This window comes from Sciurus carolinensis, unplaced genomic scaffold, assembly GCF_902686445.1.
Source record: "Sciurus carolinensis unplaced genomic scaffold, mSciCar1.2, whole genome shotgun sequence".
Lineage (NCBI taxonomy): Eukaryota > Metazoa > Chordata > Mammalia > Rodentia > Sciuridae > Sciurus > Sciurus carolinensis.
In genome coordinates this window covers 1148209-1289308 of record NW_025920116.1, presented here as the reverse complement: position 1 = coordinate 1289308, position 141100 = coordinate 1148209, and the positions used below count along the sequence as shown (strand labels likewise).

Genomic DNA, 141100 nt, shown 5'->3' with positions numbered 1-141100 from the left:
CCTAGTAGAGATGGTCACATGAGATTACTTGTTTATCACTTTAACTGCGAGAATAATAAGAATAGTCTTAGGTCACATAGAGTTTAGATATTAAGGAAATAAACATTGTATTAGCTCATTGACGTAGTTAGATATTCTTAAAACAATTGTGATTAGGTAATGATAATCTGTAAGGTTACTGTTTTCTCATAATCTTTCAGTTCCTTGTTAAGAACAATTCCTGCCTATGCTTTGGAAAACTTCTTTAATTTCATTAACCACAAGACTGCCATTATAACCTGAAGAAAAATATATATAAACCCAGCCTTCCCCAGAATAAAGTGGGAGTGATTGCACCAGAACTAGAGTCTGTGTTTTTCATTCTCCATCCATTGCCTACGCTGTCTCCCCGTGCCCCGTTTACCTGTGTGGAACCCATGGACTCCTGCTAGGGCTGGACCCCAGCACCTTTAAGTCACTAAGTTAGGTGCTATTTCATTAAATGAAAACAGCACAATTGTAATACATCAAAAGGGAATTGATTTAAGTAACTTGGAACACTGGCTGATTGTACCCTCTTATTGGAATATGCTCTCGGGGTAACCAAAGCTTCAAGGAAATCCTGGACCCTAATGAGTACATTGCCATTGACAATTGGGTCTGTGCAATTCTGAAACTATTGAGTGAATATATTGATATTTGGGAAATGGAGTTCTGGCGGGGATTACAGGAAGAATATGGAGATGTTGGACTTGCGCCGGAGACACCAGGATGGATCATTATTCTGCTCTGTCCCCTTCAGGCCTGCAAACTGCAATGTCATAACAGGAAAAGAGCAAACCTAGGGCTCCCCCTTGGCTCCTAAATGCTATTCTCCCCAAGAAGCCAGCAGGATGCCCCAGATAAATGACCCTATCCCCAGTGTCAGAATGAGGGAAATGCAAGATGAGAGCGGAACATTCTATTGTGTTGGAAATCAAAGAACTTCTCAAAGAAAAAGGGTGACTCATCCCAAGATTCAGAGGCCAGCTTGGAGGGGCTGCCACCTGCAAAATCTGGGGCAACCTGCATCTTGCCAAATGCTGACTAGTATCAATGACATACAGTGAGGCTTTTCTTTACCAAAGAAAGTCAATTAATGAGTATAAAAGAAAAATGATGGAGTTTCAAAATCTCCACGTTGTAATGATCACACTTGATTCTGGAGAGGATGATCGGCAGATTCCAAAACTCCTGGTGGAAAGCTTTTTTAAAAGTGGAATGATCACACCTGCCCCAAGTGACACCTGGGCTGTATATATTCTTTACACAGGGAAAAGAGGACAGAGACCCTGTGAACCCCACCTTATGAAATGACCCAATGCTGGGGACACAATTGCACAAACCTATGCCAGGGGACATTCAAATATTAGTGTGACTGGGCACTGTGGTGCACACCTCTAATCCCAGGGGCTGGGAGGCTGAGGCAGGAGGATCACAAGCTCAAGGTCAGCTTCAGCAACATAGCAAGATTTTGTCACAAAATAAAAAGGCCTGGGGTTACCTCATGGAAGAACTCGTACCCGGCATGTGTGGGGACCTGGGTTCCACCCCAGCACCACAAAAATCAGATAGACCCAAGACCCAAGGGATGGGACATTCCACCTTGGGTCCTGGATTTAGCAAATTCATGAAGGTCTAAGGGACATGCTGGGGATGGCCAAGCACACTTGAAGGTGCTTTGCACATTAGATAATGTCATGGTGTCAGGGTTGCATTTGGGGGCATGATAATGGTGGTATGGGTACAGGAGATTATCCTTAAGCAGCATGTACTGAGGTATTTAGCACAACAACCTGTGTCTGCCATTTGCTTTTAAATGGAATGTGGGACAGGAGGAGGAGGAGAGGGAGAAACTGGGAAGGCGAGGAGGGAAGAGAGCGAAAATGAGGTAAAAATGAGACCAATGGATGAGTCTTAGTAGAGGAGAAACACATCCTTACAGTTTTTCTATAAATTTTCTCCTTGGACAGTCAAGTATTTGGGAATGTTATTGATATCTCCATCATGGGATGTGAAGGAGCTCAGTTAGGACACTTAGAGTAGTTTTCCAGGTGGTTCAAGGCTGACTGAAGGTTTGCTGCCACTGTCCAGCTGGGTGACCCACAGGCAGGTTTCTCATCCTCCCTCATCCCTACTTTCTTCATCTGCAATTGTGGACAGCACACACTGTCTGGTATGGTGGGCACTGAGGGTCAACGGGTGAGGATGGGATAAGATACCCAAGGCAGCTGAGCCTGGGGCAAGCACTCTTTGAGCCAAGAGATGATGGATGTGTTATGCAAGCAGATGTCAGGGAAGGTCCCTCAACATCCAGATGTCCTGGGTACTAAGGGGACTACCATGTATGAAGTCACTTTCTGTCCCTGTGGGGTCCTGACCCAGAACCTTGCTCTTTGAGAGATGCCTGGCCTGCTGCATGAGCTGACTGAGGCAGTATCCTTGTCCATAGGCACCAGTGTCCTTCCTGATGTCCTGATCCCCACCCCCATAATCAAGTGTGTGAAGGGTGGGTGGGCACTGTTAAGTGATTTGCTAAACTTTCTCTGGACTTTCCCTTCTCTCTCCCTAGCCACCCCACCTGGACTTCCTGGCTGATGTCTGTGCTGGAATCTTTAATTACTGGAATCCCACTATCTCTTGTCAGCTTCCCACCCTCTCTGTCCCTCCTGCTATTGGAAGACAGGAAGGGAAATATGGATGATATCAATGACTGTGCCTCCAGCAACACCCAGCATATGTGTATGGCACCCACATCCACCCACACACCACTTACACCCCCACCCGTCTCCCCTTTGTCTCCTTCTCCTCTCTGCTTGGCCACCTTTATCTGTCATGGTGCCTCTGGATGCCTCTGACCCTCTTCCTCTCTTGCTCTTTTACACTTTATGAGTTCATCTGTTGGTCCCACTCTTTCTCTGCCTTTTTCTCTTTAGAGGCAGTTTTTCCCCAATTTCTCCATTTGTTCAAGACAGCTTTCCCTCTGTAGCATTATCACGATTTGGGGCTGACTCAGTAGGGTGCAGATATGAAGTTGAGATGCATGATAAGGTATGTGCCCTTCCTTAAGTTCAGTGCCCTCCTCTCTACAATAGGCATATCACGAGGACCATGGGAGTTTATTGGAAGAGACACAGGCATAGTCCAGCTCTCCATAAAACCTCTGGTGTCTACACTTGTGTCTACAAACTCCACCCCTGCCTTTCTCCAGTCTCACCTCCTTTGACCCTACTTTTTACATGGTCTTCTGGCTGCTGTTATCCACAGCACAAGAAATGCACCCAACTCCAGGACTTCATCCTTGTCTATCTTTCCCTAAGATGTTTCACTTTGTGACTTGCTATTGAAGGACAAAATGTAGCAGAAAAGGGCCATGTGTTACCTCTGAGAGGAAGCAGGCTGCCATGCCTTAAGGATGCCAAGCAGCCTTCTGGAGGTGGAAGAGAACCAAGGTCTCCTGCCAAAAGTCAGCATGAATTCACCGGCAGGTGTGTTTGTGAGTTCCCTGGGAGGCAGACCCATTAGTCCCACAACATTGGCTGCTATTGTGACTGTCACCTCACAGGAGATACTCAGCCAGAGCAATACTGTTGGATCCTCAGACCCATGAATGGTACTACCATGTTTCAAATGCCCCATTGAGAGCCATTAGGATGTCTTAGATAAAGGACTGGTTCCAGGGTTAGAAAAAGGAAAATCCAAGATGAGCCTGGAATATTCTATTTTGAAGTAGATAAACAAGGCCCACTATCCTTTTTCTCTGATGACATGTTATGATCTTGCTTACTGATTTGTGTGTTTCTCCCACTAGGTGAAAAGTTCCCCAGGGTCTGTCACATGGTGTTCATGAATCTGCTCTTCCAGGAGGGCATGGAGGTCAGCAGCTCCAGGCTCAGCCTAGGAAACCTCTCCCTGCAGATCCCAACTGCCTGGAGAGAGCAGGTAGGCTGGCCCCACTCCTTTTCTCTCTTTCTGCATTTGATTTCATGTACTTTTTATGGTTCTGCTGGTGTTATTCCCGGAAACCTGACAGAGGGTGGATTGGTGCAGCTAAAGAGGCACCTGGGGGAGAAAGGATGCTTTCTGTTTTCTCTTCTACCAACAGCATCCAAAAAAATAGCCTCCCTCCACAGAAGGAACAAAAATAGCCCTACAGCAGGACCATGCCAGAGGTTGGAGGTGAGTGCTATGTGGCTGCAGCTGAGGAAGCTCTGCTCCTTCAGACTGGGTGTCCCATGTGCTCAGTCACCCTACGCACCCACTTACTCATTTCTCCACACTTCAACCAGCTATCTGTTAATTAATTCTGTTATTTACTAATTTTTATATCTATATTAATTCATTATTCTATACCTTGCTATTAATCCGTTCATCCATCCACCCACCCACCCATCCATCCATCCATCATTCACCACCCATTCATCCATCCACCATCCATCCATCCATCCACCCATCCACCTACCCATCCACCCATTCACCCATCCATCCACTCATCCACCCACCCACCCATCCACCCATCCATTCACCCATCCATCCTCCCATTGACCCATCCATATACCCATTCATCCACCCACCCACCCACCCACCCATCCACCCCGTGCATCCACACACCCATCCATCTACCCACCCATCCACCCACCCATCCATCCACCCATTCACCCACCCATCCATCCACTCATCCAGATCCCCATCCACCACCCATCAACTCACCCATCCATCTACCCATCTATCCATCCATCCACCCATCCATGCACCCATCGATCCATCCACCATCCACCCATTCACCCATCCATACACCCATCCATACACCCATCCATCCACCCATTGACCCATCCATACACCCATCCATCCACCCACCCACCCACCCATCCACCCATGCATCCACCCACCCATGCATCCACCCATGCATCCACCCACCCATCCATTCACCCACCCATCCATTCACCCATCCATCCTTCCATCCATCCACCCATCCATCCACACACCCATCCATCCACCATCCACCCATCCACCCATCCATCCACCCATCCATCTACCCATCCATCCACTCCACCCATCCATCCACCATTCATCCATCCATTCATCATCAATCCATTTTCCTCCCATCCCTCTTTTTATATTTTATTCTTTATGTTGATTCTTCCCTCTCTACACCCATGTTCCCAACTTTCTAACTTTCATTCATTCACCCATCAACTCTTCCTTCAATCCACTTGTCTGTAAATCTGTCTGTTCATCACCCACACATCCAACTGTCTGTCCAACATCTGACCATCCTTGCATTCATTCACCATCTACATTCAGCCATTGCCCATCTATATATATTTTTATTTCATCCAAACATCCAAGTGTCCTTTTGTTAATTAATGTGTCTAGTCACTTAATAATGTCTATTGTATTTTTTAAAATTTTATTTATTTTCATTTATGCAGTCTGCACTTTGGTTCATTGTACACAAATGGGATACAACTGTTCATATCTCTGGTTGTGCACGATGTAGATTTACACCATTCATGTAATCCTGTATGTACCTGGGGTAATGATGTCTGTCTCATTCCACCATCTCCCTTTCCCCCGAATCATGTCTATTTCCATTCATTAATTCAGTCATTGATTCACTCAACCTTCAATACAATTTAAGGCCCCTGTATTAACAAGTAATTATTATTCTGCCCAGATGCTGTGCCAGACTCTGGAATGAGTAGGTGAAGAAGATGAACCTGGTCCCTATTCCCATGCGGTCCACCCAGATAACTTCAGGGATTCTGGTGAGGAGCTGGACACAGGTCTCCCAAGTTGAGGTCAATAGCCCCACTTGCTCTCAGTCTGATGTGATGGGCCCTTGCAGGAGACCCTGATGCTGAATCATGACTGTGTTGATCATTTCACCACTTGGATCCTTGACTTGCTGATTCTCAATTTCCTCTCCTGGGAAACAGGGACATGGTTCATGATCCATTTGTAGGAACCCATGTGAATGTGGTTGTCTTGTAGACATACAGTGTGCTGCACCTGTGTAGGTGAAAGTGTGTACATGTGTGCAGGGCTTCTTTTGTGTTTTCTGTCACCCAGGCATCACACCACCTGGAACCCAAGTATCCCTACAGCTCAGAGTCATCTCCTTTTTGCTGGTAAGTAAGATAGCATCTCATAGACATGAACATGGTCCATAGGGAGATGGAGTTCTTCCTCCTTGGGGAGGAAGGAATTTTTGTTTGCATTATATCTGCAAAACCAATTATATATGTTTAAATACCTCTCACCAATGCCTCAGGTTGCCAAAGGTAAAAGCCTCTTCAGGAGTCATGAACCAAGAACCATGGGTGATCAGCTGCCTCTGGCATCTAATTCCTGCTAAATTGGGTGCTGTGTGACCCCAGCAGGAAGCTTCACTTCTCTGAATCCCCATTCCCTTACCTGTAAGTGAAGATTAGAAATACTTCCAAGGCTGTGTCTGGGGGCATCACAGGACAGCATGGATTCCTGGTAGAGGTTAGAAATTATTGTTCTAGGAGAGGGTGGGAGTCACTAGGGAATGAAGGTCAGGATTCTGCCTACAATCAATGAGGGGAATCAGATAGTGTGTTTTGTTTGGTTTTCAATGTACTGGGTCCCAGCTCTAGTGGTTTAGAAGGAGGTTGGGGGTTCTCACAACAGAAACCTTTATAATGTTCTTTCCCCTCAGTTTGTAGGCCCTGACTTTGGCTGTTTTTGCCCTCACCCTGTTGTGTGCTTGGGGGCAGTCCCTGCATCCCTCTTTCTGCCAGAGCCTTAGAATTAGAGCAGGCTGCTTTCTAGAGCTGGTCTAGCATGGAGATCTCAGACTTGGGGTCCACAGGTAATCGCTTCTATCTGGGTCCTTTCCAGATCAAGAAAGCAGAAAATCAGTGAAGCCAGAGAGACCTCTGGGAAGGTCCCAGGACTTTGGGGGATCTAAACCTCTCCATCCCATTCTTTTCTGACCTTCTGCTTCTTTCTCAAGCCTCACTGAAGTTTGTGTGTGTCCCAGAGTGTCCCTGGCTCTCCTGAGTCATTGTACTGTTTTTCCCAGAGCCATAAAATGCCCATATCCCCACATTTTACCCAGATACTCCCTGTTAAGTTTGCAGTTCTCAGTCCAGTGATTCCCAGGAAATTCCAGCCTGTCCACAGGCTGAGTGGTGTGCCTCTCCTTTCTAGTCTTGGGTCCCCTAGGACCCTTTCCTTTAAATAAGTCTGCTTGGAGGTTGTATGTGTAAGTTTACTTGTCTGCCTCTCAGCCTGCATTAAAACGTACTTGGGGACTTGGTTGGAGATAGTTCCCTTGGTGTGCTTAGGTCCTGGCTCCCATAACAGAGATACTCAGAGGCATTCTTGGTTGAAGGAAGGGAGGAAGGAAAGGAGAGAGAGGAAAGAAGAAAGGCAGGGGGAGGGGAGGAAAGAGGGAATATTGGCACAAAGTGTTGGGCCTTGCTCTTTACCCCCATATAATGCTGTCCAAAGGAGACTTAGAGAAGTTAGGTGGCTTCCCTCAGGTCCTCTGTAGGGCCCAGCTTCAGTAATGCCACCCTGTCAAACAGATGAAGTTTTGGAGATTTTGACTTTGTCCAGGGTCCTTATTTCCAGCCAAGGGTAGCCTGCTCTATTCTCCAGGTCTTGCTGTTGGTATCTGCCAAGTGGCAATGCAGTCAGATGTGTGGACTAACTACTCATGTCTCTGGTTTGGGGACACCTTCTCTGAGGGAGGAGGGAAGTCTGTGTGGGTGAGGGACTGATTTTGTGCCCCAGGTAAGGCTGCTGTGGGAACTGGTGTGAATTCAGACTGTGAATGGAGACCAGGTGGGGCTGGGGAGTGTAACCTGGGAGCACCTAATTGCACCTCTAAGTTCACCCCATTTTTGTCCTTGAACTTGGAGTTGACCTTGGATGTTTACAGATGAGGGCTGCCAGGTCAATGCCCTGGGTCTGAAAGGGCCAGTTCATTCCTCAGGAAGTGTGTGGGAAAATCTCTGGTTTCTGTCCCTGGTGGGGTCTCAGAACTCAGTTCACCCAAGGCAGAAGGCTTGGCCACCAGGAAAACATGAAATCTTCAGTGAATTCTTTCTCCTCTTTCCATTTCTGTGTGTTTGCTTCCTGCAGCAATGCCTGAGACCAGCCAGCCTTGACTTGGGTCCTGTTCTCTCCACAGATGGGATGCAGGGAGACCAACCAGGATGTGCCCAGAGCCCAGAGTCTGCCCAAGACCCAGACACACAACACTCAGTTCAGGGGCCCAGACCTAAGAGGGGCTGTAGTCTGTCTCTTCCAGTCTTAGGTAAATAATTTCAGCAATTCCATCTTTGTCAGCTCTGAGATGAGCCTGCTGTTATGGTTGCCAGATTTAGCAAGTGAAAACACAGGCTATCTGGTTATATTTGAGATTCAGATAAAAGATGAATAACGTTTTTGGTATAAGTTTATCCCACATAATCTTTGGGAACATATTTATCCTAAAAATTATTCTTTGTTTCTCTGAAATTCACATATAGTGAGGGTATCCTTTATTTGATCTGGCCACCCTAGTTGTTGAGACAATGTGTGGATGAAGTGTACACGTCCTTCATGCTGTGTCAGACCCCACAGAAGGTGACAGGAACCTGTAAGTCATTTCTATTAGAGTAAGAACAAAAAGACTAGACATTAAATATTAATATTAACAAGTTGATGGAAATTATATCATTAATATGGATTAATTAATATTATGCATTAGGTAGAGTCCAGATCTCCACTCCTGCCATCAACAGAAAAGCTCTGACACTTCCTGGCTGTGTGACCTTCAGTGAGTTACTCAGTCTCTCTAGGCCCACATGTCCTTGCCTATAAAAGGGCAAAACTGTTGCTTGTTCTAAATAGGACTTTTGAAATCTTTAAATGGCTTAATCCATAAAAAGCAAGAGGTAAAGTCCCTGCTAGCACATAGAAACTGCATTAGAAGCATGAGCCCTGAAGTTCACTGTTAGACATGTATATTCATTTGGGTTTGATCTCCCAGGAACAGAGCTGTAGAGGACATGGCGCAGGGGTTTCTTCAACAGGTAAACCTAGGAAGCCCTAGGAGGGGAGTGGGCCTGGGGACAAGGAAGAGAATAAACCAAAGGAGGGTGTGGCAATGAACACCAGCCACCATGGGCACTGGGAAATAAGACTCTTGGAGGCCTGTAGGGCCCCACAGACCACTCTTCAGGCTCAGGGAGCAAGTCTACTTATCCTCCAACTCCTCAACATCAGTGTCATAAACACTGCTCAGGAACTGTGCTCCCCAAGGACCAAAGAGGGCCCCAGGCCCTGGCAACAGCCAGCAGTAGGATCCTTGGACGTGGGAGCTGTGAGCATGCTCATGCAGCATATCTAGGTAAATTCTTTAAGATTAAAAACTTTCTGTGATGAAACAATCACAACACTCCAAATACATCAACAACATGATAATAATCATTCAGACTGAAAACCCAGGGATGAGATCCTTCCAGGAGCTGCAAGGTCATCTTTCTCTCAGAGCTGATGATGGGGTTCCTGGCCTTACAGAGAAGCACTCCATGGATCCAGGGATAACCCAGGGCAGCTATCTATGTTCTGAAAATGGGCACCACCTAGAGAAAAGGACAATGCCTGTCTTTACAAGCCAGCACATTCCACAGGCCAGGGTACTAAGTGCAGAGGTAGAGAGGCGGTAAAGCATGATGGAAGGCCAATGGCAGCTGGTCAAAGGTGAGGCCTGTCAGGAGCAGTAATCAGCTTTGATTTAGCATCTGAGCTAAGGTTTCAAAGAAGAAAGGGGAGGAAGATAATTGTACGGCATACTTGCTTTATGTGGTTGGACCATGAGTAGTATCTGTATGTCCTGAGGAGAGAAGAAAGCAGCATTGCTATTTACATAAAATTTAGAGTTATGTCCTAATGTCTAGTGCTTTATCTGAGTTCTCTCATGAAACCCAGCTCCCTAAGAATGGGTGTTATTATTTTTATCTTGAGAGACTCAGACAGAGAAAGCAACTTGCCCAGGATCAAACAGCAAACAATGGTCAGAGCAAGAATGATACCCTGAGTCTAGCTCTCATGCTGGGCAGTGAGCAGTCCCTTCTACAAAATGCTTAATGTAGGCTGTGGGATTCAGAGTTGCCTGGGGGCTCTGGGAGGGAGGGGAGTCAAGAGTCAGACCAGGGCCACTGGAATCATCTGCTCTATTTCCTGGCTATCCAGTGTTCAATAGCTATGTGGCTTTAGTTGAGGGATGAAAGCTCTCTGGGACTCAGTTTCATTTTCTCTAAAATCAGATACACATAGTTCTTGCTTCCTTGGATTGTTTTTTTAGGGTCACTGATTAATGTTCCGTGCATATTCTTTCACCTCTGGATATGGGGGGGGGTGTAATTTGCAGGATGCACTTGGAGGCAAAAAATGAAGTGTTTCTAATAGTAGGAGCCCAGCCTTGTGCAGACCAGATGTGAAAAGCATGGTGAGCTGATCTGCAGATGTCCAGTTTCCCCTCCAAAACCCAAGGTTGGGGGTACAGCTCAGTGAAAAGTGATTTCCTAGCATGTGTGAGGTCCTAGGTTGTATCATCAGAACTGCAAAAAAGAAACATCAACAACAAAAAGTGTCCAACCCCCATCAGAGTCTCCTCTAAGGCTGCTTAGAAGAAATCCCAGTGCCCCTCCAGGGGCAGCAGTTGACAGCATCATGATGTCAGGGTAGGGCACTCTCATTCGTGTCCTGCAGGCTCCAAGCTGACCATGTTAAATGCACAATCTTGTGAAATCTTAACTAGAGCTCCAGAGCCAGAGTCATAGTTTGGCCATTTTATAAATGAGTAAGCTTAGATCAGAGAAGAAGACTTTTGCTGCATTCACAGAGCTGGTAAGTGTGAGAACCCAGAATGAAGCCCACAGCCACCCTGTTCTGGAGCCCAGGAGTGTGTCCACATGAACTTATCTAAGATGTGAATTTCTTCCCACAAATACCCAGTGATGGTGTAGAAGCAACTGTGTGGTCTTGACTTTCTGCTGGATACTGGGATCTCAGCGGACACCAAGCCCGCCAAGTTCACTTTTCACACTCTCACAGAAGTCTCTGACATTGTTGCTCCCTTCTTCCCTCAAATGCAACTGTGACTACAACCTCATGCATGACAGTCATCTCCAAGATCATGCCACCCAGCTGATTCAGACCTTGAAGACTCAGAATGTCATCTGTATCTGAAAGAAAGAAAGAAAAAAGAAAGAAAGAAGAAAAGAAAAGTAAATCAGGAAAGAAATAGTACAAAACCACGTGACTTCACTCTGAATATCAGGTCATATTAGCTCATGGCCCAGTTTTTTGGGTCAGGGATGGACAGAGACTGACACTCTTATGCAAGATATTTGATGGTGGAGAAACTGAAGTTCCCAAAGATTGTTATATTAGCAAACTCAGCTTTGACATGCTCAAAGGCAATGGGAGGCTCTGAAAGATTCTCCAAGAAAGCACATGTTTCTTGTGTTATTATTTCAGAGTCAAGTTCAGGGAGTGGGACTGTTTTTCCCAATTCATATGTCTAGAAAAACAGGCACTAGGAAAGTGTTGGTCAAGGAAGGAAAGATGTGGATGGAGTAGAGTGGGGCCTGGGGAGGAGGCAAGGTGTGGCAGGGGGAGGAGGGGTGGCATGGCTGCTTGGTCTCTCCTTGTGCTGGGACCTGGGGAGCCTGGCTTCCATGCAAAGGAGGAGGCAGCCTTAATAGGAGACTCAGGTGCCATCTGTTTCTTTACTCTTAAGCAATATTCTCCGTCCAGCCAGAACTTTCTACACCCTGGGCTTCAGGGATAATGGAGGATCAGAGCAAGGCAGACCCAGGGTGCCTTCTTGGTTGGCTTTGAAAGGCATAGATTATCAACAGGTGCTTTGGCCTTGAAAGTCCATGTGTGGCCTGGTCCTTCCAATTCCTTCTTTATTCTCTAGGCTTACTTCATTCTTTGGACACACAAAGACCCCTGGGATGTGCACACACAGAGGAAAGGCCAGGGGAGGCACAGTGAGAAGTGGCTATCTGCAATCCTGGGAAGGGAGCCTCAGAAGGAACCAAGCCTGTCAGCACTTTGATCTTGGCCTGAGACTTTGGAGGTATGAGAAATCATTTTCTGAATTTGTGGCACCCAGATGGTGGTATTTGATTATGGCAGACTAGGACACCTGTACAAGTGGTCCCAATGTCATTTTAGACTCAGAAATCTATGTGCAGAAGCCTGTTTTATGAAGGGTGGAGTTACTCTGCTGAAGGCAGCACTGGGCCTTGCCTATCCTTTACTCCCTCCACTAGTCCCCATGGTTTCTCAGGGGAATCCCATGAGTGTCAAACATCCTGGGAGTGAGGCTAAAACCATGGAAGCTCTGGGCTCCTACCCCTTCTGGGTTCTGAGCCACAAACCATGGCAGTCTCTTCCCCAGGACATACTTACCATTCAGTCCAGTGGGAAGAGTATCATTTTCACAGTTCTCCTGGGGGCTCAGCTTGGGAACTCTTGAGCTGTCTGAGCAAGCAGCATAAAGCTGAAGGACAGAAGTCAGGAGGCCCAGGTGCACTGAGGCCCCACCCACGTTCAACCATCCATGGCTCCAGTTGATTTGTCCCTTCGCCTAAAAGCTTCCCCATGTGAATGTGTCATTTGGCATAGAAGTTTCTGAATAAGAAGTAAAATATTCCCAAGTGACCTAGAGACATGAGCCCAGTGTCTGACCACTCATCTCAAACAAAGGTTCACAAGATGTGTCAGTGGCCAGCTCAGCCTTGGCCTGACCAAGTGACCTTAGGCAAGTCCTCACTTCTTTCTCAGGCTCAGTTCTCATTTAGAAAAGCAGAGGCCTGAGGCAAGGAATCCCTGGGCATTTCCTGGGATGGAAACAAGTGAGTCTGCTCCCTGACTCTGATCTGTTAAACATCAAGCTTCACAGAGTCAGTAATTAACCAGAAGCCCCAACCAGTCATCCTGCCCCCACCTGACCACTGGGACATCCAGCCCTGAGCAACTATGTCCCACTGGGTCAGCTAACCTGGCCCTCCCAGAGACTGCACCCCCACAGCACTTCCCCACCCACCTGCAGAGGTGGAACTTCTGTGATAAACCAAGAGTACCTGACTACAAAGGTAGGGAACCCTGGGCTCAAACCTGAGTGCTGTCACATAATTACAGGTAGTCCCCCTCTCAGAGCCTCGGTTTCCCCACCTGCAGTATGGGTGTGATAACATCTCCTTCTATTATAGATCACTGTGAGAACTGAATGAATGAACTACATAAAGCATTGGGCAATTGGTAAATGTCACTTCCTTTTTCCTATGGTAACAATAATAAAACAAGAAAACAATGACCAAGAGATCATGATTCCTGCAACCTTAACAGCCAAGAACCCAGAATAAATCAAAACCTCCAAGAGGTTGAAATGTAGCTCTGAATATCTGAAAAGGATTTGGATAGAGTGGATACTGGCAGCTTTCACAGGAAGGTGGACAGGGAGGAGACAATGAGTCAGAAGACCTGGGTGTCTGGCCCCCTCTGCCACCTATGCCACATGGCCTTGCCAAATTGATTTTTAATCTCTGCCTTGGGTATGTCTTTCCCTGTTGAGGCTTGTGAGAAGAGACAGTGAAAAGGTCTTGCAAACTACAGAAAGTTTCAGGGATGGAGAGTTGTGTCAATTCCACTGTCCAACCAGTGAGAACTTGATGGGAGACTTTGCAGGGAGAGGGACCTGCCTGGAGGAAGGAAGAGAGGAGGAGCCCAGGTTCCACAGCCACAGGCCAAAACCCTTCCCAAGCTGCCTTCTACCTCACGGCCCACCATCTTCCTCTAACTCCAGGATCACCCCTCTCAACCAGGCTTCGCATAAGCAGTCCCTGCGAAACCTCACCAGTGGTTGGTGTCTGCTCTGTCCTTGCTACCTGCTGAGACCCTTTGCTGCCTACCCCTCAGAGCCCTGCTAAGTACCTCCTCCTCCATCAACAGGAGGGATAGAAATGTCCATCTTTCCTCTCCTTAGTCCACCCTTACCCAGGGACCCATGCCATTTGTCCTTCATGTGCCTGTGTTGCCCCTCTGGGCAGCAAGGACTTTGAGACGAGGTAATGTTGTATCTGTCTGGTTCCCTGATGCCCAGAATTAGGCACACAGGTACCCAGCAAATGCCACCCCACCCACACGGCACCCTGAACTGCCCACCCCCATCCCAGGAGAGTCTATGGGTTCTACAGGCCCTGTGGGACTGCTTCTGGAAGCTGGACCCTGAAGGGGTGCAGAGGTGGGTGGAAGTGAGCAGTCCACCAGCACACTTGAGGCAGGCCTGACACAGAAAACACTTCCAGAAGTTCATTACATCTCCTTCCTCCCAAGGCCCATGGTCTTCATCTGGGCATCTAAGCCCTTCATGGAACAAGAAGCAACAGTCTTTATTTGAGAGCCAGAGGTAAGAGATGCCCTGCTACTCAAAGGGTCACTAACCCCAGTGTGGTCTGGGCTTGGTTACCAGGTGTAGGAGATGGGCCCTTCCAAACAGCTCTGGGGCTGTGGCTGTGAGAATTATTGCCCTCAACTGGGCCCAAGGTATACTCGCTGGTTGTGGCCTGCCCTCTCAGCATCCTGGGGACCTGGTCCAGCAGCATCAGCTTGCTTTGGTCCAGACCCTGCTAGCTAAAATCAGAAGGGGTTGGAGGAAGTGGTCAAGCACCTGGTTTGGTACAGGCCTACTGGGGGGGTCTCACTTTCCACTTCTATGCTGGCACCCCTCCCCCTCCAGGGATGGTAATACTGGCATAGGGTGTTAGACCAAGTCACTACACTGGGGTGATATGGCTGTGACACTTACTCACCCTTCACTTCTCCACGTCCCCACATCTGTAAAGAGGGATAATGGTCCCAGGCCTGCAGGTCTCTCCCTTGGGTTGCTATAAGACTGCAAAGGCCCAAAGTGGCAGAAAGGGCCTGTGTCCAGCTAAGCCTCCAGACTCACTTTACTCAGGGCCAGATGGCTCATAGTGTGCCCAGAGGAAGCCAGCCGAGGCCCAGGTCCTAAAGAGGGTCCTGTAGGCAGAAGAGCAGAAGGACGTAAGACCTGAGGAGGGTGTCTGCCAGTTTGTGACACGAGCACCAACACGGGTCCCCTTCCACTGTCATGTTGCTCTGGGACATTTTTCTTGGATGTGTTGGTGTGCACCCTCCCCTCACCTGACTCATTCTTATAGTGAGTGTGCACTAGAGCTCATTCAGGAAGTCCCTGTCCTCCTGCCTCCCAGCTACAGGTGAGGAAGGATCCTTGTCTACCTGATCCAAACTCACGTGTGATGGGAAAACCAGGCAAGAGAGGGTCAGGGATCTACTCAAGGCCATGAAGTCCAGGAGTCAAGACTCCTGGTCTGGGTGAATCTGTTGACACCTTAATTCTTCTGGAGTGGAAAATCTTAAGCAGAGTTTCAAGAACACCACAGAGCATTCCCTTCTGTTCAGAATAACACATCTGAAAACTGAAAAGAACTGTGGCTTCTCAGTGACAGTTACACCTGCTAGTAACCTCACCTCAGAAAACACCAGCTAGCAGCCTCCCCCGGGGGTCTCTGGTGGGCGAGCACTGCCTCTACCCCAGGAATGGAAAGCTTTGCGATCACTTTCCTCCATTTCTGCAAAGATCCTGTGGGGCCTCTGTCGAGCTCATTCCCAAACCCACATCCACTCTCCTGCATGTGAAACCTACACTTCTACCTCCTGACTAAGCAGCCTCCAGCCTAGGGACTGCTTCTTGAAGACTCCCAGACTTCAAACACCCTGTGATAGGTACAACCCGGGCCAGGCCATAGGGATGGCACCGGGTGCCCTGCACCTGGCAGGTTGTGGAGTTATTGGAGTCCCCATGCAGGAAGCTTTCCTACAAACACAGGGGAAACAGTGAGGAGATAGAGAAGGGACAGAAATCCCAGGCAGAGTATGTATTTCCTGGATCCAACCACTCCTAAAGTCCAGGTATTTGACAAAAAATAGGTTGGTGGCTTTGTTTTCCTCTTATACTGGTTAGGAAGAGGATTTCTGTCACCTGCCTTTACAGCCAGTTCTTATGGTTGGCATTCATTTCAGGACTATTTTGTTAAAGAAGGAAATTGTTTGGTTGTCCCTGTTTTTAATCTCTCAGAGTCCTGAGAGCAAGTCACCATGGTGGGGAAGCTGCAATGGTCATACCCCACCCTTTGGCCAGTAACAAGCTATCATCTTTTGTAAACTTTTCAGATTGCCTTTGGGCAGCTGGTGTGGTTGATGGACTGAAGGCAAAGGGACATTACAAAGGCCTTCTTCATGAGTTTCTTCCCAAACTTCCTAACCAGGGCCCAAGCCACCAGTGAGAATTGGTCTACTGTAAGCCAGGCCTGACTGCCCCTGGGTACTGCAGCTGTGATCCCTGTGCTGGGCTGCCCAGGCCTGTCTCAGAGCTGGCCCTAACCCTGGGGCTTTGAGCATCCCTGGGTTTATGAGAGCTCCCTGGGGAAGGCTCTAGACATGCAGGGTGGGAAGCAACAGACCAAGTACAAGCATGAAATTAGTCATGAGATTTACTGTAAGCAACTAGAAATTAGGCATGAGATTTACTGTAAGCAACTAGAGATCTTAAGAAAGAAAAGAAACAGATCAAAATCAAGTGGAAAAAAAATGAACCCTTCACAAAACTGCACACAACCGAGGTAAACAAACCTCAAAGGCCTGTTTGCAACTGTTCTTTGGAGTGGTTGGGCTGTGCTCGGCATGGCCTACATCTGCCATGGGACCTGCGCTCACTCTGTTCTGGCTTAGGAATGGCCTACAGCCAGGAGCATTGACTTTGGTGCAGGGCAGCTGCTGGGCTTCAGGAGACATTCCTTGCCTGGAAGGAGAAACCACCATGTCCTCTGTCACACAGGAAGTCACACTCACAATCCTGTCACGCTTCACAACATCTCCAACCAACCATCCACACACCACATCACCTCCCATCCAGCCACACTCTCCCGATGTTGCACATGCACCTGTTGCACACCCTGCAATTGGAGGGATCAGGTAGGTCTGCCCAGCCCTCCACTCCACTTCTCCCCGACTGAAGAGCATTTGAACTTGGACTCTGGTATCTCTCTGGGCTCCCAGGGCATGCTTTCAACTACTGCCCAAAGTAATTGCAGATCAGTCAGACACAGCTTCAAAGGCTTCGCTGCAGAGCTGACTCTGGGCTCCAGAGAGGAAAGCCTCTGGTGATCAACTGCTCCTGAGGTTTTTAAGCTACGTTTCCAGAACTGGGTTTCTATAAAGTAGGGTCCTGGGGTAGTGGCATGCATTGATGTCCTTTTGGGAGGAAGGGGCCTCCCCTTCCCATCACAGCTACACTCATCAGTCACCCTGTTGTATTCACTTTACACTGTGAGTTTTAAAACATGTTTTGAAAAACAAATCAGGTTTTCACTACAAGAAGAGTCTAAAAAGTACTAGCCCAACACTGACCTACCAGAAATAAAGAACTAAGACACGGGTTGAGTAGGCTCCGTGGTTTGTGGGCAGCTGAACTAAGAAGGGAACCCAGGCATCCTACTACAGCATCAAAGTCACCAAGTGCAAGCTTTCATGTGACCCGCTGCCCTGCTGGACTTCTCTGGACAGGCCAAATGGTGCCTGAGCAGGGCGACACTTGCACCTGTCCAAATGCCCATAAGGAAAGTTCTTTGCCTGTAGCACCCTGGTGGTGTCCAAACTCTGGTGTCATAAGGCTCTCAGGTGCCCTCCAGTTTTAACAGGAGGCCCCTTTTTGCCGATTCAGACTGCCTGTACTCCAGTTGGAAAACATTCCTCAAGGTTTTTTGAGAACCCTGATTGCAGCTGGAAGCTGCAGTCTTTCACCTTCCAGATGAGGAACCTGAGACTGAGATACCTTTACAAGGCTGCATGTGGCAAGCCATAAGCCAGCATGGGTCTCCTGTCCCCAGGCCTCCAGTGGTTCAGGCAGGGTGGGGAATTATTAGACAGCTCCTTGTTATTCCAAGGAAGAGTCAGAGAGAGCCAGAGCCTGGAGCAGGTGGAGTCAACCTGAACTCATGACTCCTCATCTAGGACCCCCTACACATACACACACACTCCATGGGGCAGACAGAGTGGCACATGCAGAGAGGAAGCCCCCCAAAAGTGGCAACTGTGCTAGGTCTGGCTCTTCCTGGGCATGAGGTCTGACTCTAAGCTGTGTGGAACTGCATCACAGCTTTGAGAAGACAGACTTCAGGTCTCAGGCTCCACAGGGGACCCAACTGCCTCCCCTTGTTCTCAGACAGTCTCCTTCAGAGTCGCAGGGAAAGTGCTGGAAGGGCATCTGACAGTATGAGCTTCAGGCCTGGTCCCACTTCCAGTGAATTCTTCCTCCCTCCCAATCACCACCAGAACCCACAGCGCCCTCCCTGGGGGCTAGTGGAGCAGAGGGTGAAGAGGAGGGTGGGAAGACTGCCTGCCCCCAGGAGGAAGGCTTATCCCTCTTTCCTTCCCTCCATCCTGACCCACATGAATCAGGACCATGAGGCCTGAGGCTGGGGATCTCAAAGGCCAAGGGTTTTCTGGTCTTAACTCACACTGGACAATTTCCTTCTTGTTTTCACCTCTATGACAGGCCCATCCCAAGGTCACCTTAAACCATGGTGACAATGGACACCAATGATTACAGAGGAAATTACTCAAGGCCCAACATGCTGCATAATGCCCTGAGGCACATGCCATTATTACCTGCTTGACAGAGGAGAAACTGAGGCATGGAAGAGCTCTGTGTATGGCCTGAAATTCAGAGCTATGAGGAAGGTAACCCAGATCCAAAACCAGGCCAACTAGCTCCAAGGCTGAGTCCTGTGCTCTTAGAAATGTGAGCTCCTCCTCTGCAAAGCCAGGCTGCTGCAGCCCCACTCCAGACTCCCAGAACCCTTTGGCTATGCTGCTCCAGGCCCTGGCCAGGTCCCTCCCAGCTGATGGTCAACAGTGGGTACACAGCTTTCCTCTAGCAGACTGGACACTGCAGGGTGTCTGCCTGGGCCCAGCCCAGCCTCCCCAGGATGGCAGGTAAGGTCCTGTCCCAAGCAGGGTCCCCATGGGCACTGACTGCCCTCCAACCCTGACTTGGAGGCTACTTCCTCTTTGCCTCCCAGATGGTCACAGGACCTGCCCCACTGACACAGAGCTCAGAGCTCCAGAGGCAGCTGCTTGCTCTCAGGCATGGAGATAGTTCTGTAGCCACCATCTAATAGCTTCTTCTGTTTCTTCCAACCCCACCTGTCCTAGCCCTGCTTTCTGTAGCCCCAGGGGTGGCTTGTGTCCATGAGCAGCCTGCAAGGATGTGATGGAAAACCTGGAGCCTCTGCCCCAAGTCCATGCTTCTCCAGGCCACATTACCCCTCGTCCTCAATGCCACCACCCAGAGGCCCATGTGCCCTCCTCTCACCTTGGCTGATGGGAAGGACAGCTCCAGGTCACCAGCATCTCTTCCACCATTAAATTAGAAGGCTCAACACTGCCCATCCCACAAAAAGAAGTCATGGTTTATTCCTGATGAATGCTGGACTGAAGGAAAGTCACCAGCTCCTCGTAGCAGGTCAAACTGTGCAGTGTGAGCTAGGAAGGGACAAGTGGTGTGAGTGGTGTGAGCTGCCATTTCCCCCAGGACCACACCTCATCCTCTCAGCCCCTGCAGCCCTGGTTTCAGCTGCTACACACCACACTGGGACCCTCCCTGAGCTGAGAGTGGCAACCTGCAGAGCTGGCACTGGGCCATGCCCCACATAGGAGTACAACTCAGGCTGCCTGGCACAGCCAGGGTCTCTGGGGAAGAGTCTGCCCAGCAGAAATCTGGGCCCACCTTTATCTACTGCATGTCTCAGAACAAGGGACTAAGCACAGCACCCAACATTGCGCATGACCCCAGGGAGGGCTGCACCCTGCGTGCCAGTCATGGCTGAGAAGAGTCCAGGGGTTGAGTGGGCTATCACATCTAAATCAAGTCCCCTTTGTTATCTCAGGTAGGTCTTGGGGGTGGGGTAGCACTTAAAAAAATGAACCAAGTGAGGTCCTTAATTAGGGTTCTAGGGTCACACTTGCCCAAAGAAAGGACAAATGAAATAAGTGGGTTAAAAGAAAATTCTAGCTTAGTAAGGTGACACACGCCTGTAATCCCAGCAACTCAGGAGGCTGAGGCAGGAGGATTGTGAGTTCAAGGTCAGTCTTAGCAACAGCAAGGTGCTAAGCAACTCAGTGAGACCCTGCCTCTAAGTAAAGTACAAAATAGGACTGGGAATGTATCTCAGTGGTTAAGCATCCTTGAGTTCAATCCCTGATACCATAAGAAAAAAAAAAAAAAAAAAAAGAAAGAAAGAAAATTCTAAAGAGATGGCAATTTTTGTTGTGTTTTGTTTTTTAAACTTCACTACTTTTATGTTTTCAAAATAACAAACCACACATCTCTTATTTTTTTCACTCTATCACTAACGTTTGCCTTCATGGCCTGAGCTCCATGCTATCAAAGTCCTTCCCCACTTTCTGACTCCCCCACCTTCTGCAGCCTGGCTCCACTGTGACACCCTCCCACAAAAGTCCTAGAAGAGAGGCTGGAGAAAGAGGAAGAGGGACCCTGGAAGACTGGGGCTTGGCCCAGGGTGTTGCGTACAGGCTGCTGGGGACCCCAGGCCTGAGCACCCCTGACATTACAGGAGTCACTGGGCTTCAGGCCACAGAGCCAGCTCTGGCAGGAGCCCATCCCCAAAGTCAAATGCCTCTGCCCCCTCCCCAACCCTGGTGTGCAGAAGCAGTGAGCATGGGCTGCAGGAAGGGCCTGAGCTTCCCCAGCTGGGGGAGGATTACTTATAGGAAAGCAGACAGTCTCCAAACAAAGCCAAAGTTTGTGTGACAACTTTCCAGAAAGTCGTACTGTTCCTAAAACTCCATCTGCTTTATATTGAACTGAATTGCTTGGTTCCTGAAGCCCTTAAAAGGAAAAGAAGGTGTGCGAGTCCTCCACCAGGAAAGAAGACCTGACCTTCAGCCAACCCAAGACTACACGTATCTTCCAATGAGGACAAATGAAAGGTGGCTCCAGAGGACAGAAGGAGCCTAAGGGGTCCCGGATTTCCCTGCTGCAAACTCACCCCTAGTCTGGGTCCAGAGGACTCACAGGGGACAGTGGGGGGGAATGGAAAGAAAGAGCGGGAGGTGCACCTGGAATAGCCAAATCCACATCCTGGCAATGGGAAGCCTGACTCCCACCATGACTGACCAGGCCTGCAGATGGGGAATGTTGGCTGGCCCTGGTGTACACTGATGGGAGGGATCCTAGCTCTGACTCTTGAGCCTCCCCCTATGGGCCTCTGAGTCTGGGGGTCCAGAGATCCACCCCCATGGAGAAAGCTGTGGGGTCTCCATAAAAGACGAGAAACTGCACAATTCCTCTTTTGCATCTCACATCCCAATAAAATATTTATTATTTCAAGAAATAAATCTTTAAAAAAAGAGAGAGAGAAGAGTGTCTCTATTGCTTTCCCCCCAGCAGGTCGGGAGCCACTGAGTTTCTTACAGTCGTGGTTTCTGCGGACCCCCAGGGCCAGCCTGGCCAGGAGAGGCTCCCAAGGGACACGTTGCCTCCAGCCCCTCCTCCACCTCTCAGGGCCTGGGGGGCCGCCTCCATGGGCAGGTGGCCCATTGCCAAGGCCTCTCCTGGGCATGAGGGTGGCAGTGTTTCTGAAAGCTGGACCCACGGAATCCAACGGGGATCTGGCTGTGGGTGGAGGGAGGGGCGTCCTAGGGTCCAGGCTGGCATGCTTCACAGACGGGCACAGGGCTCCATCTTGGTCTGAGGCTGGAGGAAGCTGGAGGGGGGACGCGGATGCAGCATGGACAGGGTGGGGGCCAACAGGAGCTGTGGGTCCGGGTGCTGGGAACAGGTTGGGTGGGCTCTGGGGTGTTGGGGAAGCCCACCCCAAGCCCTGAGGCTGGGGGAGCCAGTGCCTGCGAGGTGCCTGGGCCTGAAGGACATTGCCAGGATATCCGGGTGGTGCCCTTGGCAGCTGGGTGGTTACTGAGGCTGTGGCAGTGAATGCACCTGGAACTGCAGGTCACACCACCAGGGTTTCAGCCCAAGGAGAGGAGATCTAGAACAAGTAGGTCAGGGGTCAAGCCAGCCAGGCTCTGAGTGGTCCTGCACCCCAAGTGTAGAGGGAGGGGAAATTGAGAGGAGGAGGGATGGGAGTGAGCAGAGACAGGGCCCCTCAGTCTGGCCTCCCACAATCCTCCCCTCCACCCACCCCCTAAATGACCCAAGAGGAACACGGCTGGCCCTGCGTGCTCCACTGTGCTCACAGGAAGAGGGTGCATCCCAATAGATCTCTGCCAGCACAAGCATGGGCCAAACCTGCTGTCCACTCCTGGGCTCCTTCAGGGGACCATGGAGCAGCATGGGCCCTGCTGCCCATGTCTTGTAAATCAGGCCCACTCAGCCCAGCAGTGGCCAGGGCTTTCTCCAACTGGTCCAGATCTCACCTAGAACAAAGCAGGGGACCTTGGTCCACCTGCTTCCAGGCCCCTGGGATGCCGACCAACCAAATATCTACTCTGCCCCAAGTCCTAGGGTGAGAATGAGGCACCCCACAGTAAGAGGCCACAGCTTGACTGTGCTGCCCTCCCCCGGATGGTGCTTGGCACTCCTCTGCCCACTCCTGGGCCTGGGAAGGAAGCTCTGGCTGGGGAGCCGTGCACGTGTGCATCTCGAGCTGGTGTCTGCTGGTGCTTTCTCCTGCACAGGGAGTCGGAGGGCAGGAACCCTACCACCTCACAGGCAGCCCTGACACAGGGCCACCTGGCCCTTGAGGAAGACGCAACAGGGGCAGAGCCGCTGGTACTTGGTGCTGGAGATGCTGCAGCTGCAGAGCAGGGGCTCCTTCTGCAGGTAGCACTCCTGGCCAGGCTGGACCAGTGTGGGGCACAGGTGGTGCATCTCCCACTCGGTGCTGTCATAGGGCACCTGCAGCCTGCATGGGCGCCACCAGTGTTGGTCACCCCCTGGGTTGAGTGGGGCGGGACTGTCCCCAGTCTGGCACTGCCCACTCCTCTCCCCAGTAACCCCTGCTTCAGACCCGGGAAGAGATGGTTACAGCTCCTTTTCCGCCTCTGTCTGGGAGTTTGGAGAAGAGGGGCCGGGGTCCCACCTGGAGGGATGCGCAGCAGCTTTATGGAGAAGGTGCCCATCCAGGCTGTGGCAGGGCCCCCAAGGGGCAGAGTGAGTGGGGTGGGACTGGGAGGCAGCATCCCTGGTAGCAGCTGGGTCCTGCCAAGAGCATAGCTGCATGATGCATATGCCCACCTGGAAGGTCCCTTCTGGATCCTTCCTGACAGGTTGGAAACTCTTGGGAGGGAGGTGGGTGCACTCACTGGAGAAAGGCCTCCTGGCTGTTGAGGAAGGGGAAGAAGGAAGGCTCGAAGACCTGCTGTGGTCCAGGCAGGCATCCTTACAGGCCCTCCTGGTGGTGGCCAGCCAGGCCCACAGTGAGTGTGACAGGGACCAGGCCCCAAGGACCTTGCTGGAGTTCTGGGCCCACTCCAGGTGGGTGGCATTGGGCAACAGGATGAAGGGGCTCTGTGAGGTGCTGGTCCCTGGGGTGGCCGAGTTGGGAGCTGCACAGAAATCCTGTAGGAGGAGAGCGGCGTCAGGAAGGTGGGGTGGGTTACAGGGGACCTGGGCGGTGCCTGAAGACCCAGACTTGCAGCTTCAGGGGGAGCCACTGTTTGGCACTTGCTGAATACCAGGCAACCTTACACACACATTTCATTTATCCCTCAAAGTAGCCACACCCCATGGACACTCAGGTGCCTCCAGGTACTTGGTAGGGAAGGAACAGAGACTCGGTGGTCAGGGGACCTGCAGGGCTCACAGACAAAGGTGTCTGCTGCCTGCACAGCACGGGCTCTGGCCCAATGGGCTTGGGGTGGGAACCCAGGTCCTGGGACCGAGGACGGAGGGCCACCTACCCGGCGCTGGATGTAGGCGTGGATCTGCTCCAGCTGCCCCCACAGGTGTACTCATAGGGCAGGTAGGGCTCCATCTGAGGGAGGGTGTGGCGGGGAGGCCTGGTTACAGGGCTGCCTGCTGGGCATGGGGTGGGATGTGCCAACCACCCCATCCACCTGGCCCTCTCAGCCGAGGTCCCTACACTCTCCAGGGGCCCTGGAAACTCAGGCTCAGTCCTTGACCCTCCCTGTGTCCCAGCTTCAGTGCCCCTTCCCTGTCCCCCAACCCAGCCACACAAACTTCCTCCTGCCCAGAGCCCAGTGCTCCACCCCTCCTGGGTTCTGAGGCCCCTCCCCCACCCCAGCTTCTCTGGGATGTCACTCAATCCAGAGCATCCTGCGCCCATGCCCTCCTGGTACAGGATCAAGTTCCTTGGAGTCCTCAGCACCCCAGAATTCCTCCCCCTGAGGACAAGCACCACTGCCACAGCTTTCTGTCCATGCTCCATCTCTCTCAGGAGCCCACGGCCCCTCGAGGGCAGGGACTGCAGCTTGTCCCCCCAGAGTCTGGTACAGTGCCTGGTACAGTGCCTGGCATGCAGTTGGTGCTCAGGAAATGGTTGTGGAGTGGAAAAGCTCAGCTGTACCCTCCCCAAGATGTGGAACTTCTCATGGAAGGAGGCAGCATGCTCCCAGTGGGATGTGACTGGGTGGCATCTGGAAAGCTCCTGACCAGGCCGCACATGGTTACAAGTGCACTACAGAGGAGGCCACATGCGATCTAATGGTCTCAGGGTCATGCAGCAGCCTGCACCAGGGCACATGTACAGAGTGGCTGGGTTACAAGAGATGAATGTATCCAAGGGACAAGATGTCTCCTCCCCAACCCCTTCCTGGACTTCATCCAGGCCTAGCACAGAGCCACCTTGGAGGAGCCCATGGATGGTAGGTGGCAGTGGCTGAAGTTGGAGTCAACCTAGCGTGACTCAGAGGGGGGTGTCTGTAGCCATCATCCTCCCCAAGCCCCACACAATGTGGGCATCCTGCATGGCCCAGTCCAGCTCTGTCCCCAGTGACACCATCTTCCTGCTGGTCACCCCAGAGATGAGATCCTTAGCCCTGGTGGTGAAACCAAGCAGTCCTGCCCGAGCCTGCATTGTCGTGTCCCTCGCCCGCAAGAAAGCACGACACAGGAATCTTCCTTCAGCAGTTTAATCAGGACCTTATTACTATACAACCATGGATTTTCTTCTTCTTCCTTGAACCGAATTCGTACACTTTATACTCTTGCAATAGCCAATCTACTCCTGCCACTTGGCCTATGTTCATTGGTGCTCCCATATGTAACAGTTGGCATGACCAAAAATGGGCTTGTTTACCTAGAATGCACTTCCGGCTTTAGCAGAAACCAGCGCCATCTTGTCATGGCAGCGTGGCGGCTCGCCACAGCTCCCCCTTCTTTATTTTATGAACACAGGTGAAGGTAGAGGCCCTATCCTACTGTGCAAAAGTGGCAGATAGTGAACATCAGTCCCAGAGTGGCGCCTTCTCCGGGCCTGACATCACCTAAGCCGATGCCTTTTTTCGTAGGGTGGGACGTGGACATCAAACCCACATGCAATAGGGCATGCCTTCCTTGAGGTTCAAAATAAAACTCTCAAGTGCAGTGCTTTGCCTCGCATCCTGCGTCCATGAAGACATAGCGGTATGAAAAACCATACTTGGGGGAGCTTATCCAGCTTGCACAACTGCAAGGGCCTGAGGTAGGAAAACACATCACCCTTCTTGCCAATGCTGCACAATACAGAGGCATCATAATGAACACAAGGCACACAGTAACAGTTCTCTCCTCCAACATCATTGTTATAGCTCAAGATCAAAGGTGGAAGTTACAAGACAATTGAAGCTTTAATTAGTACAAGAAATCCCCAGGATGCAAATGCACAGTCCTCAAAGAAAAGTACATAGTAATTACAGCAGTACCCTGCAGACACCTAGCATAAATGATAATTCTAACTTTAACAGAGATATACTAAAAATGCCACTTATTCTCGTGCCAGATTAGCCAACCACACAGAAGGTGACACCCCTTGCTCAATGGCCAACACAGCCTGAATTAACACCGCCTTTTTACGTGCTTGACGCACTCTTAGCTTGTAAATAAGCCAAAGGCAAAGGCAAGTGCCTGTAAAACAAATACATCCAAAGATCCCCACACCAACCCATTCTTTAAAATAACTAAAGGCAGAGGTAAGCCAGCTAGAGAACTGACTCAAAGTAACAGGCTCAACACGGGTGTCATTTAAAATCGCAATCTGCAATAATTGTTGATTCATCAACTTCTCAGCTTCTAGGGACCAATTGCCTGCAAGAAAGGCGGAAATCAAGTGGCTTTGATTCTTTGCTTCTTCATATCTTACTGGAGTTATACACATGTGTTTATGATTCCCGATGCATCCAACTTGTGCAATGTTGAAAAGTTCATCCAACTGTACTTGTAGTAAATCGATCCTTTGATTCGCCACCAAGATCCCTGATAGGATATGTCTGTTGACGCGGTCCTGGGATTCCAGCACCTGTGCAGTTTGCTGTATGACTTGATTAATGGTTTGTGCTGTTTGAACTTGATTGGTCATGGCTAGAGCAGCGGTAGTGGCTGCAGCAGCAGAGACAGCAATAGCAGTTATTATGGCTGCGGTAATGCCAAAGTCTCTCTTTTCTCTGAAGAGGTGCACCAATGGAAAATTATCTGGATTAACCTCCACTGGGACAGGTACAAAGGTGGGTACCTTTACAATCACAGCAACAGATTCACTACCGTTCCAACACTCTGAAAGCAGGCAGGTAATATTGTCATTAGAACAATTTAAAATCGCTTCCAAACTGTTTGATAATAGAAATAGAAAAGGGGGGGTTAAGCATACTGGAGCGGGGGGAAGAGTAGCGTTATATAGCTGCTTATACAACGACAAGTTTCCTAGTCGATGTCCTCTCTGTATATCTTCCGTGATAGTACCTGTTGCATTATGCAAAGAGAAATTGCCTCCTTTTAATAAGGCTAAAGCAGAGATGTCAGCCGTGGCTCCGGCCCGATTACCTATCAGCCACTGATAAAAGGGCCGCCCCAATCCGGTAGAGGTACCATTTTTTGTGAAATTATAGGAAAACTTCTTAAGGGATGGAGATATAGAGAATCCCGGAGCCACCTCTTTATAATCCCAATTTCTGTCTTGACAATGAGTAAATATTGGGGGGAAGCTTTTGTAAGGGGTACAAGCGGGTGAAGCAAGAAACCATGTGGCATTTGTCGCATTTTTCTTGCCCATGGAAAATGACCGGTACTTACAGTAACCAGGGTGGTGATATTTACCACTCCACTATTATTTCCCACACCAGATCCAGACTGCAATCCCTGCAAAACCTGCATGAGGGCAGAAGTCAGTATGTTTAAGGATACGCTGTTATATTGCAAGGGATTGTCCCAGGAGGTGACATTTTTAAGGAGCAGACGCACACAGTGTTGACTGCTACTATGAAGGGAGAAACAAAAGACTTCGGTCAAATTAAAGGATGTAAGATTAAAGACGGAGGTTTCAGTAGACATAGGATCACGACATGGCATTTCCATCTCACAAGTGGTGGCGAAAAGGGTTGGCAAAATTTTGGAATCAGCATGGATCGGCATGGGTATTGGCCATGCCCGAGTAACCGCCCAGAGCCTTATCTTAGAAACTGACTTCTGACTGGCCCATTGGATCATCAGGACCAGACACCACAGGATCAGTAGATTCTTCATTTTGTTCCTTCACACCTTTAGCTGAAGTCGAGGCTAACAAACTCCCAGGTATCCTACGCACGAGTCGCTCAGGCACCCAAAGCGGTTCCGTTCGATCCTGTGGAAAAATACAAACAGAACCTCATGCCCATATCAGCACGGGATCAGGTCCATACCACTGGCCTGAAAGCACATCCTTCCACTTCACTTTCCCTAAGGAAGGGGGGGGCAGGCGGCGAACAATGTCTGTCAGCCGCAGAATTATCATGTGCATCCAAAGTTAAAAAATTAATGGTAAAAAGAGCCAAAGACAAATGCTCTTTAGGAGTACGGCTTGCTCCTATTCCCCCTTTTTGTCTTTGCAAAAGTTCTTTAATCGTTCTATGAGCTCTCTCCACGATTCCCTGACCTTGGGGGTTGTAAGGTAAGCCATGAGTCAGTTGCACTCCCATAGTGGAGCAGAAAGAGGTGAATTGTTGACCAGTGTACGCCGGCCCATTATCTGTCTTCAAGGAGCATGGAAGGCCCCAGGCGGCCCAAGCCTCTAGGCAATGGGAGATGACATGATGGCCTTTTTCTCCTGCCAAAGCAGAGGCATGCATAACTCCAGAAAAAGTATCTACTGAGACATGAACATATTTTAGGAAACCAAACTCTGCAATATGAGTAACATCCATTTGCCAAACCGTAAGAGGTCGCAAGCCTCGGGGGTTAACACCAAGAGAAGGGAGATGGTGAAATGGAACACAATGGGAACAATCTAAGACAATCTGTCTTGCTTCTGCTCAAGGAATAGAGAAGCGCTTACAAAGTGTTTGGGAGTTAACATGAAACTTATTATGAAAGTCTCGAGCACTGTCAAGAGAAGAAAGAAAACAAATTGTGCGGGTAGCGGCATCTGCCCTTGCGTTTCCCTCAACAATAGGTCCAGGGAGAGCCGTATGAGCTCTTATATGTACAGGATAAAAGGGTGCAGAACGGCCCAAAATCAAATTTTGTAACTGAGTAAATAAAGATGAAACTTTGTTGTTAGGATTGATGGCACCTACAGTTTCCAACACCTTAAGTGCTCCTATTACATAATTAGAATCTGATATCAGGTTAAAAGGAAAAGGACAACTCTCAAAAACCTTAATGACAATTTGTAGCTCCACCCATTGTGGGTTTCCTGGTTCAAATTGATGTTGGATGGGGAACTGACTATCAATAACATAGGCTCCTATACCTGTTTTAGAACCATCAGTAAAGATATTCGATGCCTTCAACAAAGGAACAGTAGATGTTATTCTGGGAAATATAATCGGATGTTCCTTAACGAATGCAAGGAGTGGATGAGAGGGAAAATGATTTTCAATTTCCCCTGGAAAGGAACATCTCAAGATGGCCCAATTGTCCAAAGTAGCACTGAGTATCTGAATTTGTTTGGTTGTATAGGAAGTAATTATAGAGTTTGGAAGAATGCCAAAAAACTGAATACTCTGCTGAATGCCAAGTAGAGCTAAAGAGGTGACAGCATCAGGGTAATGTTCTAAAGAACGTCCAGGAGAAACATGTGGATGAATCCACAACAATGGACCTTCTTGCCATAAAACTCCAGTTGGCTGCCTGAGCGTGGGCAATACACAAAGCTGCACAGGCTTATTTCCTTGTAATCTAGTAAGACTGGCATTTTGAATAGCCTTTTCAACCTTCTGGAGTGCCAATCTGGCCTCAAGAGTTAATTTCCGAGGAGAAGAGAGATCAGGGTCACCTTTAAGGATGTCATATAAGGGAAGTAAATCAACATTGGGAATATGCAGATAACTCCTGATCCAATTTATGTCCCCTAGCAGTTTTTGGAAATCATTCAATGAGTGAAGATCCTCAGTCCTAATAGTTATTTTCTGGGGAGCAATACCTTGTGAGGAAATTTTTGCTCCAAGAAAGTCTACTATGCTTCCTGTTTGAACCTTTTCTAGAGCAATATGTAATCCTCGCAGTTCTAAAAGCCGAATTAATTCAGAATAGATTTCAGAAAGCAGCTCTTCCGACTTAGCTGCTAATAAAATGTCATCCATGTAATGAATACATTTTAACCCTGTAAACTTCTTCCTGAGTGGTTCAAGAGTCTTACCAAAAAACAACTGACATAAAGTAGGACTGTTAGCCATGCCTTGAGGCAACACTATCCACTCAAATCGGAGATCAGGTTTTTCATGATTGCAGGCTGGGAGGGTGAAAGCAAAGCGCTCTGAGTCTCGAGGATGTAGTGGAATAGAAAAGAAACAATCCTTAATATCTATACACATGACTCTCCAGTGATCTGGAATAGTGGAAAGTAGCGGCAACCCTCTCTGAACTGGACCCATTATCTGCATCTGTGCATTAATTGCTCTTAAATCATGTAACAGACGCCATTTACCAGACTTCTTTTTGATAACAAATATTGGAGTATTCCAGGGAGATGTGGAAGATCTAATATGTCCTAAATCAAACTGCTCTTGAACTAATTCATGTGCTGCAGCCAGCTTGACAGAGGGTAAAGGCCACTGAGACACCTATACTGGTTCCTCCGTTTTCCAGGTAATGGGTATCTGCACCTCAGTGGCCCCTATGAAAAACCCAAACCCTCTCCACCCGTATCTTTCCTGGCTGGCACCGGACTTTTTCTCCCCTGTAAGTTTTTTTCCTAATCCTAGATCAGGTCTAAATCCCATTTTCAACATCAGTTGACGAGACTCTGGAGAGTAAATATTACTGAGCTGATATCCCATATCACTCAGGATATCCCGTCCCCATAAAGAAAATGGGAGGTCAAGTACATAGGGAATAAACTGTCCAGCATGCCCCTCAGTGTCCCGCCAGGAAAGTGATCTACAACTAATTTGAGGAGCTTGAGCATATCCAAGCCCTCTGAGTGAATGATCAGAAGTCTGGATGGCCACCCCTTAGCCCAATCTTTTTTAGAGATAATACTACGATCTGCCCCTGTATCCATTAACCCCAGGATAGGTTTACCTTCTACGTTTAAAGTTACCAAAGGGCGCGTGTTCAAATCTAGAGTTAAATAGGCGCTATTCCCTTCTGTGCTCCCAATCTGTTCACTAGTTCTATTAATGGCATCAGCTTTAAAATGCTTATGTAGGCTAGGAAGCAAGAGCAGCTGAGCAATCCGATCTCCGGGGGAGATGGACACAATGCCTTTTGGAGCTTCCACCATGACTTTAACAGAACCCACCACATCTGGGTTAATCACTCCAGGAAAGACATGAAGACCTTGTAAGATTGAAGAGGCTCGCCCAATGAGCAAACCTACAGTGTCCTGTGGCAGAGATCCTTTAAAATCAGTGTCAATCACCTGAACACCCATTTTAGGTGTTAAAATGAGTCTGGTGGTGGAACAGAGGTCAACTCCTGCGGAACATTTAGTGGCTCTCCTGGGCTCTTGGGGTGTCTCAGAGACGGCCAATACTCGTCCGGCCTGGTTACTTCCTCTGTGGCCCCATATATTTGCGGGCCCTGAGGACGGGGGCCCTTCCAGCCATTTTTTGAATCAGTCCTTTCAATAAACCGGCCATGGATATCTTTCACGGACCTACATTCATTAGCCCAATGTTTTCCTTTCTTACATCTAGGACACACTCCCGGGAGGCGATTTGGAGGAGCGTTATTTGTCCTTTCTGCCTTATGTTTACTAGGACACTCTCTCTTGAAATGTCCTTCTTGTCCACAAGAGTAACACCTCCTATTTCCGGAGGAAGTCCTGTTAGAAAGTTGAAGGAAAGCAGCGGCTAAGCCTGCATTTGTTAATGGGCCGCCTATTTCTCTACAAGCTTTCATCCATGCCTCTATGCCTTTGCTTTTAAATGGATTAATAGCATTTCTGCATTCTCTTGTACATTGTTCATATACTAATTGTTTAATTAAAGGCATAGCTGCATCAGCATTCCCGAAGATCTTCCCTGCTGCATCTACCATTCTAGCCACGAAATCTGAAAAAGCTTCTGTGGGGCCTTGGACAATTTTTGTCAAGTTACCTCGCACTTCTCCTTTATTAGGAAGTGCTTTCCAGGCAGCAATGCAGATCTGATTAATTTGTTCATAAACCTCTAATGGAAAGCCTGTTTGCTGATTGGCAAATCTACCCTGCCCCAGAAGCATATCCACATCCCAGGCAGGTTTGCCCATAGCTTGGTTGCGTGCAGCCTGTTCATTGGCCCCCTCTAACATGAAGGTTCTCCAGTCTAAATATTTACCCAGGGAAACACAAGCTTTCACTAAACCGGCCCAGTCCGAGGGGGTCATGCAGAATCTATTGAGCCCCTCTATTTGGGCGATAGTAAAAGCAGCATCCACACCATAAGTGTGGACAGATTCTGCTATATTCTTTATCGTTTTAAAGTCTATGGGTTCCTGATATCTTCCCCCATTATTGTCCTGGAATACAGGACAGGCAAGCCCCAACTCTACATGGGCAGCCCTCCAAGCTGCAGAGTTAAAAGTTCTACCCGTGCCTGGAACCCCTCCCACATATGGGGGAGGATCATAGGCTAGAGCTGGTTCCTGTTCTTCCTTATAGTCCTCCTGTCTAAAATCTTTTTGCCTCTTAGTTCCCCCTTCTTTTAACCTCACCTTCCGTAAGTGCTGCGTTAGCTCTTTCACTTCCTCATCACCATCTGATTCTGACTCCCCTGTTTCTTCTGGTGTTCTAAGGGCTTTTAAATCTGGGTATAGTCTCCTCTTTGGAATAGCTCCATAAACCTGCTCTCCTGCACTATGTTTACTGGAAGTACTCATAGAATCCTCGGACTTCTCCTCATGTAGTTGTTCAAGAACTTTCTGTCCTTTATGAATAGCTTCCTGACATCTACCATCAAGAATACATCCTTTTATTAATTTCCATAGCGGTATCACCCCTTTCTCCAATTGTCCCTGCTCCTGAAGGAAATCCAAATCTCTTCCCAACTTATCCCAACTGGCAGGAGTCAAGCTTCCGGAGACAGCGAACCATGGGGCCGCTTTATCAATTCTTTCAATGAATGTTTGTAAAGTACTGCGTTTGACCTTGAGCTCTTTGGAGCACAACAAAAAATCTAAAGGCTGTACTAACGAACTAGATGGAGAATTGCCCATAATGAAAGCAGCGTTCAGAGCAAGCAGAATGAAAGCGAAAACAAAATATCTTTCTTTGTTGATCGACTATGCAAGGTCGATCCCCGCTCTCTCTTTATCTACAGAGGAGCGTCCCACTATGTGTGGACCCCACTTACCTGTGGTACTTACCGGTGCACCCCCTGGCCACTGAAAGTTCTGATTCCCGGGTTTTGGCACCACTTGTCGTGTCCCTAGCCCGCAAGAAAGCACAACACAGGAATCTTCCTTCAGCAGTTTAATCAGGACCTTATTACTATACAACCATGGATTTTCTTCTTCCTTGAACCGAATTCGTACACCTTTATACTCTTGCAATAGCCAATCTACTCGTGCCACTTGGCCTATGTTCATTGGTGCTCCCATATGTAACAGTTGGCATGACCAAAAATGGGCTTGTTTACCTAGAATGCACTTCCGGCTTTAGCAGAAACCAGCGCCATCTTGTCATGGCATCGTGGCGGCTCGCCACACTGCATCCCTTCTTCCTCACAAGGTGACCTCGGGATGTCCAGCGGAGCTGTGTGGGGCTCCCGCAGAGCCCGCCTCTTAGGGCTAGAGGTCCATCCTGGGCCCTCTGGCCAGGGGACACTCCCAACACTCAAGGTCCCAGGGAGACAGCCCCCACTGCTCACCTTGAAGCTGGTCCCTGCTGCCTCTGACTCTAGGGACAAAGGCCACCAGCCTGACCTTGTCCCAGACTGGACACCAGGTGCTTTGTGTGTATTCTCATCCCTGGGCTGTTCCAGAATCCCAGGAAACCCCAGCATCCCTCTGTCCCAGATGCTCTGCAGGCCTGTCCCATCCTGCTCTCCTCCCCCACCCCCTACAGGGCCCTGTGGCCAGCTGCTGCCCTGACATGCAGGGCAGAATCCAGACAACCTCTGAGCACTGCCCTAGCAGGCTGAGGGGCCCCCTGCAGGGACGAACCCAGGATATAAGGAAAAAGACCCAGAGAAGAGCCTTTGCTCTCCAAGTGTCGCTCCCCCCTCAGCAGCGACAGCGGTGCCTGAGTTATTCCCCTCTGCGTCTGAAGTGCTCATCATGGGATGAGTCAAAGGCCCTGCGTGCAGGGAGCCCTCCAACCACCTGCTTGCCATGATTTCCTGCAGGCAGAAGCCTGCCTGCAAACACCTCCATTAGGTCTAACTGCAGGTGCGCAGCATCAGTCTCCCCAAGTGACAGGTGCTGGGCCTGGAGGGTGATCTTGAGAGGGGCAAGGGGGTAATGGCAGCACTGCCGTCCTCTCACCCCATGGCCTCTATCTGGACTCTATGAAGACGTAGTGCAGGTCCTGCCACTGGTGGGGTGGGGGCTGGCCTGAGGCTCCATGCCTCCTGGGCCCCACTGGCCTCCCCTCCCCTCCCCTGGAAGCCACAGGACCTACATAAGCTGCCGTCCACTCCCAGCCAGCTGCTTTGAGATCGCTTTTCTAGAGCAGACTCTCAGCCTCACCAGGCGCTTGTTGAAAATGCTGACTCCCAGGCCACACCTGGTCCTGTGGGTCAGGAGCCCCAGGGTGGCCGGGTCTACATGCAAGCCCCTCCCCAGTGGTCTGTGGGCCCAGGAGTGTGTGAGCCCCTCTGGGTTACCAGGGGATGAAGTGTCAGGAAAGCGGGTGGCGGGGCCGGACGGAGGAGGCTGCCAGCAGACGGGCTGGGCCAGGATCCCTGGGAGCCTGTGGCAGATGTCCATGTCTTGGTTCCTGGATCCTTTGTCCTTTGTCACTGCTCGCTCTCTCTCTCTCTCTCTCTCTCTCTCTCTCTCTCTCTCTCTCTCTCTCTCTCCCTCTCTTTAATTTTGTGGTGCTAGGGATTGGACCCAGGGCCTCCACAATGCTAGGCAAGTGCTTTACCACTGAGCTACATCCTCAGCCCATTTATGCTGGTTTTTAATTAACTCAATAACAAAAATAAGCAGATGTTCATGTAAAAAAAAAATCAAAGGAAAGAACAAGGCAAAGGAAGCCCCCTCAGCTCCTCCCAAGAGCAGGCACTTCCCCAGTTCCCGTGTGTCCTGGCAGAAGCACGCAGGACGGTCTGGGCACATTCATTCCCAGGCACAGCCCCTCCCCTGTGTCCAGCCTTCCGTCTGGGGAGGGGACGCACCACCCACAGGCTCATTTTGCTTGATGGGCCTTGGAGGTCAGGCCAGACCTCAGGGGGATGGGAAAGAGTCCTCACCCTGCCCCTATCCCTGTGCAAGAGGAGGCCAGCAGGGCAGGGGAGAAGACACAACGGGGTCGTTTCCAGCATGAAGTGAATCAGAGTAAACCCACACCAAGCCCCAGCCCTGGGCCTGTCATTAGCACTGAGTCCCCTTCCCGAGGCCACTGTCCTGGTCTGGCACTCGGGCCCATTTAAACCCATCAACCTGTAATAATCAGTTGTCCAGCCTGTGACTGGGGCATGGCCCCCAGGCCACGTTCCTGTCTGCCTTAAACTCTGCAGGGGCCATCATCTAACATGGAGAAGGGCCCCCACAACAGACGTGGGCAGTGCCCTTGTGGCTTCTCCACCCTGGATGCTCCACCTCAGGACTGTCTCCTGCCCACTCAGCCTGTGCAAAGAACAAGCCAGAAGCCACAGGAGTGGGCAGGTGGGAGCTGGAGGAGAACCACCCCAGGTTCTTGCCTTTCTGGGATATGACAGAAGCCCCTGCTCAGAGGCCCCCATGGTGAGGAGCTTCAGGCACACCTGCCCCCTTCCTGGGACCACCTCCCAGAGGAGCCACCTGGGCTGAGACCCCGCTTCAGGGTCAACCCAGAGGAGCCCAGACTCATTCTGTGACTTAAGTGTAAGCCTCAGCTGATTCCTGGGAGGTGAGCAGGTCTCCCTACTGGACAGAGGGTCAGAGTGTGCCTCCTGCCAGACTCCAGTTTCACCTGTTAGAGCTGAAGACAGGTGCACATCAGCACCTGGTGACTTGCCACTGGGTACTTCCTCTAGAAATATTCATCTCCAGACCAGGAAGGAAGGACCTGGATGTTTCCATCAGGAATGGAAAGCTGACTTTGTCAGCAAGATCCCCGGAAGAGCTGTATGCACATCATCACTCGAGATAGGCTGCTAAGAGGTCACAGATCCACATCTAAAGCAGGGTCTGAAGAACCTCCATGCTTTCATCTGGAACATATTGACTCAGCATCTAATTTGTGGCAGGAGTGCTCACAGGGCCTGGCCCTTCATTGTGCTTAATAAGTGACTCTGAAACCATGGCTACACTGCACCAAAGAACACTGGGTAGGTGAATGAGGGCACCTGCTCCACTCTCCAGTCCACATGGCTGGACATGGGGGTGTTTGACTGGGAGGGAGGTGAACTCCTCTGCCAGCCCAGGCCAAGTCTAGGTACTTTTTTCTAATTATATTGAGGCCCACAGTGCGAGCGGTGGCTGTCTCATCTGGGTCTCCATGATGGCCTTGATGGCGGCTTCAGACTCCTCCAAGTTGTTGTCATCCACAGTCCACACGTAGGGCTTGCTGATGAAGTTCTCTGTGTAGGGGTACTGAGAGAACACATGGCCAGGGTCGGCAGGGGGTGGCTCTCCCTGTGCCCCCATTTGTCACTTTTATCCTGTTGCCCGACTTCTCCACCTCCCTCCCCAGGACCTGCAGGACCTCTGCCCCTTCCAGGCTGGCTGGGTTTCCCACTCACCTCCCTAGAGGTGGGGTTGCCTGGGAAGAACTCGTGGTTGAGGGAGCTGTGGGGCGGGCTGAAGCAGGACTGCAGGAAGATGCAGCCATGGGCAATGGCCTCCAGGGGTGCCAGGCCCTCATGGGGGAAGCCAAAGCCTGTGAAGTGCTGAGGGGGCCAGGGGCATGAGGCCAGGGAGGGCCGGGAGCCCCGCAGCCAGACAGGGATGGGGTGAGGCAGACGGCTAGCATCCCTCGGTGCAGGACTGGGTGGGGCACTGTGGATGCCTGGTCTTGCTGTCTATGATTCTGGAGGGGCAGGGAAGGGGCAAGGATCCCCAGCCCAAGAGGCTGCAGACCCACATCAACAGCTGACCTCAAAGGACCTCCACTCACTCATCCTAAAAACACTAACTCAGTACCTAACTGTGCCAGCTGTGCTTGCAGGGTTGGCCCCTGGAAGATGCTTCATAAATGGTACTGAATCCAGGGCTGCTGTGTGAGGTTGTTCACGTTGTCCACTGCACAGAGTTATCCTTCCTTGTGCGACTTGCCGAAGCAGCCATCCAGGATGAATGATCCCATGGGACAGTAGCCAGGGCCTCTCAGCCAGCCTACCACCTGCTCAGAGGCTCTGAAAGGTCTGCCTGGCTCCTGTTTCCCTAACCAGGCCATGGCCCTGCCCAGGCCCCTGACCCTGTAGGCTCTCCCCTGCCTGCTGGACATCCCATGATGGCCAGTCCCCTGGAGGACTGGACACAGGGCTCAGGCACTAGAGCATGCTGGGGCATGTCCACATGTGGAAGGGGCCATGCATGGCGGCGGTCACCCTGGCAGGTGTGTTTGGTGGCCCCCTCAGTGCCTGTGGCCAGGTGACCGAGGACAGTGTGCTGGGGGACTCATTTTGGCCTTTCACAGCAGCTGCTGGAACTCAGGCTACAGCAAGAGGCCATGGTTCTTCATGAAGGCGGGGACCTTGGGTGGCCTCTGGCTCTCATAGTACACGGTGCTGTGGATCTCCATGTGCTTGTTCAGGATGCCCAGGACCTTCTCCTTCCCCTGGAGGAGGAGGGAGAGGAGGTGGAGTCTCATCCCAGGTCCCCAGCAGTGCCAGCACGGAAAATGCCCTGCCTTGCAGTGGCCTCTGGCCAGCTGTGCAGCCCTGGGCAAGGCCCCTCTCCTCTGTGGTCCTTAATTTTTCATCAGTGAGCACAGAGCTTGAACTAAACCAGAGGCTTCCAGTTTATTTTTAGTCACACAATTTTTCTTGCAACGGGATCACATATTAAATGAATCCAGTTGGCCTCCTCTAACCCTCAAAGGACCCCAAGTACCTCTGAGGAGCTGCAGAGCTCTCAGGACCTCTGATCACCTCCCCCACACCCATCCCTTCATCCCTCCATCCACCCAACCATCCCTCCATCCACCGTCCCCTGAGACAGCCTAGAACCTGGCAAAAAAGCAGTTAAGCTCCCAAGGAGACGCCAGATCTGATGGGCTAAAGAGAGACCATACCTTCACTCGCCAGCCCCTCAGGACTTTGCTCTTAATTTATACCCAGTCCTAACAAGGATGCGTATCTGGCTTTCCCACCCAGAGCTCTCAAAGAGCCACAAGTTAGACACTGTTGGAGGGCAGAGTGGGGACAGTCACAGTAAAAGGTGACAGTAGACATATTCCCAGCAGGGCCCACACTGAACAGCAGGAGCTCTGCACACATCAGTGTCCCCCAAGGGCAGGCCATGCACCAGGGAGACGGAAGCCACCCGAGCTGTCAGGAAAGGTTAGGCTATTTTCAGTACGTGGCATCTCACAATGCAGTGTACGTGTGTATTTTAGAGTCCCAACCAAAGCAGAACGCTCAGCTCTGGTGGGCCCCACCCTGGTCAGCTTTGCATGCAGGCCTGCTGGTCATTTAAACAGGGTTTATCTAACAGCTAGTTCTGCAGGACACCTACCCTATCTCGTCCCCACCAAGAGAAAGTAGCTAAGGTGTTGTTGAGATTTGCAGGGACACTGACTGCCAGCCACTGCCCTGCACCTGCCAGGAACAGCAGGGCCTTACAGGCAGGTCACCCATGATGAGAATGTCCGCTGGAGCACTGGGGACTCCTCAGAGCCACCTCCACACAGGACCAGCAGAGAGATCAAGAGGCTGCAGGTGAACCAATACTGCTTACTTATGTGGCCCTCCCATTCCGCCCCCTCCCTTCATCTATTTAAACCCAAAGCCCAAGTCAATGACCCAAGACAGGGCTGAGGGGCGGGCCTCACTCTGCCCTCCCAGCACAGCCACAGTGGTTAAAGCTCCTCTCCTGCTCTGTGCCATGACCTTTCAGTCTGGCCCAGGACTCTGCTGACACCCTTGGCTTGGAAAAGCTGACCTGCTGCTTCACCACCCATCACAGTTGTCCCTGCAAGTGTCCTTGGAAGCCCACCAAATCCCTCACTCTGTACTGTGTGCTCACTGTCCTCCTGGCCTTGGGTGGGTCTCCCACAGGCCACCCCCTCCCTGGTCCCTGCCCTCAGAAGGCTTCTCTCTGCATCCCACTGTGCCTAGGAGGAGAGACAGGGAGGGAGAGGGCCAGCCTCCCCCACCTTGAGCTCTGCCCCCTGCCCCAGCACTCACGGAACATGGTCATGAACTGCTTGGGGTTGAGGTTCCAGTAGCCCCAGTTGGTGTGGCAGCCATGCAGCATGGCATACTCCTCATGGTTTTATGCAGGCTCGGTTCCAAAGGTGTCAATGAACCAGATTCAGCACCTACCCCCCAGGGATCAGGAGCAGGGGTCATGTTACTGTGTCCTGGGCTGGGGCTGCCCCAGCCACGAGCCCTGTAACTGGTCAGTGACTGTGTCAGGGTAGTGCCCTGTGTGGCAGAGCTTGGCCTCTGACACTGTCCCTGAGTGAACACAGCAAGTGCCTAGACCTCTGTGTCACCTCCCAGTCAAGAGGGATCACAACAGCCCAGCCCCCAGGTCCCTGGTTAGTGTTCAGAAGCTGTTCTCCCTGCTGCCCAGGAGCAGCTGCTTGAAGTGGGGTCCCTCCCTGCTCTCCCCAGGGGCCCACCTGGGTAAGGGTCCTGGGGGCACTGTGTTGGCAGAGTCAATGCTCCCATGCCTCCTCTGCCAGGTGGACTACTTGGGCAGGGGATGATGGTGGGAGGCTTGTCCTCCTCCCTCCACCACCCTTGGGGGCAGAGGCACTGAGTCCAGGGGCTTCACCTCTGTGGATCTGCACCCCAGGTTCTGAGGTCCCAGAGCATCCCTGTGTCCACCTGCCCGTGAGTGGGCCCTGAGGTAAAGCAGAGCAGCCGCCTCACAGGATGCTCCCCATGACCCCGTCCTTCCCGTAACCCAGAGTCAGGTGCCCAGTGCTGAGGTTGGCACTGTTCCCCAGAGCAGGGCCTGGTGGGAGGAGGAGCTGGAGGAGAGTCCCGAGTGCTGGGGAACGCACATTAATAATAAAAGCAATAATGCTGCCTGTCACTTTTTTCCCCTAATAAAATCATGTGGGATAGTCAGTGGGACTGGAGCAAACGTAATAAATAGCAGGGCTCTCTGTGCTACATTAAACCCACACCCTGCTGGCTGCAGGGAGACAGGGAGCCATGGCACTGGCCTTCCTCCAGACCCAGGACTGCAGAGAGAGGGGAGTGTGGGGTCCTGTTCCCATGCAGAAGGGCAGAGCCAAGTCCCCACTGGGACATCCATTTCCTTTCCACCCCGTCCCACCCACAGCAGTTCCTCTGCCCCTCCATCCAGGTGACCCCACTCCAGCCTCATGCAGCCCTGGAAGCCATGGAGGACTCCCCACTCTCCAAGGTTTGGCGATCATCCTCATGAGGGGGCAGAGCTCTTGTGAGATGGGAGCTTCGGGACAGGGAAGGACAGAGGCAGGGCAGCCCCGCAGGGTGAGGGGAGCAGCTTTCTGCCTGGGTCCACAGCCACCCGGCCCCCACCGCCATCACCAGCCCTCTCACCTTACTTCTTGAAGGAGAGTCCCATGTGCTGCTTCATCTGCACAGGCCGTGGTAGTCAGTGTAGATGAGGTCGAAAGGCAGGGGCATGGTGAGCGGGCAGTTCCCCCAGCCTGGTGGCACCCCTAAGTTACTGAGAGAACAGCCCTTGAGAGTCTGGGCTTCAAGAAACTCACCTTGCCAATCAGCTCTGGGCCTGGAGGGGCCTCCAGCCCACCCACCCTGTTCCCAGAGCCCAGGATGAGAAAGGAGAGAGGCTATAAATGGCCATGGGGTTAGTGCAGACTCTTGGACAGGAATTGAATAGGATGCCTGTGTACAAGTTTCTCACTACACAAGGGAGTCCAGCCAGGCCCAAGGGACACTGAGATTTAGTCCAGGCTGGCTTGCCAAATTGTGTACCTGGCCATGGCCACATGCTCCTCCCGCAGGGTGGGGACTGCCCAGAGAGGAAGACTTTAATTCACAAAGTACTGGCTATGGTCCTAGCATATCTACACTGTTTGTTTGGAGCCAAGCCTCCTGTCTCAGAGAGTGTACTCCTACTCTGCTGGCCGGGCTCCTGGTGCTCCAGGGCAAAGAGCTCCAGCAGGCACAGAACAGGCTCAGAGTCCCCTAGGGCTGGGGGCTGCCCCTCGCCTGCCAGGTCACTCAGACACTGGTTTTCTTCTGGGACAGGGCTGCCCCTGGTGACCCAGAGGCTGCAGCTTGGCCAGACTGGGCAGGTCCCTCTGCTAGAGCTTTGAGGCCACCTCATCTCACCCACCTGCAGGGCGTGGCTGCAGCTCCAGGGCTTCTTGTAGGATCAAAACCTGCTCGCTCACCTCACTGCAGAAGGGCTCCAAGCCCCAATTGGAACAGTTGCCCATTTAAGTTCCTCTGCCCCACTCCCCACCTGTAAAGTGGCACCTCCCCTGGGAGCCCCCGGGAGCCACTGGAGCCTGACTCCTCACCCCGGTTTCTTCCCGTGGCCATTGGATCACAGTCTGGATCACATGTTCTATAGGCATGTGCTGGGTCCTGGAGCCAGGGAGCAGGTCACCCGCTGCAGGGGACCCCCCTCTGCCTTCCCCTACTACCAGGCCAGAGAAAGTAGCCCAGGGCCTCAGAACAGGGCCTACTCCAGAGACCCTCCTCCCTGTTGGGTCCCTCCATTAATCCTGCTTAGCAAACCCTTCCTGAATGCATCCTGGGTGCTGGGCCCTGCAGCCCACAGAGACATCCAGGAGGAGGCCCTGCCCTGGGAGCGCAGGAGGCACAGGAGGAGCATGGCCTGAGGCACACACACTGAGACTTGAAAAGACTGACCTGGTAGCCAGCAGGGAAGGGCAGGGAGCAGCCAGGAAGGCCTCCCCAGGAGGGAGCTGCAGGTGAGGCCTCCTCTTCCTCTCTCAACAGCTCCAGCGGGCAGGGAGCTCCTCCCGGGCTGGACGTGCCCTGCCTCTGCCCCTGGGGATGCCCAGCTCCCTCGGATCTGGTTCAGCTGCTGCTGCTGGAAGAGGTCCTGGAGGCTCCCCTTCAGGTGTCCACACGGTGGTGGCCTCAGGCCAGGGAGGAGACCCGCTTTGACAAGGACATCGATTCCCTAATGGAAAAGGGCCACCACTGGTCCATTCCCTGGGCTACATCTCTGGCTTCCCGGCTCAAACCAGATGAAAAAGAACCAGCCTCAGAGGCTTGGCGCTGCCTGCAGAAGCTGACTGTCCCCTGAGCACACTGTCCAAAGTAGTGCCATTTTGATGATGTTTATGGTCTTGACAGGACTGTGACACAAAGACCTGGGGGAAGATCCAGGCATGGGGGAGGGGGCAAATGGTAGGGGCTTCCCCGAGGTGCCTCACCAGCCAGTGCGCCCCACCCAGACAGAAGCTCTGCTGCTAAGGCAGACAGAGGAACTGGAACGTGGCCTGGGCCCCCCTCCCTCTCTCCCTCACAGAGCCCCTAAGGATCCCACAAGAAGCCTCAAGACCAGTCAGGTCTTCCAGGGCAGCCATGCTTCAGAAGCTTTCTCATTGAAATGCCCACAAACCCCAGGATAGAGCTGTCCCAGGAAGCGGCTCCCCCCTCTCCAGAGACATGGTGAAATATTGGGTGGTGAGCTCTGCACCCACCCTGAGGTCATCTCTGCAGTTTTCCTCCTGCGAGGCTTTGGCTTCTTACCCCAAAGGTCCTCCCTTAAAACCGAGGCTGGCTCTTGTCCCAGGGCTCCAGCTAGCCCAGGGCACATCCCTGTCCCTTCCTCCTCGCTCCCCTCATCCAACCAAGAGCCACAGAGGGATGGCCAAGGCTGATTCCCTACCCCTTCCTGCCTGGGGAATCAAGTCCAGAGGGGAAGACAGGAGGGCCTGGGAGTGACCCCTGCACTAGGGTTCCGTGGCCTTTCCCATGTTTCTGATGGATTTTAGGCAGTGTGTGTCCTTGTCCCTGGGCTTCCTCTTGTTGACCCTCATCCACCACACCCCTGACCCCAGGCCCCAGGGCTCCTGAGGACAGATGAGTGGGAGCTGCTCACTGTCAGGCCTGTCCCTGGAGCCTCATAGGGCCACACCCTGCTGACACCACGCAGCATCCCAAAGTGTATTTTTATGAAATAGTTCAATGTTGAAACATTAAACTAAACAAACAGAAACAGGGACTTCTGCATAAGAATCTGGAGAAAACCCAGAATCTAGAAACTGGTGCAAAACCATCATGAAGCTCCCCCACCGGCCAGAGCTCCCCGACCCCATGGCCTTTGCTCCAGGCCCACTTGGCACTGTCCCTAGCCCAGCCACCTCCTTGGTCTCCCTGAGGAGTCTGTGCTCCTCAGGTCCAGGTCCTGCTGCATTCGCAGCCTGTCTCTGGTACACCATCAGAGACCCATCCCTGAGTGAGCCCATGGCTGAATGAAGCTTCTGTGACCTCAGCTAGATGAGAGTCTTAGGTCACTCTCCAGCCTCTGCCAAGGAAATCATTAGAGTGGCCTGAGAGTTGTGGACGCTTGCTGGGAAAAGGCAGGTCGAGTCAGTTGGAAGTGCAGCAGTGCTGAAGGGATGGGGTGAGGATTGGGGGCAGTTCCTGGGCATTCTTGGGGTCCACTCCAGAACTGCACCCACCCAATGCAGAAGTTCTGGATCCATCTTGCACACAGAACATGATGGGGAACTCTTTACATAGACTCTTCCAGAAATCCAGCTCTGCACAGCACCTGGCATCTCCTGGCCAATCACGAATCCTGCAATGGAGAGAGAGGGTTGCTTAGAAGAAATCAGGTCAGGTCTAATTAATGACTCTAGAGCTATAGACCAGGCTCCTCTGATTTAAAGTCCCAGACCAATCCTTGTTAATTGGATTTGATGGAATTTGCTATTTTAATTAGTAAGAAAATTATGAAAATATTCAATTTTTCATGTGGATGCAATTTTCCTCTCACGGCTGTGACTTTTTTCCCTTCCACATGTTCCCAATGTGAGACTTTCTATTGTCCCTCATTCAGATCCTTCAGTTATGAAACCAATTTGCAATGAGTAAAGGGAGATGCGAAGAGTCAAGGGTCCCTGGGAGGCACCACTGAGTGGCTGTTTCTTGAATATAGTGGCCACCCGTGGCGACTTGACCTCAGGTGCCATTTCTGAGTAAAATCCCCAAGCTGGAGCTGGCTGGTGCCTTTTAACAAGATCCCAGCCCACCTGTTGTCATCAGTTCCTGGAACATGTGCTGCATGCTCACCGGAGTCTGAGGTCCAAGTTCAGGGGTAGAAGGTGGGGGGAACAGCAAACAGAGTGGCCACTGCTTGCAGGATGATTTGTAATACTGGGGCATGGTCAGGGGAGGCAGGGAGCTCAGAGACTTCCAGGGAGGACACCTTTGTCCAGGTTCTGGTCCTGGGGAACTAGAAATATTTGGACTCATCCAGTAAGCATTGGCTGATTGTCAACTGTGTGCCAGGTTCTGTGCTAGGTACCAGGGGCTTGGTGATGAACGAAACCCAGCCACCTTCTCCAAAGCCCACCTGGGAGACAGATCAGCCTCTAATGACAACTGGGTATGAGCAGTGGTATGAGGGCCCACCTCCCAACCCCTGAAGGCAGCACAAGAGGAGGGATCTTGCCTGTCTGAGATCCTTGAGTGAGGAACCCACGATCTCGAGTCCAGAAGGAGAACTACGTTCATGCCAATTCCAACCATGTCAGCTGTTGGAGCTTGAGGGAGCCTCAGCTTATGTCAGAGAACTGCGATCACTGGCTCAGCTGTGTGCACCCTTCCGTTACCCCCTCTCCTCTACCTGAAACCCCTTCTTCAGCCCACACAGTCTTCAGCATCTCCTGGTGTCCATATCACTCGCTCCATCTCTCACTTGCACATCATTTTAATCAACAGCTAATTCTATTAGGACAGTAGTTCCTTCAGGCCAGGGACTGCATCTCAGTTCTCTCAGATCAGTGTAGGTCACACACAAGTGCTCAGCAAATATCTGTGGGGTGGTGTGACTGACAGAGGGACTCACACATTTCCCAGTATGGTAGTGATGTGTGATCAGAAGCCATAATTGCCTCAGAGGTGAATGATATTCTGATCTGTCACTGTGTTGGTGAAGTGAATATTTCATGTCACATAGTTAGTGGAGGCATGGCTAAATCATTATTTCACTCAACTACTGTAGAGACACCTCATGTTAATAATATCATCAAACTACTCCAAGTTTGAAACTCATGGTGAATGCAAGAAAAGCCTTTCATGAAGGAATGCAGGGGAGGCTGTCAGGATGCTGATGGGGAAATTGTCTCACTTTAGAGACAATTCCAGGAAATCTAGAAAAATAAGTTCTTGGTGTTAGACAGAGTCATAGTAAAGTGAATCATTAGAGGTATTTTCATTTGAGGGTTTCTGTGAATTCCCCGATTAGTGAATCCTTTGGGAATGATTCTTTATAATGAGACTGAACTTCAAAAAGCCTAGCAAAGAAAAGCAATCCTGTGGACACCAAGGAGGTGTCAGAGGGACCAGATGGCTCCATTATAAACAGGCTTCTTTGTTTTTGTTTTGTACCAGGAATTGAACCCAGGGGCAATTAACCACTGAGCCACATGCCCAGCCCTTTTTATGTTTTACTTTGAGACAGGGTCTTGCCAAGTTGTTTAGGGCCTCACTAAGTTGATGAGTCTAGCTTTAAACTTGTGATCCTCCTGTCTCAGACTCCCGAGTCACTGGGATTACAGGAATGTGCCACCTTGCCTAACTATAAGCAGGGGCTTTGTTTCTTGCATTCTCCTTTGAAAGCGTAGGTGGTAAAAGTTCAGGGGACAGTAAGCTGTGTCAGGTGGTCAGAAGTTGCAGCTCTCTGGTGCAACTTCAGGTACAAAGATCAGGGAAGGAGGCAGTGAAGCTTTAGAGGACAGACTCCTGCTGGCAGCCTTCTGGCCAGTTCACACTCCCTCTAGGAGATCACTCACTCAGCTTCAGTCCACGTAGAGGAGGTATCTTCTGGAAAAGTCCCTACTGCTCAGTGGCCACAGGCCCCCAATTCCAGTATCAGACCTGGTAGTGACCAGATGTTACCAGCATCTCCAGACTTGGTGTTCCTCACATGCAAAGCAGAAAATCCTCTTTGTTCAGTATTAATTGGGCTCAAATGAGACAGTGTATATGAGAAATATGCGGAACATTTATCTTCAAATACTAAACGGGCGTGCTACTATTATATGATTCAATTGTTAGAGAAATGAGTCAAGGTTGAAATTCACAGTAAAGTTACAACAGTGTTCTCTGTCACATGTAGCACCAGGTGTGTTAGCTCCTTGGGAAGACTCAGCACCTCTTACAGTTTTGTAACTCTTAAAATCAATGTTTCCACAGACTGCACTTATGTTGGGGTTGACATCAAGTATGAATTGCAGCTACATGAAAGTTAGGTGCAGCATGGGCTGATGAGCAGGCTGTGCCTCCTGTCAGCAGTGCCCTCCAGAGCTGTGCGACTCCTTCATGTCCCCGTGACCGGGCATACCACAGGACACCTCCATGTGAGGAGGCGCTATTGCAGTTCCCATCTTAGATGAAGACCACCAAGTACAGAGAAATCAGGTGATCTGTCCAAGGAAAACTGCATTGTAAGTGAGGACACCATGAGGCCTGACTCCAGAGGCCATGGTCAACACCAGCATGGTACCCACTCTGGGGCTGTCCCCCAGGAATGGCAGCACCTAGGTTGTCATGAAGACATGGGGTCCAGTGACCAGCCAAGGGGCTGTGAACCCTGGTGAAGCAGCAGAGAGAGGCACAGAAAAAGCTAAGGGGCTGAATTTCAAGGTTGTGCAGAGAGCAGGAAATGAGACAGGGACAGCAGAGACAGAGCAGAAGGATCAGGGAGCTGGGTTTTCCAAGCAAAGGGGGAGCTTAGGCAGAGGTCTGCTTGTAGAAGCTAGCAGAGCGGAGCACCCCTGGAAGAGCCTATTCCTGGGAGATTATCAGGAGCCCCTCAGATCTCATGTCCTCACTGCACATCAGTGATTAATTGTGAAAACTTTGCTACTGCAGAAAGGGAATTATTCTCTGTTGAACAGCAGACCTTGGCATGAACGTGTCCCAATGCTGAAGTCCAGGGTACCTATTGAAATGATCCAGAAACACCAGTTCCTCAGAGCTCCCAATTCCTGCTAAGGCCCTTCATTCTATCTTTTAATAAAACACATATTTAGTGTCTACTCTGTACTAGTTGCACACTAAAATATTGAGGAGGAATCTTTAGAAGGAGTAGGTGATATGAACTTTTAAATAATTTCTAAGAGCAAGACATTCAACAAGACAACCCATCTGAGTTTGTGGGGGACAAATTTGGCTTTAAGGAAGGTAAATTGGGAAATTTCTGTATATTATTTTAAGAATCTATATGTCAGAGGAATTAAGAGTTTGGACATAGGAGTTAAATTATCCTTGGATTTTACACTCTTTACTCACTATATTACCTTGGGCAAGTTAATTAGTCTCTTAAGCCTGTTTCTTCATCCGTAAAATGAGGATAATAATAGTCTTAGATCAATTAGGATTTTTTCCAGTAGAGTAATTCCAAGTTACCCTGAAGTAAATGACTTGCTACACACTGCAAGATGCTCAAGGGCAGGTGGCCAGACCCAGTCACTCTGCAACAGCACCAGGGACCCTGTCCCTCCTCCCTCTGCTTTTATTCTTAGAACAGGTGCTATGGTAAGGGCAGTTCCTCTGATGTCACAAGGGAGCTGCCAGTGACGCTGGTGTCCATGTGCCATATTCTTCCCCAGCATGAGGGAGGGAAAGAATCAACCTCCCACATGACACAGGTGGCCCTATGCTTGGCCCATCTGGGTCCTGGTCACGAATCTCCTTCCAACCAAGCGACAGTGGCAGGGGAATGCCTGGCATTGGTTTCCTTCTTCAATAACCCTGTGAGGTTCAGGGTGGGCTGGTTGTAGAACAAACTGGAGGATAATGAGGAAGTGATAGAGGAAGCAGGTGCTGGGAAGAGAGCCAGCAACAGCCTCCTCCACAAGTGCCAAGAGAAGGTTTTGTCATAAACAGAGAGGTGACACCCTCCAAGTCCCCAGCATGTGCTTGAGCATGGCTGTAGATCACTCTAATAATAAGCAATGGTGCCAGCCCTTCCAGGAATTTCTGTCTGTCTCTGTTTCAAATCATTGCTCTGCTCTTTGGAAGGTGCCCTGGGCTACCTTTCTGCAGACACTTTGGAGAAGCGGCAACTCGGTCACCTCAGAGAAAAGTTGGCTCTCAGAGCTGCAAACTCTTCTCTACTACTGTATGACTTTTCTATTTTATCTTAAGTGCAATCCCAACAGCCTCTGAACACTGTGTTCAGTGTCCTAAACATGTGTCCTTGTCCCACTGTGAAATGTATTCACATGTGAAGTGTCACCACGGAGGGTGAACTGTGCTCAGGTCTGACTGCAGGCAGCCATGCATGGCGCCTTCCCTCGGTTCAGCTGCTCTGACAGTTCTCCCATGCAGGACCCCTTCAGAAACCCTGCAGTGTACACCAGTGTGAGCCCTGCGGACCTGAACTCCTGCAGAGGAGCAGTGTGGTCAGGACAACTGCCCACCTGGAGAGACCCCAGACTCCAGGTGTTGGAGTCCTCACCAGGGTTTGCCCCCATTTGCAGTTTCCAGGTAGGGAAGCAAGGAACCAGGCAAGGGTAAAGACAAGCAGGAGGCCCATGTGGCTCCCCAGCCCAGCCCAGGCTACCCCTGGCAGGTATCAGATTGTTCTCCATGAGCAGAATTCTGGAAAACACATTTTCCCATTCCTGCTACATTAACGTCCAGTACCAATGGATGTTCCAAGGGCCTTCCCTGCTCCCAGCTTCCCTGGATTCCCGGCACCCAGGTGAGGAGGGCTGTAAGAGTGTAGACATGTCTAGGTCAGCAGTGGCATTTGGAGCAGAGTGGCTTTGTCCTATTCCACTTCCTGCTGCTGTCACAGAGTACCTGAGACAGAGTAATTTATAAACAATAGGAGTCAATGGGCTCACAGTTCTGGAAGCTGGGAAGTCCAAGACTGGGGAGCAATCCCATGAGGAATAACAGGGGAAAAGGCACTGCACACTGTGTGCCAGAGACAGGGAGCTGGGCCCCTGATTTGTAACTAACCCACTCCTTCAATAATGACCTGAAACCATGCAAGAGGTAGTGCCCCTGTGTCCTAATCACCTCTTAAATGTTCCACCTCTCAGTCAATACTGTTACCGTGGTGAGTTTCAACAAGAGTTTTAGGGGGATGTTCAGATGATTAGCTATAGGGTAGACTGAGGGACCTCACTGTTACCTTCTGTGGCTCCATCTCTGCAGACCCCAGACCTTCAGGAGAAAGGATGCCCTAGGACCATTCTTGGGGCCGAGCATTAGTTACAGCTAAGTTCTAAAAAAGACATTTTTCTGTGAAAGGAAAGAGATAGAACTACAGTGTTGGGGAGAGACAGGGCATCACCCAGCCTGGGTTCTACCATGCTGGTCTCAGTCAGGTTGCCTCTCCCAGAAGTGGAGATAGCCAGGCAACAAGAGCCCAGCCTGAACACTGAGCTCGAACCAACAGTGAACCATTTACATATTCTTTAGGAGTCACTGGATCAGTATGTACTGAGCCCCTATCCCCCTGGCAAACTCCTTGCTGAGCACTGGGGATCAAAACACAAATATGATGCAATTTCTGTTGAAAGAGTTCAGAGTCGAGTGGAGGAGACAGCTGGGGACACAGCCAGGTGTGATGCAGAGTGAGATGCTGAGTGGGGACCATCCTGTGGGACTGTAGTACAGAGGAGGAGCACCAACCCAACCGCGGGTAAGATGTGGTCAGGGAAATTCCTGGCATGGATGGCAATGAACTGAGTCTTTCAAAGTGAGCCCTTTGTGATTGTTTCTTGTCAAACCTTAAAAATACATTAGCAAAAAGATTTCCCCAAATGCAGCTTGTGAAAGAGGAGGGACAGTGTATCTCAGACTCACACATTCATCAGGATGCTATCACTCCCAGAATCTCTGAGACCTGGTTGTGAAGCCTCCCAGGGATTTCTGAGTTTCTAATGGAATCAGTGAATCAAAAAATAAATCCCCCGTTTGCAAAACAGCATCCCTGCCATGCAAAATCTTGTTTCCATAAGCAGAAATTCCTCAACCCCAGAAATTCATGTACATTATAGGAATTAAAATCTAAGGGAGAAATAAAAAGGCACCTCAGGCTGGGTTGATTTTCTCTGATGATATGATCCATGCCCCCTTTTTGGGTGGGAAGATATTAGTGCCATAAATATATGTAATTCTTTCTCTGATGTATTATATTTGTTAACAGCACCATGGGGTACATGCTATGCTTGAGAAAGTAAGAACATTGAATAGTGGATACCAAAGAGAGAAAGCCAGGAAGGGGTGGGGCTGGTGCCCTAGCAGTAGGCTTCCTGGGTTACCCCAGCAGTAGTGGAGGGAGTTGTGATCCCTGGTCATGGAACCCGGGTTCTACTTCAGCCTCACAGCAACCTTGGTACCCTCATTTCTCTGCTTGATGAGGCTCTAGACTCACAGATCCAATCTTAGTCAGTGATTTGGGGTGTGTCACATCACTTGTCTGAGATTCAGTCTTTTCATTTGTTTAATGAGGAGAGTTACTTTTAAATTTAAAATAAAATCTTAATAGACTTCACAAAAGGTTGCTATTATTATGATATGTGTTGATTTTACTTTATCAGTTAAAATACTTTCTGCTGTAATTAATGAAAAAATAATTCCTACTCAACTGGAAGAAACAATGAAGAAAATATATTTTTCTCATTTAGTAAGAAGTCTGACGGGAGGACAGAATCAGGAATCAGTTGAATCGGCAACTCAATCACATCCCACAGATTCTAGGTTCCCATGTTAACTTTCATCCTAAGACTAATCCTTTACTTCTGTTCCCCAAAGTGGCTGCAACATTTCCTACCATCACAACCTCACCTGACAGTGTTCAAAGGCCATGTCCAGAAGCAAGTCTTTCAGGATGTAAATAGACTAAGAAATTATCTCTCAATGATGAGTAATTGACTTCTGTTGCAATGGCGAGCTAAGCTGGAGAATGTGCAGCTGGGGCGGCGGCGTCAGCCACTAGGAGGACGGGGGCGGGTGGGGCACTAGCCTAGCGGAGCCAGCCTGGGGACACGAGCAGGGCGGGACAGGGACTCTGCTGTCGCGCTGGCCCCGCGCCTCTGCGGGCAAGCCTGAGGAGCTGCAGCCGCCTAGCTCCAAGCCACCACCAGCGCTCGCGGGGCGTGGTCCCTTCTTAAAGGCGCCCGCCCCGGAGGTGGGGGCGGGCGTGCAGAACAAAGCGCCTGCGCCAGGCCTCGCGGCGCTAGGGCGCGCTGGCCTCCGCTGGCGGGGGCGGCGGACTGAGGGCGAGTGGAGACTCGGCAGCGGCAGCGGCCCTACGGGCTGAGTGGCGCGGGCATGGCCGCGTGCGGCCGGCGCGCCTGGCTCAGTGTGCTGCTCTGGCTCCTACTGGGCTTTGTGCTGGCCTCGCGGCTTGTCCTGCCCTGCGCTTCAGAGGTGAAACGAGCGGGTCCGAGGCGCCGCACCAGCCGTGAAGGCTGCCAGCATGGGCAGGCGGCGGCGGCTACTGCAGCATCGTCCCAGGCCGGCTGGGCGCAGGCGATGCGCCTGGGGCGCAGCTGTGACCACAGGGCTCGGCCCTGGGTGGCTGTCCGCGAGACAGGAACTTTCTGTTCGTGGGAGTCATGACCGCCCAGAAATACCTGCAGACCCGCGCCGTGGCTGCCTACAGAACATTGTCCAAGACAATTCCTGGGAAAGTGTAGTTCTTCTCTAGTGAGGGTTCAGACACGTCTATACCAATTCCAATAGTGCCACTACGGGGCGTGGATGACTCCTACCCATGCCGGAAGAAGTCTTTTATGATGCTCAAGTACATGCATGACCAGTACTTTGACAAGTATAGAATAGTTTATGAGAGCAGATGATGATGTTTACATCAAAGGAGATCGTCTGGAGAGTTTCCTGAGGAGTCTGAATAGCAGTGAGGCCCTGTTTCTCGGGCAGACAGGACTGGGCACCACAGAAGAAATGGGGAAGCTGGTCCTTGAGCCTGGTGAGAACTTCTGCATGGGGGGGCCTGGTGTGATCATGAGCCAGGAGGTGCTTCAGAGAATGGTACCACACATTGGCAAGTGTCTCTGGGAAATGTGTACCACAAAAGAGGATGTGAAAGTGGGAAGATGTGTCCGGAGGTTTGCAGGCATACAGTGTGTTTGGTCTTATGAGATGCAGCAGCTTCTTAATGAAAATTATGAACAGAACAAGAAGGGATACATCAGAGACTCCATAACAGTAAGATTCACCGAGCTATCACATTACACCCAAACAAAAACCCACCCTACCAGTACACACTGCATAGCTACATGCTTAGTCGCAATTGACCAGTTACATCATCACACAATACAGCCCCACCAAGAAATTGTCCTGATGAGCAAATACAGTAACACAGAAATTCATAAAGAGGAACTCCGACTGGGAATACCTCCTTACTTCATGCGGTTCCAGGCCTGCCAGCAAGAAGAGATTCTGGAATGGGAGTTTCTGAATGGGAAGTATTTGTTTTTGGCTGCTGATGGTCAGCCCCCCCAGCGAGGAATGGACTCAGCCCAGAGGGAAGTCTTGGATGACATCGTTATGCAGGTGATGGAAATGATCAACACTAATGCCAAGACTCAGGGGCACATCATCGACTTCAAGGAGCTCCAGTATGACTACCCCCGCGTGAACCCCATGTATGGGGCAGAGCACATTCTGGACCTGCTGCTTCTGTACAAGAAGCACAAAGGGAAGAAGATGACAGTTCCTGTGAGGAGACACGCATACCTACAACAGATCTTCAGCAAGATCCAGTTTGTGGAGCATGAGGAACTGGACGCACAGGAGCTGGCCAGCAAAATCAATCAGGACTCTGGATCCCTATCATTCCTCTCAAATTCCCTGAAGAAGCTTGTTCCCTTCCAGCTCTGTGGGTCTGAGAACGAGCACAAAGAGCTCAAAGATAAAAAGATAAATATACTGATTCCTTTGTCTGGACATGTTGACATGTTTGTGAGATTTATGGGGAACTTCGAGAAGACATGTCTCATCCCAAATCAGAATGTCAAACTCGTCATCCTTCTTTTCAATTTTGACTCTAATCCTGATAAGGCCAAATAAGTTGAACTGATGATAGATTATCGCATTAAGTACCCTAAAGCTGACATGCAGATTTTGCCTGTGTCCGGAGAATTTTCAAGAGCTCTAGGCCTTGAAGTAGGATCTTCCCAGTTCAATAATGAATCTTTGCTCTTCTTCTGTGACGTTGACCTGGTGTTTACTACTGAATTCCTGCAACGGTGTCGAGCAAATATAGTTTTGGGCCAACAAATATATTTCCCAATCATCTTTAGCCAGTATGATCCAAAGATTGTTTATAGTGGGAAAGTTCCCAGTGACAACCATTTTGCCTTTACTCAAAAAACTGGCTTCTGGAGAAACTATGGGTTTGGTGTTACTTGTGTTTATAAGGGAGATCTTGTCCGAGTGGGTGGCTTTGATGTTTCCATCTAAGGCTGGGGGCTGGAGGATGTGGACCTCTTCAACAAGGTTGTCCAGGCAGGCTTGAAGACATTCAGAAGCCAGGAGGTAGGAGTAGTCCATGTCCACCACCCTGTCTTCTGTGTCCCCAATCTGGATCCCAAACAATACAAAATGTGCTTGGGGTCCAAAGCATCAACATATGGGTCCACATGGCAGTTAGCTGAAATGTGGCTGGAGAAAAATGATCCAAGTTACAGCAAAAGCAATAATAATGGCTCTGCACGGATGACCTGATGTCCAGCTTTGCTGGAAAAGACATTTTTAATTATCTAATTTATTTTTCAAAAATTTTTGTATGATCAATTTTTGAAGTCCATACAAGGATATATTTTCCAAGTGATTTTCTTACATAGGAATCCTTTAAGATTGAGTTTTTTGAACAAAAATGTGATCAAAGTTTGCCTTTGAACACATCTTCTTGCTGAACATTATGTAGCAGACCTGCTTAATTCTGACTTGAAATGTCCCTGATGAACAGAACCTTTTATGTTGTTTTTTTATGTTTCCTTTCCAGGCCCCTTCTCTACAGTCCTATGGCAGAAAACATGAACATTCCTATGAAGTATTATTGTAACAAACAAAAAAACACTGTAACTCTGGTAAATGTTCTGTTGTGACTGTTAACCTTGCACAGATTCTACCTTTTGTCTTTTTTTACAAGTTTTTTTTAAAGCCATCTCAAGTTCCAGTTGTAAAATAAGTAAATGTAATAATATCTGTATCATCATCTTCAGCAAAGTTTTCCAAAGTTGATTATTTCCCCCGCACTTTACTCTACCCTCAAGGTCAAGTAGCTTTGACAAGCAAGGGGAGTAAGGAGGGCACAGCCAGAGCTGGGCTGGTTCCTGTCACGCTGTGGCCTAAAAGGTCTGGCACCACATTACAAGAACATTTGGCATTTTTTTCTCTTGCTGACCCTTCTCTTTAGAGGGTAAAATATCAATATTTAGAATGATGAAGAATTACTGTCATGATTCTAATGTGTGCAAGCTAAACAAACAAAAACACCCTAATGAAAACATTGGGGGAGGTGTATTTGGCTTCATTCACTTTGTCCTGTCTCTATTGTGGAGATGGTTACTTCATCCTTTAATTCCTGTTTGTTTTATCCTTGGCATCTGAATGCCTTTAATTTATTTAATATCCTTTTTTTTAGAATTCCACCATTTCTTGTTTACCTGTTAGCATTAGTATTTATGTGTACCAGAAGTGTGGTTAGTATGTTTTTATTTGCAGTAAACCAATCTCCAAAGATTTCCTTTTGAAGACTTTTCCCCCTCCTTAATTTTTACATTCCTGATTTACTAAGTACTAAGTGTTCTTGGACAATTTTGGTGCTCATGTGTTTGGGGGACAATGAAACTGAAATGACTCTGTCATTACACAAGAATGTTTGTTTTTAAACTCACAAATCAAATGTGCCTTAATATATTTTGTTTTTCATTTAGGTTCAAACAGTTAATAGGCTTGCCATTTTAATACCCATCATTGGAGATCTGCTTATTTGTAAATAGCCTATTGCTCGTTTGGAAAAATAAACCAGTGGACAATAAAAGAAAAGTGATGAGTAACTCTGTGATGGGGAGCCACACAAAATCATCTGCCACCCTTCTTCAAGTAAAGCTCAGGAGTGTGGAAGTGGTACCATAGCACCATGTGTTGTCAACATTTTGAAAAGAACTACGTACACAGTAGACCAACACTAAAGTGTCACTATTAACCAGAAGTAGTTGATGGAGAGCTCAGTAATTAAAAAATTGCTGTGCTTAGCAATATTTATTCTTTATGCCGAAAGCTATCCAACGTAGTATAATTTTTAAAAGAAAAGAAAGTAGCTTACTTGTTTAATAATAGAAGAGTGGCTGAATAATCAATGGCATACTCTTCCACTTCTACAGTATTAAAAATAATTTTGATTGTCTTATAAAACTGTTACTGTACAATACTCAGTGGGTAATACAGGGATGCAGATATGCCATATTATTTCCACCAAGGAAAACAAATATACAAACAAAACAAAGTCACATGTAAAGCAAAAATCTGCTAAAACTAAGTGGAACAAATTTTGACAGCCATTTCTCTAGGATTGCAGAAGTCTAGTCAATTGGTTTTTCTTTCCTTTCTGGCAACGTTCCAAAATTTCTACCATTTCCATGTTTACTCTCTTAACAGGGAGAAAATAGTTTTGAAAAGTAATGGTGCTTAGCCTGACCACATAAAATGCCTTCCTGGCTTGGATTTACACATATATTTATATCATTCTATTCCATCCAAATCAATGGGAAGAGGTAGCCCAGACTGTATGCAAAAGTCCCTGCATCTCATGCACTTTAAACAGAGTTATTGAAACAAATGGGGATGAGGGAGAAGACATCTTTGCCCCAAGAACAGGTTATATAAACTGGAAGTGATACTGCGGCAAGGGACACCACAGAGATGCAGTTTAGGGGATTCCTCAGGGACAGCAAATGTGTCACCAAAAAATGCTTATGATTTAGGAAAGCACAGTTAATATCTGTGACAAATTAAAGAGGATTGACATGCATCCTTATCAGAAGATTTCTTTTGATTACCAAGAGATTAAAGAACTAAAGATGGCTCCAGTCAGAGACCTTTCATGAGGTGCATCGTGGAAGGCACCGTGGAGCAGGCAGAGGGCCAGCCTGCAGGGAAGGCGAGGAGGAGTTTACTCCATCACCAGTGGTCTCATGAACACCCCCAACACATTGACCTTTGAACACCAAGGAGCAAAGCCTTTAAGAAGCCCAATGTATTCTTCCTCTCTTTACAGTCCTGCCCCTCGACAGTGTTAGAGAAAACAGCCTGGGAAGAGGGGTAAGAGTCTTACCCTCCATGACTCAGGTCCAAACTCTGAGTTCTGGAACTGAAGTGCCACCATTATTGCATTATTCTCTTGAGCCTTCCATAGCCCCTAATTTCTTAAGAACACTTTCTTATCAGGAATAGATCTCAGTGCTACTGTGAGCAGCCTCTTATGGATGGGCAGTTGACTCCCAACAGGGACGACTCTGCTGAACAGTTGGGGAGGTAGGGAAAGGAAGGAGACCCAATGCCAAGTTCATCTCTTTTTCTGGAATGTCTTGTGCCTGAAGCTTCCAGAGAGGATTGTTCCCAGTAGTTTGTGCAGATATCCAAGGCTGTGAGTTACCTAATTCTTTCATGAGATCAAGGAATCAGGAACCTAGAATGGGTTGGGCATTTCATCACACCAGTTTTTCCTGATTCGCAAAATAAAATTAGTTCTGATGGGATAAGGAGTCAGAGGTTTGCCTGTTAGAACCTGGTGGCTAGGAGATGCAAGGACACCAGCTGAGTTTCTCCCAAAGACCCGAGACCTGGAGAGACTGGATTCTCCAAAAGCTGCCCCTCCATCTGGGTAGAACCTGCCACGGTGTAGGTCATGGTCCTGAACATCAGGACATGATGCCAAAGATAGGAAACCAAGGAACACAAGCGGAGGACCTGGCTAGAAGCTTTCTTTTTGCTCCAGCACTTTCAGACAGAGTTCTCAGTGACCGGTGCAATTTGGTGACACATTTTCCCAAAGTGCCTGCTATAAACGAACTTGCTTTAGATATCTCTTTTCAGAGTGAAAGGTTGATTTCCTGGATGCAAAATATTTTATACCTGACCTTTTATCCACCATTGCTAAGATTAATACAAACTGTTTGCCTTGAAGAATCTCAAAAAATGCAGTCCGATAACATTTTCCATTGCATAGGAAAAAAATGCACTGCATTAAAGTGATTATGTATGTAGCTCTGGAAAACAGGTCAGTATGACTGAAACAATGCCAGAAAGCACAGGGATGGGAAAGAGAAGCCTGACCCACAGAAATGCACACACACACACACACACACACACACACACTCACTCTCTCTCTCTCTCTCTCTCTCTCTCTCTCTCTCTCTCTCACACACACACACACACACACACACACATGCACGTGGAATGAAGCAGAGCAAATTCTTGTGGGAGAAAATTGGAAATCTTTACAGTTGAAGGCAACCTTACTGGTACCCAATTAAAACCTGAGGCTCACCCAGGCACTGTTGTAACAAATGCTCTTATTTTTCTTCACAACGTGGTCATTATCCTGCACTCCAGAAGGACAGTGACAGGGGGAATAACTCCAAACACTCACAACCTGCCCCCATTGCCCTAGCAACCTACTGTTGATGAAGCACCTCCATTCAGGAGAAGGACCTGGAGCCTTCTGGTATCTAGACAGAATCCACAGCCTGACAGACTCAGGTTCAGCATGCAGGTCTCCTGAGGACCGTTCACAGACCTTCCTACACACCTGTCCTCTAACTTCAGGAAAAGGAGTTAGGGGAAGACTCTTGACATGCAGCATGGGCTACTTAAGACAACACAGGCTTTGTAGTCAAAACAGAGAGAATCCTGTGCAATCCTGCTGTGTGATCCTGGGCAAGTCACCTCCTCTGCCTGGACCTAAGACTCCTCATCTCTCAAGTGAGTGCAACAGAAAAACCTGCCTCCTAATGTTTTGTGGGGATTGGTTGAAATGAGTTTCAGGCACTCAATAACTATTTCCTTGTCACTCATCCCTAAAAGACTGTGGCATATGGTGAATTTTGTGTAATGTGATATTTTCTAACTACTTTTCAGACACATTTAGCCACTACGATATTCTTTAATGAAAAAGAACTTAGAAACCCAACATATAAAGTGAGTAAGAGCTGAACTGTGGGGTGGGATACCTGAGTTCCCAGCATCTCATGCCACTTGTCCTCTCATGTCACATGCAGAGCCTCCCAGAAGCTCATGGGAGTCACAGGGAGATGCTCCAACAGTTGTTAGGGGCAATTGTTTTGACTTCTTCCACCTACCCTGGCATTTCTGCTGGCTTAATGTCTCCAAAAGGGAGCTGGAGACCTTGGCCAATGCCAGTCCAGAAGGTACCTGCAGGTAGGACCATGGAGACACATTCCTTGACATCGTGGAAAGTGAACAACTGTGTCTGTCTGAGCACCTGCCTCATGGTTCCAGGGAAGGACAACACACCAAGATCATCAGCACAGGGGCTGTCTCCTGTAGACTGTTCATTCTTCAAAACCCAGGGCTGCCTCAGCCCCCGCCCAGGAGTCCACAGAGCTTCCCGGCCCCCAGAGACCTCTCCCCTGGAGTTCCTCTTCACTGGATTATGCAATCACCAGATTGTTTGGCATCGTGCATTGAGTATTTTCCCTTGGCTCTCACCCCTCTTGTTCCCTAATTTTGCTTCAGCTAGAGGCCCTGCAGGAGTCCAGCACTCTTGTGATAGAACAGAGAGCTTCCCTCACAGTACAGTTTGCCAGACAGTTGGTGGGTGGTGAGGCTTCCCCCAACCACTGGATGTGGAGAATCCTAATGAGAAGTAGTTTAACAGTCAGACTGTGGACTCTGGAGACAAAGTCTAGAGTCAAGCCCTGCTCTGTCCTTGAGGAATGTTGGCCAAGTTACTTACATTCTCCTCACCTCCATTTCCTCATATGTAAAATAAATTCTTTTGTGATGGAGTCATTGTGAGCATTTAATAAGTTAATACATGGAAAAGTTTGAGAGCGACCTGGCACGTAGTATGTGTTCAATAAACTTCTCTGTGACATTATACCAGTGTTTCCTAGTGAAGTGAGTTGATGGAGGATTTTCAAGAGCACTAGGCTAAGAGTCAGGATCTAAATTCTATCCTCGGTTCCTCCATCAGTATACCTGATTTTAAGTTACCTTGTCTTTGGGGGCCTCGGTTTCACTCAATGTATCTTCAGTGGATTGAAATAGACCTACAAAGTTTCCTCTCTCCTTTATCTTGTGACTTATGACTTTATGCTTAATGAGACAGAAATGGCTGATTCTGGGCTCTGCCACCCAGTCTCCTGGTTGGTGCCTCCTTCCCATGTCTGCTTCCTGTACTAGGTACTAGATATTCACAGAGCAATCCCCCCTATCTTGGCAAAAGAATCAAGACTCAGCTTATAAATACATGTGACATGCACCTTGAATTAAAAAAGAAATTCAGCTCAACATCATAAAAAAAAAATCAAATGCCTTCCTCAGATTTTATGGGCATAAGCACTCTGGGTCATATTTATGCAGTTAGGCTCCACTTTCTGATTGCTGACCTCTCATCTGGCTTCCTGTATTCATGGCAGGATCCAAGCAAAACAAGCATGGGGAATCTGTGGTGGGGTGCCACTAAAATATAAATGTCCCTTCATTTCAAATGGATGCTGAAGAATGCAGCTTGTATCATTATGCCTACCATAAAATATGAAATGGAAGTCATTTAATGTTACCCAAGATCCAGAGCCAAGCTGGTGCCTTTTCCCCCTGTTCAGGGTGCAATGGCCTGTGTGCCCATCCTGACCCCCAGATGCTGGCAGGATGTGATGACAGCACCCTGGGTGTGGGTATCTGGTGGTGCCTGTCTCAGCATCCTATTCTGGTGGCTGCCCCATGGGGAATGCCTGGCAGAGAGTGAGGCTCTAGAGCAGTATCTTTCGCTTCTCCTGGGAAAGAAGGGACCAGGGGAGCTGCTCCTCCTTGTGGCCTTCATAGAAGGAGGACAACTCAATGTCACATTGGGCCTCCCAATAAGCAAAAGCAGGTGGTTTTGTGTCCCATGTCACACTCCCTCTGCCCACCTGATTTTAGTGCAAGCCTGGTGGATGGACTAATGCATGTCCTGGGCTTCTCCATGTGTCCTGGGTTTCTCCACATCCACTGGAGCCTCCCCAACCCACACACCAGTGCTTTCGAGTATGTTATGCTCCTTGTCACAACTACCAACTGATGGATGGTGGGAGGAAGGGATGGTCAGTGACTGTCCCAGCTGCTGGCCTTTTGGAGGGACAGCTTTGATGTGCATCATGTGTGTTTCTTCACAATGTCCCCTGCAGGATTGTGCAAACCTCGCAATGGCTTCCTGTGCCACTTAGAAGAGTGGTTTCCTTGACACTCACTCCTAGTCAATCACATGGCCAGCTCCTTGTCTCTGGCTCTGCAGGGAAACACAATGCAGGCTGGCAACATGAGGAGGATTCCTGGAGGCAAGTGAGCTCTGGGCATTGGGGGCATGACACAAAGGCCCACTGGGCTGGGGGTAGCTCCATGGTTCAGGACTTGTCCAGCAGGCCCAGGGCCCGAGTTCCATCTCCAGTATCATGAGGAAAACAAAATGGCTCTAAAATTCAGATTTCATAAAAGGAAATGGGCTCCAGTTGTCCCTGTTCTCTCTACATTTTGGTGGAGCCTCAAGGTCAGGCAAGTGCATATGTGGTTTCACAGGTTGGGCCCTGACAAGTCACCTGACCCTGGGGTTTAAAACGTGGTGTTTGCTCTGCTCACCAGGTCACACCCTCAAGCTGCATGTACCAAATAATAGTCTCTTTTTTCTTGTCACAAAAGTACTGACCATGCCCCAGGCCACATGGCTTCAGGTTTGCATTTGCATAAAATGTTACATTTTTCCAGTTCATACAAGAGTATCTTTTTCTTAAGGTTTCTTAAAGATTTTTTTAAATTTTTAATTTTTTTTTAGAGATAAAGATAATAGAGTGTATTTTGACATATAATACATACATGGAGTATAAGTTTTTCTAATTAAGATTCTATTCTTGTGGTGTATTCTTGTGTATGATGTGGAGTTATGCAACAACTATGATCCTCAGTCACTTGGGCTTCTGCCTTATGTCTGACTACTTTTATCCATAAATCCTATCAATATAATAACATAATAGGTCTCTCACCCACGCCCCATCTGAGCTTTATGTTTCTGCATCTGTCCTGGGCTAATGCTGACTGATTTGCTCACTCTTTCCCCAAAAGATAAGTCTGTGTTCTTCAGTATTTAGTCTTCAGATTTCCACTAATTCTACTCCACTTCCAAGCTCACTGTCTTTCTTTCCTCCAAACCACCACAGTGCTTGTTGGAATTTACCCCTTGGCTTGTTTATTTGTGCGTTTATTTTTAGATCATCATTCTGTGCTTTCTAGTAACTCTCTTCCATTCATGTCTGCAGACATGATATCATGCAATCCCTGTGCTGGTGGAGAAGAAAACTGAGCAGAGAGAAAAAGACAGCATGGTGACAGATGGAAGTCCTTGGGGCACGGAGGGCTCTGGAGCAGAGGCAGGCTCCCTCCCTTCACCCAAGGGCCAGTGTTAACCTCATGGCAGCAGTGACAGGTTATTACAGGAGCTGTTGTAACACTGATAAGGGGAGGGAGTGGACACGGAGGACAATCCAAGGGAGGAGCAGTTGAAGAGAAAAGGAGACAAGAAATGCACAGGGATGCTGAGCTGTTCCAAGTTGTTGCAGGATAAAATCAGTCTGGAAAGAGAGCCATGAGGCTGGTGGGAAGGGTGACAATGCCCTGTCCTAGAGGAGAAGCCCATTAAGAGTCTCCTACTCAGCCCCCCAGGAAACAGGAAGTCATGGCAGGAGTTCAGCAAGAGGTTTGCTCTTGCTTTTACTTTGCAAATTGTAGAAATGCAATGACTATTTTTTCAAGATCCGTGTATGTTTCTCTGTGGAAAGTGAAGTGCTTTTCCTGAGTTTAGATGAGCACTTGATCTTCAGGAATGGGTGAGAATGTTTTAAAAGTGGACTTGGCCTTCAAAACATGGAGGATGTGCAGAGTCAGTGAAGGAGTTCAGAGGCAGGGATTGCCTCTGTTGACCCCCATCCCGTTCTCAGATTGGTTGTTGGGTTTTCTCCTCTGCACATCTCCCAGGGGGGTTTGATGGTCTTTGCTGGTGAAAAGGTCGATGGGAAGCTTCCCTTTTCCCATCCACTGGAGACAAGCACAGGTGGAAGGAGAGGAGAAGCTGCCATGGACAGCCATGTGCCTGTGGGAGGGTTCAACCCTGTCCTTCTATTCTAGATCTTAGAAGGACTTTGCAAAATTTTAGGGAAGTTCAGCTGAGCAGAAGGAGATTGTGTTTTTGTTGACTTATTGACTTTTATTCAAAGCCAAGTTCATCCAGGCTTAGGTAAGTTATCATAATTCTCTGAACCTTATGTCTCCTTCTCAGGGGAGCTCATGATCCTTTTCTTATTGGGTTCTTAAGACAATTAAAGGAGACAAGATGGTGGGAGGTACCTGGCACAGGCATGGGGCTGCTGTCCCTTCTGCCTGTCTCTCCACTGGGGATCCCTATCCACTCCTCCTTCCTCTCTTCCATACGTGCCCAGCTCCAGGACAAGGCATCTCCCACCTCCTGCCTCTCCCTGAAGGTGAATCCACTTCCACCAGTGGACTTCCTGAGCCAGATCCATAATTAACCACTCCCTTTGCCAATAATTTACCATGTGACTTTTGGCAAGTCACATGCCCTCTCTGGGCCTCAGGATGTCCATCTCTAAAATCAGTGGGTGACCCAGATCCCCTCTGGGAGTCCTCCCAGATCTAACATTAGAGGAGCCTGTGAACCCTGGCTCCCCCCACCAGATATAAGGCCCAGACATGTCAGCACAATGGCGGAGATCTGCCCCATCCCAGACCCATGGTCTGACTACAGTGCCACCCTGCACCCCACTCTGGTTTCTCTCCCTAGCTATCCAGTTCCCTTCCTGCTCTTCCCTGTGGGATTCTCTATGCCACCTTGGACCCCAGCCACTCTAGGCATCACCCTCGTTCATCTCCAATGCCACTGCTGTACTGGGCAGGGAGGAGACAGATGATATTTATGAATTATTCATTCAAAATTGCATTATGAGTGGATGTTACTGAGGGGAGACAAAGCAAGTGTCAGCTTATAAGCAAAGATGTGGTCATCAGTTAATCAGATCAGGAGAGAGAGTTGTTAGGGCTGAAACACTGATCCCAGAAATACTAGTGTCTCTGCATTCAGCCTGCTGTTGAGGCTCAGATAGAGGATGAAAAATGTAAAAGAAAAAATTACTCATAGAGTTTATGTCTGGATGGTATGTCACTTTGATAAAGGAGAGTACACTGGTGTTGTGGACGAATCCATGGCAAGTGGGGGCTTGTGGTACAGAAAAAATCAGGAGTATCACTTGAACTTCACCTTAGCTCTCCAGGGGACCTTGAGTACATAGTTGCTTTACTTCCTCAGTTTCCTCATCTGTGAAATGAAAATGCTCCTGTTCGTGGAAGAGGGCTACATGGTGATAGAGGTGTAGACCGCCAAGGTGCACTTGGAATAACCTCATCTGCTGTCCCAAGGGGAGGGAGCCTGATCATGAAGCCATTGCTTATCATCCTTTACAGAAGAGCTTTCTAGAATGAGCAAAACCCCTCACCCCCTCCAGCCACTGTGAGATGGCTTACCCCACAGATGTGAGCTGAATCAAGGCAGGAATCTCAGAAGTATTGAAATGCAGTACAATCTGGTGGCTCATTTGTGACCACCGCCAGCAGGTTTCTGTTGAGTGTCACCTGTACATTCATGCCTCTGTGCTTACTCAGGGAGTCCCCAGCAGCAAGACCTGCTCTGTGCCTGCCCCAGGCTAGACTGCACAGGCACAAATGGAAGCACAGTGTCCTGCCCTGGAACCCTTCAGAAGCACACTGGAGGCTCTGGATGAGAAGAACTGCAGTAGGTTCTGCTGAGCACTGAGGGACACTCCATGTGGGGTCAAGAGAAGGGTCACTAAATGTTAGGAATAGAGGCAGTTTCACAGAGGAGGGAGCTTTGAGGGATGACTGGGGTGTTTGCTGAGGGGGATGGTGGAGACAAAAGGTTGAAGGTCAGATGAGGCTTGGAGGTTGGGCTGTGTCCACAGGCAGAACTTGGAGAGAAAGTGTCGGAATCAACCAGCAAAACAACTGAAGTTGGACCGGGCAGTCTAGAAGCTGACCCCAGGCATGCATCTTTAATCTATTTCAGAGCTTCAGGAAAGTGTTGTCATTGTTTCCATTCATGGTAAACTTCTGAGCAGGCTGATGCAGGGTCTGAGTCTCCAGGGCAGATGGTGACAGGCAAGAGGATCTAAATTGTCATAGAGGAGAGACTAAGCAGCCTTCTCCAAAGAATGACTGGCTCCTGACCTTGACCACGTATTATTTTGGCTGTCACCCTGCTGGGGACTCAATAGCCTGGGAATCTGCACTGAGGCTGGACCTCAGCTAGGGAGGAACTGTTGGGAATTCCTGCTGAGTCTCTCACTGTGGGGGTAGTAAGTTGCTTAAAACCCAAGTTTGGGACAGGCCTCAGAGCCTCCTCTGGCCACCCAGGATCTTTGGAGCTGGTGACCCATTTGGAGGCTGGAAATGGAGGCAAAATGCAAGATCATTTATTATTTAAGGATCATATACCATTAGGATAACAGTAAAGACAACTCCTTCAGGCTGTCTTTCTATCCTTTCTTTTTAAATTATTTTTTTTATTTTTACAAACTGCATTTTGATTCATTGTACACAAAGGGGGTACATCTTTTCACTTCTGTGGTTGTGCATGATGTAGATTCATACCATTCGTGTAATCATACATGTAAGAGATCGTGGCAGACAGCAGGTGGGAAGAAGTGGTTGGAGAGACTGGAGCTGTGCATGCTTATTCGGAAGATGTGGACAACAAAGAAAGCCCCTGTGAGATCTGGCCTGGCTTTCCTGTGACCTGAGTCAAAGGGCTCAGTGTAGCCCCCATCCTGGGCTCTCACCTCACCAAGCCTGATTCTGCAGCACACTGAAGTACAGGATCCTCAGTCTGGTTGCAACCTGGGTTGAGACAGCCAGTATCTTGAACATAAAGATAGGATAAATCAGAGTGGAAACCTCGGAGACTGCACTTCTCTCTGATTGCCATTATTCATAATAAAGACAGAAGGGAGGATAGGATTACTTAAAAGGATCTTTTCAGATGACTGTAGCTCCTGCCGTGCTGATATTAATTCAATCATACACCTATAATTTGGGATTCATGAGCGTAAGAAAGTCAAGCTTTCCAAGAGGAGTGGAAAAAATGAAATAACACGAGGCTTGAGTGTGTGTGTGTGTGTGTGTGTGTGTGTGTGTGTGTGTGTGGTGGGAGGGGTGGGAGTCCCTGGACAGCTCCTCTCAGGGAACTGGAGGCTCTGGGCCACATCAGAGTCTAAGTTAAACTAGTCTTTTACAGTGTCACATTGGGGCTTTGGAAGTAACTGGAGAACCAGGTTGAAGGAGTCCAAAACTGCTCTTTTGAGTATCACTGAATCTTCAAAGGGCAGCTAATTTGTGGTTTGAACACTTGTGAGTGGGGTCACTGGTGAATGAGCTCATGATGACCCCTAATAGTTGCCACTGGTTGGGGTGGGAGCCGGTGAGGTGCTTTAAACATCTCATCTCATGGAATTCTTATAACATCAGTTCACAGAGAACTGATATTGACGTCTCCATTCTGCAGAGGTGGAAACCACCAGCTCACAAAACAGAGTGCGGTAGAAACAGGATTTGCTCTCTGGGGGAGCTCAGAATGAGGGAGGGCGAAGAGGAGATGAGGCTGGACCTCAGCTAGGGAGGAACCATGAAGGGTCTTGAGAGCCATTCCGGGGGGCTTGGACCTCCTCCTTCCTAGTGTCTCAGGCTCTGCCTGTGTGCCCAACCCCCCTCAGTAACCTCCCCCAAAGACACAGCTAGTCCTGTGGCATGGCAGAGCTCCTGATGATCAGCATCTGGATTTTGTGACTCTGAGGTACAGAGTACCACCATCATCCAACTGAAGTGGGGCTGGGAGCTGATGCTCTGCCTAGCACCCAGCACCCAACTTCCATGAGCATCAGAGGCAGTGCAGATTTGCCAAGATTTTGTTGAAAACCAACTGCTTCCAAGTATCCAAATCTGAACTCCTGGGGGAGAGGGGTTGTGTTCTCTTTCATGGAATCATTTGCTGCAATTCTGTGTAAATTGTGCTGCAGGGGACTGACTGCTAGTGACTTTGATTGTGTGCATTCCCTGGACAATGGGCTAAGGGGGCTGCTGAGGATCTTGCAGTCACCATAAACCAAAATGTACAGTTGCTCAGGTGGACACCAGCATGGTGCTCACTTTATAAACAGAGCAGATCTGTTGGCCAGCAGTGCTGGGGTTACGGCTGGGCTGGGATCACAGACACTCTGGCTGCAAAGACTGGACTTTCCACCACAAATTCTTGAGAATGCAGATTTCTAGGTTTTTCCTCCAGAGCTCCTAATTCAATGAATCTGAGATGGAATCCACAGGTCTGAATTTAAGAGGACCTTCCGAGACTCTGGTGCAGAGGCCATGATTTCAGGCCTCTGGGGAGCATGTGCCCTGGTTTTCCTCCCCCTTTCCTATAGTCCTCTGCATAATGAATCCCCATCTGTGAGAGGTGCCCTCATAGAACTGTGAGGAATGTATTTGTGGGGACCTTATTTGTGGGGAGCCTATGAAGTTGATAACTGTGCAAAGGCTAGTGCCCCTTGCTGCATAGGCCTGGGTGCTAGTCCCTGGGGACTGTCTCTTCCTGAGACCAGAGAACACACACCTTGGAGAACAGAAGGGACATATGGACAACCTTGCTCCAGGCCTGAAGTGCTCAGTATACAGATGCTGTGCCCTCCTGTCCCCTGTGTCCTGGCCACTTGCTACCCTAATTTAATGTACACCAAGCTTATTTGTTTCTTCCAAACATATAGTGGGGCAGGCTTTACAGGATCTTCTCTAATGAGGCAGGGGGCAGAAAGGAAGGCTCTAGCCACCAGACTGAGACTCACATATGCTGCCCTATGAGCAGAAAATGTGTCACACTGTGCAGTGGCTCATCTCAGCAAAACTGCCCTGCATCTGCGGGCATGATCAACAGCCATGCCATCTGCTCCTTGGTGCTTGAGGTGGAGAGTTCAGTTTGAATATGGCCCCTGGAACTTTGGTACCTTGTCTGTACCAGAGGAGTTGGACTGAAAGATCATAGGGATGTTCCTCCCAATTGGATCATTTATGCTTTTTTGATATCCCAAGAGTCCAGCCCTGGTGACCAGGGCTATAGGCAGGCTGTGGAGTTCTCTTTTTTTCTCTCCCTCCCTCATTCCCTTTCTCCAAGGAAAGGATATTAAGATGAACAGAAAAGGCCCTCTGGAATTATAGTGAGATTTGTGAAGAGTAATTACCGAGATTTAATTTGCTAATCAATTGCTCTTAGCATCTTAGAGCTGGAAGGGACAGACCATCTCTTTGGTTTGCAAATCTGAATGTGCCTCAGCATCACCTGGGAATTTTGAAAAGAAACCAATTCTCAGTAACAAACTGGACCCACTGGACCACAGCCTTGAGACTGGGACCTGAGAATCTTTGCATCCAGTATGGAATTGTGCTTCCTCAGAGCCAGCGGGAGCTTGAAACAGAGGCTTAGAAATTTGGGTACACCTAGAGCCACATAAACCAGTCAGATACATGCCCCTGAGTTCCATCCCCAGTCCAAAAAAAAAAAAAATCCTCTCTGAGATTTGCCTCTTGTGTTGTCCATGATTGAGGCTGGAGTTCTGGGTCTGGGGACGAAGACTGCAGAAGTCAAGTGCCATCTTCATTACACCACCTGGAGCCACCTGAATTACAAATAACTTCTGACATCCACCTTGATCACCTGGCTGGGATCATGCTTGTCAGGTGTCTCTATAGGGAAGTTACTATCCCCTGCCTTTTACATATGCTACTCTTTTGTTCTTCTTTATTTTTCCATATTATTTGAAGGGAAGAAAAAAAGTTCTTTTCATTTTGGAAAAAAAAATATTGACAAAGTCTCACAAGACCTCTGTCCTTCCTTTGTGGGTTGTTTTGGCATGGGCTTCAACATGGTACATGCATGCCCCCTGCTCCAGAAGTCTGCTGGGAATCTGTGTGAACACTGGCCTAGGTTCCCACTGACCTGGGCCCCATGCTGCCTGGCTGGCAGAGGTTGCATCCTCCTCACTTTTGCTGGCACCCCTGAGCAGGTCCATAAATCAGCCCAGGCTCTGCCCTCACTGTAAAACTGAAGGGGACTTTCAGCCGCACTTTCTCCTTACTGCTGAAGGTAAACAGGGCATAAATCTTGTTGAAGGGCATTATTGTATAGCCACCTGGAAACACCCCAGGGATTTGGAGGACAGTCTCCCTAGTATCTCCTTCCACTCAAACACCCAGCACCCAGTACAGGGCCAGGCACACTGAGTTCAATTATTGGAGGGTTGAACATGTGAATAGCAGCAGGACACCCATCCCCAGTGGCTTCTTGACAAAGAAGCTAGTGAGTGATGCATTGGAATTACATAGCTCTCACTACAGATGCAGCTTCCTGGCCGCCTGCAGCAGATACTCTCCTTCAATTCACTATCCTTAAAGAAAAAAAATATATATATATATTTTTTTCTCCAAAAGAAGGAATTCTCCAGAGTATCTAACAGCAGGTGGCTAATTATTCTGCTTTAGAGTTTGTCACAGAAGGCAAGTTTAGAGGGGTGCTGGGGGGACGTGGCATCTGAGAACACATGGCCTGCAGATGCTGCTTTGTTTATTTAATACCAGAAAGAGAAGAAAAAGAGTCCTCTATCATAGCTTGTCATAGCTCTGTCTTCCTGGCCCAGGTGACATTCCTCTGTGAAGTGGAATATTCTTAGCAAATGACCCAGCTCTGAGTATTTTCTGTCTTCTGAAGAAGAGTTTCTGAACCTCAACACTGCTGACATTGTGAACTAGGACTTTTTGTTGTAGTGGCATCCTGTGGTTGCAGGATGGTTAGCAGCATTCCTGGCTCCTGGCTGCTAGATGACAGTCATGTAAGTCCCCCAAGCTGAGGCAATCAAAAATATCTCCAGATACTGCCCAATTTTACTTGGGGGACAAAAATCAACCTCAGCTGCGAACCACTGTTCTAAAAAGTTGAGTGTCTTCCCAAGTCTATAGGATGAAACAGACCCACACCTCTGTCGCATGCTAGTCTCTGACTCAGGATTGGACAATAGGGACACTTCCTGCCTGCGGAGGGCAGACACCCTGCTAACCATTGACTACACAGTATGAGAAGAAATGACAAAGCAGAGGCCACAGTGATCCTGTTCCCCATATCTACTGCTGTGTGCCTAAGCACCCTGTTACGGTTTAGGTGTGAGGTGTTCCCCAGGAGCTCATGTGTGAGACAGCACAAGAATTAAGAGGTGAAATGATTGGATTATGAGAGCCTTAAATTAATCAGTGCATTAATCCTCTAATAGGAATTAACTGGGTTGTGACTATAGGCAGGTGGGGTGTGTCTGGAGGAGGTAGGTCACTGGGTGTGTGCCTTTTGGGGTTTATATTTCATCAATGGTGAGACGAGCTCTCTCTCTCTCTCTCTTTCTCTCTCTCTCTGTCCCCTCCTGGTACCATGTCCTGAACCCTTTCCTCCACCATGCCCCTCCTCCATGATGTTCTGCCTCAACCCAGGACCCAGAGCAATGGAACTGACTGTATATGGACTGAAACCTCTGAAACCATGAGACCCAAAATACACTTGTCCTCCTCTAAAATTGTTCTTGTCAGGTCTTTTGGTCACAGCAAAAGAGCTGACAACCCACAACTTACTGAGACAAAGAAGTCACTATTTCTGGATTATGTAGATTAGAAGGAACACAACAGTTTGACTTGTCCCCACGTCTGACTGTTTGGTGCCCTCTCTAGAAATGCAGCAATGCTGGGAACTGGTACCTGGGAGGGAGAGTCACCTAGAGCCATCCTCACTCCAGGTCTGGCAGTTGACTCTGGGTGCTGCCATCTGAGCTAAGCTGGGGGTGATGGCCCCTCCATATGGTCCCCCACAGCAGGGCTGCCTCCTGGCCCTCCAACACATCCAAGGATCTCAGGGCTCCAAAGGCAGGTGTCACAAGAGAGCCAGAAGGAACTGCTTTGCCTTTTATAATGAAGCTCTAGAAACATCCTGGCTTCTACTGCAGTCTCAAGCCCTCCCAGCAGAAGGAGGGACAAAGTCACCAGTACAAAGAGCATATGGGAGAAGATATGTTGCTGTGACATCTGACCTAGTTCCCTCCTAACATTATCTTTCCTCACCCCACCCCTTGGCCCTGCTCTTCCAGGCTCTGTGCTCTGCTTCTGTTTACCACAGAGTGTCCCCCATGGAGCCTGGAGAGGTTAAAATGAAAATCAACCTCCTGCTCTACTACCACAGCAGGTGCTGGTGTTTGGTTTGGAACATTCCCTCTGAATAGCCTCAGTGGCTCTGGGAACATTTTCATTCTCACATCTAGGGATCCTAAGAACAGCTAACTCCATTTCACCCTAGGAAAGCCTGGTTCAACACTGGTTACCATGAGGTTAAGATTTGTGGTGCTAGTGCACTTGAAGAAAGTTACACATAAGTCTGTATCTTTTAAAAATCATCTCTAAGAGGCATCTTTTGTCTTCCAGGATCTGCCAATGCAGCATACATACTGGATGCTTAATAAGCCATTACCAAATAAATGTTGCCAATCTCAGTAACTGGCATTTTTCTTATTGTACCCAATATTATTTGACATAAAGGCTCATGAGATTTTTCTTAAGCCTGGAAGTTCTAGGAAAAAGATAACTAGTATATGGATTTGGATTTAGCTCTCATATGCATCCATGTTCTGGTGGTTACATCAAGTTCATATGATTCTTTTGCTAAATTGAGAGAGTTCCTGCTGTTTGGGCTGAGCTCACCTGAGGTTGAGTCCGTGTCTGCTTTACACATACTTCATTGTTGTTGGGTCTGGAACTTTCCTAGACATAGTATGCTGGAAACAGGGAGGAGGCTACGCCTGACTACACAAGCACATATTAAGTCTCTGCTCACATCTTGTCCAATAACATGCCAATGGCCCAGATATGTCATATTCCCAGTCCAAGGTCAAGTCACATGCCAGGAGTCTCTACCCAGGAGGAGGGGCAGGAGTAGGAATACTTTCTGAACAACATGCTTTTTCTGGCCTCTGGGCCTTTACTATGCCTTCTCCTGTACCTGAAACACCTTCCCCTTCGGTGACAGGCTACCCTGATCCCTAAATCCTAATCCTCTGAGATTCCAGTCAGTGGCTGCATCCTCTGGGCTATCTTCCCTGAGAACTCACTCCAGGTCCAGATTGCATTTCTTTATTGCTAAACATGGTGGAACTCTGTGTGGATAAGTCCTCAGTGGATCTCCTTTTTTCCAGAGGCAACAGAGGAGGAGCAATCATAGCAAATGTACTTTTATGATCTCCAGGCAAAGCATCTTTCACCTTACTCTCAGGAACTGTTGTTAGTAGGTCAATTGCATGTTCCTGCTTTCACATGAATTTTCATCAAATACTCACAGGTCTACTGAATATCTACTCAAATACCCTATCCTAAATTGCCTCTTCAGGGGGATTAAAAAATATAAAAAGCATAGAGATGGAAACTTTTTGAAGAATTCACATGCGGAAACTCTTTATTATTTTTGACTAAGAAAGGAAAATAGATTTGAACCCAAGAGCTCAGTCCAGTCAATTAGTTCTGGCAGCCTGGAGAACAGAGTTGAAAGAGTCTGAGGCTTATTATTGGTTCAGTAGGAAGACTGCTTTGATGAATTAGCATTGGTTTACACCTGGGTAGAAAGGCTTGGCTGTGTCTCCAAGACATGCCATACTAACCAGTTGTGGTCAAGTTCTAGAACTTTGATTCTCAGAAGTGTACTTCCCCCGCTGCTAAAATAGTAATGACCAAGGTAGATTGTGGTTCTATATTTTTTTAAAATTTAAACTCTCCAATACAAATGAAAAGTTTCAGTCTAGTTCTATGAGCTTGGATGGGCTGATTTCTGTAGTTCATTTATCTGTGTACTGGCTCCCCCCAAAAAAGTTTTTAAACCATTAAAACATCTGTTTCAAGTTCAAAGGAATTTCTCTTGCTCTAATTTAGGGTTGATCAGCAAAGACTACCTTCCATTGCCTCGCCTTCTCCTTTCTGTCTTGGTACCCAGGTCAGGGCCCTCTTCCCCTCCACCCACATCAGTACCAGTCCATCTGCCTCCAGAAAGGATCTTCTGTTAGTCACGGGCATCTGAGCATGAGTCTTATTGTTTTTCTTCTCTCTGAGAAATTGTTTCTGAGGACTGAATGACTTTTCTCTGTTATAGGAAGGTAGTGCTCTATAGCAGGTGAGGGGACATAATTTCAAGTGAAAGCTCTATATTACGCCCCAAGTCAGGCCATATACATAACACTCCAATTTACCTAAGGCATGAGGGCATCCTTGCTGCCCTACCTGGTGCTGGTGAGAATCCCTTCCAAGATGGTTCCGTATGTTAATGACACATGCCAATGTGCCCAGGTGCCCATGTGCCCAGGCACATGTGTGTTCCATACAACTCAGCCAGCCTATCCCCTACCCTCCCAGACCCTTCATTCTGGCACAAATAGTCTCCAAGTGATTCTGTCAAGATTGGCTGTCCATCATTACTGTGGTGGGACTGTTTTCCTCACTTGATGCCATGGGTGTGTGGTCTACCTTGTCATGGAGCCAGGATCCAATTACTTGTAGATTGTGAAGATAGAATTTTCTGTAGGCAAAAAAGCTCATGTTCCCTTTGTAAAATGAAAATCCTTTGGCAACAGGAATAATTCACATATATATGCAAGAAACATTTGTTAGTTGCTTTCTCTATGGCCTATAAATTCTCCAAGGAAATCATAGATGGCATTCCAGTGGGGGTCCAGTCTACAGTGGCAGTACTGAGTGAGTCATGAGGGTGGGAATGACCAGAACTGAAATCTGTGAATCTGCAAAGTTTTTAAAGTGATTCTCAGACATGAATCTAACTGAAAGGTGGCAGGAGTCAGAATCAATGCAACAAATACCTATTCATCCTTTGCTATTTTCTACCTTAGTTCAGGCTTCCTTCTCTAACAAAACTGAAAATGCATGCCATTGAAAGTGAATATTCATGCTTTCCCCCATCACTGTGCTGATGGTTGACTTTGGAACAGAGAACAAGCACTTAGCATCATGGTATCTCTCTCCAAGACCTTCTCCAACTTTCCTGCCTCTCACCTTATTGACATCTCTCATAGACTGAAGGGATCATTTGAGTGACAGTTTTTGAAACTTTGTCTGAAGTTCAGAAAGAAGAGTCAGCAATTGGGCTAATGAACCTCTTTTGCTATTCAATGCACTCTGCACTACCCACAAGAAAGGAGTTGGCTGTGACAGCAAGCAGTTCTGCCTCACACCTTGGTGACAGGTTAGGGTCAGGATGGGTAGAATGAATAATAATTTTAAACAGCTGAAAGGAGAACAGGCCTGAACACTAAGTATTTCTTAAATGATGCCAGAACACTCCCTGCCAGAAATTCACCCTAATCTTAGAAGATAATAACCACTAGAAGATTTTAATTCATGCAAAATGAACTTGCAATTGCAGATGTATATTAAGTAGAGACTAAAATGCCAGGAACCAATTTCTAACTCCAACACAAAGCTTTTCCAGTACCATTGGAGCCCTGGGCTCTGGAGAGTTCTGAAGAGTTAGAGGTTAGGTGCTTGAAATGAAGAAAGTCAGGAGTAAAGTGGTCAGAAGTCCACTTTGGTGTTTCAAAGGGGTCTTTGACCCCTTGGCGCCAGTCCCCACCCACTTCTGTACACACCCAAGCTCCTACTCTCAGACCCATATTTGCTCAAAAACTGGGACTCAGTGCTAGTGAGAAGGTGCTCAGACTCCTTCAGGTGCAGAGAGAGAGCAGCCAGTAACAACGACAGGAAGGAGCAATGTCCTCAGGGAAGACTTCCCAAAGAAGGGGACAAGAAGCAAAGTCGTGAAGTGTCATGGAAAGTGGATGGAAGAACTTGTCAAAATAATATTCTCAAAATATGTGTGCATTTCAGCATGTGTGTGTAAGTGGCAGACATCACGCTTTATGATGTTTTTCATGAGAGAATCAGAAGGATGAACAAATATCAGTAAACAAGAGAACGTGAGAATTGGAATTTTACATAGTGTGTAATACAAAGTTATGTCAGGAAGACAGCTCACTCAGCAGCAGAGCCGGGTGACCTTGCAGGGCAACAGAAACCTAACTCTTCAGGTCCCTTTCTGCCAGCATTTCTCTTTGTCATAACCGTCAGTTCAGTGTTTACCTTAACAAACAGGGTCTAATACAAAATACCTGGTCAGTAGTAAATAGTAAATCAAAAGCAGTCAAGTCCCCCTAGAACAGTGGTAGGAATCTATTTCTGTTAAGGTCCACAGTAAATATTTTAAACTCTGTGGACTGTAAGATGTATATATTAACTACTCAGTTCAGCCACTGTAGTGCAAACTCAGGCCTAGACAATATTATAATGAGTGAATGTGCTGTTTTAATAAAAATTTATATACAGAATAGATGGTTGACTGGATTTGGCCTACAGGCTCTTGAGTCCTGACCACTGTCCTACCATGGCCATAAGGGGCCCTATAATCATCTTTTTAATTTATTTCTGAGTTCTGATTTTTTTTTCTTAGAAGACTTAAAGCAAAATAACCAGCCAACACAAAGGCAATGACACATGAATTCACACATTGTTTTTGGAAAGTTAAAAGCAAGTAAAAATTCTTGGAGTACAAACCAGGATAGATGTGCCACATGGAGAAGGTCAAAACCAGAAAGGTAGGAAGGAAGTCGTCATCTTTTTGTCTGCAGTGGTAAGTGTACCTGAGCAACACACCTGGGCAGGAGAGTGAGCCAGACCCCAGGGAAGATTGAGCCACTCTTTCTAAAGCTTGGTTGTCTTGCATCAAAAACAAGGAGAATAATTGGACTTCTCAGAGGGTGCCGTGACACTCGAGAGGTGACCCATTTCCCAGTACTCAGGAAATGGTGGCCTTCACTCAACTAATTACCCTCCCTGTTTCTTAGTAAAGCTGAAGGGCAGTCCCAAGGCTACTGAAGAGGGAAGGAGACCTGCCATGGAGCCCAAGACACTGCAGATGTTCTCCGCTTCCAGTCTTGCAATCTTGCAGGAAAGACTTCACAGGAGTCACACATAGTAGCAGGCAAGAGTTTATCTGAACGAAATAGAAAGACAAGTGAGAAGTACAGGTTCTGAGTATCATGGACCATCTCCAGAGAGAACAGCATGGCCCTCATAGAACAGGGGGTTTTTGTAGGGTTTGAGTTCCTTTGTCCTCATTCTATTCTCTAAGTGGCTAGTTATCCCTTGGTCTATCCTTTAGTGCATTTCCTACATGAGGGTTGTGATGACACCATCACAAGGGTGGTTGTGACATAGTTTTAGTGGTAATGGATAGTGGTGACATGGCCTGGGACCACTAGTTCCATTGAGATTATTATTAACTGTGGCTGAGGGAGAGTCACATATTTCAGAAGCTTGTCTGCTTGGACAAGATTCTGCATGATTTCAAGTAATGGTTTCCTTAAAGAGTTATCATTACCTATGGATTAGAAAGTATTGGCCATCCCCCCCCGCCATTTTATGAATGTTTGCCTGTCTGATAAGACTCCTGTGGCTACAGTTTTGTGACTTGTGGACTTCTAACATGCATACATCCTTTCTTGTCCACCTGTTCAGGGCTGCCTCACCCACCTAACAGGGTACAAGTGGCTCCATAGCCCCTTGTTTGAAAAGCAGAGTTTATGGGGCCATGTCCTGTTGCTCACTTCCTTCCCATTCAAGGTCCTAGGTCCTTCACACTTTGTCCTCTAACAGCTCAATCCTTTCCTTTGAGGTCAGCTGGATTCAGTAGCTTGGTTTTCCGGAATTTCCCTTAAGAATCCCCTCCCCTCTACTCTAGTAGCAATTTATAAGCACGAAAGATTCTAGGAACAATTACCTTGTCAAAGTTAGCAGTTTTCTGCTAAAAGATCAAACTGTTGGATGAGAAAATGGGAGGATGGAGGAGGAGAAAATCTACCCCATGGGGAGAGAAACCCTCCCAGGGATCAGCAGGCTGAATTCTGATGCAGCGAAGACCCTGGCTCCCCCAGGCACACAGGCATCTGCTGGTGGCCTTGCACCAGACACTGAGCCCTCCTGTGTCCACCTCCACTGCTATAACTTGTTGCTCATACAAACCTCCCCAGTTCTTTCTAAGCTAAAATTTCTGTGGTTTTATATCTCTCTGTGCCCTTGGTCTAGGGCTAGAAATAATCTGTTCAGATACTGCTCAAATTCTGGAACAAGCTATTCTCCCTCCCTCTCTCTCTGTGTGGGAAGGGCCTAATTAAAATGAATTCCTACAAAGTGCTCAGAGATCTTTGGCTCCAGTGCTTCCTGGAAGCATCTTTCTGGATTCCATGTCCCAACACTCTGTTTTTCCTCTTGGCCTCTGCCTGTCAGCCTGGAAGTGTGGGTTTCCAGGCTCTGCTCTCTGGCCTCCCTTCCACTTGGTTGTTTGTTGACACTTGAGCTCAACTTCCAAGGTTCCCTCTGCACTCCACACCTCCCTGATCCCTGGCCCAGCACCCAGCTGCTGCCATGGGGCACTGCCAAATCACATGCTTGAAGCTGACTCAAGGTCTTCCACATGGACCCCAAACTCAGTGCTTTCTCTTCTGCCCCATCCCTGTTGGTCCATTTTCTGTTGCTATAACTGAATACCACAGACCAGGTGATCATAGAAAGAAGAGAGTTTTCTCTAACTCACAGTTCTGGAGTCTGGAAGTTTAAGAGCATGCTGATGGCATCTCCTTGGCACCAGTCAGGGGCCTTCCACCATGACAGGAGGGAGTGTCATGTGACAGGACAGAGTAAGTATGCTAAGGGGCCTCTCTTCCACCAATACAGTCATCCTCTTGGGCCCTGCCCACAGGTTCCCATCCATCCTAATCACCTCCCTCTAAGCTCCAGGTTGGCGAGCATAATCCCCAGAGGTGGAGCTCATAGGCCCTGATTAGACCAGGAGGGCTCTGACCTCATCAGTGAATTCATCAGTTTGGTGGATTAATCCATTGACAATGCATTACTGGGAGGGGGACATAGCTGGAGGAAGTTGTCACTGGAGGCATGTCCAGGTCCCTTGCCCTCTGACCCTCTGTCCAGGGACAGCTCCCCTCTGCCATGCTATTCTGCTTTGATGTTCCATCTCACCTCAGCCCCCAGCAACGACACCTGCTAACCAGGGACTGAAACCTCTGAAACCATGAGCCAAAATAAACTTTTTCCTCCTTCAAGGTGCTCATGTCAGATGTTTTGGCCACTGAGAGGAAAGCTGACCTAATGGATTCCAAATGCCATCAGCATCCAACTCTGGGGACTAAGCCTCCAACACACGAATTCCAGGGACACACTGACCCAACAGAACCCCTGAGATAGGCAGCACCTCCCAGTGACTGGCTGAAGCAGCCCACTTCAGTCTGGTTCTGATCAGCTCCAACTGGCCACCAGCAGCTGGGTCAGCTTTGCCCCAGCTCAGACAGGTTGGAGTCAGTCACAGTCGGAACTGACCAGATTCAAACCTCAAAGCTGCTCCCGCTGGTCCAACTGTGCTGCCTGGAGGAACAAGGTGTGGTCCCCACCACTGCCATTCCCTGGGGACCCTGCCAGGTACTTCCCCTGAATAAACATGCCAGGCTAGAGACCAGTTCCCAGCCTGGCCCCCACTGGACAGCCCAGGGTCCCCTTCTCGGCTCCTCGTTTAAACACACAGCTTTCATCATTTGCCAGTTAAGTCAACTAATTTTCTCCTAAACCCAATTTCACTCATGGATGAAGAGCCCCATCATTTTTTCTCATACCATGTATGATTAATGATGCCTGAAATTACACAGATGAAACTGATGAGCACAGTCAATTCTCTGCACCCAGGAAGGGAAGACTTTGCTCTCCAATGCCCCTGTGGATCCTGGCATGGGAACCTCAACTTGGGCAACAGTGGGTGGATGGGGCCCTGCTGAGCGCCCCCCACCTGCCCACTGACTGGGCATGTGGGATGTCCCCACAGGGGGCATCTTCCTGCACACCATCCCCTCACCCCAACACCTTGCAGCAGCAGAACCAGACGTGGATTCCCCGCTGTGCCCAGACATCACTCCAGTGGGCTGCTTAATTAAAACGCCAAAACAGAAAGAACAGAGAAAGGGGCTCAGCGTCCAGCCTGGGTGCTTAGTTGTGGCCAAGACATCTGCAGTGAACATCTGTGAAAACGCGACAACAAATGTACAAGTCATGTCTCAGTTCTGCTGCCTTCCCACATGGGTCATCACAAGCCAAGGGTGACGCCTCTGTTGCAGAGGCTGAGACTCAGAATTGGGAGGACATTTGCTTCCGCTGATCTATTTCAAGTCAGCCTGTGCTGCTCCTAGACAGCCTGCTCCCAACTTTCTGCAGGCCCCGTGGGTGTTCTGTGGTCTCTCTGCCCGGGCTAAATGGTCACCATCTTCTTATGGGATGCATTGCTCCCCCATTCATATTTGAAATCCTAACCCCTGGTTCTTCAGCAGACCTATTTGGAGATGAATCTCTCTCTCTCTCTCTCTCTCTCTCTCTCTCTCTCTCTGTACTGGGGATTGAACTCAGGGGCACTCAATCACAGAGCCACCTTCTCAGCTGTATTTTGTATTTTACTTAGAGACAGGGTCTCACTGAGCTGCTTAGTGCCTCACTTTTACTGAGGTTGGCTTTGAACTCATGGTCCTCCTGCCTTAGCCTCCTGAACCACTGGGATTACAGGTGTGAGTCACCACAGCCAGCTGGAGATGAATCTTTACAAAGGTATTCAAACTAAAATCAGGGCCTGAGGGGCCCAATGTCCACCTAACAGGGGAAGTTTGGATATCAACCTGCACACAGGGAGGCCTGGCAGAGATGAGGGCAGAGATCAGCTTGGGACATCAACCAGACAAGGAACACCAAAGCATGCCAGAAGACCACCAGGAGCCAGGAGAGAGCCAGATGTAGACCCTTCCCTGGAGTCTCAGATGGAGCCCTGCTGACCCCTAGACCTCAGGCTTCTGGCCTCCAGAAGGGTGAAAGCATGACCTCCATTACAGTCCCTGCTGCAGCAGTCTTGGGGAATCACATGCAGCTCATGCTGTGTTTAGGTCTCCCATTCTAGGAGAGGCCCATGCTGATTTAGCATCAGGGTGCCCCTGGCAGAGAAGATGCTGAGGCCTTCACAGCTTAGCCTCTACCCTGGCCTCACCTCTGCTTCCCTCCCCTCTGTGATGGCCTGACAGATCTGGCTCCATGAAAATGTTATAGACCAGACTCTAAGGGAAATGACTAAACAGACTCCATTTTGCTCTGAGACTCCATGTTATATAGGAAATAAGTTTCTCCCATAGGAACACCCCACCTCTGTGCCCATCATCAGTTACTTGGTGTGACATGTTTAGTAATATACAATGGCAACTCCTACGTAGTAAAGAATTGCTCTCTTTTGATTCCTTTTGCTCCTAAACAATGTACCATGTAAACAGTGATTGTGTGGATGTTAGTAACCATTCTTTAGTTTGTACCTAGATAAGGGTCATTTTGACCCACTTCCCCCTTTGTCAATGATATCATGATGTTAATGTGTAATTTCAAATCATAGCAACAGACACTTATGATTGATGTGATTTTGGTATAAGAACCCCTACAACCCTGTGGTCGGGCTGTTCTCCCAATAGCCATTTTTTGGGGCATTGTGTGAGACAGTCAGCTGGCCGGCTTAATAAAGACTCTCAAATTTGGACTTCTCAGTGGTGATCGGCCTGTTCTTAAGTTGCGGCCCATAACACCCTCCAACTATGGGGACCTATATCCCTCCTTTAAAAAAGGAAGAAAGCATTGTGTATTCAAGAGGGCATGGCAGGGAGTTCACTACAGGCCAGCAGGTCGCTCCCAATCCCCTTGGGACGGACGCACAAAAGGCCCCCCCAGTTGGGCCACCTCCAACGGGGCCTCCTTGGCCCACCCTCCTTGAACTTACCTCACTCCCAGTGGCCAACAGCTCCTGCCACCAAGGGCATCCTGGGAGCCTCAGGAGTGGAGAGGACGCAGGAGGAATCCTCACTCTGCAAATCTTTGAGGCCTGAGCTGCACCTCAGGCTGTAGTCCCACCCTGCAGGCCCTGCACCAGGGACATAAGGACGGTTCCCTTGCACCCATCATGCAGATCAGTTCATACTCCACAGTGTCCCAACCACACAGCCAGCCAGGGGAGATTGTACAGGGGAGATTGCCAAGAAAACCCCAGTCTCCAGCTCTTCCAGCCTCGACTCTCTGGTGTTCATTGTAATCACCTGGGGGTCATTAAGATATCAACCCCCCCATCTGCTAAATCAGAGAGGCCAAGAGAAGGGCCCAACATGGCTGTGCCCAAGGCCCTCAGGGTGTCCTGCTGCAGCCCAGGCTCAGGGCCCAGTTGATCTTGTAGACCTAACCAGAGAATTCCCCTGGGGAAGGTGGCTCTGTTCTTATTATTAAAAACTTTTCCTTGTGTTTCAATTGCACCTGGTAACAGATTTAGAAAGCACCTTCCTAAGGCTATCCCCGGAGGGGGCTGAGCTGTTTGCACCACTCTGCCCTGTCTGAGCAAGATCTCTCATTCACACTTACACCCCACAGAGGACCCAGGCCAGGGCATCCCACAGCTTTGGGTAAGTCAGAGAGGTGACCGCTTCCTGGAGACCCTGCCTCTGGGAGTTTAGATCAGCAGGAGCCTGTCAGGAAGTGAAGGCTTAGGGAAAAGACACCTGTTCTCTGTGGACTGTGCAGACGGTGTGTGTGCATTTGTGTATGGGGTCGTGCACAAGGTACTGCATGCAAGTGTGAGAACATGCATTTGCACATGTGTGCATGTGAGTGTGTGCATGGAGGCTGCCTGAGCATGTTCGTGCATGTGCCCTGTGTGTAGGGACATGTGTGTGTGTGTGTGTGCGTACATGTTTACACACAGGTGCAGCATGAGTTGTGATGGGATAGCAGCAGAGGCATCTTCCAGTCTGGGCATCTTCTCCAGGGCCTCCCAAGTGTAGTCACTGCCTGGGCCCTGGGATGGGCAATAGCAGCCATCCCAGGTTCTAGGGAGCAGCCAGAAGGCTGGCATGCTCTGGGCATGTAAGGATAGCGTGGAGGTTGAGAGTGAGAAGTCCCAGCCTCTCAAAGATTCTTGAGCTCTCTGCTTCTCTCCAGCAGGATGATCCCCTGGGTGTTTTGCTGGGCTACCAAGAGCACGATCCTCTCTTCCAGGGAGCAGTAACAAAAGCACACTCTCTGACCCAGACCCTGCCCGATCAGGCAGGAGGATCGACCGAGGACCTTTGCCAAACACCACTTCCTCTAACCTGCAGCCAGGCGAGGGTGATCCTGATAGATTCTCCCTACCCACCAAGCTATGACAGAGGCTGGTGCGAGGAGCTCCAGACACCCTCAGGACTCCCACTGCATCTTAGGGTCTCTGATGACCCACAAAAACTGTGCCTGCTGTTGTGCCTGAGGCAGGCTGGCTCCGGTTAGCCACAGTCACAGCTTCCCTGACCCTGGGTCCCTTTTCCTCTGCCTTCTCCTCATCCCCACCCCATCAGACTTCCTGCAGGAAGCCTCCAGGCCAGGAAAAGACTTCCTTATCATTCTTGGCAAACGTTGGCAACCTGAGCAGCCTCTGCTCCAAGGACAGCATCGGATCACCCTCCAAGCTCTCTGCTTAGAGGGAGTGGGGGTGGGGAGAGCACAGGTGCAGCAGTGGGTGCTGGCAGGAGGCAGTCAGGCACACCTCCACTCTGAAGTGACCGGTGCCACATGAACAGCGGGACCTGTCGATAAGATGCCACAGTGCAAGAACCCAAGCCAAGACCCAGAAGCTGTCAGGTTTCAGCACTGGCATTCAGGGACAGCTACCCACCTGGCTGCTAGCCTGGGGGCTTGGTGACATTTGACCAGCAGAAGCAGGAGGGGCTATTTCACAGTGGGCACCTCCTCCTCCAGAACCTGCTCCAAGCTGCACCTGCTCCCTGCTGCACTCACTTCCTTGGGGGCCTGCCCCACTCATACCTCACTGACCCCACCCAGCACCTCACTAATTCATCTTCACTGGGCCTGCCAGAGACAAGTGCATTATTAACTCCAGCAGGTGAATTCCAAGTCTCAGGGATAAAATCCTTCCAACCACTAGTTCATTGAGTGGCCCCCTCAACACACCCCAGAGCGAGCCTCTTCTCTGAATTTGGCACTACTGCTCCACAGGACATCCTACCCGAGTTCCTGGTAGGTAAGAACTGCAGAGACTGAGCTGCTGCCCTAGACTGGAGCTCCCAGGGCCCTAGTGACCTGAGACTGCTGATGGCACTGTCCCCATCCACAGTCTCCTCTATGCCACAGAGCATCAGCACTGTGGACCAGAACTGGGGACTTTTCAGAAGAAAGTGACATCTAGAAACACATGACACCAAGATGGAAGACAGGCTCGGAGAGGAACCTCATTCCTGCTAGAAAATCACCTGAGAATAAGTTAAGGGGTTCATAGAGAAAAGTGGATTCATACGCAAAGGTCTCTGGGGTCTTCTGGGGCCTTCCTTACTCAGGCCCTGGGGCAAAGCTAGAGATCCCATTAAAAAGCCAAAGAGAAGGAGGAATGGAATCCCACCCAGCACCAAATACCTAGCCATGAAGAGAAAGAGTGATAACTATGTTAAAATTAAGGACCTCTGCTCCTTGGAGGGGAAAAAGCTATAAGGAAATTACAAAGAATCAAGCAAATTAGATTTTTTAACACACACAACTCACAGGGGATTTATATCTGATATATAAAAACCCTACAACTCATTAAGGAAAAGAACCCAGCTAACAACATGAATGGGCATTTCACCAACAAGAAGCAACAGCAAGGCCAGGACAGGACGCTCATGGCTCTCAGGAAATGCAAAGCAAGGCCAGGCAGGACATCGCAATGCATGTACAGCTCACCCAGGAAGTCAGCACCTTAAGTATGGGAGTGTGACCAATAGGTGGGACCATCAGTTGACAAAGTCACAGTGGAAACCAGTTTTGCATATTCTCATAAAGTTGAATTTTCACACACCCTAAACCCCAGAAACTGTGCATCTAAGTCTAGGCCCCAGAGAAACTGAATCAGTAGAACGATGTGTCTCTCAGCTGTATTCAGTTGAAGGATTTGTCCCTGGACGGTTCTGCTAAAACACATTGTGAGTTCAGCACCAGCACTCGGTTGCCAGCCTGGGGATGTATTCTTCAACTGACCTGAGAAACCCGTACACAGGCACCCCAAGTGACATGGACCTGAATGTCCACCACAGCACACACTGTTCAACCCAATTTGTTTTTTTTTCAGTTTGGTACTGGAAATTGAGCCCAAGGATGCTCAGCCACCTGAATCTTATCCCCAGACCTTTTTATTTTTTTATTTTTGAGACAGGGCCTCACTAAGTTGCCAAGGTTGGCCTTGAACTGGTAATCTTCCTGCCTCGGCCTCCAGAGTTGCTGGAATTACATGTGTGGACCCCTGTGCCTGGCTCAAACCAATTTTTTATAAAAATTTTTTTAGACGTAGATGAACACAATACCTTTATTTTATTTATTTGTATTTATGTGGTTCTGAGGATCAAACCCAGAGCCTCACACATGCTAGACAAGTGCTCTACCAATGAGCCACAGCCCCGGCTCTCAAACCAATTTTTAAACCAAGAATAAAATGTCTGCAGACAGCAAACATTGATAAATAATGATGGCACGTTCATGCAGTAGAATGTTCTACACAGTGGAAATGAGTGGAAGATGGCCATGGGTGGAAGGGACAAGTCTGAAGCCACAATGGAGGAGAGAGGAGGTTTCAGAGACGGGGACAGTGGACACCATGGTCACCATCACCACAAAGCCAAAGACCAGACCCAAACCAGACCACATGTCATTTACAGACACACACATATTGGAAAAATTTATTTTGAAAAAAATTCAGGGCATGGGTTTCCTCTGGGGGAGGCAGAGAAACTCAGCTTCATGATCCTCTCCACCTCATGGTGGGCGGCAACACCGTGGGATGTCAGCCTGTTCCTGGTATCATCACAGAGTTTCCACTTTCATCTGTACCAAATATCACATGATAAATATAAAAGATAAGGGGGGGGAAATCATGTGTATTTTTCCACCCCAACAGTGTGGTGCACCCTATCTCCACCCACCGCCCTTTCTCCCACACTCACAACCCATTGCTCCACCCTCTCCCAAGCACCAGGAGCCTCCACCTCTGACAGATGTCAGGAGTGGAACCCTGGAGAGCCAGCAGAGGAGAAAGAGTGGGCATCACCCACCCACCCCAGCACCCTCCAGGTCCTATGGCCCCAGCCTCCACAGTAGGCTCAGAAAGGAATCTGGTTCTAGAGTAGAAACCCCCAACGGTGTGCCCAAACCACCATCTTCATGATGTGCCTCAGTCCCTAAAGTCAATTTTTTCTGGAGGGGAGACTGGGGATTGAACTCAGGGGTACTTGGCCACTGGGCCACATCCCCAACCCTATTTTATTTAGAGACAGGGTCTCATTGAGTTGTTTAGTGCCTCGCTTTTGCTGAGGTTGACTTTGAACTCACGGTCCTCCTGACAGCCTCTGGAGCCGCTTGGATTACAGGGTGCACCACTATGCCTGGCCCTCAGGCCAATTTTGTCAGCCCCTAAGTGCAAACTCTGTCCCCCAACACAGGCTCAGAGATGGAGACCAGGACACCGTTAGAACTGTACTGTGCAAACACACTTCCTGGGTGTGACCCAAACGTGATTGAGTGTCAGCATGGAGGGGAAGCAGTAGGCAGATGGAGCGGGTCATTGGGGACCTGGCTATGTCACTACCTGACAGAAAGTTAGGAAGCCTCCCAGGATCCGTGGGCCATGGGACCTGCAGTGGAGCAGGGGCTTCTGGGATGTTCTCCTCCATCCCTTCCCACCCCATCACAGTGTACTGACTGTCCCCGGCACTCACCTCTGCAGCTCCTTCAGGGAGATGGTGACCCACAGGCTGTGGCCCAGGATGTAGAGAGCAGCCAGGATGTCCGCTCACCGCCCTATCTTCCCTAGAGGCCTGCCCTTCAGCACCCGCGGGCTGAAAATGTCCCTGGACTCCTCCGTCAGGAAGCCAATGTGAACAAGAATCTGGGACAAAGAGGGGAGTGGATTTGGAATAGAAGAGCAGCAGACATCTGACCCTCCCACCCCAAGTCACCAGCTGGGAGACACTGTCTCCAGGTTGGGCCCGGGTGGTCACTTTTAGATGCCAAGGTACCCACACCAGGTATCGTGATGCAAGGAGTTATGTTCCAGGTGGACAACAGTTAACATAGACCAGAGAGTTTATGAAATTAGATGGACTCAGAGAAACAACCAGGATGAGACAGAGTCATGTAATTCTCTAGTGTATGCATGGATGGACAGATGGGTGGACGGGCAGATGAATGGATGGACCCACATGTCTTCCCCAAATAGACTGTTACTCTGAAAATTCTAGGTGGAAGCTATGACTTCTCTGCCTGATCCGAATGAGTTGTCTACAGAGCACAAGGCACTCCTCAGGGCCTTGTCCTCCCCCAGATCTGCAAAGGGCAAAGAGCTTCACCTGCACCACCCTGACCTGGCCATCCCCACCTCTCTCCCTCTGGATCATATGCAAAGAACTCCAGTGCCACTGGCTGAAGGGCCAGCTCTGTGCCTGCTCAGAAGCTGATGCTCTGAGAGCATCACCCAAGCTCTCGGGGCTCTGTTCCCTGAGAGAATTACACACCTGTTTCTGGTCCCTCCAGATGCCCCCCAGCTTCTGTGCCAGGTGCTGGACAGCCGTGGCTCACTGGGCAGTGAGCTGCTTGGTCCACCTCTTCATGAAGATCGGGGACTCCTTCCCACTGTCCATCAGCTCCAGGAGGTGAGATAAGTTGCTCTGGAACACTGCCTAGAGGTGAGTCCCGACCTCAACTCTCCCAGACCCCACCTGTGGCCAGGACCCTCATCCCCTGCCACACTGGGGACAGGGCTGCCTCTCACAATATGTATTAAACCCCTTAACCCTAACCTAAGTAAGATTCATCATCTGTTAGATGCAATCACGTAGGGATGGCCAGGAGACTGAGGTACAAAGAAAGTGCCTGGCATGCAGAAAGCCCTCAGTAAGTGACAGCTATTATTGGTATTATTCTAGTCCCTTGAGAGGGCATCTGCAGAGACCCAGCCCACCTATGAAGGCAGGCTTTGCTGAGCAGCACCCCAGATTGTGGAGGGACACTGTCCCCCTGACCTCCCATCTGTTCACCTCATGCAGAGCCCATGGCCCCTTTCCACCTGGGCAGGGCTGAGGTCTCTCCCACTATCACAGAGAATGTCCAGCCTGAGGGGGACATCCCACCCCTTCCAAGCCTACCTGGAGTCTGGGAAGGGGTCTGGGGCCATTTGCACAGTGCTCTGGTTCCTCCAGGGCAGCAGTGGGCAGAATCACTCGACCTTGCTGACATAGCTGAGGAAGAAGCGCTTGGTGCTGTCCACCCTGAAGAAGGTATAGCAGGGGTCAGAGGTCCAGTGGGCACACATCCACTGCAGACAGGGCCAAGTCTGAGCAGGTGGCCAGCACCAGCCCTGGCCCCTGCAGGCTCCCCTTGCATGCACATCTCCAAGGACCCCAAGGTCTGCCAGGACAGGGTGCATGCAGTGTGTCCTGCCCTAGAGACACAGCAAGGAAGGGCAGAGACCTGGCCTGCTGTCCTGGCCACCAATGACTCCAGAGAAGGCAGGGTCATGTTCTCCCAGGCCCAGGCAGAGGAGGACCCTGGGAGAGGTCAGGACACACAGGGGTCAAGTTCTGGGCAAAGAGCCAGGAGGGGCAGCAGTGCAGCTGCCTCTCTAGGGGTGGTGACCCTCAGGTGGCGTATATTTCCTGCTAGTGGGCAGAGGTGCCTCCACTTGTTGACCAATGGTCATCCAACAGGGAACTAGGCTGCGGGCTGAAGCAAGTCCTGTTTGTGCCTGTGTCTCTGGTTTTACCGTCCCTGTGGGAAAACCTCACCCGGCAGGGAAGACTCACTCGGTGGGGACGTCTCGCTGGTCAGTTGCCCTCCTAGAGGTTCCTGTCAATCTACAACTACCGCCTGGGCTGGGCTGTCTTCCTCTGCAACGTTCCCAGGGGCCCGGACCTACCTCCTGGGCCTGGGAGCCTCACCCTTCGCAGGCGAGTCTCCTTAGGCTGCCTCTCCCAGAGACTCTGCCCGCAGTCCTGGAAACTTCGCTCCGCCCCTAGGCGTGGCTCTTCCAGCAAGAAGCCACCTAGCTCCTCGGACCCTGCTCTACACCTAATCGCCTGGCTATGTGGCCCCTCCTCTTAGGCGCCACCTGGAGCCCCGTACAATAGCTCCGAGACCCAGAGACCCACCACACACCTCCTCCTCCGGACAATGGCCGGGTTTCCGACGCAGTCACTAGGAGTCCAAGCAATTCACTTTGCGTCTCCTCCTTCCGCCAACTGCCTGTAGGCCTAGGCAGTCACTCCAAGTCCAAGTGACCCGCTCTGTTCCTCCTCCTCCTCGGGGTAGCCCCCCGGGTGTTCAGGAGCGGTGGCTCCGACACCAAGTGACCCACCACGCTCCTCCTCCAGGCAGGCCACCGGTGTTCTGGAGCGGTCGTTCTGAGTTCAAACAGCTCGCCATGCAGCTCCTCCTCTGGCAACTGCCTGTGGCTCCAATCTAATGAATTTTTATACATAAGTGATGAATCTTCAGAAAGAGAAGTTAGGAAAACTACCCCATTCACAATAGCCTCAAAAAAAATAAAATACTTGGGAATCAATCTCACAAAAGAGGTGAAAGACCTCTACAATGAGAACTACAGAACACTAAAGAAAGAAATTAAAGAACACCTTAGAAGATGGAAAGATCTCCCATGTTCCTGGATAGGCAGAATTAATATTGTCAAAATGGCCATACTACCAAAAGTGCTATACAGATTCAAAGCACTTCCAATTAAAATCCCAATGATGTACCTTAGAGAAGTAGAACAAGCAATTATGAAATTCATCTGGAGGAATAAGAAACCCAGAATTGCTAAAGCAATCCTTCGCAGGAAAAATGAAGCAGGGGGTATTGCAATACCAGAACTTCAACTGTACTACAAAGCAATAGTAACAAAAACGACATGGTATTGGTACCAAAATAGACAGGTAGATCAATGGTACAGAATAGAGGACATGGACACAAACCCAAATAAATACAATTTTCTCATACTAGACAAAGGGGCCAAAAATATGCAATGGAGAAAAGATAGCCTCTTCAACAAATGGTGCTGGGAGAATTGGAAATCCATATGCAACAGAATGAATCTAAACCCATATCTCTCACCATGCACGAAACTAAACTCAAAATGGATTAAGGACCTCGAAATCAGACCAGAGACCCTGCATCTTATAGAAGAAAAAGTAGGTTCAGATCTTCAACATGTCGGCTTAGGACCAGACTTTCTCAACAGGACTCCCATAGCACAAGAAATAAAAGCAAGAATCAATAACTGGGATAGATTCAAACTAAAAAGCTTTCTCTCAGCAAAGGAAACTATCAGCAGTGCGAAGAAAGAGCCTACAGAGTGGGAGAAAATCTTTGCCAATCATACTTCAGATAGAGCACTAATCTCCAGAATCTATAAAGAACACAAAAAACTCAACAACAAGACTACAAATAACCCAATCGACAAATGGTCTAAGGAAATGAACAGACACTTCACAGAAGAAGACCTACAAACAATCAACAAACATATGGAAAAATGTTCAACATCTCTAGTAATAAGAGAAATGCAAATCAAAACCACCCTAAGATTCCATCTCACCCCAATCAGAATGGCAATTATCAAGAATACAAGCAACAACAGGTGTTGGCGAGGATGTGGGGAAAAAGGTACACTCATACATTTCTGGTGGGTTTGCAAATTAGTGCAGCCACTCTGGAAGGCAGTATGGAGATTCCTTAGAAAACTTGGAATGGAACTACCATTTGACCCAGCTATCCCACTCTTTGGCCTATACCCAAAGGACTTAAAATCAACATACTACAGAGATACAGCCACATCAATGTTCATTGCTGCTCAATTTACCATAGCCAGATTGTGGAACCAACCTAGATGCCCTTCAGTTGATGAACGGATAAAGAAACTGTGGCATATATATACAATGGAATATTACTCAGCCATAAAGAATGATAAAATTATGGCATTTGCAGGCAAATGGACGAAATTGGAGAATATCATGCTAAGTGAGATAAGCCAATCTCAAAAAACCAAAGGAAGAATGATCTCGCTGAAGTGGATGATGATACATAATGGGGCGTGGGAGGGGTTAGTTTTAGGGTTAGAGTGAGGGTTAGGGAGGGGGGCAAGAATGGGGGAAGGAAGGACTGTATAGAGGGAAAAGAGGGATGGGAGGGGTGGGGGGAAGGGGAAAAATAAGAGAATGAATCAACCAACATCACCCTATGTAAATTTATGATTACACAAATGGTATGCCTTTACTCTATGTACAAACAGAGAAACAACGTGTATCCCATTTGTTTATAATAAAAAAAAGGGTTCATGAGCATAGTGTCTGCTAAAGGCAAGCAGGCACATTCTCTGAAGGGAATGATATCATTAAGAACCTCAAATTGTGTCTATAATTTCTGTAAGCATTATCAGTGATTCAATCAAATATCAGATCATGAAGAGTCATGAAAAATTGACTGAAAACTCAAGTAAAATAAAATAGAACAATATAAAATTTTGAAAAGCTGTGATCAGGCTTTCACCAAGCATAGGGCAAAGTGAAGCACTTATGGTGAGAAGTAAAACCTGTGAAAAGTAAAAGGAACCAAAGAATTGTGCATTCTACTTCTTGTAATCCATCTCTGCTCATCAATTAGAAGAAAGGATAATTAGGGAAAATATTGTATTTGGATGGTTTCTATAAACAAACGACTATAATTCTTGTACATTATATTTTAACTTTTCTGTTTCTTTTTTTTTTTTTTTTTTTTTTTGCGGTGCTGGGGATCGAACCCAGGGCCTTGTACTTGCAAGGCAAGCACTCTACCGACTGAGCTATGTCCCCAGCACAACTTTTCTGTTTGTTTAAGCAGTCTAATAAACCAAAAAATCATTCTATGGTATTTGTTCTTATTTTTTTATTTTTGCTAATAAATTATTTGTTTTAGAAAACAGTTGATCACTTAACATAGCACAAAATATTTTAAGTTTCACATAATTCCTAAAACACACTTGATGGTACAAATACAACAAATTCAAATCAAGGTACAATGTAAGATACTATCATATTTGTCCTATTTATCTAACATGCCAACATGTTAACTTCTCATTGGACACTTGGCAAATTATTCAAGGAGGGAGCAGTTAACTTTTCAGGTTAAAAGCATCTAAAGTAGCCCTTATACAATGGATAGTGTGTTCATGGGTGTGGATGGGTCAGGATGTGCCAGACTAAGTTTAGAGAGTAGAATTTGCAAGCTGAAACTGTCTTATCTGAAAATTTGGATATAATTTTATAACTAGGAATGTTTCATTGGTTCTTAACATTATTCTTAAATTGTCCTTTTAAGTGTGGTTTGAATAGCATACACTATAGTGTACCATGGGAGAAAATTATTTCACTTGAGTAAACATAATGTATTTTAGTAATATCAATATGTACTTCACTTGTGAGATGAGTATATACCTCACTCAAAAGGATATCACATCATCCCTAGTACATTATATTTATGTAAAATAAGAATCTCAGCTCCTGGTGCAAAATTTCCACTTCATTATCTCCCTGAAAATTATATTCAATGTAATTAACTGGGAAGATTTTTGGTTCTGGGGATTGAACCCAGGAGCACTTTACCACTGAACTATATCCCAAATCTTTTTTTTTTGAGACATGCTTTCACTAAATTGCTTAGGACCTTGCTAAGTTGCTGAGGCTGACCTTGAACTTGTGATCCTCCTGCCTCAGGCTTCCAAATTGCTGGGATTACAAACATACACCACTATAACTTGTGTTTTCTCTCTCTCTCTCTCTCACTCTCTCTCTCTCTCTCTCTCTCTCTCTATATATATATATATATATATATATATATATATACATATGTATGTATTTTTAAAACACTATGAAATCTAGAGATAAATCATTAATTTTATCAATGTTTCTGAAATTCTAGTTAGAATAATTGGACTAGAATGAGTACTTTTGTCCTCAAATCCTATTAGTTCAACATCCATGCTACTTTCTATTTTTAATTAAGTCACATATTTGTCAGTTATTTTATTGAATGATTTATTAGTATAGATAACTAAGGAATAAGCTTGAGGAAGTTAGAAAAGTTACAGATATCACCAACTATTTAAGAGTAGCAAGAGGGACTAGAGTTGTGGCTCTGTGGTAGAGTGTTTGCCTAGCATTCATTAGGCTCTGGGTTTGATCCCCAGCACCACATAAAAAACTAAATAAACAAAACACAGGTTAATAAAAAGAGTAGCATGGATATGCCCAAGGTCACATATTTTGCCCGTTTGTCATGTCTTTCTTATATTGAATGCACACTTGCAGAACATGAAAAGGATATCTTTTCATGTCATGCTCCAAAAACATCAACTGGATTGCTGTTTTAAGGCAAGAGAAAATGTTTCAAAGCAACTTTGTTTTTGTTTAAATGAGTCTTTTCAAACATCCATCATAACTAGGGCTATATAAATTGACTAGATAATTGCTCCTCCTTTATATATATATATTTTTTTGAATTGTTGAAGGACCTTTGTTTTATTCATTTATTTATATTCAGTGCTGAGAATCAAACCCAGTGCCTCACATATGCTATGCAAGTGATCTAACACTAAGCAACATCCCCAACCCTTTTCTTCTTTTGAGAGTCTATAATAAGCAACATGAAACATACAGGTAGAAATATGTGTTAAATGAAACCAGTGGCCCAGGAATAACCATCTATGAAACACAATCACACATTCTACTTTAAATCAGATCACCACCACACAGTTGTTACGATCTCTAATTGCTGTCTCAACTACTGCCCAAGCTGTTAGTGCTCCAAAAGTCACACACACACACACACACAAATGAACAGTTTTAAAATATGAGGCTAAAATCATAGCATTACTTAAATTGTAAGCATAATATACTTCTCTTATTACAGAAAATTGAGTCAAATTTATTTGATTCTGTTTTGTTCTACCTCTTGGAAATTGTGAGGGGCTTCAGGTCTGCTATGAACTCTAAATGAATACAGTTGATTTGAAAGGTTCTAAAAACATCACAGATTTGCCCGGGTTCATTAGAAGGGTGGATGATTCAATTACAAGTATCAAAATTTAATTCCCGATCTTTTGGGACTTGACAGCTGCAGCAAATCTTGCCAGGATTCCCTTATCTTCATTGTGTTTCTATTTTAAGTATTTAAACAAGATTTCATAATCTTTCCTCTAGGATTTCTGTTGGTAGCTAAAGAATAGTTTTTTTTTTCTTTCTGAAACTGCTTATAAATATTATTTGACCATGCACATTTTACAAATAGCTAACTGCAAAATAATTGAGCTTCCTATAAAGGTTAGGGGAGAAAACACAAGGGAGTATAGACCCATACCCCATAACCAGGGGTGACCTGTGACCTATCAATGTATGAAGTGCCAATGGAACCTTAACAGGTCATTCATTTATTGCTTAAAAAAATTGTACCCAAAGGCTTACATTTGTTTGAATGAAATTTCTGGGAAGGGCATTATTAGTATTGCATCACCAGGGCTAATTTTGTTTTGATTTTCCAAATTATTAAAGCAGAGAGACAGCAATATCAAGGCCAAGAGAGTACCGGTTGCCATATGGCACTACCAAAACAAGCACAGACTGTCTTTCAGAAGAAAGTCTTCAAGCTTGGATTGTTGCCTATAAAATGGAAAAAAATATATAGCACAAGAACTTGCTGAAGGGTACCAGATTAAATGGCAAATTTAAGTTCGTGGTCAAGAATTAAAAAAAAAATCTGTCTATACAATGAAATAAACATTATAGGTAGAATGAAGAGTTACCTTAATTTTTCTTATCACCTGAAGCCTACAGGAGCAACCAAGACATTTTTAATATTATCACTTTTTCTGATGAAAAATTGTACCTCTGGTTTAGTTTACATACTTTCATTCAATGTATCCAATTTATAAGTAAAGAGCAGTAAACAAGATATATCCCTGCCATTCTGGAAATTAACAGGTTTCATAGAGGAGGCAGAAATTTAACAATCTACCTTTACAGTGCTGTGTATTATGGCATGAAAGAGAACAGGCTATGTGAATACTGCCTAGGAGGAGGACCAGGATGATGGTATGGGATGGGAAAACCCACACGGTGTGCTTCCTGGAAGAGATGCTACTTAAGCTATGATCTTTCTGTAGTCTTTAAAAAGCATACTGATAGCATCAATCTTTACTGATGACCCAAGCCATGATCATGACTATTAGCTACATGGTGTGCTAAAATACTGTTTTTCTGTCTCTTCTCACACTGAATTCTATACAAAATATTCCTATGTAAAATATTTCAAAAGCACTTCAAATATGGAAAACTAAGATCATTTGATATTAAAATCCTGTTCTGATATTTGAAATTATCTTAAGTGGAATAATAACAATACTTTGCATTTGTAAAGTCCTAAGAGACAATCACATGTCTAAAATAACTACTCATGAGTAGACTAGATTCTAACTAGACTCTAACATCAAATTCACTTAGAAACTCAAGATTGGTGTCTCTTATAGGTGATAAAAAAATTACACATGGAAATTCATACTCACACATTTTTAGGCCATGATTCATAATAATGAAATGCATCATCCAGAAATGATGGCTTCTTAGTACTAGAAAGGACTCTAGATGGATCATTTGAATCAAACTATTTTTTTAAGAGTGGAATTTTGTTTCCAAGCAAAATTCTTACCTGAAACTCTAATATATTATTAACCAGATAACAAAAAGAACTGCTATGGGAGAAGTCAGAGAATGAACATAGAGCACTTCCCAATTGTCCACTGAAGCACTTCTTCAGACCCCAGGTGCCTCTCTCTCACAGTGTAAAAACCACTAGTAAGAATTTTGAGCTAGATGGAAGATTGTCCACACATCCAAGAAACCTCTGGTCACTCAAAATCATTTAAAAGTAATAGGAAAAAATGCATATACAATCCCCAAATCCCAAATATTTGGAGAAAACAAAACACCCAACACCATGAAGTTGTAACTGTTTCTGTTATTGGAACAAAGAGAACTACATTAGAAAACATCACATTTTATTTTTATTTTTAGAAAGATGTATTAGTGGGCTGGGATGGTAGAGCACATCCCTTGCATGCTTAAGGCCCTGGGTTAATATCTCCAGCACTGAAAGGTAAAAGAAGGGAAGGAGTGGGGTGGGGCAGGGATCCCCACATAGGTGTTCTGGGCCCAAAGCTGATACTCTCTGTACCTATAGAACAGCCTCATCATGTATCCTGACACAGAAAAATCTCTAAGACAAGTTATTAAAAGCAAGTTGTACAATACACACAGAATAGTGCTACCTGTATTTTTAAAACTCACAAAACACTACTATCTACCTATCTGTATCTGTCTCCAGATAAGGGACTGAAAGGATATACAGGACTGGTTTATATCAGTGATTTCTCTCCAGAAAGGGGTTAAGGAATCAAGCAACCAAGGGGGACTTTTAAAAACTGTGCACTATTTGATTTTCATATCATGAGAACCTGTTTAGATATTGTTTGTGTAATCAGATTTTTAAAGTAAAACATCCAAAACATTGAGCCACTCTTCTTGTACTCAATGTGCACATTACTTCTGGTGTATCACTTGCCCAGTTTGCTAGGACATTTTAAACAGTCAAGCAATCTGCTACCCCAAAGCAGCCTGATCCACTACTGAAGAAAGTTTAAGTGGCAAAAAATTATCCTTACAGTCAATCAACTATTTCTTCTAATCCCCATCCACTGTTCCTAATTCTGCCTTCTCACAAACAAGAATATCACCAATCTATCTATGTACATCAGGAGTTCCAAGATCACTTCCAGGTTCAATGATTTGCTAGAACACAGAGGACTCACAATATAGTCACCCTCTTTGCTAAGATTTATTACACTGAAAAACCCAATCCAAAATCAGCAAAGGAAAAAGTCATAGGGGATGAAGCTCAGAGGAAATCAGCTGCAGGCTTCCAGAGTCTTCTCCCAGCAGAATCACACAAGAATGCTTAATTCCTCCAGCAATGAGTTATAGCAACATATGTGAGATGTTGCCAACTAGCAAAGATCATTAGAGACTTAGTGTCCTGGATTCTGATTCGGAGCTGGGATTACAGGAGTAATCCACTGCAACTGGCTACTTAATTTGCTTTTTAAAGCTGCATTCCTAATGGGTTTTGTGTTGAATCACAGACAAAACTTCAATACTATCACACTGCATTATTAATCCTATTAATAGTCTTTCATTTGCTTACCTACCAAAATATTTTGAATTGTAATTGCTTCTGGTTCAGGTTGACTATTCTTTCTAATTTTGTATCTTGTGAAGATTAGTGAGGGCTCCAGAGCCAACTAAAATATTGGTACTATATAATAGCAACAACATCTTGAGCAAATTAGCTTAAATTCTGTGTGCCTCAATTCCCTTATCTGTAAAAACTTGGAATAGTATTTGTATCTATTTCAGCATTATACAATAAAACAAATTATATAAAACATGGTGTGTGGCACATTTTAATTATATAATAAACATTATTATTATTAATAATATAAACTATTGACAATAATGTTAGGATCAAGGGCAAAGTGCTATTGTACTCCTCTCAGAGACAACCCCAGATAAATATTTTGACACTATCAGCTTAATGAAATCTTTAATCAGTTTATAATTAAAGTCATTATAAAAACCTTCAAGATAATAAGTTAAATATTCATAATTATCAATTTTTAGTTATGTTAAGAAATTATAATCTCTAAACTTAACCATTTATCATTTCTAAAATACTGGTGTGAAGAAAAGTCAAGATAGACTACATTGGTTTAAAACATGTATCTCAGCTGGGCAGGCACAGTCACCCACATCTGTAATCTCAGTGGCTCAGGAGGCTGAGGCAGGAGGATCAGGAGTTCCAAGTCAGTCTCAGCAAAATCACCATGCTAAGCAACTCAGTTTGACACTGTCTGTAAATAAAATACAAAATAAGACTGGGGATTTGGTTTAGTGGTAAAGTGTTCCTGAGTTCAATCCTCATTACCAAAAAAAAAAAAAAAAAGTATCTCTATCACAGAAGACAATATCGACTGTTCAAGAAATTCCTTTATCAGAATGTTGGCAGAATAGAAGATAAATACATTACTGTGCTTATTTCTAAGTATTGCCTCAAAAATAGCAATACTATGAGAATAAAATATTAAAATGATAATCAGCTAGGTGTGGTGGTGCAGGCCTGAAATCCCAGTGGATCCATAGGGAGAGGAAAGAGGATTGGGAGTTCACAGCCAGGCTCAGCAAAATTGAGACACTAAGATACTCAGTGAGACACTGTCTCTAAATAAAATATAAAATAGTTTTGGGAATGTGGCTCAGTGGTTGAGTGTCCCTGAGTTCAATCCCCAGTACCTGCCCCCCCCAAAATAATAACCAAAATACAATGGGAAAAAAGAAGCATTTTAGACCCTTCTTCTTTTATTAATAAGGAAAATCAAAGATATACTAATTAAAAAGTACTGAAGAACAAATATGTATAGCACTTGTCATTTACAATCAGAAGAACTAAAATTCAGAAGTAAAATGTAACATCTGGAATATTAACTTTAGTGGTAGTAGGAAGTATCAAAATATATTTCATTGCCAAACTTGAAAAACTCATAACTGACCTCTTAAATTAAAATGAATGACAAAGATAAATTGGTGATTGGTGTATATGTCTAGAGCATGTGAAATTTATCCTTATTAATATAGTCAAGTTCCTAAATCAAAGAATGAAGTTTTACATCCAAACAAATGGCTGTTACACAGCTTCTAACAAGCCCACATTTTCAGTTCATGACGTCTATGAGAGTCCTTGAACTTCATACCCCTCATCCATTCTAACAGCGCCTTAGAGGAGTCAGGGAACCACAGGATCTCCTCTTAGGAGCACTGCTGCACAAGTGTTCAGATCTCTGCAGCAAGCTAACTTTGGGACTTTGGGCAAGTTTTTAAATTCCTCTATCTCCTCACTTATAAAATAGAAATAATACCTCATAGGCATTTTGAGAGGATGAATTAGAATAGATTGTATGACACATAAAATAACTTTAGTTTAAACTATTTTAAAGTTACAGTTCTGTAGCATTAAGCACAGTTGCATTTTTGTGCATCCATTACCAATCGTGTGTTGGAAGTACTCAAGACTGATTGCACAGAAGCTGCGCAGTGAATGATTGCTAAAATAATGCTAATTAGTGTCATCCTATTCCATCTTGGATCTGTGTAAATTACTTAGCCCTAAATAGAAACCAAATCATAGTTATTTCCACTGAACTACTCCTGTTCTGAGAAAATCTGGTTTCAATTGTTAAGCTATAAACTATATTTCCAGCTTTCAAATTCTTCATTTAAGTGAGAGAAATAAACATAAAAACATTAGAAGTCAACACATTGAGCTTACAAATGCTTATCACCGTTCTAAGAATGTTACAGGTATAATCCTTCTAGGAGGTATATACAGCAACATTCACATTTTATAGCTGAGTACAAAGAGATTAGGAAATTTACACAAAGTCACCAGTTGATAAATAACAAGGCCCAGAACTGCATTCAAACAACTGAGTTCTAGTTCTGTGCTCTTAAACATTCTGTGATTATGAAAGGAGGCCAGATGTTAAGGTTGACAGAGATTTTAAGTTTTTTAGAAGCTTTAATATCTATTATTTCATCATCCTAGAGACAATGAAAACCAATTACTCCCACTTTACAGGTGAAAAAAGTTAAGTAATTTGCTCAAGGTCTACAGAAACATATAGGAGAGACCTGGATCTTAGCTGTGTGTAATAGCTCTGTGATTCTCTAATTTCCTTCAGTCAATTGTGATAGAGAGAAACAAATAACATCTCTTGCAAGATGCAAAGAAGTATATGGAAAGCACCTAGCATAGAGTTTTGTGTAGAAAGTGTTCAACAATTAATCCCCCTTTTCTCTTATTTAAGAGGGTTTTGAGGTCTAAGCTATTTTCTTAATAATTCTAAGCTATCATCTTTCCACTTGCTTTCTTGTACAATTGTAAACTAGAGTTTTCAAAGGTTGTATGACATGAGAGTTTTTAACAAATTAGATGCAAAAGTAGGTTTGAGAATCCAGCTGTCTTTTTTTTTAAGGCAGACATTAAAGAAATTTGCAAAAATGTAATGTCACTCTGCTCACTAAAGAGAATATCAATAGGCAACTCTTCACTACTTGTTGTTTTAGAAAATAGTTATTTTTCATAAAGATAAAAATAAATATAATAAATTTGTTATTGCTATTTTTAATGAGTTAAAGAACTTTAAAATTTCTCCACTTTGATTTCTGAAATCATAAAATTTGATTGATATAATACAAAGGCTCTGTGAGAGGTTGAAACAATTTATATATATATATATATATATATATATATATAATTTAGGTATATTTATATGTAGTAAAGTACACTTTTAAGACATACCCCAATTTTTCTTATCCCAGAAACGCAAGGTTGATTTAAGTATAAAACATATTAGAACGAAGAGATAGAAATAAGGCCATATACATATGTACACACATCTATTTGAAAAAGCAGAATTAATAAAAGTGGTTACCAATAGCAGGTGGAAAAAGCAAAGGGACAGAGGCTTCAGAGATATGTGAGCATATTACTGATTTTAAGTTAACCACAAACTTAACTCAATTAATATAATTCATCACATCAACATACTGAAAGTATAAATTCAAATGATCATCCCAACAAATGCAGAAAACTCATTTGATAATCAATATCTAAGAAAAACTTAGCAAACTAGGACTAAAGGAGAAGCTTGTTGATCTGATGAAATGTGTTTATTAAAAACTGTAAAATATATCACTTTTATTTGTGAAATTTAAATTATCCCTACTTAAGGAACAAGGTCCAAATATCCAATATTACACCTATTCATCATTGTACTGAAGATCCTATCCAGAACAGTGAGACAAGAAAAATCAAATATCAGATATTATGTTTGGAAAGAAAAAAAATTGCCCATCTTCCCAGATAATATGATCACACGTGTAGAATAAGTCTACAAATAAATCATTAGAATATGTAAGAGAATTTAGCAACTAGTTTAATATAAAAGCCACTATGAAAAAGTTAATCAAATTCCTATACATAATTAGAAAGAAAAATTAAAAACATTTTTACAATACCATAAAATTATGAAATATCTAAAAATAAACTTCATAACGTAAAGAATCTTTCAGGAAAAGATTATAAAATATTATTGTGAGGCAATAAAACCTAAAGAAATGGATCAGAATACTTCTTATTGTAGTGGTATTAATTCTTCCCATATTGGTTTATAAATTCAATCCAATATTCAAAATATAGCCCCCCCAAAAAAAATATAGCCCCAAAATCCTGAAAAAATTTTATAGTACTATTTACAAAATATAAAGAATAAGGCTGCTGAGATACTCTTGTAGAAGAACAAAGTATAAGGATCTGCTCTGCCAGATATTAAAAGTTATGGTTAACTGAGAAAACATCTTGTTTACAAAGGAATATACTACAAAAGAGTCAAGAAACATCCTCACAAACACTTCATAGATAACAGATGGCACAGCAGATCAGTATATAGAGGGCTTTTTTTTTTTTTTAAGACAAGGTCCAGCTAAATTGCCCTTCCTGGGAAGTCACTGGGATTACATGTATGCACCAATATCCCTGGCCAAAGGTGTTCTTTTCAATAAATACTACTACAGCAACTGCTTATCTATATGGGTAAAAAATGAAATTGATCCCTAATTCCACTTAATAAAAATTGACACTAAGTGGAATAAGGTCAAAAAAGCTCAAACCATAAACAAAAATAATTGATAAATCTTAGCATGCTAAAATCATCCTCCAAGGAACAATTTTTTTATAAAAAGAAAAATGCCAATGAGAAGATATTGAAAACCCATATAAAACAACAAAGAAATCAAAAACAAATACGTGGAAAACTCCTGTAAATTAATGAGGAAAAAAAGATACACAATCTAATAGAAAATGTGCAAAAGATCTGACTGGGTACTTCACAAATACAGGAAATAAAAAAGATACTCAGTCATAAGTAACCAGAGAAATGCAAATGAGAACCACAATAAGATTCCATACCCTTGAGATTGAAAAAAAATAAAAGCTTTATAACAGCAAGTGGTGGTAAAGATACAGAGCACTGGAAATTCATACACTTCATGATGGTGCAAATTGGTACAACCACATTGGAAAACAGTTGGAAACATGCAGTACTACTAAAAATAGGCATAGTCTCTGACCCAGCAATTTCACTCCTAGATTCACAGTCCATTTAAAAAAAAAAACAAGTAACCATATACCAGGACACATAAATGAGAATTTTATACCTACACTGTAATAGTCCAAAGTTCCAAAAATGTTCAGCTATGACAATAAGTCAATAAGTAACTTGTGGCATATACATAAAATGGACTTCAATACAATAATGAAAATGAAACACATTCAATGGATGAATATCACAAACATTTTAAAAAGAAGCAAAACTCAAAACAATATCAAATAGTGTGAAGTTCAAGTAAATTTAGGAATGCATACATAGCTGGTGAAAGTATAAAGATAAGCAAGGAAACTACCCCAAAGTCAGGATAATGTGTACCTATGGGGAACAGAGATGGTTGTAACTGGAAAAGGACATGAGTGGTGTCAATATTGCTAGTAATATTCTGCTTCTTACCTGGGTGGAGGTTATATCACTATTTGCCCTATAATTGTTACTGTGCATGTTTTTACACACTTTCTGAATGTGTGCATTACAATAATAAGAGGAATAAGAAAGGAAAAATCTTAATTCAAGGGATCTTCATTATCAAAATATATGTTATCCAGCTAGGTGCAATGGCACATGCCTGCAATCCTAGAGACTTGGGAGGCTGAGGCAGGAGGATCACAAGTTAGAGGCCTGCCTCAGCAACTTAGCAAGACTCTCAGCAACTTGTCAGGGCTCTGTCTCAAAACAAAAAATAAAAAATAATTGTGGGTGTGGCTCAGTGGTAAAGCTCCCCTGGGTGCAATTCCCATTAGGAAAACAATTTTTGTTATCCCAGTGCCAGCAACTGTAAGGCTTAGGGAGCAAATCATCATACTATGACAACATGTACTAATGTTCTGATCACTAAATATTGATCACACAAACTTCTCAACTTGATTAACAACAACAGTTTCTCTTGCTTCTTGTAAGCATTCACAATACAAATAAATCTGCAAATTCATTCCTTCAACAAAGATTTACTCAATTCTACTACTTGCCAAACATCGTTCTCAGGGTACCAGCAAGGTCCAAGATAAGCAAAAGCCCACACGGAGAACCTGAGAAACTTCATTTCTACCTCCATTTGGCCCTTGCCCTCCACTCTCCTACCGAGTTTCACACACGATGAACCAGAAAGCAGCAATCCAAAGCACACAGTAATTATGAAAATCACTACACTAGGGAGTCTTCCTTGCAGAGAAATCACTGCTTGAATTCAGTTGACAAAATCAAGGTTTCCTATTTCTGAGTAGGCAGAGATCCCCTTACCAAGAACTCTCACTCAACGTACTAGTTTTAACAAAGGCGTTGCTTTGGAGAGTGGCCAAAGTGGGGTCAAAAACTTTCTAGGAATGCTTTGCCTGGGATCCAGAGACATGAGGCTTGTGACTTTTCAGAAATTATATACTAGATTTTGTATGTACTGTATTTATTTCTCAGATTAAAGTTCATATATTCATGTGATTCTCAAGGTTGTTCAACCAAAAAGGATGAATAAAACCAGTTCCCAAGTTGAAGAGTCTAGCTTTGAAGGATAAATCCATGTAGTTACTGCTAGGTCATCTCAATTGAAACCCAGGTGTCCTGACCCCTAGGCCTGGGTTCTCAATGTTCAACATTTACTCTTAGTTCTTGGAAGGCTTCATTTAGAGTGGAGAGCTGGTGGTCCTGGTGAATACTGATAACTGGACACAGATGAGTTGCCTTTCTTACTGGCAAAAGATGCTCAAATCAAGCCCATGGTCTGGACACTTTCTCTTGGTCACTCTCTGCTTCAGTTTCTATTTCTGGATCAAATTTGCTTTATACCTCGGTTTCTCCTGTGGCCTCAGCCTCTCCCGGTTGTCTTCCTCTGCCTGGTTTTCTTGCTTCTCCTCCATTTCCTTCTCACTGTCGTTTTCACTGTCTTCCTCCGACTTGCTCTCTCTACCTGCCTGACTTTCTACCCCCCCCCCCCCCCGCCTGCTCCACCTTGGCCAACCTCTTCCCTCCCAGCTCCTCTCCGCGCCGGCTCTCAAGGTCTAAGCCTCGGCACCATGGATGTGCCTGGCCAGGCAGTGAGGAGGAACTTCTGCTCGTGCACCCCGGCGTGGCGGCGCCAGGAGCAGAAGCCACATTCTCTGCACTCTTCCTTGCCTGGAGCCTTGCAGGGTTCTGGCTCCTAACATGCGGTGTCGTGAGGCAGCTCCTCAAAGGCCGGGTTTGTGCTGTGCCACAGCGTGCAAGGCCTTAGGGCCTGCGGGCTCCTCACTTCCCCTCCCCCGGCGCGGATCCCTTCTGCAGTAGTCCCTGCCTGGCTGGGCAGCGCAGTCCTGGAGCATGGGGCACAGGTCCTTCTGTGTGCTATGTCTGTGTGTCTCTTGTGGGGCTTGAAGACAGGGCCTGGTGCATGCTAAGCATGTGCTCTAACCGTGAGTCGCACCCCAGCCCTATGTCTAGCTTTTTTCTCTCAGCATGTTTGCTAGACTCATCTCTGTTGTTCTGTGCACTAGTAGTTTATTTTTTATTGCTGATAATGATCCATTGTATGATTATATGACAAAACGTTTTGTTTTTCTGTTGATGGATATTTTTATTTTGTCCAACTTTTAGCTATCAGGAATAATGCTGCCAGGAATATTCTTGTCACTCATGGGCAGTGAACTAATTTTTCTTGAGTATCTTGGGGTCAGTGTATGTTATGGTTTTATAAAAATATAAAATAATGTGAACTAAAAATAATATGCATGAGAGTTCCAGTTTCACCGTATCTTCAGCAACAGTTGATAATGACCATTTAAATGTATTAACCATTTTGCTGAACATCCCTCTGTGGTTTTAAAATGGATTTTTGGTAGTGTTCTGAATACCACTTGGAATGTGTGTTGATCATTAGAATGTCTTTTGTGAAATGCTTGTTCAAGACTTGTGTTCATTTTAACATTGAAATGTCTTTCACTTATTGATTTATAAGGTTTCTTTATATATTCTGTATATAGATTCTGTATTAGATGATAGCTGATGTATTTACCGTCTTAATGATATCTTTGATAATGAGATAGATGTTCAAGATTTTAGTTAGCTCCGATTTATCAATTTTCTGCTTTGGTTTAATGCATTGTGTGAAATAAAAAACCTTTACCTATCCCAACCCAATGTCGGGAAAATATTCTGTTTTCCTTTAGAAGTTTGTTTGTCTTAGTTTTTGAATATAGGTGTATAATAAACCTAAATAGCAAATTTCTGTGTATAGCTTGAGTTAAGGATAAAGATTTATTATTTTCCATGCTTGTCTCATTTCCACAATTTTAAAAAGACCATCTTCCCCTATGTAATTGCAGAGGTAATTTTAGATGTAAATCAAGAAAACATAGAGTAATCCCCTTCTTTACTGTGCTTTTTATTTCCACAAAACACCTACTCAAAGGGAAAAGCACAGTAGCAACAGAATATTAGAGATTGAAAGGGGCTGGTTATTTTGAGAAAATGATTTGTGTCTTTTTCTTGAAGCAAGCTCATTCTAAAACAGCAGAAAAAGACCCGACCACATTTAGACACAAGCAAGTAAACAAGCTCAACACCTAGGGAGGTGCTGGTCACTGCATCATATTAGGTGAAGTGAAATCAAAAGGGAACTTTTAGTTTGGAGAGTCAGTCTTGTAAAGTTCCTACATTTTGAATCAGAGTTTTTGTATTTTTAAGTCTCACTGCTGTCACTAAAAGACTGACTGACTGTCTCTGGGTTAGTCAAGGATTTTCATGGATCTAGATTTCCTCACCTGGGGGTGAGGAAAATTAGCTAGTTGGACTAGATGACATTTAAATTTCCTCCAACCTCTAAAATTTTGTGATCTTTTCCTAGACCATGAATTCTTTCTTTTTTAGTGCTTTTCCTTTGGTTCAGCAAATATTTATTGAGCCCCTATTTTGTTCACATACTGTGACACAAAGACACATGTTATGTGATTTAATTTATAAGAACTGTTCAAAATATACAAATTCACAAGATGAAAAGTAGATTAGTTGTTTCTGGGGATGAGAGTAGATGACAGTGTGATGACTAATGGGTCTGCAGTTTCTTTTAGGAGTAAGACAACTGTTCTGGAATTTGACAGTGGTGATGGTGAAATGGTAAAGAATGAAATAGATACATACAACATTGCCCTTATTTTATCTCATGGTATATGGTTAGTACATAAAGACAACTGTGGTAGAGTATATTTTGCAATGGGAACATAATCTGGATTTGATTGTATTGATAGTGGGAATTTTTGGGGGGTAAAGGTGATTGAACTCAGGGACACTCAACTTGAAGTATATTGATTTTGTATGCAGATGGCTTCTCTGTTGGTGACAGGGGTATATTGAAATTGTTGAGTATTGTTGAATTGGGGTCTATCTGAGACTGAATATTAAGTAGTATTTGTTTCATGTAATTAGTTGCACTGACATTTTGGCACCAATATTTCCTATTGTTCCTCTTGGATTGTTCCCTTTACCAGTATATAGTGACATTCCTGTCTCCTCTCATTAATTTTGATTTGAAAATCTGCTTTTTTGGACATGATAATAGCTTTTCCCCACTTGTTTTTTTGACTCCATTGGCATGAAATATCTTTTTCTATCCTTTTACTTCCTGTGGATGCCTTTGTCTATTAGATGAGTTTCTTGTAGATAGCCAATTGTTCAATCTTGGTTTTGAATCTATTCTGCCAATCTAATTATTTTAATTGGAGAGTTGAGAACCTTTATATTCAGAGTTATTATGGAGAGGAGTTTAATGTTTTCTGTCACTTTGGTTTGTTTTATGTGTTTAACTCAGTCTTAATTTTCATTTCTTACATGCATTTCTTGTGAGCTTCATCTATTTGAGGGCTCTAGGCTTCTATTTTTTAGGTTTCCTCTGTGCATACTGCTGTAGTGCCATTATAATGGATATGAATTTTTTTGTTTATCTATCTTTGACAGTTTTAATTTCTACTTTGAATCTGAATGATAGCCTTTCTGGATATAGAAATCTTGACTGGTAATTGCTTCCTTCAGAGCTTGGATTGTCTCATTCTAAACCCTGGCTTTTAGAGTCTGAGGTAAAAAAGTACAACATGAGCCTTATTGGTTTGCCTCTAAATGTGATCTAATTTTTTTTTCTCTTGCATTATTTAATATTCTATTCTTATTCCTAAGTTGGCCATTTTGATGATGGTGTGTCTTGGAGAGTTCTTTTGTCATCTTGTCTATTGTCTTCTGAATATGAATGTACATCTCATTCATAAGGTTTGAAAATTTTTCTGCTGTTGTTTCACTGAAAAGGTTCTTCATGCCATTAATATATATCTCCATGTCTTCTTTAAGCCCAGTGACTCTTAAGTTTGGTCTCTTACTTTTTTTCAAGAATTCTTGTGTTTTCTGATCAGGGTCTTTTATATCTTATTTTTTGTTGTTGTTTACGGAGGATTCCAGTTCATATGTATTTTGTCTTTGAGGCCTGAAATTCAGTTTTCTGTGTAATCTAATCTTGATGATACTGTCAAATGAATTATTTTATTTATTATGCCTTACATTCTGATCATTTTTAAAGAAAATTCTGTCTTTATTTTCTTTGTTAAATTTTATTGGCTCTCCTCAGTTATACATGATAGTAGAATTGCATTCTGATAAAATTATACAAACATAGGATGTATCTTATTCTATTAGGACCCCATTCTTCTTTATGGTACAATGGTGGGGTTCACTTAGGTATTTTCACAAGTGTACATGGGAAAATTATGTTAGATTTATTCTATTCTTTTTCCTATTCTTATCCCCACTTCCTTTTATTTCCCCTTTGTCTACTTTGTCTCTTTATTCAAATATTTTCACATTTCCCATGTTTTCTCTCTTAATTTGTTTTTTAGATCTTCCCTTAGTTCATTGATCATTTTAGCCACCAATTTTCTGAATTCGTTATCCAGCATTTCCTCTGTTGTTGTGGGTTACTGGGTGAAATGCTATGGACAGTTGAAGATATTTTATTTGGATCCTCTTCCTCAGCGTACTGAGCTGCTGGGATTATAGGTGTGAACCACTGAGACTGGTACTGAATTTTTAATGTAAGCACTCAGAGATAAACTTTCCTCTTAAACTGCCTTCATAGTGTTCCAGAGCTGCTGATGTGTTGCATCATGATTCTTCTTTTATTCTAAATCATTTTTGTTTCATTCCTGATTTCTTTTAGAACCCCTTCATTGTTCCAAATTGTATTGTTCAATCTCCATGTTTTATATAGTTTCTGTTATTTTTGGTGTTAATTTCTAATTTTGTTTTTATTGTGATATAAAATGCATGGAATTAATTTTTAATTTTTAATTTTTTGCATTTGCTATTACTTGCATTGGGGTCTGAAATATGGTCTCTTTTGGAGACAGTTTCATGAGAAACTGGGAAGAAAGTGAATTTGCCTATTTTAGAGGACATATTCTATAGATACCTGTTAAGTCCATTTGATTTATAACATTTTTTAGGTCTGATGAGTCTATATTGCTGTTAGCTATGGGTGGGAGAGCTATGTTGAAATCACAGTATTATTTGTTGGTATCTATATGAGTCATTGAGCTGTGATTTTTATGTACTTAGGTGCATGAAAGTTTAGAGCATAAATATTTATTATCATTCTATTTTGTGTTGGATTTTTTCTTTTCCCAGTATGAAGTGACCTTTTTTTTTCTGATTAATTTTGGTTGAAAATCTGGATTGTCAGATTTGGGCATAGTTTTTCCTGCTCATTTAGGAACTCTGTTTTCAAGGAATATCATTTTCAATTTTCCCCTTTCTCTTTCAGCCTGTGGCTGTCTTTGCCTGTAATATGAGTTTCTCATACACAACATATAATTGGGTGTCACACTTTAATTTATTCTGTTAGTCTGTATGATTTAATTGGAAAGTTGATATCATTTACATTGTTATTCTACAAAGTTGTTTATTAAATCCTGCCTTTTCACTACTTCTTTTTCACTTTCTACACTATTTACTGGTGTTTTGTAGTTGTACATAATGACGTTTTTGTTATATGCTCATGCATGCACACAATATAACAATGTAATCTGGTTTATTTGATTAACTTGTAATGTTTAGTTTGACTGTGTTATTTGCTGAGCTAACTCAAGTGAGATTCATCCATTTGTGAGCTCTGGACTTTGGTTTCAATTCTTTCTGCTTTTATTATTTAAGTATTTTCTGCAGTGCCAGCTTTGTAATCATATATTATTTTAGTTTCTGCTTCCATTGGAAGATTTCTACTTCCCTTTTGATTATGAAGGTTAGGTTTGCTGGATAATCTAATCTTGGAAGGTAGATATTTTCTTTCAGAGCTTAGAACACATCATTCCATGTCCTCCTGTATTTTTAGTTTGTACTGAGAAATCAGAAGTATTTCTGATTGTGCCATTGTATATTGGATATATGTCGCTTGCTTTTGATCTTTACTCTTACAGCTAAGAGTTTGCCTTGAGTCTCAGAAATATATGGAGCATAATGAGTTTGCTAACCTCACATGTCAGCATTTTTCTTAATAATAAATATATTGCTGATATGTAAGGCATGTATGTTAGAGGGTTTTCTACAAGTAAAATGCGTATTAGGCTTTAAAACTATGATATTTTTCATTTGAATAAAACTTTGACATATTCTCGGCATGTACAGGGCTTCTCTTGAATGCTAAATCTGTGGCGATTTGTAAGGTGTGATCTTGCATTAAAAGCTTTGCACATTCTCTACATTTGTATGTTTTAATCTATTATAATAACTTCAGTTCTTTGAAAATGTACGGCTTTGATATAAACATTTTTCCACATTTATTTATTTACAATTGTAGGCCTTGTTTGCAGTATGAATTCTCTGGTGATCAATAAGGCGTGATCTCATAATAAATACTTTTTACGTACTTGTCAGTATTCTTTCAAGTATGAATTCTCTGGTGTTGAGTAAGGTTTGAACATTCAATAAAAACGTTCCTACATCCTTAAAATTTGTAGGCTTTCTCTCCAGTATGGATTCTCTAGTAATCAGTAAGATATGAAATTTGATTAAATGTTTTGCCACATTCTTTATTTTTGTATATCTTCTCTCCAGTATGAATTCTCTGGTGTTGTGTAAGTTGTGATCTTCCAATAAAAACTTGCCACATTCTTCACATGTGTGGGGCTTTTCTCCTGTATGAAGTATCATGTTGAATAAGTAAAGACATGTTATTAAAAGCTTTGCCACACTCTTTACATTTGTATGGCTCCTCTCCAGTATGGATTCTCTGGGAAACAATAAGGTTTTGCCTATAAGCCAAAGCTTTGCCATGTTATTTACATTTGTAAGACTTTTCTCTAGTAAGAATTCTCTGGTGATCAATAAAGTTTGAAATTTGAATCAAAGTTTTGCCACATTCTTTACATTTGTATGACTTTTCTCCAGTATGAATTTTTTGGTGTTGTGAATGGTGTGATCTTTGAATAAAAACTTTTCTACAATTTTTGTATTTGAATGTCTTCTTTTCAGTATGAGTTCTCTAGGATTTTGTAAGGCATGACCTTCAAATAAAAGCTTTGTCACATTTTTCACATGTGTGGGTCTTCCCTCCAGTATAACATATCTTGTGTTGAATAAAGGAAAATATGTTATTAAAAGTTATTCCAGACTCTTTACATTTGTATGACTTATCTCCAGCATAAATTCTCTGTTGTGCAAGTTGTGATCTTTGAGTAAAAGTTTTGCCACATTCTTCACATATGTGGGGTTTCTCTCCATGATGAAGTATCTGGTGTTGAATAAGTGACAACATGTTATTAAAAGCTTTGCCACACTCCTTACATTTGTGTGACTCCTCTCCAGTATGGATTTTCTGGTGAACAATAAGGTTTCACCTAAAAGGAAAAGCTTTGTCACATTCTTTACATTTGCAAGGCTTTTCTCCAGTACAAAGCCTCTAGTGATTAATAAAGTTTGAAATTTGAGTAAAAGCTTTGCCACATTCTTTACATTTGTATGACTTCTCTCTAGTATGAATTCTCTGGTGAACAATAATGTTCAAGGTTTGATTAAAGAGTTTGCCACATTCATTACATTTTCAGGGCTTTTCTTCTGTATGAATACTGTACTGTTTACTACACTCATTATATTTTCAGGGCTTTTCTTCTCTATGAATACTGTACTATTTTCTAAGGTTTGAAGACTTTGACACATTTCTTCCATTTGTTTGGTCTCTCTTCATAGTGAGTCTTATGATGTTTAGTAAGGGTGGAAGTTGGACTAAAATCTTTGCCACATTTTTTACATACAAGGGATTTATCACTGCTATGATAAAGAATTGAGGAGTCTTTAAATGTTTTAACATATTCTTTAAATTTACAGGGCTTACCTCCAGTATGAATTTTCTGGTGTTCAGTAAAGCTTGCCATTTTATTTAGAGCTCTTTTACATTTTTTACATTTACAGTTATTTTCTTGAATATGAATGCTTGACTGAATGAATTTTTAGCATTGATCCAACACCTTCTCACTTCTATTATCTCTATAAATTTTATTTTTAAATGATCACACTGATGTTCTCTAGGATTTAAAAAAAGATTATTATTTTATGAGTTTTACAGTATTCATATTGTTTTATACCAAAATAAATATCCTGGTAATTACTTAGGGTAGAGCTCTTGAAAGATTTATCATAAATATAGGTGTCTCTCCAACTAACAATGTCTGAATTTAGTTTAAGCAATAATAGGTAAGTACAAATCATCCCACATTCTTTAAAATTATATGCTTTGTCACAAGTGGAAACTATTCATTTTAGCCTTTTTGAAAAGTAATAATCAGATTGATCAGGGTCAAAAATGTTCTTTACTTTTTAGTCTTTTGTCTACAGAAATGTTTGAATTTTTACTCAATGCTACATTTTAAAATATTCCAGTTACTAACTGAAGCCTAGAATAGTCTACAGAGCTAATTTTACAATTTTAAGGATGTAATTCTAATAATGGTGTAGAAATATATTCAAATGCACACATAGGTCCTCAAAATGGACTGGCAAAAATCGAGCAGTCTTGTGATATGTTGTACAATAACATAACCTCAAGACAGTGTGATTTTCTTTATAAATAATCATCATCCATTTATTCTGTTTATTCAGACAAATTTTCTGACCTTCAGTCTCTTCTACAGTTTTTCATTCTTTATTTAAAGGTAAATTTTCAATATCATAGTTTTCATAGTTTCCCTTAATCAGGTTTTGGAATAAATATTTTATTCCCTGCTCTGCTGAAAATTCTTGGGTTTGATGAGAATATATAAAGACCAGGTTTCTATTGATCTCTAACATCACCTCTCTATATAGAGTCTGCTGAGCAGGATCCAGACATTTCCATTCCTCTTCAGAGAAATCAATGGCCATCCCTGAATGTCAATTGTTCCTCTAAAAGATCTAGGAGAGTACTATTCTTGGCATTTTCTCAAATCTGATGGCTTCTGGTTTTCCTTAGCTTGTGGCTACAACTGCTTCTCTTCCGTGTTGATGGAGCCCATGTCCTGGCTTTCAGGATGCTTAGTGTTCTCCCTATGCTTTTTCAGCACCTGTGTAGAACAGAAACAGGGGTTTCTGATATAGCACAGGAAGTCTAGGATGGATTCAAATAATGGTGGACTCCAGACACAAAGGGGCTATTTTAATTTTTATTTGATTTTTTTTGTGTCTTTCTAAGATTTGTTTGGTTCTTTTACAGTAGCTCTATTGAATTTCTCATATCCTGTAGTGACTTCCTTGATTCATTTAGTTATTTTTATGTGTTCTCTTGGAATTCATTGAACTCTTAATTAATTATTCATTTTGAATTATTTATCCGGTATTTCATACACCTCAATTTTTCTGTATTTAGTTTCTGGTGAATTTTGAACTTTAAGGAGCATCATAATAACTTATTTTTCATATTTCTTGTATTTCTGTGTTGAAATTTGTGTGTCTGTTAGGATGTCTTTCTTTTCCACTTATATATGAGGACCATTTTAAGCACAACCTTTTCTTGGTGAAGTATTTTGGAATATCACATTGTGAATTGTGTATGTATTTTCCCTGCTAGTTCGTTGGTGATTAGTGAATTGTGATACAGCCTGTATTGTGTCAGACCTTAAGGATCCAACATTCTGTGTAGCTCTTTGGAGAATGGGGTCCTTCTTGTAGATCAGGAAGTTGTGTTGCATGCAGCAGGGTATATGCAGTTAATACACTGTCAGTGCTCTTATCGACTTGAAAACTATGTATGTTCTAAAGGTGTATGGGGACAGTATAGGTTGAGGCCCACCATAGGTGTGGTGCCTGGAGTCTGTGTTATTTCTGTTTTTGCTGCAGGACTGGATGTCCGTGAGTGGGGCATAAGCCCTAGAGACATTTGTACTTGGGGTCTGGTTGTTACTTTGGGATTTTTGTCTTCCCCATCCTTTGTGTTAATATTTGGTGAAATTTGAGCAAGATTAGATTGTGTATGGAACAAGGTCTGCTGTCTCCTGATGGGGGCAGGATTGAGTCTACCCCATGAAATTGTACTGTCACATTGGATTCTGAGTACTGCACAGGAAAAAGAAAAACCAACAAAAGCAGTAAACAATATGCAAAAGTAAATAAACACCAGGTGTCTGCTATGACATCTGTAATATCAATAATCACAAAAACAGGAATGGTGATATTTGAAATTCACAACAGTAAAACAAAAAAAAGTCATGAACTGGATTTGGAATATAAAAAATTACCACATTATCAGTACCTGCAGATGAATGGTGGGTGCAGAAATTATATAATCAAAATAGTTCTAAAAGACTGTAAAAACACAGTGTGTTGAGAGAAAAGAAAATGATGTAGGAGGGTAAAGGGATGTTTATAATATCCAAAGTGTAATGAGGGAAAGCAGAAGAGAGATAGCTAGTGAAGGTCATAAAAAGAAGGAAAATATTAAATAAAAGAAACAATATGTTATATGTGTATTTACATATGTATTACCTGACTCCTTTCCACCAGACTGTGAGCCACGAGGGAAAGAAGCCATCTCCAGTAAAGTCTAGGGGTAGAATAACCTGGGTTAAATCCTGATTTAGCTCTTACCGTCTGCCTTCTCTAGGTCTCAGTTTCCTCATCTGCAAAATGGGTATGATTTATGTTATTTGATGTGATATCACCAGTCTCACCAGTGGAGATTTCTGAGGGATATAATTGATATCATTTAGTGTCACACTTGGTAAAGCTTCAAATGCTTAATAAATGCCATGTATACTAATCAGTACCATTGCAAGGCTCCCCAGGAAAGGAAATTTTTACCTCGTGGGCCAAATCAAATAGGCAGTATTTATATGAATGCAGGAGGAGAGAGATCTAATTTAGTTGTTGAACTGTCTGGATTTTCTCCTTTGCCTTTTTATATCAGTAAATATATATATGTATATATTTTTTCTGTCTCCTAGAAAGCAGAGCTCTACATACTAATGGGAGCACACAGGTCAGTAATCAGGGAATGCAGGTTAATAATAATAAAAATTCTCATGTATCAGGACCTTGCAATCTTCCAGGCTGCCTGGTGAGTATTGGACATGAATTCTTCACAATATTTCCTTAGGGTAGATGCTCTGATTTTGTAAGAGAGGAAGCTGAGTCTCAGAGTGTGCATGAGTCCTCCAGGGCCACACAGTTGGTAAGTGACTGAGATGGGACATCAGCAACAGGTGGACTTGTTGAGGATGGGAGCAGGAGCCAAAAACAAATAAGTAAACAAAAACCAACAAAAAAATACAAGTGCCACTGACCATGGTCCTGAAACCCCAGTTCTCTGTGTAGCGGGACTGCTAAGCTGGTTCACCCACCACTCCTATCCCGCATCCCCCACGAATCCAGCAAGTCAGAAAAAATGAAGTGAGTTTGCAAGTACTTTCTTCAATTCTATGGGCTGTCTCTCTGCTCTGTTGACTATTTCCTTTGCTGTGCAGAAGCTCCTTAGTTTGATATAATCCCATTGTCTAGTTGAATTTTTGTTGGGGAGATTTTGAAGGCTGATCCAAAAAAATCATTGACTATACTGATATCTTGAAGTGTTTCCTTTGTGTTCCTTTCTAGAAATTTCATGTCTTATATTCAGGTCCGCAAATCATCTTGGGTTGACTTCATATGGTAGAGGATGCGGGGTCTAGTTTCTGCATATGGAAGTCTGGATTTCCCAGTACACACATTGCAATTGTGTCTCAAATAATCTCACACATGCACCATGCTTAGGTGCAATTATTATATTTTGGTTAAGTTAAATTAAAGAACAGGAAGTATGGCAAAGGACACAAAAGGGAGAAAGCAGGGAGACAGCAAGAGAGAGGGTCAAAGTCTTGAGGAAGTACCCAGCTCCTGAGATTTGATTGCCCTGGAGAAATAAAAGTAACCAGATCCAATATATAATGTGAACCACAAAATGGTTAGGAAAATCATTTTCCCCTCATTATCTGGAAGGAGGAAATTTGATGCCCTCCCTCCTTAACGTACTAGAGGGGAGTAACCTCTTTCTGTTCCCCACAAGGGAGTCTCATTTCCTTACCCTTTGGGGCTTCGAGAAGAGACTATTGAAGATCCCCTGCATGTGGCTGCTGAGGACATTTTCTTTAGTGTTTCTCTCTCGTCAGTCTCCTCTGCCAGGCTGGTGAAGCCTTGCCAGTCCTTGGCTTGGAATGTGGGTTTCCTGGGAAGGCTTCTGCAGCCCAGCCACCCAAGTTCATTGGTAATGCGGGCATTCCCCACCATAAAGCTTCAAGCTGCTCGGAAGAGTGAGACGCCACATTTCCCTGCATTAAAAAGTGCCTCCAGTAAGCCTGTGCTCTGGTGGCAGCATGTAAATACCTCTTTCAAGAGGGGAAATTGCTTTGAAGTTACTATTTCCCTGGCTTTGATAATAATCTGCTTAATGTCTTATGTCAAACTAATTACAGCATAATTACCTTTTTAAATAACAAGTACTTTTAATTGCTGCAGGGTTAAATAATTCTGTTGTAAAAATCAGTTGTTTTACATTCATGACTATAGTTTATGAAGGAACAGGTAATATTAAACACTCCATAGAGCTGGGACAGGGCATGAATGAGGGTCCCTCCATGCCTTTCTTCCATGACATTGGATCCTTGTCTGGCAAAGCTTGACTGTCTGACAGGGAATTTCTTATGCCAAACTCTTGGAGAAGGTGAAGGATGATCCTGAAGCTACTTGTGTGGGCATACAACCATCTCACTTCATTCACACAGGCACATACACAAAAATCAGGTGATAGACATAGCCGTCTATTACCATACAGGTGGTAAACTGAGGCTCAGAGAGTTTAAGTTATCAATCCCAAGTATGATATCAAAAGACTGCATTAGATGTTACCCATGTTTCTGGCTTCTAAGTTCTGAGTTTTTGGAGGGAGGAATAATGAAGGGACAGAAAAGAAGTCTGGGGTCTGGAATCTAATTGTGGAGGTGAGAGCTCCTTATTGCTGTGCACACAGGGTAATTCCTTACCCTCTCTGGGTCTGAGTTTCGTCATGTACAGAAGTAAGAGGTCACATAGTGGGGAGCTGATAAGAGAATGTAAAATGATGTGGACTAAGTATTTAACATAGTAGGTACCCACAAAATCTGAAACTCCTTGGGCCCCCCCCAGGGATCTGCTTTTCCTCCCCCATGTTCTTTCCTTTGTAGACCCCCTGAGCATCCCATGCATGCATTTCTTCACATCTTGGCTGAAAAAGTGCACACACTCATCTGATTACTGTGGCTTTTTGCATTTCATTAAAAAACCTGAGAGACCATTTCATAATAATTTATTAGCACAGAGTCAATTTTTATTTAATTACAATAATTAATTTATCAGTGTTCCCATCATCTGAAGTTTGGTCAGAAATGAAAGGCGAGAAGTACAGAGAGAAAAATGGGGGGCAGTGGGAGGCTCAGGGCTGAGGCGGTGGGGGTTGGGGTGGAGGGGGAGGAGCCCTGTTGGTCTGGGGGTGGCACCTTCCTTCTGGACTCTTGGGTAGGGGCAGCATCTGGCTCTGGCGCCCAGGGCTTTGAGCACCAAATTCCTTCATCAGTGCAGTGACAAAGGACGTCTGGGTATGACGTGTGGCAGAGAACTCAGGAATAAAGTCCCCCAAATTCTGGTTTGTGTGGTCCTCCAAGTTCAGCACCTCCTCCTTCCTGTGACTCACTCCAATCTCTCTGGTTGGTGTCTACCTCATTCTGTAGGTCATGAACTCCTTGAGGAACGAAGCACCTTGTTTTGCCACTCTTGATCTCCAGAGGCAAACACTCACTGAATGGATGGACACACTCACCATCCATCCCAACCTCTATACTGTCAGAAGCTGAATCTCAGAGAGACATCTGACCTGTCCAAGGTTACACAGCTAATCAATGGCTGAGTCAGACTCAAGAGTCAAATTTGCCATGTCCTTGATCTTCCCCTACCTTCCACAATTCCACCTTTTGTGTGTGGTTTTTCCTTCAGTCTTTGGAGGGTCTCTCTTTTTAAATTAGGAAAAAAGTAAAAAGAAAAACAAATGTTTAGATAGAGAACAAGGGGGGGTGGTTTCTCACGTACAGGCAGAGACTGTCCCTGTGTGAGCCCTGGTCTTTCTTCATTGGGTCCCATCTTTGGCACCCATACCCCGGCTCCATGTATATTCCCCTCTGGGTTAGGGACCCATTAAATGGCTTTACTGAAGAGTCCTTGGGGAGCAGAGAAACATTCAAGGGCTGGGGTCCATCTGATTGTGCAGGTGTATGTCCATGCACCAGCCTGGTGGTGGTGGGTATGGAAAGCTTGCTCCTGACAGGGATGAAAAGGCAGGGTCTTGAGGATGAGTAGGGGTTAGTCAGGGTCTCTGTTGGGGCTGGAGGAGGACAACCCAGGCAGGAGTGATGCACAGAAATGGAAGCACACAGGCGGGACCTGGCGCACCTTGCTGTGTGATGAGTGTCAACTGCAGAGCAGAGCGGACTAGGGTGGGTGGCAGGGGTCAGACTGCATAAGACCCAGCAGATTATGGTAAGGGGAGGGTCTTGTTTTGAAAGAGCCATTGGGGTGGCAAGACCAGATCTTTGAATTTTATAATTCAAATGTTGCCCAGGGATTCTGGAGGAGAGAATGTGAAGTCAGTCACCGAGGGAGCTACCAGAGGCAACCAGTGAGAGATGAGGGTGGTCTGGATGGACAGGGGCTAAGAGGATGACTGAGGGAATTGGCAGAAGTGGGGTTCCTCTTGTTAAGAATGAAGAACCTGGCTGCAGTGGTGCACGCCTATCATCCCAGTGGCTTGGGAGGCTAAGGCAGGAGGATCAGGACTTCAAAGCCAGCCTCAGCCACAGTGAGGCACTAAGCAACTTGGTGAGACCCCGTGTCTAAATAAAATACAAAATAGGGCTGGGGAGGTGGCTCGGTGGTTGAGTGTCCCTGAGTTCAATCCTCGGTACTCCCCCTTAATCTCCCACCCCCAAATGAGGAATCTTTTGCATGTATTCTTTTCTTTTCCCACAATCTATCCTTGGAAGTCAAACCTCAGTGTGCTTGAAGAAGTCATGGATCCTCAACCTTCCAGAAAGGATCTCCTCTCTGAGCTCCATAGGTATTCCTGATGGCAGCAGGAGGCCTGATATTCCAGGTCTTGGGGGAACATCCTGACCCACTCTATTCAGACTTGGTTCAGATTTGGCACAAGATGCAGTCCCTGGAGGGAAGCATCAATTAGTATTAGAAATGCAGACTGTGCCACAGATCCAAAAGCACCAGGCACAGAAAGAATGAAATTTGTCATTCTTCAAAAGCATTCAGGGTGACAAACTTGCTGGTGTCCCGAGAGTCAAGCGGAGTCTCAGTGAAGGCTGGGTTTTCTTGCCCTGAACAACTAAAGAATTCTAGGATCCCAGTTCCATGAACCTTATTTCCTTGTCTGAAGCTAGGGATCCCCACCCCCACCTTCCATATGACTCTTTTCCAAATCCTCTTAAAACATGAGAGTTTCTCTGGATTAACAGGAATCCCCAAATGAGTCAACGCTCACTTTCTGAATGGTGAAGGCTTCTCACACTGGAGCTGTGAGATCCAGAAAGATTGCAGATGGGGTGCCAGAGAGTGAAGAGTTCTGGGTCCACCTCTTCTTGACCAGGTGAGTGGTCCGTGCAGGACCCTGGGAGGGAGTGACTCAGGGTTAATAAGCCAGTTACTAGAGGCACTTTGCCCCATCCTGAGGAGAACCATCTGAAGCTGGGCTGGGGACAGATGACCACTTACAGATCCAGATCCGTCCTGGGGTTAGTTGTGTTGTGGTGTTCAGTTGTTTAATAGTATTAAGTGTAGTCAAATCATTGTTCAACCAATCCCAGGAATTTTTCATCACACAAAACAGGAGCTCATGGATTGAACCCTTCCTGCTGACCCTGCCCACAACCCATGTAAACCATCCTTTGTAGATTCATTGACCCCATGTGCCTCATACAAGTGCTATCACGTGGTATTCATCTTCTGTGACAAGTTCATTTCACTCAGCATTGTATCCTCCAAGTTCAGCCAAGTCGTTTCATGTGTCAGAATTTTCTTTCTTATGATGGGTGAGTTAAATTCAACCTTAGGGATTCTGCTCATCCATTCAACTGCTGATGGACACTTGGGTGGCTTTGTCTCTCCACTGTGGTGAATAATGTGACTGATGGTGTGTGTGTGTACAAATATCTCTTTGTGACCCTGCAGTGTTGCAGGGCAGGTATTTGGAGATATTTGGAGATATTTGGAGATTGACCCAAAAGTAGGATGGCTGGACCATAGGGTGATTCCATGTCTAGTTGTCAGAGGAACTTCCATGCCTTTTTCCACGTCTTCGCTAAGTGCACCAGGGTCCCAGGCTCTCCATGTCCTTACGAGCTCTTCTTATTTTCTGTGTTTTTTTTTTTTTTTTTTGGAACCAGGGATTGAACCTAGGGGTACTTTACCACTGAAGCACCTCCTTAGTCCTATTTTGTATTTTATTTAGAGACAGTGTCTCCCTGAGTTGCTTAGGGACTTACTAAGTTGCTGAGACTGTGCTTGAACCCACGATCCTCCTGCCTCAGCCTCCTGAGCTCCTGGGATTACAGGCGTTCACCACCACACCTGACTGATCTGCTTTCCTTCCTTCCTTCCTTCCTTCTTCCTTCCTTCCTTCCTTCCTTCCTTCCTTCCTTCCTTCCTTCCTTCCTTCCTTCTTCCCTCCCTCCCTCCCTTCCTTCCTTCCTTCCTTCCTTCCTTCCTTCCTTCCTTCCTTCCTTCCTTCCTTCCATCTTCTTCTGTCTCTCTCTTTCTCTCACTCTCTCTCTCCCTCCCTCCCTCCCTCCCTCTCTTTCTCTTCTTGTGCTGAGTACACTAACTTCAAGGACCTTTCTGTTGTTGTAAATCACACCCTCCTCCATTTCCCTTTCCCCTCCTTTGCCCACACCAGCCCTCCTCCTGCCTTCTGTGTACTCAACCCACCAACCGACCATGGGCACATACAGCCGCCTGCTACCATTTTCCATGTTTTGGTTTTAGGACCCCCAAGGACACCAGGACCCAAAGATGCTCAAGTCCTTTATGTAGAATGACAGAGGGTTTGCATAGAAGCTATGTGATGCTCCCAGGTCCTGTTAATCATCTCTAGAAGACTTAAATGCCTAATATGATGTAAATGCTATGTAAATAGTTGTTCTACTGTATTGTTCAGGGATAATGACATCAAACATGTCTGCGCATGCTCCCTGCTGTCTCAGTTCATCTTTCCCAAGTATTTCTGACACTCAGCATCCCTGGGATGCAGAACCCAAGAGAACCCACCACGTGTGCACCCTCAAAGCGGTGTGTATGGGGCGTGGGCCTCTGTGGCTTACAGAAGCGGCTCCTAGTTCCTTCTGGCTCTCTTCTTGTTCAGGTGAGTTTCTGAGATCCACCCATGTCGGTGCCAATCAATCTGGCTGTATCTTCTGACAGTTACAGGATACTTCCTAGTTTGTCTCTTGCCACGGGTACATGACAAGCATGCACTGAGCACATTCATGCCCGTCTGCCAGTGAGAAAGTTGCCGTTCTATCCCCAGGGATGGGAGCACTGGACTCCTGGGCATCTGCATGGGGAATGTCACCAGGTCTGGTCAGAAGGTTCTTAGGGTGGCCAAGACTTGATACTGTATTTGATACTTCTGTTCATCAAATGTGGACAACGGGCTACTTCATGATAATCCCAGCAGCTTGGGAGGCTGAGGCAGGAGGATCATGAGTTCAAAGCCAGCCTCAGCAACTTAGCAAGGCACCTTGAGACCCTGTCTTTAAATAAAAAATAAAAAGGGCTGGGGAGGTGGCTCAATGGTTAAGTGCCCTGGGTTTAGTCCCTGGTACACCCAGACCCCAAAATAAGAAAGAAGGAAAGGAAGGAAGAAAGGAAGGAAGGAAGGAAGGAAGGAAGGAAGGAAGGAAGGAAGGAAGGAAGGAAGGAAGATTGATTCTACACCTCACTAGTTATTTCTATAAAACTTTCTATAATTATTAGCAATTTTCTCTCCCACCACATCTTTTTGGTGAATCATTTACTAATAAATCTTGCTCACCTGACTTCCAGGTTTGCTTTTGGGCATTTTATAGGTAGCTCTTCTTTGCAAATCTCTCATTCACTTGTGAGCAAATCCATGGCGTCCAGGGGACACATGCCTTAAGCAGGATGTCAGCAACTCTGTCCTTAATCCGTGAGCTCTGATATTAGGATACTTTTAAGAAATCCCCTCCCTTTCCATTTAAGATCACAAAAATATCCTCCTCTCTTTTCTGTTCAGTATTTATTTTTCTATTTAGGTATTAGCTTTATATGTGGTGTGAGGTCCTAATCCAGCCCGATTGCTCCTGGTCGCCACACAGGGATTAGAATCCTTCATAGAATTTACTGGATAATTCATCATTTTCCCACCGTGCCATCCTCCCTGTCTCTCTGTTCTTCTTTCTCCATTTTGTCCCATTTATTTGCGTTTTAAAAATCTGCTAATAGGATTTTAATCAACAACCCAAACCGAGCTTCTCTGCAGGCTGATACACAATCAAGTCTGCAAAAAGGGCTCTGGAAATTTCCAGATCTGATCATGTCTCAGCACACATGGTATAATTAGGCTCTGGGAGGGAAGCTCCGTGTTCAAGGACAGAGTGTCAGAAATGGATCCTGCCTCCTGTCCCCGCCCTCGACCAGGGCTCCCTGGTCCTCTCCCTCCCCACACAACAGACCGTGTTTGGGCACGAGTGTCTTTCAGGTGCCAAGTTATTCCAAGCCTTAACGATATATTAAATACCAAATACCTTACATTTGAAAAAAAAATGGCATTTATTATACCAGGTTGTAAACAGAGAAAAAATTACAATAGAACCCAGTGTAGCTGGTACATAAATGGCACCCATTCCGTATAATGGCGCCGAGAATGTCAGTGCTAACAAGCACATAATTGGCACCAGGGAGATGATTTTTGCCACCTTATGCAGAAGGGAAACCATCGTGCATAATGATTTTACTAGGAATATTCCTTATTCAACAGGCCTATTTGCATAACCCTCCCAACTTTCTCAAGTTTTGTACAACATGCTCTGGACACCCTGCCAAGTCTGTTGGACTGAGATGCCACTTCATCAGCATGCATGGCGGGCCAGGCTGCATTCCTGCCTCCTGTGCATCATTTGCATTTATGGACAAGCATCCGATTCTGGACCTTTCTCCAGGGTCAAGTCCATTTCTGTCAGGCTCAGCACCATATTCTCTTTACCCAGCACCACCCTGATATGGGAGGAGCTCCATTGGGTGGGGTTAATGGATGGATGAAAGTCCTGACCGCCTGTGGGGGAAGACGAAGTCACCTCCCAAGGTCAAAGCCAGTCAATGACCCACTGAGATGTAAAAACAGAGCCCTGTGCCTTGGGAGCCATGGTGCCCACCTGTGATCCCAGGGACTCCGGAGGCTGAGGTTAGAGGATTGCAAGTTCTGAGACCAGCTTCATCAACTGAGCAAGACCCTGTCTCAAAACAAAACAAAATGAAAAATTCCTAACTCCAAAACCAAATCTCCCCAAACAAACAAAACCCACATATATTTTTTCTTTATATTTATATTTATATACATACTTTCTTTGTGTGTGTGTGTGTGTGTGTGTGTGTGTGTGTGTGTGATGTATGAAGAAAAATTTAAAAAGTGCTGGGGATGTAGCTCAGTGGTAAAGTGTCCCCAGGTTTATACCCAGTACCACAATCAATTAATTAATTTTATGAAAAACACCATCAGGATTCTGAATTTATGTGTTTACCAATAATTCCCTTTAGGGAATGGCACATTTGATCTCAGGCAATCAAATGTACAAGGCCCTGGCTCTTCTATTTAAATGATTAAAATTAAGTCAGATCTAAAATTCAGGTCCTCAGTCACCAGAGCCATGTGCAGGCTGCTGGTTTGGACAGCAGAGCTGCATGTCTGGGAAATTCTTCTGGGTAGCACTCCTTGATCTGCTCTATGGGGCATCAGCCACCTGTGGGCTGTGGCTTAGATATTCATGTGTCCTGTGTGAGTTGGAATTTCATCTCTGGAATCACCTGGATCTGGTCCAGTCCCAGCCCAGGTCTTCACTTCAGGTGTGAATCTTAACTTCTCAGAGCCTTGTTTTCATCCTCTGCAAAATGAGACAGCATGGGGCCTGACTTATGAGGCCTCTGATCAGAGGTGGCCATGCTCAGAAGGTGGTCTGCTTGATCTCTGGCTGCCTGACCTGCAGCGAGGAAACGGGCCTTCAGACAAGTAACGGGACTTGTTGGGGTTGTCTCACCAGAGATTAGGTACCCTGGGATTCCAGGCAGAATCCTCCCCATGCCCAAGGGTGGGAGCTTCCACTTGCAGGATGGGGAAAATTGGGAGTGGTCTGGAGATTACAGGAGTGGCAGAGGGATCTGGTCCACCACAATGCAGTCCTTACTTCTTACCCCAGGAAGCTGCTGCTTGGCACAAATTAGAAAGAAAAAATTTCATTTAAAATAAAGAAGGAAAAACTTAAAAACACAGAGAACTTATATTTTACATAATAGATAACTATGCCTGGCGAGGGAAAACAAGCATCCTCGGATCATTTACCTTCTTAATTCAAGCACTAGAAACTTCAGGTCTTTTAATTCCTAATTTAAAGTCTTCTTTTTCTGTTTCAATATTGATTAACAAAGAGCTAGACTTGGGAAACTTTGCTTATTGATGAATTTTCTTTCAATGAAATGGGCCAGAATCCGGAAGGAAATTCTTCACCTAGAAAGGGAAAGATTGGTCTATGTGAGTAAAAAGGGTTAGCTTCAGGTCTGCTACTTCAAGGTGCCCGTGTTTTTGTTTCACCTCCTGACTGATTTTCTCTGACTGGGCTCTCTTCCAGAGACTGGGATCTCTCTCTCTTGAGAGAGATTACAACTCCTTTTGCGTTGTTTGCTCCCCACTGCTGGAAGAAAGAGAGTCCCTCTCCTGAGAGTTGCAACAAGTCACAGAAGTAGCTGTCACTAAAGGGTCATGGACTAATCACTGTGACCTGGAGGAACAGACTCATCTCTTGTGATAAGGGGAGGGACGGGACAACAGGAGTCCTAGGGACTGTGGATGGAAGAAGGGTGGGTCTTTCAAGGAATGTAAGTGTCCTTATGAAAGAAGACAGGAGAAGGGACACTGGATAGACCAGGACCATAGACATTCTAGGACATTGTCCAGACCACTGCCTACAAGGGCCACTTGCCTGGCACCGAGTCCCAGTGCACCATTAAGGTCTTCATCCACAATGAGGATTCAAGGGGCAACCCCAAGAGAATGTTGGGGTTCTTGCACTCGGGAGGAGTGGCAGGGATTCAGAGCGTGGGAATACTGAGTGCAGAGAGGTGTGCATGCAGGGTGAGGCCACCAAAAGGGCCGCTGACCAGGGTCACTGATCCAACAAGGACTCGGCTTGGAGATTAAACTCCAGGTTTCCGAGTGGAGTTCAGAGCTCCCTTTGGGAGATGTGGACAGTGGTCAAGGATTCCCAGAGTTGGTGGGGGCTCAGGGTGATGCCACTGGCAGGAAGGGCGTGGTCATCTGTCAGTCCTGAGACTGAGTGACCCAGCCATTGCCTCCCTCCAGCCTTCCTTGCTCACCTCTAGGACAGGGCAGGAGGTGACCAACCACTTTGACGCTATGTGCAGAAGAGCAAGAGGATCCCCCTGGTCAGGCCTCACTGATGTCCAGAAGAGGCAGCTTGGTGGTGCAGTGTGAACTGGACTTCAGTCCCTACCAGGCCCTGCTTGGCAACCCTGGGACAAGCAGGACTCACTCTGCCTAGTAGCCTCTCCCCTTCCCACCTCACTTCCTTTCCCACCCCTTCTTATGATGCTCCTCCCACAAACCAGTCCTGTCTTGGGCCATCTCTCCCCTGCACTACCCTGGAGCACCCCAGCTGCCTCTGCCATGGTGGGGACCCTGGCCTTGCTCTCCCTTTCTCTGAGGGCCCCCATCTCTGAGACTGCCAGAAGAGCCGGCTGCTGACCACATGACCTCCACATCCTCCCCGACTGTAGGACTGTAACTCACAGGCCCAGACCCCATCTGACAGGCGCGATCTGGCTCTCTGCACATCTGGGCCTCCATCTGACCACGCACACAGCCTGCACAGGTCACTTTATGGATATCATAAATATTACTTCCTCGATATGATTTCACTTGCTAAAGACAGAGCATCCTTTGGTTTGAAATCTGCTCCCTTCCTTCCCGTTTTCTGGCCCTGGTAGTTGGCTTCCCCCTCACCAACTTCTCCCCACCCCAATCTTTTGTGTCTCTGTTCATCAGTTTCCTGTTGCCTAGCCTGGAGCAGGATTAATAAAGGTTTTGTTAATAAATCAAGGGAAGAATGACAGATAAAAAAAAAAGAATGCAGAGAAGATTGAATGACAGTGAAGTGTGGAGGGGGAGGGAAGTCTCCAGGGCCTTCAGCAAGTGCCAGAGGTGTGCTTCCAAGGCCTGTGGCTGGCTGTGCGGAGAACAGGGTTGGCCCTGCAGCTGGCAGGGAAGGCCCTGTGGCCTCAGGTGCCTGCCATTATCAAAAGGGAACAACAGCCCTGGATCCTGGACCCAAGGCTTGCTGGGAGGGTCTGGAACATCCCAGCCAGGGCCACAAAATAAAGAAAGAAAAACAGGGACTGCAGGTCCCCAGACTCCAGCCCAGCCTGAAGGACACAGGAAGCTCTGATCTCGGTTCCTTCTTCTGGTCACTGGGGGCCTTAAGTACTGACTCCAGGCATTGGATCCCAAATCCATGACCAGATGCTTCTGCAAAACAACCTGGCAGAAGCGGGCCCTGGCCCCAGACTTCAGAAGGTCTTGCTCCTGTCTTACCTTGGCCCTGACTCCACTCCAGGAGCCACGTCTCCGGTGACCCATTCCTCTGCAGAAAACTGGCCGGGTCCCCATACCCTCCAAAGCAAAATCCAAAGCCTCTGCTGGCTGTGGCCCTGCTTTCCAGCTCCATCCAGTCACCATGCAGGACTGGGCCCCTTCACTGCTGCTCCTCCCTCCATGAATTGTTTCCTGCCTCAGGGCCTTTGAACTGACAGTTTTGTCTCCCGGGCAATCTGTCTATTACTATCCTCCAAGGGAAAGAAACACTTTACAACCAAAATGGGAAGGACCTGTAGAAATCACCTAATGTATTCCAACAACTGATGAGCTAGCAGTCCCCCACAACCAACTTACCCCATGGATTCATATTTCTAGTCTCAAACCAGTCTCCTGCCCTGCCGATCCAAAAGAAGCTCATCAGGAAACTCCTCCTCACGAAGCTTATCCCAGATTCTCCTGTTCTCCCTCCCCTCAAAACCCTCCAAAACTACATTTCTCTTGCATCTCACTCCTCAAACTCATACCCCAAAATACTCAAACCATACACCAAAATGTTCAACTCTGGACTGTTGCTCCACCTACTCCTCCTAGTACTTCCAAGTCTCCCCTCACATGCCACAACTTTTGTTGGACATTCAAAATCAGAGAGACCTACACCGAACATAGCACCAAAACTACATCTACTTCCCACCTCTGCATCCTGTCCAACAACAGGACATTCAGTTCCAATAACCCTTATGTTCACACCATCAACCAAGGTCTCCTTCAGTCAGCCCCAGTTCTCTCCCTACCTCTGCTTCATCTATGACCAGACTAAAGATCACTGTCATTGGTGGCCTGATGTTTATGGGGATTGTCCATATTGGTCATGCAACATTCACTACCTGGGTCACCCCACGCCTGGGCATCATCCCACCTCTGCCTCCAACAATCTCCAGAAACATGACAACTGCTCAAGTTCACTCACTATCAAAGACCCCTGGGACCCACGCTGGGCAACCTGAGAGAGAGCTTTCATTTATTACAGAACTTGGTCTAAACCTCATGGGACCTTTCACATCTCTCGTGAACTCACACCCATAGGGTCACAAATCTCTCAAGTTGCTTCAGATATACAACACTCAGAAAAGGTTCTTAACCAGACCTTACAAAATACATCCTCACCTTCTGGTTGTACCTATTCTTGGCCACACCTTATCCAAGATACAGCAAGATTTCTAAATCTCACCTCTGCTGATCCTAAAAATTGCTACTTATGTGCCTCCTTGCAACAACCCCTCCTGGCCACAGTCCCCCTGAACTCCTCTAACTACTCATTCCTATCCTCTGCAAAACCAATGACACCTATCCATGCTGCCCCTTACGGGAACCTGAACCAGATCACTTCATTCATTGCCTTCTCACATCTTCACCCTCAATATATCCTTCAGTTATACTTTGCCACACTTATACCACTATTAGAAGTGCTGTATAAACCCACCCTGGACATTTATTCTGGTGTAACACCACTGTCAGTAACCAGCTTCACATCGATTCCACTTCTCCATGTGTCCTTATCACACTGGTGCCTCAATTGACCCTCTGCAGCTCCTCTGAGCGTCAATCTTTTTTCCTTCCCTCCCCATGGCAGAAACGAGCTGCCTTCCTACCTATACTTGTGGGAATGCCAGTCACCTCTTCTATCACCAGAGTTGCTCTTTCAGGCAGAACCTTCGGTCACTCTCTGTGGGGCACGGAAGATTTGAACACTAAACTTGAAGGCGCCCTCACTTCAACAGCCGAATCCCTAGCCTTCTTACAAAAACAGGTGACCTCTTTGGCCCAGGTAACACTGCAAAACTGCAGGGCCATAGATCTTCTCACAACCGAAAAGGGAGGTACTTGTTTATTCCTCAGAGAAGAAAGTTGTTATTACATAAATGAATCCAGGGTGGTAGAAGAGAACACTGTTAAACTACAGGATTTAGCTGCGGTGCTTTGAGGACATACTTCCAGTTCCCTTCTTTCATCTTGGCTCCAGTCCTCCTTCCTTGCATGGGTACTCCCAATCCAGGGTTCAATACTCCTCATTTTTCTCACCTGTCTCTTTTTACCCTGCTTATTAAAGTTCCTTCAACGAGAACTTCAAACTATTTCTAACCAAACTTTCAACCAGCTTCTTCTCAGGTACTATCAACCACTAGCTACAGATGACATCCCCACATCCCCCTGGGGACATCTTATCACCACCTGTTAAGGAAAAACTACTCAGCTCAAGGAACTCTTTCCTCACATCCCTTCACCAGAACACTTGGCTCATTCCACCCGAGGCCACTACAAAGGACATTCACCAACCTCACCCTCCAAAAAACCTTCCCTTTTCGGCCTTGTTATGGGGTATCCTGACCATATTTCTCCTGAAACCTTCTACCCTTTCCCCAGACTTCACCCCATCCAGCAGTAAGTAGCCAGATTGAGCAACGCCCCGTTCCAAAATATAAAAAAAAGGGAGTGGGGAGAAATATAAGGCCACCGCTCTTTTCCCTATCGGCGCTTTACTGACCTTCTCTCATTGGCTCAAACTCCCACCCAATCAGCGCTTGAGACCCTACACAGACCCCTAGCAACAAGGCTCACCCAATCAACTCTCACCATATTTCATGCCACAACCAATCAACCTCATCATGGCCCTATATAAGTGTGTATGTTTTAAAAATAAAACAGATCTGTCCAGCGTTTGGCTTTGGCTCCTGTCTCTGTGTGATTCCATTCACTTTCCCTTGGATTAAGTAATGAACATTTAAACAACAGCTGTAGCATAGTCTAGGAACAAACATGAACAAAGTTAGACTGCTTCATTTGTACCATTTATTTCCTCCCGTCTCTGTAACTGCCTCATCTGTGTGTTTGTGAGTGACCAGCCTGTGACCCCAGCATTAGAGGCTACCCAGGTGATACAGGTGAGTGACGACCCACACACCTGGGGACAAGCTCAGAGCAGATGGCAGAAGGACCCTGCAAGACATGTGGGCAGCTAGAGAGGCCCTGCAAGCTCCAATGACTCATCCAGTGTCACACAGAGAGCCCAAGAAGGGGAAGGGTCTGAACCCATCTGTCTCCCCCTCCTGGGAAGCTGCTCCCCAGGCCTTTGTGGAGCACAGAGGGAGGGTGTGTGGGTTGGCCACTCTCACTTGTGTCACAGGCCAGGGGAGTGGAAGACTCCAAGATGGCTCCCGTTTTGTGAGGAAGTGCCTCAGGTAAGGGGAACCCAGGAAGTGACCTCACTTCCTGGCAATGGAACAAAGAGAACTTGGAACCCTGGTAGCCAGGCACCCAGAGACCGGGCACAGCCCAGTCTGTTCAGTTGTGTGGAGAGAGCGATCCAGAGCCATGAGCTCTTGCTGTTTCCTGACGGGTTGCTGTGCAGGCCTCAGGAAGGCCCTGAGCAAGGGCCTGTCCCGAATGTGGAGGCACTGGGTCAGTGTCCAGCCCCCTCCCCTCTGCCGAAGGTTTAGGAGGAACTGGAGAATGAGACACAACAGCCCAGAGCACGTGAGCTTAGGCTAGCCCCCACTCTATTCCCGTCTTGGAGAACCCAGAGCCTCACAGCCATGGAGGAGAGAGGGGGCAGGGAGAGTGGGAGGGAGACAGAGAGGAGGACTTTTTGGATCTCAATTGATATGCCAACATCATTTGCAACACCATTAACAGGTGGTGGTAAGATGTCCCCAGGGGGATGTGGGGATGTCATGCAATCACTGTTTCCATGTTGAAGTCTCCCCTTTGGTCCCCACACTAGGAGGAACACAGCAAAGCTGTGCTAGGAGACCTGTCCAGCCTGGTGCAGACATTCAAGGCACTCATGCAGGAGGACATTACCAATGGCCTGGTGCCTGCCCTGCAGAGGGACAATGAGGCTTTCCTCCATGAATTCCAGCGCACCTACCAGAGTCTGACCAGCACCCACAAGCTGATGGAGCAGCTGTGCAGAAGGTGTGCCCCTTCTCCCCACCCTGGTACCTGCCCCCTCCAGCATGTGTGGGAACTCAACATCACTGATCCCTGTCATTGGGGAAGGAGGGGCCGCAAGGACCACCCTGCCTGGGTGTGTGCAGGACCAAGGAGCAGAGCTGGCACATTGGCCTCAGGCTGGGGCCCAGGGCTCTGAGCTTCTCCCTGGGCCTGTCCTCAAACTCTGAGGCCTCAGGAAAGCAGCTTCCACTTATGGGAAGAAGAGGAAAGTGTGTATCACTTCTGGGAGGGTCCCTGATCACCATGGAGCCAGACAGGGACCCCTGGGATGCATGCGGGGTCCTGGGCCTGGAGACAGAGAGGCAGAGGGTGGTGGGTCCATTCATCTCTCAAGGTAGCCTGTCACTCAGGAGGAGGGAGACACACCTCCCAGCACTCAGGAGCCCCAACTCTCAGGAAGCTGGTCAATCCCACCAGGCACCCAGGAGGTAAGGGGCCTGGGTTGTAAGAGGTGACACTTGCTTCACCTTCTCTAGGGATGGAGACCTCAGGGCACAAGAGGAGGAGGAGCAGCTTGAAGTAAAGAAGTGAGTGGTCTTTAGTCGAAGAGGGAGGGTCCCCTTCTCCAGAGGGGCACTTGGGAGGCTGGTGTAGAGGAGGTTGGGCAAAGCCAGGTCCACCCTGCTGTGACTCCCAGCAGAGGGCTTTGCCTGTAGCAGGACACAGAGGGGAGGGTCAGGGATCCAAGGAGCAGAGGATTGGCTGGTGTCCCAGGGCCTGGCCCCATGAGGATGCCTCCAACATGGCCAATCCTGCCAGAGCACCCACACTCTCCCGCATGGAGACTGGACAGAAGCTTGGGAATCACCGGCCACAAATGTCACTCAGGATTGCCCTCCTCACCCAGTTGCCTGGGGGTTGCCAAGCCATGCTGAGGGAAGCTCATCATGCAGGGGGCCTTGGGAGGGTCCAGCCTGAGGCGCCAGGTGCTGATGGCTGCCTGCCCACTCTCACCTCCACAGCACCCTCTGCTCCATCATTAAAATGTTGCAGTATACAAGTTCTGAAGAATTCCTGGAGGCCCCAAATGTGGATACCCCGAGGAGTCTCAACACCTTCCAGCAGCACACCATGCCTGGGACGGAGCTGCAGCACACCATGCCTAGGACGGAGCTGAGCCTCCATGTACATGGACTCCTGGCACAGCTGGAGGACCCTGATCCCAGTGAGTCTGGGCCTGTGAGGAGGACCCTGGGGTGGATGATGGTGTGAGGAAACCTTCTGCTGTCCCCACAGGAACTGGTTTTTGGTTCTGAGCCACACAAGCCTGGTAGCCCTGGTCTGAGAAGACACCTGCTGTGGGAGAGGAGCTGCCTTACTCTCAGGGCAGGTGCTGGCTGCAAGCAGAAAATGCCCAGGGCAAGGTAGTCATGTTGGGCTCTTTCCTTCTGCAGCTTCAGTGCCACCAGAAGTGCCTCCAGCAGAACAGCCCCAGTTTCCGGCGACACAGCTCATGGCCATACCCACTGAGCTGGGGGGAGATGCACCATCCAAACTGGAGAACAGATCCACCAGCACACCATCAGCAGAGGGAGCACCAGGGCCTCCAGAGGACACCGGGACACCTGGGGCCCAGGAGGCAGCTCAGCCACCAGCCACCAGCCCAGAGGACGTGCACCCCTGCTTTCCTGGGGCTGTGGAGGGCAAGACCCGTGTCCACATGTCTTGGAATGGAGTCTCCTCCCTCTCTGGTGGCAGGAGTTTCAGACACCAAGAAGCTAGAGGGGGAAGGTTCAGGAGGAGCCAAGGCAAAGTCCACTCCACTCCTTCCTTGTTCCCAACAGAAGAGGTCTCTTTTCGTTGTCACAGCTTTCCATAGGTGTGTGTCACGGTGACCAGACTCACACAGCCAGGTCTGAAGGAGCCATTCCCTCATCTTTGACAGCACCAGGTCACCAGAGGTGGACGTTTGCCCAGCTGATGACAGAGCACTCCTTCCCACCTGTGTCCACCTCCCCTCAGAGGCTGACATCAGTTCTTGTTCACTGCTACCTTTCCTCCGCTTTGAATGTCCCTTTACTCTGCAGCAGTGGACTGGGTGGACCCCCTACCTGGTGGTCCAGGTGCTGTCCTCTCCCCTCCAGCCTCCAGGTCCCCAACCTTGCCTATGAAGGCAACCCCACTCAAAAGCGGGTCACACATTCTACAGATTTTTGCGACTCCATGGTTAACAACCCTCAGAGCTTTGATCCTCTTGAGAGCCATGCTCACTGATGGTGGTTCCAGGGTGGCCAGATAATGAACCCACCTCCCCTCATCCAGCAGTGCACTGTAGCCCTGTCCTGGAGTGAGCCCTGTCCCCATCTGTGGTCCCTGGAAGGGTGAGTTCTCCACAAAGTCCTTCCTCACCTGCCTTCTTTTTCAGAGATGAACTAGGGACTCTCAGAACATTTCCCCTCTATAGGTCACAGCTTCAAGCCCACCTTAATGACAGCAGCAGCCACTGGTGTCCTCCTGGACTGCAGTGCCTGTACACAGTGAAGTGGAATCCAGTTTCACAATGATATGTTTTCCCGTAGGAAACGGGCATGTTTTTTTATATATGAGTGTTTGGGTTATTTCTTCCAAATAGATTTTAGGATTCTAATGTAGGCTGTATTTCTTTCTTACAAATAGATTAATAATGTTCTATTCCTTTTATTAATTTTTCTATTATTAATATGTTGTTGCCCACCCCACTCTGCCACTTGGATGCTGTGTGACCCTGGACAAATCTCTTCACCTCTCTGAGACTTCTCTCTGTTAAATGGCACTGTCCCAGGGTCAATGGTGTCAATAAGGATGGCCATGGTTTTGACTGTGGAATCTTGCACAAGGGATCTGAGTCTCACTTTCCAAATCTGACCAACGAAGATAGTCATACCCCTTCTCTCAAGGATCGTTAAGAAGAAGAAATGGAGAGCCAGTCTTGCTGGATATATTTTATTCAGTGATAATAATCAGCACTGCCATTTAGGAACACCTATACTGACTTAGGCCTATGTTATCCAAGAGGTATTTTTGTGGCTATTTGAACTGAAATGAAATAAAGTATAAAAAGGCAGTTGCCTGAAACTAAACTAAAAGTCAGTTTAGTTTCTCCATCACAAGTGCTCAGTGGCCATGTGTGGCTAGTGGCCACCATGTTGGGCAGGTGAGAAACTTTACAATCATTCCAGAAAGTTCTTATGGGTGGTGCTGGGTTCCACCATGCATCTCAGACTTGATGTGTCTAAGATTCCCTGGAGATCAGGTTTGATGCAGATCTGGGTTTGGAAGACCTGTGGTGGAGCCCACAGCTCTGCATTTCTGAGTATCTTCCAAGTCTAGGGACCACAATTTGAGTAGCATCAGTCTAGGCAATGTTGTTTTGGGTTTGATACGCAGGGCTCTCTTGGAGAAGGTGACACTCACACAGGGACTGGAGGCTGAGGATGGAGGATGAAGACCTGAGTACTCCTTAGCGGGTTCAAGCTCTAGCACCAACCAGATTCCCCCAGGAAGCCTTAGTGTCCCCGCGTAGAAAATGTGCATGACTCTCACCTGCTCCCCAGCTCCCTGGGCTGGTGTGAGGAGGCAAGGGTGGGCAGGGGGCATGTTCATGATGACCTGGGTCCTGCCAGGCAGGGGAGGGGACCTGGCCCAGCGGCCTCCATGGGGGCTCCCAGGTTGCCATGGAAACAGCCCCAGATCGATGGTGGATCTCCGCACCAGAGAGGGTGTTCTGGTGGGATACAGTCATTCACTGACCATGAAGTCATCTATTAATTTTGTATGTATTGCCATGTGCCTGGCTTTGTGTGGGCCAGAGGAAACCATGGACAATATGGAACCCCTCTTCTCTTCTCTTCTCTTCTCTTCTCTTCTCTCCTCTTCACCTCTCTTCTTTCTTCCTTTCTTGTACTTAAGATTGAACCCAGGGCACTTTACCACTAAGCTACATCCCCAGCCCTTTTTTTATTTTTTCTTTTTAGGCAGGGTCTCTCCCACTAAGTTGCTGAGACTGGCCTCCAACTTGTGATCCTCCTGCCTCAGCCTCCCAAGTCACTGGGATTATAGGCATGACCCACTGCACTGACCAGAACCTGCATCTCCATCTGAGGTCTGTCGATGGTCAGCAGCTGGGCGGGCCAGGTGTCTCATCCCAGGGCACAAGCGCAGGGGCCCTTATTTCCAAGAGAGGGTCAGGGAACTGGGGGAGGGGACAGAAGGATGTAGGAGAGGGTGACAGTGGGAGGGACAGGATTAGGAAAGGCACGGAGGCAGCAGGGACATGGGAGAGGCTGGCAGCTTGAGGACCTGCCCTTGATGAGGCGTGAGTGGGGCAGGGCCTCAAGGACTCCCATGCGGATTCCTCTGTGGGCAGTGGGGGGCCCTGGAGGCAGGAAGCCCACAGGAGGCCCCTCTCCTTGCCTCTGTCTCCAGGTCTTGGCTGGGGGCCCCTGACCTTGACCTCGCCCGGCACGACGGGCTTGGTGTTTAGCTGCTGGCTGCTGGCCCCTGGCGCTTCCTCTCATTGACATGCACCAGCCTGTGCCTCGGTGGCTCTGCTCACTCCCAGGAGGCCACTCTGCCCCCATGCCTGGCCCTGTCCCTGGCTGAGGCCTCCTGGATGTTTGGCCTGCCCCTTCCCATTCTTGTTCCTTAGCCAATGACACCTGTCCCTGCAGGGCCATCCCACTATCAGCCACTCTGTGTGAATCACCCAGGCACCTGCTCCTGGCCCGCAGCTCCACCCAGCCCAGCTCTGGGCCCATCACGCTTACTCATGGCTCTGGCCCACAGAGCTGGCACATAGTAGGTGCTCACTTCACCAATGTGTAATGGATGACTTGACCTCTCTCACTGCAAGGAGAGGATGCTGCTGCTGGATAGTTTGTGGGAAGGAGGAGGGAGAACGTAAGCTCTCACCACCTGCAGTTTTCATACGGGGACACAGACCATAGTGAGAGGCAGGGGCATGGACAGAATGGCCCTTGGCCTTTCTTCTTGAGTCCAGAGCATCGGTGGGTGGGACACGAGGTCTCTTGAGGGAGTCTCAGGATGAGACCTTTAAGATCTGCGGCCTCCCAGCACCTGGGGCCACTCCAACCTCTATGGCTCTGTGTGGCTCATCCTGTCTCCCCAGCAGCTGGAGGAGAGCAGGCCTCAATGTCCCTCAGTATCTCTCAGTATCCTCAGGGACACTGAGTGCCTCCGAAGTGGAGCTTGAGGCTAAGATGGCAGATGGCTGTGAACCCACAAGGCTTGGCCACCTGAAACCCTGGCTGAGGGAGCCCCATGGGTGGCACTGATGTCCTTGACCTCCCCGCAATGGCCTCAGACACCTCCCCTCCATGCCCTCCCCGCCCTCTCCCATTCCCCTGCTCAACCAATGCCTGTTCCCCCAGGGTGGCTAGAGAAGGTCTTTGTAACCTGGGCTTCCTGTGGTCTATGGGCGGCCGCTTGGCCCCCTGTAGGCAGGTGCCATGGGCTTCAGTGGAGACCACCAAGCCCAGGACTTCCCTGAGTCAGAGCTGGGTCACACATGTGCCCGGTGTGACGCTGGGCAAGTGACCGTCCCTCTCACCTCTAAAGCATATCTCAGCACCAAGTTGGAAGGCTCCTCTGGCAGATCAACCTGGGAGCCCCCCTGGAAGAGAAGCCTGGGACAGGGACATGGTGCCGGGGACTTGCTTGGGGACTGAGCTCAGAAGAGCAACCTCGAAGGGAAGGGCAACCTGGAGGCTGGGGAGGACTGAGCCAGAGGGCTGTCCCTGGTCCTGGCCTGGCCCTGGGCCTCACCCGGGGTGTGGGGGTCTGCTGGCCTGCCTGCAGGCAGGAGGGGACGTAAAGGACCAAGAGTCAGGTCCTGGCAGCTGAGGATAATTCTCAGAGAAGGGGGTGGCACCCCAGCACACCCACCATGATCATAGGACTGTCCACCAGGTGGCCAGCACCTCTCCCGAGGCTCCATGGCGGGGTGGACCCACAGTGAGTTCTCGCTGTATGGATTTCTCCCTCTGCTCAGGACACCAGAGCCTGTGGACAGTCCTCACCTCTGCCTCCCCTGTGTTCCTGAGTGGTCTGGGTTCTCTGCCAGAGCTCAGAGCCCAGAAGATGGGCCTATCCCCTTGGGGACACATGCAGGGGACCAGGTATTCTAGCCAATGGGATGGGGCAGGGACACCCTGGTCCCTCCACATGCAGCCCACAGGCTCCTCGGTGGCTGCCCTTTGTCTCTGGGTGCTGCTCACCAAGCCCCCCCACAGGACGTCGCTCTGGACCTCCGCCTGGATGAGACGGGACCACCTTACCAATCGTGAACCCAGTGGGGCGCAGGGCGGTTTCCAGCCACCTGGCTGCCAACTTCCTCCCGGCCTTCCTTACTTTGAAGGTGAGGCTGCAGCCTTGGGCACAGGGTTCTTTTCTCCTAAGGACAAGTCTTTGGAGGTCTCGGTGTCCTCTCCATGAACGGGGTGCCTGGACACAGAGCTGCCCCACACTGAAGGACAGGAACCTGGAGAAATCCCACTTGCCCCCTGCAAGCCCAAGCCAAGGGGCCAGGCCAGTGAGGACCGTGTCCTCTGAAACCATGAGCCACCATAAACCTTTTTCCTTCAGGCTGATTGTCTCAGGTGTTCTGTCACAGCGATGCACACTGACTGGCACATCTCCCAGAATCCCAGAGAAACAGAGAGGAAAGCTGCCAGGCCATTTTATGGATGAAAAACTGAGGAGATGTTTCTGGCATTTTCCCAAGGTTTTACAGAGATTATCCCATGAGGACCAAGGAATCCTGGATTCAGATTCTTGCTCTGTCCCCTGCCAATAACTATCATGTTCTACAAATATCAGGCACCGGCCAAAAACACGAATCATCCAGCAGCTCTCCAAGATGGGTCTTATCTTCATTTCTCATAAAGAAGCCCAGAAAGTCAGTGACTTTCCTAGCATCACACAGCTAGTCGACACAGGAGGCAGCATTAGAAACTGGGTTTTTATTCAGTGCCCAGCCTGTGCTTTGAATCCCCTCTCTCCAGCTTGGTGACAGCCATCAATAGCCACGTGACTACCAGGGATGGGGTCAAGAGGAAGTGTCTGGGGCAGGGAGGGACTGGTGTTACTGGTGTCCTCTCATTTCTGTGGGGTCTACCCCCAGCTGCTGCAGGGGCTGCCATGAGATTTCACTCTGGCAACTTCTCTTGGTGGGTTGCACATGGATTACCAGATATGCCTCCCTCCTCCTTGGGCCCCCCAGTGGCCCATGGCCAATGACGCACCATAAGGAGTGTGCTCTTTCTGTTCCCTGGCTTCCCAGGGTCCCCACCACAGTTCCAGCCCCAGGGGCCCTGGGGGTCAGGTAGGGACTGACTTCACCTGCAGCCCCCTCCTCGCTGGTTTTTCAACCTACCCTGCCTCGCCCAGTCCCTCAGTCCCTTGTTGGCCCCCCGAGCCTTTGCTGGGTGAGAATCCCCCTCAGTGGCTCCGCTTCTGGGATGCTGCTCCAAGATGCCCTCAGTTTTTCCACAAACCCTTGGAACAGAGATGACTGACCACCAGCCAGACCTCATGGCCGTGCTGACCCAAGCACGTACCCTGTCCTGGCAAGAAGCCCTGGAAAGGTCTTGGAGCTTCAGAAGCAGCCATCAGTTGCCAGGATGCCTGGCATGGAGTCGGGTGTGCAATAAACATTTGTTGAGTCAGAGACCTTAGTGAGCAGATGCTTCTGGTGCCAGGGAGCTGGGGCTTCTGGAAAGAGCAGGAGCGGGCATGGCAAGCCTGGGGCGTACAGACAGCATCCAGGAAGTCTCAGGCTCGGGCCAGCTGGGCATGCTGAAAGGCGGGTCAGCTGCTTGGATACTCATAACTGCAGCAGAGGTTTAGCCTGAGAGGTTGCAAGCCCCGGGGGAGAGCAGGCAGCCTAGGAGCCAAATCCACCCGGGACCTTATGCAATTATCCTGCTTCCACAACTGCTGGGAGGCCATGCAGAGTCTTCTGGCTAGGTTCAGGAGACACTCCTGGAAACCCACCAGGCCCAGCCACTCCTCAGGATAGGCTAGGTAGCTGGGGCATGGGAATGAGAGGGAATTCATTCTTCAAATTCTTTGCATCTCTTGAATTTGGTGCCAGATTCAGGTATTAACAAAGTCAAAAATGGATTAAAAAAATAGAGTAGGAAGAATTTGCCCCCTGGGCCTGACCTCGTCTCCCATACCCTCACTCTCGTTCTATGACTGTTTCCAGCTGTGCTACAACTGTTGCCACATGCTGCATGGCCTCTCTGGACTGGCCACCCAGCCAATTCACCCACTGGATCCTTGTGTCAAACTGCTGGGTCTTACTAGCACATCCTCCGTATGTTTCATTACAGAAAATCTCAAATGTAGTAAAGGTGAATGATTTTAAACAAAGCCCCAGGTATTCACTGTCTGAATTCGACCATTAACAGTCTGTGGAGCTGCCAAAACCCAGACTGCTCCACCCTCCATCTTTCCATCTGCCTGTCAGCTGGTGAGATTTTTTCATGTGATTCAAATTCCAATCTGCAGACATCTGTGGATCTGTGAATTTCCCCCAGACACTTCAGCGTGTCCCTCACTCGTTGGGAACAATGTTCAGTTAGGGTTCCTTTAATTTTTTCAGTGATATTTCCAAACTGTGAAGAGCACAGATCTGAAGTTGGCCCTCAGATGAGCATTGACTGAGGCAGCACCAAGTCCTATCACAATACAGAGCAGTTCCATCTCCCAGGAAATGCCCTCGTTCCCCTTCCCATTCAACCCCACAAGCCCCCAGAGGCAACAATTCTATTTTTTTTTCACCATGGCTTAATCAGACCATTGTCAAACTTCATACAAGTAGAATTGTACAAACGTATTCTTCTGTAAGGGTTTAGCTCAGCATCAACATTGGGGATCTGTCATGACCTTGTGTACATAATGGGTCTCTTTCTTTTTATAACTGAGTGACATCCCACTGAATGGACATACCACAATGTGTTTATCAAGATGGTGGATTGGTCTGGTTGCCAACATTTGGTATTGTCAGTCTCTGATTTTAGTCCTTCTAGACACTCAATAGTATCTCACTGCAGTTTTAATTTGCACTGGTGACCAGCAGAGTTGAGTGACTCCATTGTACAAGTCAGAAAATGGAGGCTTAGAAAGGTTGAGTAATTGATTCAAGGCTGTACAGGTTGAAAAGTCAGTGTTCACACCCACTGCTACAGTATGAATATTTGTGTCCTTCCAAAATGCATAGGTTGAAAACTAACCCCCACTGAAATGGTGTTGGGAGATGGGTGTTGGTCAGGAGGGTGGAGCCCTCTTTAATGGTATCAGTGCCCTTATAAGAGAGCTCTGCAGAGGTCCCTCACCCTGTCCTCCACGTGAGGGCACAGCTAGAAGGTGCCATATATGATCCAGAGGTGGGTCCTCAGCAGACACTGGATCTGCCAACACCTTGTTCTTGGGCTCTGGGCTCCAGACTGTGAGGTACAGATGTCTGCTGTTAAAAGCCACCTGGCTTCTGGTATTTGGTTATAGCAGCCCTCACCAACTAAGAAGAGCCCTTCCCTTGGCTTCTAAACCATTTAGCTCAAAACCATAAAGCGGGGCTGGATTTGTCCTGCAGGGCCCTCCCACACTCTCTAGAACATTTACAACACGATAATAATGATAATAATAATTTAAAAACATAAACAATCAGGAAGGAGGCAAAAAAAAAAAAAAAGACAAGTGTCCAGACATGAATGATTGGAAAAGAGGAAGGAATCCCGCAGGGGGCAGAAACTTTGTATTCATGGAAGTCACTCATTGTCTGCATGGCTTTTTTTTTTTTTTTTTTTTGGTACTAAGGATTGAACCCAGGGGCACTTTACCACCGAGCCACATCCCCAGACCTTTTAAAAATATTTTCTATAGAGACAGGGTCTCACTGAGTTGCTGAGGGCCTTGTTAAGTTGCTGAGGCTGGTTTTGAACTCACAATCCTCCTGCCTCAGCCTCCCGAGCCCTCTTCATCGACTTTATGCAGGTGGGTTGCATTTTTGAAATCCTCTTCTTGATTCCAATTCTTTTTCTGTGCCCCAATGCTCTGGTACCAATTCATGGGGTTTGGGGTTGTGCCTTCGCCCCACTTGGAGGCAGAGAGCAGGTTTTGATGACCTCCTGAGCCCTCCTGGCAGGACAGGGATGGCCTGCCGTCATATGACGCTGTTTGGTAGCTTGCAGGCTGCAGAGCGTCTCCTTGCTGTTGTGTTTATGTTGGTGCCATCGGATTCAAACTAGGCAGGGGCCCACATGGCCTTAGGGCTGGTGGCTGAGCTCAGATGCAGACTCTGTTTGCAAACAGCTGAAACTGTGTTGCCAAGTGCTCTCACCCCTGACTGGATCCTACCAGCCCCCAGGTTGTGACTCAGGAAAACCAGCATGGCAAAAGTCACAGGGGCAATTCAGGCTGTCCCCGCAGCCTCACTGGTCCCCCGTGGACTGAGACCCACATTCCCATTTCTCCAATACTTCACCTCCTTCCAGCGGAGGAACTGCCTTCCTTTCTCAGCTGTAGGGGTTCAGGTGGAGCTGCCCATCAGTGCCAGGGGTGGGCTGGAGACCAGCACTAGCCAATCAGAGCACTTCATGTCTCTGCCTGTAGTGATTGTTTAAAGGACACACGTGATCCAACTGAGCCAATGAGATTCCATTCTGCTTCCTAAAGCCGTGGTCTCTTGCTGTTGGTTTGCTAAACTGAAAGAAGGTCAGTTTGAAGCTCTTGGTGGCCCTTCTTGCCATCAGGAGAAGAGAGCCTTCAAAGTCAGCCTCAAGGAAAGAAGAGGGTGGAGGGAAACAGATTCCAAGGGACTGCAATTGAGCTCCTGGGTCCAGCTGTGCCTGAAGCCCGAAATTTTCAATTTGGTGGTCCTGTTAATTTCCTGCACATGCTTAAACAATCTTACGTGGGTGCCTGTCACTTGCAAATGGAAAAGACTCTAACCCTATCCTTCTACATGGTGGCAGAGTAGGGGTGGGAAGAAAGAAATTCAGAAAACCTAAGCTTTATCTTTGAAATTTCAGGGGAGGGAGGGAGCGTAGAGGACATTTTAGGGTCCACACCTCGCCTCCTCACAGAATGTCCTCCACTTCATCCCTGACAGGACATTGGGCTTTGCTTGGATGCTTCCAGTGACAGAGAACTCGGTCTCTCTCCAGGCAGCCCATTTCATTGCCAGGAAACTCTGAAGGCTAGAAATTCGGGCAGAGTATTTGTCAATAAAGGACCAAAATAAATAACATGCATCCTGGTGTGCCTCTGCCCTCCGTTATCATTTGTCACATCATGGTGCTTGCCCTCAAGCCCCAGGTCTGCCATCTCAACCCGGAGCCAAAGCCTGCAGGGCATTGCCTGTTACATCCCGAGTTCCTCTGCTCCCCGCTCATGAGCCCAGGAGGACCAGTCCCTGCCTCTGTAGAGCTTGAACCTCTGCTGCTGCCACTTCCTCTGCTGGACCCTCTCCTCCCGGATTGCCAGTGCTGGCTCCCTGGCCTCCTCTGAGTCTGTCCAGATGTTGCCAGATGCCCACTTAAATCTGTGTCCCCCATGCTGCCCCTGTCGCCTACACT

At 46.9% G+C, this 141100-nt stretch overlaps 3 pseudogenes; 1 reads left to right on the top strand and 2 right to left on the bottom strand.

Annotated features, from left to right (window-relative positions):
- Positions 1-22846: 22846 nt before the first annotated feature.
- On the bottom strand, positions 22847-87097 carry LOC124973579 (alpha-1,6-mannosylglycoprotein 6-beta-N-acetylglucosaminyltransferase B-like; annotated as a pseudogene).
- Positions 51475-53892, top strand: LOC124973583 (chondroitin sulfate synthase 1-like; annotated as a pseudogene).
- A 15618-nt stretch (positions 87098-102715) lies between the features above and the next one.
- Positions 102716-125869, bottom strand: LOC124973578 (tripartite motif-containing protein 44-like; annotated as a pseudogene).
- Between the last annotated feature and the right edge of the window lie 15231 nt (positions 125870-141100).